Source organism: Staurois parvus, unplaced genomic scaffold, assembly GCF_062004578.1.
Source record: "Staurois parvus isolate SC_StPar_1 unplaced genomic scaffold, SC_StPar_1.0 ptg001506l, whole genome shotgun sequence".
Classification (NCBI taxonomy): domain Eukaryota; kingdom Metazoa; phylum Chordata; class Amphibia; order Anura; family Ranidae; genus Staurois; species Staurois parvus.
The window spans coordinates 297,644-430,273 of record NW_028319302.1 but is presented as its reverse complement, the minus strand read 5'-3'; the positions used below and the strand labels follow the sequence as shown (position 1 = coordinate 430,273).

Sequence of the window (132,630 nt, the reverse complement as noted above, 5' to 3'; positions counted from 1 at the left end):
GAATATTGCAGTGCCTTTAAATCGTATAGATCGCAAGTAACAATGATACAGGTATTACAAATTGTCTTGGAAAAATAACAAATACCTTGATGAAAAACCGCTTTAAAGAGGAGCTTTTCTTGCATCTGATCTATCGTCTGCCTCTTTTTTAATTGTATGTCTTCTGTTGGACTGCACAGAACTACTTTCCAGGCAGAGCAAAAAAATAAATTTGTCTATAACTAAGGCTGGCCATGCACTATCCATTTTTCTATACAATTTCTGCCCAATTTCCTTTAGATTTACCTTCAACTATGTAGTGCAAGAGCCTGCCTAATTGGATACAATTGAAAGTGTTGTTATGCAGGCCATAGACCGGCCGAAAACCGGCCGTTTTGAAAAAAAAAAAAAGATAAAATCGGTCGTTCAATAGGCCGACGTTACCACCAACGGTAAAAAAAAAAAAAAAATCTGCCAATTTTCGTTCCGTCTACGGCCCGGTATTTAATTACTTCTGTTCCTGCAGAGAGCTCCACTATTATATTTGACATGAAAAAGTATTGCGGTTGCAGCAATGTATCTATTTGTATCCATTTCAGCTACAGATGTTTTTATTCAGATACAAATAGATACATTGTTGCAACAGCAATACTTTTTCATGTCAAATATAATAGTGGACTGGAATTCTTCTTGCTGGTCACGGCTCATTCGCAGATTTTTTTATCAGTAAAAAGATCGGCCGATTTGCCCATCATTGCCAGGAAAATCGGCCGATTTTTTTTTTTTTTTTTCCCCCCCCCCCCCCCCAACTTCACCGATAAAATAAATGTGCCAAAATCCCAAAAAAAGGCCGACCAATTAACCCACTAACTGTGCGAAAATTGGCCAATTTTTTTTTTTTTTGTGCCAAAAAAATCGGCTGATTTTCGACCCGTCTATGGCCTGCATTAGGTTTGACCTCATATTTTATGGTTTTTTGGTAAATCTAAACCAAAAATGTCAAAAAACTTGGTTCATTTTATACAATACAATTTTCTTGAGATTTTTGGTTTAGATTTACCAAAATCCATATAATAGGAGGTCAAACCTAAACAACACTTTTAATTGTATCCAATTAGGCAGGCCCTTGCACTACATAGCTGAAGGTAAATCTAAAGGAAATTGGACAGAAAATTGTATAGTGTATGGCCAGCCTAAGCCATCTTTTTATTACAAGCTGACGAATGGCTAGTAATAGTCTGCAGCTTGCCTGTAGATGACCGTCTGAAGTGAAATCCACTTGGCGAAGCAAGATCCCCCACCTTGACATACATTATGTGTGATGCTTCTCTGCTTTTTCTAGTTAGTTTTGCAAAAAGAAAACAAGTAGGCTGCATCTGTTTTGCGAGGTGTCTTGAACCTCGTTCACACAGGTGTTGGAAATAGGCGGTTGGCTTGCATTACTACCACTTCTTATCTGCCTATCCAAGCCACTCAGGATTGTTAAAACATGGAGCAGATGGTGGTGTACACATGGCAGCATTAGTGTCGCTTGGCTTCATGGTGAGGCAAAAGTAATCCCTCCACAGTGTTCAGCTGCAAACATGCCTATATAGCCTGGTTTCCAGATTGTGACGTGTCATTTCCCATTGTAGCATTGTAAAATAAAACAACTTGCAGTGGGTGTTTGAGGAGCATCACTCCATGTGACACGATCACCTATACCATGCATCTGAAACACGCATTGACACTATAGGTGCATGTCAATGGTCGCTTCCAAATTGAACACTTGTGTGAACTTCGCCTGAGTGTTAATATGGCAGGTTCAGTTTGTAAATGTAAAAATGTTGCAAAAGCTGAGCACAGTATTTTGTTTACATGTAAAATGTTACATTTAGTTCAGTTTTTTTCATATGTAGTTATGGTTCTTTGCACACTTTTTTTCAAGAATACATTTTTCTTAAAGTGACCCTGAGTTATAAAGGACCATCCCTGTGAGAGAAGAGGCACTATACTTACTTTTTCAGCTTTTTGTTTTGAAACGCGGCCTCTTCAGTGCTCTTCACCTGTTGGATAGTTGGAATACTTGTTCTCCCGCCATGTGTATTGGTTCTTCCTGCCAGCTTGTATGAGCCTTTAGGAGAATCCATTGCATCTGCGATAGTGTATAAGATACAGGACGCTGGAAAGCGAAGTAAAGTTTTGGGATTTTTTTTTTTTTTTTGGAATTCTGTGATGATGGGGGCACTTTAAGAAATGACTGGATAGATTTCAGCAAGCTCATCACAGTTCTGGGCATCTTTCAGGGCATTCTATGAATACGTCAAAACAACTGCATGCTGTCATATTTAAATGAATAGCAGCAGACAAGTGCTGGTGCCAAGTACTTTTTAAATACTGTGCTTTTAAAGTGCACAGGACCTTCCAACAGATCTCCAATATTAACTGAAAGCAGTAGTAAAGTCATGTTCATAATTGAACAAAAAACAGGTTTAAGACAGACACTTACCCACAAACGGAGCCCTCAGTGCTGATCTGTCAGGGCTCTCCCTGGTCTCCGGCAGCTTCCATGTTCACCCGGTCTGTCTTCTGGGTTTGGTATCTTCATCCACTTGAATGGCTGGGCAACGGTGACATCACTTGCACATAGGCGTCACTCGGTCATAAATGTGGTCTGAGATGCGCATTTATGGCTCGGATCACATTACCCGCTGACAGACGGGGGACATTTAAGACCGAAATGACCACTAGGGTCTCTTATGTTATAAAAGCACTGACTCAGCGTTTTTTTTTTTTAATAATTCCTGCCTTTTACTACCACTTTAAATTTTAATCAAAGGCAATATTTTTTTTTAAGTTTTGAATAGAGTGGCAAGAGATTAGAATACCTGTCAGGTATCTCTCAATTGTCTAGGTCTGGCTATTTAATTGTTGAAAGGCAGCTTCAGCTTTCTGATTGGTTGATTTTCCCACAAGCAAAGTCCATATGACCAAATACTTTTTCTGGAGAGACTGCTGCTCCAGGTCTAAGCATTTCGGTGATTCTTTTGGTTTTTATCCATCCCAGCACAGAATATGAACATTTAAAAAAGGGGCAGATTTTCAGGAACTGATAAATGTTTCCCTGATAAGGGCCTACAGAATGAAATGGCTCCACACTAACTTCCAGGTTCCCAGGCATAGTCCTGCACACAGTGGGGTTGATTTACTAAAACCGGAGAGTGAAAAATCTGGTGCAGCTGTACATGGTAGCCAATTGGCTTCTAACTTCAGCTTGTTCAATTAGGTTTTGAAAAGAAAAAAAAAAAAAAAAAACTAGAAGCGGATTGGTTTCTTTGCAGAGCTTGCACTCTCAAGTTTTAGTAAACTAAAACCAACCCTATTGTTTTTGGGCTACTCTAAGCCATTTATTTTAAATGGCTTCCCCAGCGACCCCCACCCCCACCAATAGCAGAGATGGTAGAGTTATGCAGTCCATAGACAGGTCAAAAACTGGCCGTTTTTAAAAAAAAAAAAAAAAAAAATCGGCCGATTTTCGTCCCGTCTACGGCCGCCATTTAATTCTGTCCCTTGCAGAGAGCTCTGCTATTATATTTGATGTGAAAAAGTATTGCCGTTGCAACAATGTATCCATTTTGGATACAGATGTTTTTATTCGGATACAAATAGATGCATTGTTACAACCGCAAGACTTTTTCATGTCAAATATAATAGCGGACTGGAATTCTAATTCTTCTTCCTTCTTCTTCTTCCTTCTTCTTCTTCCTTCTTCTTCTTCCTTCTTCTTCTTCCTTCTTCTTCTTCCTTCTTCTTCTTCCTTCTTCTTCTTCCTTCTTCTTCTTCCTTCTTCTTCTTCCTTCTTCTTCTTCCTTCTTCTTCTTCCTTCTTCCTTCCTTCTTCCTTCTTCTTCCTCCTTCTTCTTCCTCCTCCTCCTTCTTCCTCCTTCTTTGAAAATCGGCCATTTTTTTTTTTTTTTTCCAACTTTACCAATTAAAAAAAAAAGTGCCAAAACCCCGAAAAACGGCCGACCAATTAATCCACTAACTATGCGAAAATCGGCCGATTTTCGACCTGTCTATGGCTTGCATAAGGGTAGCCATACACTATACAAATTTCTGCCCAATTTCCTTTTAGATTTACCTTCAGCTATGTAGTGCAAAGGCCTGCCTAATTGAATACAATTGAAAGTGTTGTTTAGGTTTGACCTCCTATTATATGGTTTTTGGTAAATCAAAAGAAAAATCCTCAAGAACATTGTATAATGTATGTCCAGCCTAAAACAACATGAACACCATGTGCTTTCCTGTGTCCACTTTACCTGTGAACTTCGCTTAAATTAATTTTTGGATATAGATCCATTTTTAGTTGTGTATTGTGTCGCAAGACAGATTTATTTATTCTTACAATATTGATTTAGTTCTTGAAATATGTATAGTTTTGGATGGGGAAGACTGTGTTAAAAAAAACTAAAAAAACCACAAGAACCATTTTGGTAAAATCCAGGCACTGTAATGTTCCCTGTATATTCTGAATTCTATGGCCCAAAGGCAGTAACAGAATTTCCAACACCAATCCAAATCCCAGCAGGAAGTAGCAGCAGTAGTGAGAGGAGAACGTTGCTGGAGGAACTCCACACTACAGGAACTTTCAAGCTGTTAAGCAGATAACACAGTTAAAGTAGATTGAAAGCCATTTATTTCATTTTGGATAGGGCCACTTCACATCCGTGCATTTGTGTTACATTGCATTGTAGACGTATTACCATTAAACACTTTAATGCATGTTTTGATAAAGCAGCTTACAGGACTTTTTTTTTTATTTTCTAAGCGTTAAGTGCACTGCACCTAAAATGCACAGGTATTATATAGGATTATCGTGTACAGGGAGGTTAATAACCCCTCATATTTTTGTTTTTTTATTTTTTGCTATGTGTTTCCTATTGGAGAGATTTCCCTTCACTTCCTGTCTCATCGCCAAAACAGGAAGTGAGGAAAAATCCCTTCAAAGTGAGGGAATCTTGATGCTAACCCAAAATTTGTGATTTACTTTCACAGTGATAAACAGGACAAATTGGGTGAATCTTCCTAAGGGCTCGTTCACACTTGACTGTTTTTCCAACTCTTGCCAAACGCCCCTATAGCGTTTGACAAGCGTTGGTCTGGTGTTTGCGGAGCGATTTTAACACTCCGCAAACGCCGCATGCGCGGTTCAGTGGCGGTTGCTAGCAGGGGCGGACTGACAATTCATGGGGCCCCTGTGTCCTTGCCCAAACTCAAAAAAGCCTATAAAAAAAAGGTACCAGGGGCATCTCATGGGGCCACCTACTGACCCCGGGCCCTCGGGTAGTGTCTGAGTTTCCAAATGATCAGTCCACCCCTGATTGCTAGGTGTTTGCCGAGCGTTAAACACCCCACAAACTCCTATAATGAAGTTTGAATGGTGTTAATGTTCTGAAAACGCCCCGCAACTGCGTCATGTCTGCACTGCAAATGCCAGCCATTTGTGGAGCGGCACCATAGACTTGAATAGGAGGCTTCAACTCCTAACTCGACCCGAGGCGTCCGTTTTGCTGCGATGCGACGCTAACGCTCCCGTTTGAACAGCACTATGTGCTGCAATGTGCAGAATTTTCTCAGGCATTTGGGAAATGGTAAAAACGCTTCCCAAAAGCCTGTCTGCTGCTTGCAAACAAGGCTAGTGTGAACGTAGCCTTACAGAGACAGACAGCATTAATAACCTGACATATTCCAACCCCCCTCCACTCTAGCAGAAGAATAAAAAAAATAGGCCTTTTAGTTATACTGTGGGGTTTTTTTTTTTTGTTTTTTTTTAAGCAAAGCATCTCTTTAAAGAAATATTTTTACACCGCTAGCTGTTCACATCCTTCATAGATATTCTAAACAAGAAATCATTCTATGCCATCATTTTATTGCACCCTAACCACACTGAGGGTGAAAGCAACCTTTATCTGTCTGACAATTTTGTAAACGACTTGCTTATATAATTGAAGGGCTCAGTAACCCTTCGAACAAGTTGAATTGTAAAGCAGCTTTTAATACTAGCCAATAAATGCGGAAAAGTTTAAAGAGCTTACCTCAACTGAAATAGCGGGGATAATGGTGGCATTGTAATGGAAGAATTCCTTTTTTTTTTTTTTCTCTTCTCTACACTTGTCTAAATTCCTGATTAGTAATCTACAAGAACATTGCCAAATGCTGATCCAAGCCAACTTTTGCCTAATATAGTAGTTAAAAAAAAAAAAAGTTGCACATGGATTTGCTGGAATGTCAGTTGTTCTTTTTTTTTTTTTGTGTGGGTGTGAATAGTTCATTTTTTTTTTTTTTTTAATCTAGTACCCGTTTTGCATAAAGGGACTTCATTATTCCTATTGATCTATTAAAATAACCACCAACCCCTAAAATAAAATAAAATAAAAAAAAAAAACAATTCGGAAAGAGCCACCAATAACATATTTAAATAGAGATGTCAAAATTGTCCACAACTACAAGGAACTGATATTTGACTGTAGTGCCCAAACTGTGCTTATGTGATCACATTTCTCATGTTCAGCCACATGGGAGGAAAATTTAGGAACTGCAGGTGTGGTTTCCAGGTCATGGACTCTTCAGGTGGTAAATGAAGGAAAAGGATGACAACCTGGAGTATGCCCATTTAAGCATTATTCATCCGTGGCAACTTCAGTTCTGACAGGTTCCTTTTGAAGTGAAATATCACAACCTTGCTTTCCTGGCCACCGCTCTGGTTTTTAAGTGCAAATATGCTAAACGAAATCTTAAAACATTTACCTGTCCTGAAGAAGTTGCTGATTAATGCAGGCCATAGACGGGTCGAAAATCGGCCAATTTTTCGAGAAAACAAAACGGTCGTTCGGTCGGCCCACATTACCACCAACGATAAAAAAAAAAAATCCGCCAACAAAATCATCAAGGTTACCCCATAACTTCTGTCCCTTGCAGGTAACGGCTCATGCGTGGATTTTTTATCAGTAAAACAACCGGCCGATTTGCCCATCATTACTGGGAATATCGGCCGATCGTCAAAATCGGCCGTGAATTTTCCAACATGACCGATTAAAAAAAAAATGTTCAAAAAACCCGAAAACCGGCTGAACAATTACCCCACTAACAGTGAGAAAATTGGCCGATTTTTCGACCCGTCTACCCGACATAAGGCCTCGTGGCAGCAAGCCGTGAGTAGAGATGCCTAGGCACATAGTCAATGTAGTTTCCACTGAAGGTGAGGATCTGCCAGTCTGAAATCTGATTCTCTCCTTCTGTAGAGATCGTGTGATTGGTTGGCTGTTGTGAGATCCCAAAGTAACAATTTCTCCAAGATGTGTTTTTGGTTCCTTTTTTTTTTTTTTTCTGCTGAAAATTTAAAAAAAAAAAAGTGGCGGAAGTAATTTTTTTTTTTTTGTTCCATTGTAGATCTGGAGCAGGGGCGGACTGACAACTCATGGGGCCCCCAGGCAATAGGGGATCATGGGGCCCCCTGTATCCTTGCCAGAACTCAAAAAAGCCTATGAAAAAGGTACCAGGGGCATCTCATGGGGCCCCCTACTGACCCCGGGCCCTCGTGCAGTGCCCGAGTTTGCAAATGGTCAGTCCGCCCCTGATCTGGAGTGAAGTGTTTTTTTTTTTTTTTTTGTTTTTTTTTTTTTTTTTCCCTTTTTTGATTTAAATATATTTTGGACTGGTAATCTGAAACTGTTACATATTGATCAAGAGGGCTTTTAAAACTATTGAAATAGTTAATTAAACAACATGTGTTTAGTGGCACTATAAGGTACTTTGTTCTTCTTGGTGTCACCTTGTAGATCGATAAGCTGTATTTATATGAACATTTGTTCAACTTGCAGAATATACAAATGTTTTGCAAATGAAATGTGCATGCTTTTTTAATTTATTTTAAATTCTTATATTCTTTTCTCCCACCACTATAAAAGGTGTAAAGCTGATGTTTTAAAGCTTATGCTTGTTTCATGAGTGTGTTTATGACAAACTGTATTTATTGTCTTTTTATATATATATATATATTGTTTAACCTTTAAAAAAAAAAAATGAATTAATGTGATCTTTCCATAGAGCCATTTTAAATTAAAAACAAATGAATTATATTTATTAAACACTTGAAGGAATTGTTAATTTGATTTGCTGTTTTTTTTAACTATTTAATATTTGTGGATTTAATTGTTTTTTGAGCTGTTTTGGTGTTTTAACCTATAAAGTGGTGAATTTAATTTGTGTTTTTTATTGTAATGTTAATATTGCTAGCTCCTAAAATAAAATAAATTCGAAAAAAAAAACCAGATGGAGTCATGATAGTTGTATTTTGTCTAGTGTGGCGTGTGGCAGTGGAAATGTAGACTATTGATTTGTTTTGTTATGGTGTGGGAAGCTCTTTCAACCAGTTATTGGCTGCTAATTGTAATGCATTTCTGGGAGTGTATAATGAAGCCATACATCACTGGAAATGTTTGTACAGCGCTACAACACAGCTGGGACTATTCAGACTGCACAGCTGCAAAAACCCTGTACACTACATGGCACTTACTAAGAGATGTGCCTGCGTCATTTTCACATGCCCTGATCAGATTCCCCCGAAAAATCTGCACTTTTTTTTTTTTTTTTTTTTATTAAAAGTTGTACATGTACAAAGCATTGCATTGAATATAGACTTGTATACCATACATAAGAATTATGTGAACAAGGTGTCCACCAAAAAGCGGTTACAGAAAGGACCAATGCAGTAAACCATGCATAAATATTTAGGAAATCTGTGTTTATTATAATATGCATAAAAAATGGTAATCGTTTATCAAAAAGGCAATTGAACAATACACCAATATTTATTTATTTCAGGTACTTGTATAGCGCTGTCAATTTACGCAGCGCTTTACACATATATATATATTGAACATTCACATCAGTCCCTAACCCTCAAGGGGTGTACAATCTAATATCCATCACCTCACCCCAGACAACGTGGTCGGTTCCCCTTAAAATCAAATAGAATGAACCATGGTGTCACGGTATGGCCTTATGTTCAGGAGTATAATTAGCCAGGCAGCGACTCAAACCTCGGTCATCTGTCAGGCTACTACTCACCACCCTATGGGCTAGCCTCTCTAAAGTGTTGGAAAATAATGAATACAAACATGATTGGAAAGAACTATCCATATCACTGAATAGATGTCGTGCTGTATAAAGTCCAAGTACTTTGATCCTTAGCTGGTATAAATTGAATCCTCAGTAGGATATTGTGATATCCAGTGACTTATGTTGTGGGAATAGTTTGTGATATAGACAGATGACCGAAGTTTGAGTCGCTGCCTGGCTAATTCTACTCCTGAACATAAGGCCATACCGTGACATCATGGTTCATTCTATTTGATTCTAAGGGGAACAGACAACATTGGGGTGAGGTGATGGATATTGGTGTATTGTTCAGTTGCCTCTTTGATATACGATTTGGCTTTTTTTTAATGCATATATACACATTATAAAGTTTTTCAAAATATTTCTGCATGGTTTACCACATTGGTCCTTTCTGTAATCGCTTTTTGGTGGACACCACCTTGTTCACATAATTATTTATTAGTTGTGTTTGGTTACTGGACCACACATACATAGTGACTGGATACCTAGAATATTTGCAGCCTCCTTTTATTTTTCATTCATTTTAATTTTGTATATCATGTATACCTTGTGTACATTTAACCATTTTCATTATGTGAACAATTTTGGTTAAATGCCAGGTGGTAAATATTGTCTAGAAATAAAGGGTACATTTTCATCCAGCCTACTTCCAATAGGATAATCAGGCTATGAAAGGATGGAGCGAATCTCACAATGTGGAAGATCAAAAGTAATAGTTCCTTATTAAAAATAGGAAATGAAAATCATGGGGATCAGAACAGTCTATAGTCCAAAAGAGTCCGTGTGGTGCAGGGTTCCTCCCTTCTTTTAATTGAAAAAAAAATAAATAAAATACAATCCATCCTCCATAGCCTCCAACACAGCACCTTTTTTGTTCTGTAAATCTTTTAATTCAAAATATCCATCAATTTAAATGGATATATGTCCTTCAAAAAGTAAAATTTTTAGGTAGCCAAATTAGAGTTAGAATTAACAGACACATATGGATGTGACTAATGTATGAACACATATGGATGTTGACACCTATGCAGGTTTCTACGAGCCGCATCTTTCTCAGGCACGGCAGCCTATTCATTTTACTGGGCTGTCGTGCCTCCTGCACCATTTGTGGAATCTCAGCCTGTACGGGAACCATAAGAGCAGTGTGGTTCCCAGTGTGGGTGCAATTTCCAGTGTGTTTTGGTGTGCCATTAGAGGTAATAGCACCTGAAAGCATCTGTCTTTCACTGTACGGTTGCTGGTGCGGATCCGCAGCAGGAAACCACCTTGCACAAGTGTGAACCAAGCCTAAGAACTTGTGTCAATGGGTTTTTGTTCTTTTTGGGTTTTATATGGTTATACAAGTCTATATGAATGGAAGGCCTGCTTGTGGCAGATCAACCGCTCATGTTCAGTGAATTCTGAATAATCTCAGAAGCGTCTGAAACTGATGCCATTGACAAGACCGTAAACTTGATTATCCGGCTGTTGATGACCCTTGGTCACTAAGGGGTAAAAACCCAGCTGCAGCCAAAACATTTTCTTTCTGTCTGTGGTTGTGCAGTTAGTCACTATAGACTTGAATGACACTGTACACCTAGCACCTCTGCTTTGGAAGGAAGATTATTATTTTTTTTTTTTTTTTTAACACCTGTGTGGTAACACTTGGAAGATGGTCTCCTAAAACCCTATGAGAAACTACTGTGCAGGTACAGACAATGGACTAGATCTCTGCTGGCCAGATACAAACAATTATCAGTGGATGTAGGCATGATTGTGAGGTAGGTATGCATCTGGAGACGGGGGTAGGCTAGTTTATTAATAAGTGTACTTTATTTAAAATTGCAGTTGTTTTTTAAACATATTTTGGTACATGAGTAAAGACTGTACATGCCATTGGTTATGTCATGGAACATGTTTTAAAACCATGTTAAATGCCAAAAAAATTTAATATATAGCAGCTTACCAATCCTTAGATGTAATGGCTGCATTAGTGTTCTTGTTTTAGGCTTTTTTTTCTTTATTACTTCCTGTCTTAGGGTATCTCCACTCTACTGGAGGAGCAACACCTTTAGACCACAGCATTGTCAATCTGGGAAGAGGGTAATATTAGATGGACTTGACTAACAAATTGAAGGTGAGCTCCAGTCAACACTTTATAAGCAGTTACAGCAGTTTTTTTCCTTTTGGTAAAAGGTTTTACATAAATGAATAAAAACTGTCTATTGTAAGCACCCTTGTCAGTGGTAAATGGTTTGTCTCAACTATATAACTGCCACTTTTGCTGGACAAATTGTTTCTGGTAAAGGAAGTTGGAAAAGAACAGACTCGCATTTATAAAGCTGAATTCCAGGAATTGAGCCACTTTGTAAACATTGCACGCACCTTATGAGTGAAGTCCAACAAGATGCATTCCACCTCCTGGACTACTTATCTCTATTATTTATATCTGACAGGTTTATGGCTCTGTTGTTGCAGATGGGATAAGCACACACTGTAGCTGCTGACTTTTAAAATACAGACACTTACCTGTCCCTCAGTCTAGTGGTGTCCTCACCAAGGCTGGTTTCACAGTCCGTCTTCGCTCCTCGGCACTGGCATCCTTAGTGTGGGCACTTGGCTGTGACAGCTTGTTGCTTCACAGCCGGGTGCCCACTGTGCATGCGCAAGTCATGCTGCGCTTTTTGAATGGTCCCGTAGTCTTCTGGGACCTATCATGTGTTCCAGAAGACTACGGGGAGGGGGAGGACAACTTCCATTTCCAATCGCCTTAGGTGATTGCACTGGAAATGATAGTGGGTACCTGTCAAATTCGGGTACCTGCTCCCCAAAAGGTAGCAATCCTTAACGGGGAGTGGGGGACAAAGCATTAAAGCGGAACTTCCCCTTTTGGGTGGAGTTCTGCTTTAACTAACCAAGCTACAGTTATAAATGTATTGGTTTCTATGTATAGCTGCTCCAGAATCGGATTTCTTAAGTTTTAATAAATAGCCCCGTTGAGTTTAATGGCTGCTATCATAGCGGAAGGTAGCAAAGTGGCTTAGTCTGCCTTGCAACACTTTTCATTTCCTCGAATCTGGGCCAGGACACTATCTGCTTGGAGTTCTCATGTTCTCTCTGTGTTCATCATGTAGGTTTTGTCTGGGGGCATCTGTTTCTTTCCACACTCCAACGATATGCTGGTAGGTTAATTGCCTTCTATCTAAAATGCCCTGAGGTGGGAACAGAATGCCAGGATCCCTAGCCACTAGTTAGTAATTTCTAATGTAATAATGTGGGTACTTGGGGGGAGATCCTTTTCCTTCTGGGCTGAATCTGGCCTGGTTTGCTAGGCTTGTCCCCAGTTGTAGGCAAGACTAGTACTAATGGCTTTCTGGTGGAATAGGGCTGCATATGTCTGGCCAGGCGCTGGGAGATGTAAGGAGCTTCTGGTGATGTGCCACCCAAGGGAAGGGGTTCTGAAAAAAAAAAAAATGCGTTTAGGACCCCACTGAGTGTCATTTGCACTTGGTCACTCATCACTTATTATCAGCTTCTTGGGCAGGCCTTTTGGCTAGTCTGGAACAAATTTTTATACTGGCCAAAAGGCTTGTGTTCTGCTCTTGCACTAACTGCACAGGTGGCTATTTTTATTTTTTTTTTCTACTGACAGACGGTGCATGGTTTTTGGGGACTTCCATGATGTTGGACAAAGAGCTTGTGGCCTTCAGGTCTTTTTCCTCTTCCCATCAGGGGTCTTTATTTAGGAGAGCACCTACCAAGTACCTAGAGAAAGGCTTAGGCAAGTCCCTAAGGAGTGCAGTCCACATGGCTTTGGTCTGAATGGACCAGAGTTCCTTGCTCCTGTCAGTAGCCTTACACTCCAATGGGTACAGGGGTTGAGGATATTCCTCTTTGAAGATCAGACCATTACTGTACCCTTATGAACATTTATTTTGTGTTTTTCGTTCAGAAGAATTCGTCAAGCACCACACCGCAGAGCTCTGTAAACATTAAAAAAAAAAAGTGTGTACAAGTTGCCACATGTGTTATCACATTCTGCATGCCACTCACATGCCAAGCATTTGAAAAGGGTTGAGGATACAGATGGAAACCTACCTCCTAAAATACTTGGCAAAAGAATTTTATGGAAAAGGCTTTCAACCAAATTAGAATGCTGGCCCATAAAATGCCTGAAAGTTGGTTTTAATACATACATGTTAGCAGAGAAAAAGCATGACTATATGTGAAACAATGCATCTTTTTTTTCTGTCCAAAATGTATATGGAACATATTTTTTCCTTTCAAAAACTAAAGTTTATTACAGGTCAATTACAACTAAATGCACATATCTTGGTAGACTTTTCTGTTTCACCTGAAGTTTTTCATTTAATCTGCAGTCATTTTAAAATGAAAGCGGGTTTTTACATACATGGATTATCTAGATTTGTGTGGGTGAGAGCGGAATCCTCATAGAGCGTAATCTCTATGAGGAATGTGATAGAAGTTATAGGGAAGGTTGTAAATAGGCTGACCATGAGGTCTGCTCAAATGATTCTCAGGGTAATCAGCTCAGGTTTTTTTTCTTCCCTCCATACTATCAACCTGCAAATAAGCAGGATTTCTTTGAAGCGTGTTCCTGTATATTGGGGTACACAGTGGTGACAGCAGGAGGCTTTCGGCTCTTGGACCCCAGACCTTGCAGCAGCTCTATGTCTGCCGGCATCGTTATTTCAACTTCCAGCCATGCTTTCCCCAGCCAGTGGCCAAGGTGGGGATCTGGGATAATTCATACACGGACTCTGGACTTATCCTCCAAGCCACCTGACAAGCCTCTCTACTCCACAGTTGTTTGTGAGTGCAACCATTGATTTTATTTTGTCCAATAAAACTTCCTTATGCATGCTACACTATGGGGTGTGCTGAGAGGCTGGCCAGAGTGATTGGAGGACTGTCTCCTGCGGAGAGATCCCAGTTGGCAGAAGTCTTGGCAGAACCCATGGCCATCTCCAAAGCTGGCGATGCCATGAGTGGGGTTACATTGCTATTAAGTGACCCCTGAATCCTATGGAGTGTGGTTTAGTTAGATGGATGTCCTTGTTTGCTCTACCAGGTCTAGTTGCAGATCCAGACATGCTAAGCTCTGTGATGAAGGTAAGGGGGAAAAGTGTACATGCTCTCATGGACTCAGGGAGCCTGGTTACCATAGTCCACACCCGGTTTGTGAACTCTGAACAGCTGACCTAGCACCAGACAGGAGTGGTGTGCATGCATGGCAACTGTAATAAGTACCCAACAGCACTGGTGAACTTTGAGATCAGCTGGGAACTTGTTTGCCGTGAAGTGGCTGTGCCCCTAGTCCTGTTGCACAGTGTAAGATTGGGAAGAGATTTTTCACTGGTCTGGGAACTTTGCCGTGGTAAGGAAAAAAAGCTCAGAGCCTGGAAAGTCTATAGGGACTGCAGAAGAAGACACTTAACCTCATTGAACAAAAATTTGATAATAATGTAGGGATAACCACTGGTGAAAATATCTCTTCTTCTAGCGGACTTTTTGGGTGAACCAGAGGTGGCCTCAGAGACCTCTGAGATGCCTGATGTGCCAGAGCTAGGAGGTATCTTGAGACAATTTTGGAACTGTCCAGTTATATCGCCCTATTCTTGAAAAGTCTAGAAAAATGTTAAACAGTCGGAGCCTGGTAGCTCTGGTGCTCAAAAACGTATTCCCTCTCCTTCCAGTCCCAGTCCCCCCTCATTACCTCCGCACACTTCAGCGTCGCATCTTTTCCTATGTATGGGGAAATACTCGTCCTTGTATACCCCGCTCCACCCTATACCGCCCTAAGCTCGATGGAGGTCTAGGCCTACCCGACATCGGCAAATATTATCAAGCAGCGCATTTAGCCCAGTTACCTAAATATCATGCACTTGAATCAATAGAATGTGATCCCTTATCCACAGCTAACCTACTTTGGTTGGGGCCAATAGACCACCGCTCTATAACCAACCCCATCACTTCTCACTTTTTATCCTTATGGGATAAACTGAAAACCCATTATCTCCTCCAATCACTGCATAATCCTATGCTCTCGTTTCTACGAAACCCAGCTTTTCCCCCAGCCTGGCAGACACCCCGTTTATTCAAAGCCTGGTCCTCTGCTAATTTGCTCCGTACGCATCACTTCCTACAGAGGAATAAGTTTAAATCCTTTGCCTCACTGTGGGAAACGCATAGCCTCCCAGATATTTAGATACTTGCAGCTACAACACTTTTACGCCCCCTACGCTACAATAACCAATCGACCAGACACCATGTCTCTCTTTGAACGAGCGTGTTGCAAAGACTCTCATAGACGTGGGCTTATCTCCTGCTTATACTCACTCTTCGCCACTTCGACCACCACGTCCCCCCCTCTATATACCCATAAATGGGAAGTGGATCTAGGTAAGAAATTTGACCCGTCTGATTGGGACCACATTTGGGCCAACACAAAATCGGCTTCGCAGAACGTTGTAGCATTGGAAACGAATTATAAAGTTTTAACCCGCTGGTACTTGGTCCCAGCAAGAATCGCAAAATTTACCCCTAATTACTCACCCAATTGTTTTAGAGGCTGTACGGATCTGGGAACACATTACCATATGTGGTGGGACTGCCCTGTAGCCTGAATATTTTGGGATGAAATTTTCACCATGAGATCTACATTTAGCACTATCACTATACAGCCCGACCCAACAACAGCCCTACTCAATCAATGCCCTCCTGGCATCTCCAACTCACAATTTAAGCTCCTTATGCAAGTTACGACAGCGGCTAAGCAGGTTATAGCGAAGTCTTGGAAATCCCCCACCCTAAGTGTTGCGGCCGTCAAAACCAGAATAACACAAACCATGATACACGCAAAGGTGGAAGCCACAGTTCTCGACACGATCCCTAAATTCCTGCGCATATGGAGCCCCTGGGTAGAGCGCTTCCTCCCGCCTAACTTTGACGAATCACTCCTTCTCCCTTGAGTTCTGTACTGTGCGCCAAGGATATTGTCAATAGCCCCTCGTACGTAGCACGTAGGGGCTGTTGTAAACTTGATGAATGTTCATGGAGTCATGGTTGTTCTTCTTCTTCCCCTTCCACCCCTGTCTGACCCCCTCCAAACTTCCCCCTATTTCTTTAATGCACTTGGGAGACATTGCTATGATTGGCTGATACCATATTGTGATCTGTTGTTAACTTTTATTTACCTGTTTCCGTTAGAAATGTATAGGCATTAATACCTTGACCCTCATTCATTTTATTATGTCCTACTGCCACTTTAATGCCTAGTATACATTAACAATGTCTCCTTGTTTGTGTCATTCCGGTTTATTGTTAATAAAATTGTTTGAACAAGAAAAACGTGTTCCCTCATTTTGCAGTTCACCAGTGCTAGGTCCTTATAAGAAAACAGTGTTGGACCTCGTAAATACACATCCCATTGGGGAGGGGGGATTGGGGGGGTCACTTAGCATATGAAAACACCAAACAACATATTTTACAGTGTTTCTTTTTGCCTGGGATACATGCACATGTGAGAAACTACTGTGAGCCTTGTTCAGAGTGGCAAAGGTGTGCTCCTACATTTTATTACTGTAGTCTGCTGGTTCCATTACCTGTGATTGATGTATCTTTTGACTGAATCACAAAAGAATAAACATAGGTAGGAAGCCCTTAAACACTTTGGCATTTGAATGACTTCCCTGCAAGCTCTCCGCTTGTAGCTGAACCATACAATATATATACACAGTGTGTATGTATGTATATATATATATATATACATACATACATACATATATACACACACACACACACACACACACACACTATACAGTATTGACAAAAGTATTGGGACACCCCATCAAATTCTTGGATTCAGGTGTTCCAGTCACCTCCATGGCCACAGGTGTATAAAATCAAGCACCTAGGCATGCAGACTGCTTCTACAAACATTTGTAAAAGAATGGGTCGCTCTCAGGAGCTCAGTAAATTCAAGTGTGGTCCCGTGATACATTGCCACTTGTGCAATAAGTCCATCCGTGACATTTCCTAGCTACTAAATATTCCACGCTCAACTGTTAGGGGTATTATAACAAAGTGGAAGCAACTGGGAACAACAGCAACTCAGACATGAAGTGGTAGGCCACATAAAATGACAGAGCGGGGTCAGCGCATGCTGAAGCGCACAATGCGCAGAAGTCGCCAACTGTCTGCAGAGTCAATAGCTAAAGACCTTCAAACTTCATGTGGCCTTCAGATTAGCACAACAACAGTGCGTAGAGAGCTTCATGGAATGGGTTTGCATGGCCCAGCAGCCGTTTCCAAGCCTTACATCACAAAGTGCAATGAAAGGCATCAGATGCAGTGGTATAAAGGACTCTAAAGCAGTGGAGACGTGTTCTCTGGAGTGACAAATAACGCTTCCGCAATCCGATGGACATGTCTGGGTTTGGTGGTTGCCAGGAGAACGGTACTTGCTTGACTGGATTGTGCCAAGTGTAAAGTTTAGTGGATGGAGGATTATGGTGTGGGGTTATTTTTCAGGGGTTGGGCTTGGCCCCTTAGTTTCAGTGAAGGGAACTCTTAAGGCCTCAGCGTACCAAGACATTTTAGACAAGTTCATCCTGCCAACATTGTAGGAACAGTTTGGGGATGACCCCTTCCTGTTCCAACATGACTGCGCACCAGTGCATAAAGTAGGGTCCATAAAGACATGGATGAGCAAATTTGGGGTAAAGGAACTTGACTGTCCTGCACAGAGTACTGACCCCAACCCAATAGAACACCTTTGGGATGAATTAGAGCGGAGACTGAAAGCCAGACGCGTTTTGTAAATAACTCACTTCCTCAGGATCCACACCTAGATATACATACGGCCAATGTTTCATTCTACAAAAACAGTTATAACATAAGTATTAAAAAAATACAAACCAAAATAATAATGCTTATAAGATATCTTCCTGCGCCTAGTGAGACACTCTACTACAGGTACTATCCTGCTGCTGTGCAATGTGAACAACACAAATATATGAAAAAATAAAATAACAGCGCAAAACATAGACCTCTACATAAAATCAAAAAAGTGCAAAAAAAAAATTTGTTGTAAAACAAAATACAATTTAAATGGTGCAGTCCATCAAATTCTTATATAAATAGTGAAATCCATCAAAATAAACTAAAGTTCAAAAATATTCAAAAATATATGTGCAAAAAAAGAAAAAAAAAAAAAAAAAGAAAAAAAGAAAGAAATCTTTTCACATTCTTCTTGTAAAGAAACTTCCACCTTCCACCCGTGAAAACCAATATCAAATGCACTCACCAGATATAGGTGAATAAAACGCCTTTTAGGAATTTTATGGGATCCTACACCCTCTTTCGTATCCACTCTATAGGAATCCTCTCCTCCAACATGGGCTCCACCATCCGACCAGGGAGAAAAAAATCTCAAATAGTGTGATATTGTAAGACACCATTTCATATGTGAAATCAAGGATTAAGGCCACTCACATTAATTTCACTTTAAAAAGGCATATTTATTAAGGCAAGCTTCTCTCCAGATGAACAGTAGATGCAAGGTAACCTCTCACAGAATCTCACATCACAGTCCCAGGTTCCAGCAGAAGCTCCACAGAGACCACACATATATAAATCCCACAAAGATGGCCGCTGGAACGCACCACTCAGCGTGCGCTCCACTCACCGGAAGTGACGTCGGACATGCAAAATAAAACCGGAAATGCGTCAACGCGTTTCGCCCCTCCCACAGGGCGTTCTCAAGACAATCATTTCCTGTTTGAAGCTCCCTTATATACCCAACTGGGACCCACCCCTCAGTTGTGGGATTTATATATGTGTGGTCTCTGTGGAGCTTCTGCTGGAACCTGGGACTGTGATGTGAGATTCTGTGAGAGGTTACCTTGCATCTACTGTTCATCTGGAGAGAAGCTTGCCTTAATAAATATGCCTTTTTAAAGTGAAATTAATGTGAGTGGCCTTAATCCTTGATTTCACATATGAAATGGTGTCTTACAATATCACACTATTTGAGATTTTTTTCTCCCTGGTCGGATGGTGGAGCCCATGTTGGAGGAGAGGATTCCTATAGAGTGGATACGAAAGAGGGTGTAGGATCCCATAAAATTCCTAAAAGGCGTTTTATTCACCTATATCTGGTGAGTGCATTTGATATTGGTTTTCACGGGTGGAAGGTGGAAGTTTCTTTACAAGAAGAATGTGAAAAGATTTCTCTCTTTTTTTCTTTTTTTTTTCTTTTTTTGCACATATATTTTTGAATATTTTTGAACTTTAGTTTATTTTGATGGATTTCACTATTTATATAAGAATTTGATGGACTGCACCATTTAAATTGTATTTTGTTTTACAACAAATTTTTTTTGCACTTTGATTTTATGTAGAGGTCTATGTTTTGCGCTGTTATTTTATTTTTTCAAAATAATAATGCACATACAGTATATTAAAATACAGTTGCAAGAAAAAGTATGTGAACCCCTTGGGATTACGTGGAGTTTTGCATGAATTGGGCATAAAATGTGCTCTGAACGTCATCTAAATCACAACAAGAGAAGAACACAGTCTGCTGAACATAATACTACACAAACATTAGATATTGCCATGGTTTAATTGCACATAACATGTAAACATTCACAGTGCAGGGAGATAAAAGTATGTGAGGCCCTAGCTTAATGACTTCCCCCAGAGCTAATTGGAGCCAGGAGTGAGCCAACCTTGACTCCAATCAGTGTGATGATATTGGATGTGTTGCTGACAGCTGTCCTGCCCTTAAAAAACACACACCTGTTTTGGGTTTACTGGTTTCAAGAAGCACTGTCTGATGTGAACCATGCCTCGCAGAAAAGAGCTCTCAGAAGACCTACCATCAAGAATTGTTGACTTGCATGAAGCTGGAAAGGGTTACAAAAGTATCTCCAAAAGCCTTGATGTTCATGTGTCCATGGTAAGACAGACTGTCTACAAATGGAGAAAGTTTAGCACTGTTGCTACTCTCCCTAGGCGTGGTCGTCCTGTAAAAATGACTGCAAGAGCACAGCGCAGAATACTGCATGAGGTAAAGAAGAATCCCAGAGTGTCAGCTAAAGACCTACAGAAATCTCTGGCACATGCTAACATTTTTGTTGACACATCTACAATAAGGAAAACATTAAACAAGAATGGAGTACATGGTAGGACACCACGGAGGAAGCCATTGCTGTCCAAAAAGAATATTGCAGCACGTTTGAAGTTTGCAAAAGAGTACCTGGATGTTCCACAGCACTACTGGCAAAATATACTGTGGACAGATGAAACCAAGCTTGAGTTGTTTGGGAAGAACACACAACACTATGTGTGGAGAAAAAAAAGGCACAGCACACCAACATCAAAACCTCATCCCCACTGTAAAACATGGCGGAGGGAGCATCATGGTTTGGGGCTGCTTTGCTGCCTCAGGGCCTGGACGGATTGTGGTCATTGATGGGAAAATGAATTCCAGAGTTTATCAAGACATTTTGCAGGAAAACGTACGACCATCTGTCCGTTAACTGAAGCTTCGCAGAGGATGGGTGATGCAACAGGACAATGACCCAAAGCATACAAGTAATTCAGCAAAACAATGGCTGCAACAGCACAGAAAACGCCTTCTGGAGTGGCCCAGTCAAAGTCCTGACCTCAACCCGATTGAAATTCTGTGGCATGACCTTAAGAGAGCGATTCACACCAGACATCCCAAGAATATTGCTACACTGAAACAGTTTTGTGAAGAGGAGTGGTCCAAAATGACTCCAGATTGTTGTGCAGGTCTGATCTGCAACTACAGGAAACGTTTGGTTGAGGTTATTGCTGCCAAAGGAGGGTCAACCAGTTATTAAGTCCAAAGGTTCACATACTTTTTCCTCCCTGCACTGTGAATGTTTACATATTATGTGCAATTAAACCATGGCAACATCTAATGTTTGTGTAGTATTATGTTCAGCAGACTGTGTTCTTCTATTGTTGTGACTTAGATGACGTTCAGAGCACATTTTATGCCCAATTCATGCAAAACTCCACGTAATCCCAATGGGTTCACATACTTTTTCTTGCAACTGTATAAACACGTGAGCCAGCAAAGTTCCCTAGAGATCTGTGACTTTGCCACAGTGCACCCGGTCCTGTGCCACCATCTTCTTTTGAGGTGTGGAGTAGTAGGACAGGTGAGAGTAGCAGGATAGGTGGGGTGCAGCGAGACAGGTGGGGAGTAGTAGGACAGGTGGAGTGCAGAGAGACAGGTGGGGAGTAGCAGGACAGGTGGAGTGCAGCAAGACAGGTGGGGTGCAGAGAGTAGCAGGACAGGTGGGGTGCAGCAAGGCAGGTGGGGTGCAGAGAGACAGGTGGGGTGCAGCAAGACAGCTCTCATCTGTCCAGCAGTGGTTCCTCCATATGTCTGCCTGGTTGTTGTGGTTGGTTGGGGGGGTAGGGGGTGTCGGTGCCATGCTGGAGGTGGGACTGTCTGCCATCGCACAGGTGGTGGGACTTGGTGGCCCTGGTGACTCCGGTCCTCTTGTAGGGAGCACCGCCGCAGTTGAAGGCGGCAGTGATGGGCTCCATGGTGGGGACGGGGCGGTTGGTGCGGGTGGCCATATCTTCTGCTCCATGGGCTCCAGTGGGGGGCCTGTGGTGTTCTCCAGGGGACTGGCTTTCATGAAGCTGTACAGTTCTGTTTTGCGCCTGTACGGGGAGGGATAGGGGAAACTCCAGGGGTCCCGGAATGCTGTGTTCCGCTCTGTGTAGCAGGGGATAGGTGCTGCCCGTGGACGTGGGGTAGGGGACAACAGAGCAGTGTTGGATGAAAATGGTCCAGGCGCCAGGACACTGTTTCCGATCACCATGGCGACCTGGCGCTTGGGAATTGTTGAGCCCTGTATGCGCTTTCATCAGCTGCAAAAGCCATGAATAGACAGCTGACACCGCCTGATGCAGCGCATGCACCATAGAGTATCCCAGATAAAAAACAGAGGTGCAGCACTCAATTCAGGGTCTCAAGGAACCATATAAGGAATCTGAATAATTGTGCTCTGGCTTCAAGTGTCTTCCAAATACCCAAACAGAATGTAAGTAGCGGAGAGGAGCTGACTAATGATGCAGTTGTGTTGAAATCTTTATTTAGCTACAGCATAATGACAGTAAAAATGGCCTTCGCCTTAGCCATAGAATCATAGACATAGACTACTCCACAGCCTACTGGGACCCGTGACGTGGGTGTCCTAGAAGGCTGCGGGCACTGTACATGTAATTTTCTCCAAGGTGAGAAATACAGAATCCCAAAGACGATTCTTCAAGAAAGGAATCCGCACCAACAAAAAAAATATTCAATTCTGTAAGAGGAGGGAGGCAGAAGGTGAATGATGTAAAGTTGACTTTAAATATTACATTTTGGGGCTTAAAATAATTGTTTCATTCTTGTGTAATGGTGGCCCTATGTGCTGCGATAAAACTGAACAACTGATGTCCAATTTGACAATTTAACTAGACATCGGTTCAATAAGACAAACATGGCATGGCCTGAGTGATGTTGCCAATCGGTTGTGGTGGGAAAAAAAAACGATTGTACAGGATTGATCAATGGTGGTTACGTGAGGACCGATCGTAAGTGCTTCACATGGACAAGCAATTTTCATTGATTGACCTTATACAATCAATTTTTCTCATCTGCCAAAACCAAAATTGACTTGGGTTGTAATGGTCACTCTCCAGTTCTCACCACCATTTCTGTCTCACTCTCAGTCATTTCGCTGAATCAGCCTTCAATTGCCCAGCTTTGATCACCACTATACAAATCTCACATCTATGCAATATTTTGCTAGCCAAAAAAAACCAAAAAACTAGTATATGGTCCAGATCTAAGCCCAAAGATGAAAAAAATAAAAAAAAATCCACGTGCTGAATTGCCACAATTAAAGAATTTAAAGGACTACAGGACAACCACACCTACCTCACAGATGATTGGCTCAGAGCATGCTGGAACGCAGGAGCATGGCTCTGATTTGCGGAAGGCATTTTCCTGGCACGCATGACGTAGAGGGGGGGCGTTTCGTGCATTTTACCGAACTTCCGGTCCCGGAGCAGCATGGCGGAGCTGAAGATTAACCAGAAGTTCGCTGATCGCTATGAACGGTACCGAGAGAAGGAGGAGCTGCAGCGGCGTGAGTGTTCTCCGGAGGGTTTCCCCGTGCATCGTCCTCCTCTGTATACCCAGACAGGGCTCAAGGCCTAGTGTGTGTGACATGGGAGGCAGCAGCATGGCATGTCACTGGCGGGCATGCTGGGACTTGTGGTTCCCGCATGGGGTCAGCTGAATCCGCCCATTGGTCAGACAGTCTGTCTTTGTTTTTTTCAGAAGATCTGCATAGATAACATCTGTATGTTTGTGTATAGTACATAAACCCTGGCAAAAATACAGCATTATATATATTACACTTTGGCAAAAATACAGCATAAAAATCATAAAATACAAAAACTTATGGCAAAAATACAGCAGGAATTAACATTTTTTTAAATAAAATACATAAACCTTGGTAAAAATACAGCATAAAAATAATTAAAAATTAACTATACACACACATGAGTTAGACAAAAACACTCCCAAGATCCTATGATTTGCAGGTGTGAAAGTGATCACAGGTTTCCCATTGAAAGTGATGTAACATTCTTTTGTTTTCGCTGTGTGATGAGACACTCAGCTAACAGGTGAGAAGCCTCAGTTTCCTCATTCACTGCTAGTAATTCAGAGTCATGTCAGAGCTTACTGAGCTTCAAAGATAGCAAACTGTTGGTGCCGCTTAGCTGGTGCCTCTGTGAGTGAAGTTGCCAATTTATTTGCCGCATTGCGAGGTACAGTATCAAAGGTTATGGCGGCATATACAGTTTCCAGGAAACAGTCATCTGATAAGTGTACGGACGACGTGGTCAGCTGACCGAAAGAGACAAGAGGACATTGCGCAGGACTGTGACCCGGAATAAGAAAATAACTGCTGCAAAAGTGACTGCAGAGCTCAATCTCAGTCTTCCAAAGCCCATATCCACAAAAACTGTGTGGAAGGAACTCCATATACAGAACATTCACGGGCGAGCTACAATTGCCAAACCACTGGTGACCGATATTAATGCTCAGAAGAGGAGAGAGTGGTGCAACACCCATAAATCATGGAATATCAATTATGGAAGATGGTAATATGGTTTGATGAATCGAGCTTCACACGGTTCCCAACCACCGTATGTATTTATGTGACAAACACCGTCCTAAGCTTACGGCCAGGACTGTCTTGTGACAATGGTAAAGCATGGCGGCACTGCAATCATGGTTTGGGCAACCATATCTTGGTGTTCTGACGGCCCCATCATCACCTTGAAGGGTACGATCACTGCCAGCGACTTTGTACAAAATTTAGCTGACCACATGCATCCCGTGGTGCAGACATCGTTTCTCAAGACAACACCAAGACAATATTGCTCCGCTGGTTTGACAAGCAAGCATTTAACGTTTCACACCATCCCTAGACCTCAGTATCATAGAGCCACCATGGTAAATTTTGGAGAAGGAAAAAAACAAAATTTATATATATATATATATATATATATATATATATGTGCAAAAATACAGCATAAAATATATATATTTTAACCACTTCGCCTCACACCTGTTCACCCCTATAAACCAGAGCAATTTTTACATTTCTGCTATGGACCTGTTTGGAAAAGGACATAAAAAGATGTCCAAAGCCTTGAATATGCCAATCATCACTTCCACTAAGTAGTTGATACCAAGAGATCCCCGAACTTTCCACTTCTTAATAGGTGATTTAACAGTACTGATTGGCATATTCAAGATTTTGGACATCTTTTTATGTCCTTTTCCGCCTTTATAGCGTTCCATTACCTTGTTGCACAGGACAGTTCTTTTCTGATCCCCATGGCTCAGTATCTAGCCTAGTCAGTGCTTCCACGTAAGAGCTACCAAACTCATTGACTATTTATACACTGACACTAATTGCAATTTAAAAAGCCACAGATGTGGGACATTAACCTCTAATTGGCATTTTAACCCCTGTGTGTCACCTTGTGTGTCTGTACCAAGGCCAAACATTCCAGGGGAGGGAAACTTTTGATCATGGCCATTTGGGTGATTTCTGTTATCATTATGATTTTAAAAGGAGCCAAAAAACTATTTGATAATAAATGGCTTCATATGATCATCATCCTTCAATAAAAGAGCATTTTTTGGCATGATCAGTCATATTTTCAATATCAATGCCATAATTTCACAATTTCTGCCAGGGTATGCAAACTTTTGAGCACATAGAGCAAATATATATTTGCTATTCATGGGGCTGTCATGTAGGCAGATCTTCTATTTCTATGATAGGTCCACGTTAGAGCCCTGCTCCAGTGGAAGAAGTGTATTGTTTTGGACACAGAGTGGAAGGGTTGATCCAATGTCAGGTTTTTATTTCTGTGTAAAAAAAAAAATACCTTTCAGCATTCCAGGTGTCAGTACAAGGGTTTAACTGTCCCATAAAAATCACAAACTGGCATAATGTTTTGGAGACAGAACAAATGAACTTTTCTGTATGAAAACTTTATTCACTGTTAGAAATTTGTTTTGTTTTGAGAAAAAAAAAATCCTTCCTGCACCTGTATATTTGACATAGCAGCATGACAAGTGCAATACTGCTCACACAGAGTGGTTATTAGAAAATCCAAGCGGAGTAATATAATAAGTATTAATAAACAAGTTTTATTTGATCACATGGATCATACTGAGGTTAGACAGAGACATGGTAAACAAATCTTTATAAAATCACTGAATTAAAAACATTCGGCGTCTCCAGATCTAATAGTATTCAACAATCAGGAATCCACATAAGGCAATGAAGTTCCTAACTACTAGATCAGAGGATTTCCATATTTTCCATATAATATCTGCATGAGGGGAACATTCTTCAAAAATTGTTTTGGTGACCACCACAGTGAATAGAATGACCTCCTGAAAATGGAAAACCAGAGAAAAATAAAAGGATCATAGTAGAGGGAACAAAAAAATAGGAAATATGTACTGACCATATGCCATAACAAAACAACCCCATGACAGGAATATATGTTATTCCGTTACCTTCTCATAAACCTGACCATCATGAAAGGATGGATATATGGTCTTCCTGGATAGCCACCCCAAATGGAAATGTATCCACAGTAGTAAGTGATTCTAAAGGTGTATAAATATGAGACATGAACAGTATTGCACTTGTCATGCTGCTATGTTTTATGCAAAGCATTTGGGTTTATAAATCCTTACTAATTATTAGTGAGACGGAGATATTTATATGACACATATTTACGTGTCATGCTAGGTGGCTACCCCCCTCTCTTTTCCACCTGTATATTTGACCCCACTAACTTTTGGAAAATCAAGCTTAAGATTTTTAAAAAGAAAAATTTTGAAGGAAGTTCTATTAGTAGATGACCACCAGGAATGAGCTCAGATGTGTTTTGGATCCTAGTCCGAATTCCCCCAAGGTATCCTGTCAGAAAGCAGTCACTGCACACCACCACACACCCCACAACTGCATTTATAGCTGCCCTTTGCATACGTGTGGCTATAGCAGGGGCCTCGAAACTGTGGCCCTTTGCTTGGCTTTATCTGGCCTTTGGGGCACTATTCCTGCCACTGACGCCAACGATGGGGCACTATTCCTGCCACTGACGCCAACGATGGGGCACTATTCCTGCCACTGACGCCAACGATGGGGCACTATTCCTGCCACTGACGCCAACGATGGGGCACTATTCCTGCCACTGACACCAACGATGGGGCACTATTCCTGCCACTGACACCACCGATGGGGCACTATTCCTGCCACTGACACCACCGATGGGGCACTATTCCTGCCACTGACACCACCGATGGGGCACTATTCCTGCCACTGACACCACCGATGGGGCACTATTCCTGCCACTGACACCACCGATGGGGCACTATTCCTGCCACTGACACCACCGATGGGGCACTATTCCTGCCACTGACACCACCGATGGGGCACTATTCCTGCCACTGACACCACCGATGGGGCACTATTCCTGCCACTGACACCACCGATGGGGCACTATTCCTGCCACTGACACCACCGATGGGGCACTATTCCTGCCACTGACACCACCGATGGGGCACTATTCCTGCCACTGACACCACCGATGGGGCACTATTCCTGCCACTGACACCACCGATGGGGCACTATTCCTGCCACTGACACCACCGATGGGGCACTATTCCTGCCACTGACACCACCGATGGGGCACTATTCCTGCCACTGACACCACCGATGGGGCACTATTCCTGCCACTGACACCACCGATGGGGCACTATTCCTGCCACTGACACCACCGATGGGGCACTATTCCTGCCACTGACACCACCGATGGGGCACTATTCCTGCCACTGACACCACCGATGGGGCACTATTCCTGCCACTGACACCACCGATGGGGCACTATTCCTGCCACTGACACCACCGATGGGGCACTATTCCTCCCACTGACACCACCGATGGGGCACTATTCCTCCCACTGACACCACCGATGGGGCACTATTCCTCCCACTGACACCACCGATGGGGCACTATTCCTCCCACTGACACCACCGATGGGGCACTATTCCTCCCACTGACACCAACGATGGGGCACTATTCCTCCCACTGACACCAACGATGGGGCACTATTCCTCCCACTGACACCAACGATGGGGCACTATTCCTCCCACTGACACCAACGATGGGGCACTATTCCTCCCATTGACACCAGCTATAGCAACTATGGGGCACTATGCCTTCCACTGATGCCAGTGATGTAATTTTTTTTTTTTTAATCCCACTGACCACCAAGACTATGATGCGGGAGTATTTTCTGTTCCCACTGGCCACAGCCCGGCCTCCCTAAAATATGAAGGGCAGTAAACGTTTGAAAGTTTGGAGATCCCTGGGCTTCAGGATGGGAAATGTCTGGGTCCGCTACTGCTTGGCAGTGCTCATTGATGGCTTTCTGGCGGGATAGCTCAGGTGGGTTGGAACTAGGATCCAAACACGTCTTAGCTCACCCCAAAGGGCCAGCTTTAGGGAGAAGCCAGATGATGATTAGAATAGAAGAGATTAAAAACACACCCTGGAATTCATAAAGACTGACTCAGGCAGATTAGTGTCTCTTATGCATTCTAAGGCTACATGTACACTATCCTACCCTTACCTCGGGTTTGGGAAAATGTAAAATTTCCCATGGCTGGTGGTCAGAACATTCCTATCCTGAACGTGATTCTTCTGCGTTCAGGAGAGGGAGGTTTAACCTCATCTATATGCAGCAGCTCCTAAATTTTGCTAAAAGCCTATGTGTACATGGACACATAGGCCCTTATGGAGTTGAGATTAGAAGCTTTCCAAACAAAAATGACCTAAACTCAAGTTTAGGAGCTGCCAGTGTACACGAAGCCTAAAAGTGGAGAAGAATGCGCCAAATTCATGTACCTCTACAGAACTTGCACTTGAATTTGGGTCACGTTGTGCTACTTATAAAATGCATATGACGCTTTCACAAAGTCTTTCTGAGCCAGTTTTTCTCTCTCTGTACGCCAAAAGAGAGTTGGTCTTAATTAGCTCCACTTTTACATTTGGTGCATTCAATGAAATTAAAAAGTGGCTAATTTTAGAACCATCTGAATTTGGTGCATGAGTCACTATCATAACCAAAAGTCTCGCCAATGCTTCATGAATTTGGCACAATACATTAACAAGAGGAATTAACGCCAGAAAAGTGATTCACCAGCTTTAATGAATTCCCCCAGAGTTCTATCTCCCTGTAAAGGAGAGCATCCTCTATAATCCCATTAGATGTGCCTGCTTCTAGATTTTCAGTGTCTTTCTTCTCTTGTAGTAAAGGATCGATATGGGGACAAAGGTGAAGAGGGCAGTGAGTCTTCCAGCTCGGAGTCTGAGAGCGAGGATGAGCCGGTGGGTATTTAAAGGATAATTAAAGGCAAAATTTTTCTTTTATTTTTAAATAGAGTGTAGAGGGATTAGAACATCTGTCAGGTTTTTATAGCTGTCTGTGTCACCTTTAAGGATATTCACCACCTTTTTGTCCTGGTGATCATGATCAGAAAATCCCAAATCTTGGGTTGTCACCAGACCTGGAATAAAAGGAAATCTTTCAATGGAGACACTAGTTCTGGGGACAACGAAGGATTTCCTCTCACTTCTTTTTGTGGTTATGGGACAGAAAGTGAAGGGAGATCTCCCCAATATGAGACAGATGGGGAAAAAGAGACGGGGATTATGACCTTCCCTTACATTCTTTCCTCTATTTTAATGTAGAACTTGCTCGTGTTAATTGTTTCTAAATTGTGTGTGTGTGTGCGTGCGTCATGTTTTCCTTGTTACGAAGCTGATGATCATTTTTCCTGTCTCTTTAGACCATCAATCCAGAACTGGACAGGGACTTTTATCGTACGCTGTCTCTGCTCAAAAAGAAAGATCCAAGGATCTACCAAGAGGATGTCACTTTTTACAAAGAAACGGGTAACTCCAATACTCTATAACTGTGTTGTGCTGTGGGTTTGCTTTTCCATTGTGTTATAGTCATAATTGTTATGTAATACTAAAACATTTCCCACATTTGGAAGCAGAATTGTGCTGCGTTGTATCTGCCATCAAAGTGGTTCTCTTTCAGAAAAGCCCATTCTAATAGAAGTCAATGGGAAATCGTGGGTAACCCACAACAAAACAGAGGGTACACTGTGCTGCAGTTAGACCACAGCTAACCAGTGTGGAACCACCCTTAAAGTGGAACTATTGGCTAGGAATTGAAAATTGAGGGACAGGCAGGATATTTATTGCAGAAGAAACGTGCTTTGTGTCTTCTGCATTAAAGCTTCTTACCTGCCTTTCTGTCCCTTTTTACCTTTTCTGCTTACAAAATCACTTCTTTGCCTTTCAGATCAGCCAGCTACCAGTCAGAGCAAATCCACCAAGGAAAAACCCATGTATCTTAAAGACTACGAGCGAAAAGTCATCCTGGAGAAGGAAGGGTGAGGTGGCCGCACACCATGACCCTAGTGGCTGCCATGGCAAAACATTGGTCTTAACTCTGAATGTTTTGATGCTAAAAGTACCTCATATTAATATTTCTTTATGCTTGTAGAAAATACGAGGATGAAGAAAGCTCAGATGGAGAGGAAGGCCTATTGCAAGATCAGGTAGGATTTCGTGTGTTGGCATTTGGAGCTATAGCAAATGAGCTTCCTCGGTTGTTCATCTGCTGCCCCTCGTGTGTGATGGTGAGGCCTGTTCCTGTAAGGCACGTTGTGGGTTCTGAGCAATGGAAAAAGTCCTTCTTGCTGCATCTTTGATATTGTATCCAGCATAGTATTAACGCATGTAGAACACACACATGTACATTTCGCCTACACATACAGATGTGGACAGGACTTAATCACTCAGAATTTAGGAACCTCCAAACCCTACTCCCCTTTCTGCAATTTTGGAAATGATACCTACAAGTGACCCTTCAAATCTTAAGAGACCTGTAGCCCTGTCTCTCCTGCCTCTAGTTAGAATGCATACTTGAGTGACATTGTCTTGATAGCGCTTCATTTGTGTCAATTATGAGGCATAACATTTCCTTTGAGCTGCTTCCTGTCGTGACAGCCATTTTTTGGGTTGAATCTTTAGGGCCCAAGCCTTAGGAATTATATGTGCTGTTCACATCAAGATGTTCTTTCAATCACTGACTTGCAGTAGGACAGATGAAATCCGGTTGATTATTTTGTTAATTCAAGACCCAGTATGATCAGTGGGGATGTAGACTTTAGGCGGGGCGATCTGACACATGAATAACTAGCTTTGTCTGTGAGCAGTATCAATGAATGTTCTTTTTTTTTTTTTTTTTTTTCTTTTTTTACATTTTGTTTAAATATTTTTTTTGCAGAGGTCTCGATCCCCAACGTACCTAGAGGAACAGAGGCATATCAAAGAAAGGTGGGTGACTGCTGAGGATTTTTCTGCATATCTCAACTTACCCATTTATAGATTTATGTGATGTTTTCTTTACTGTTGTGACTATCAGGAAGGGAGTTAGGACTTTGCAGATTCTAGAGATTTGTGCTGCTAGAAAATCTCTGAGCAGCTTTTTCGTAGTAGGCATACCTAAATAACATGGAGTCTGTCCCTTTCGGACAGGAGGAGCTATTACAAGCCTACTGAGCGACTTATCGGATTGGATGTCACTCCACTTCCTCAAACTAAATCTTTCCAAAACCGAGCTCCTAGTTTTCCCCCCAGCCCGTGCCCCCCCTGACTTCTCCATCACGACCAACAACACCGCCATCAGTCCCACCCCGCAAGCCAGAGTACTAGGTGTCATCCTAGACTCCAATCTGTCTTTCCAGCCCCAGGTTCAGTCGCTGACAAACTCATGTAGACTTCACCTCCGCAACATCCAAAATACGTCCGTTCCTAACCCCGGAAACTACTAAGCAACTCATTCACTCCCTTATTATATCACCACTTGACTACTGTAACTCCCTCCTCACCGGCTTACCTCACCGCAGGCTATCCCCGCTTCAGTCTATCCTGAATACTGCGGCCAGACTCATCCACCTTACTCACCGCTCCGTATCCGCCACCCCCCACTGCCAATCCCTCCACTGGCTTCCGATTGCCCAGCGGATAAAATTCAAATGCTAACATTGACGTACAAAGCTGTCCATAACACTGCCCCAAACTACGTCACTGATCTGATATCCAAATACCATCCTAAACGTACTCTCCGCTCCTCACAAGACCTCCTACTTTCTAGTTCCCTGGTCTCCTCCTTCCATGCCCATCTCCAGGACTTCTCCACAGCTTCCCCCATCCTCTGGAACTCCCTACCCCAATCCATCAGACTATCACCTACTCTCTTCACCTTTAGGTGCACCCTGAAAACCCATATCTTCAGGGAAGCCTACCCCGCCCTCAGCTAATTGCCGATCTCCTCCACTCTTCCTACCGCTCCATCCCCCACAGCTATTTCCTCCTGTACCACTTTCTCCTCCCTCCTAGATTGTAAGCTCCAAGGAGCAGGGCCCTCGATCCACTCGTGTATTGTTACTGTACTGTCTCGTGTACTGTCTCCCATTATAATGTACAGTGCTGAGCAAACTGTTGGTGCTATATAAATACTGTATAATAATAATGTGACATAGAGCCTGTCCCTACTACCACAGGGTGACACTGGCAGGAGGAGCTATGTGACATGGAGTCTGTTCCTCCTACCACAGAGTGACACAAACACACCTCCTAGTCTTTTAATCATTCATGACATTCATAAAATGCTTCAACTTTTTTCAGTTTTCGAAAGTTTGTTGAGGACAGCGACAATGAAGAGGATGATGGCATCACAGCTAATCTGTTAACCAAAAGAGTGAAAACCAAAACGGAACAGGTGAGCAATAATGCCAGCCCTATATTTTTACGTGTTTTTGGTAAATTAGGGGAGTTAAAGTCCTATATTTCACATATGCTAAGAATCTGTATTTCTGATTGTCTTCATCTCACTTGGTAGGATTTTCTTCAAGATCCACCCTATGAGTGCCTATTTTTTACAAATACTCTATTTCTTTAGTCTGGCAACTGTAAACAGTGCTGACAAGACCGACCGAAAATTCTGTGAGATGAATTTACTAAGAATGGAGCAGGCAGAATCTGGAACAGCTGTGCATGGCAGTAGTCAGCTTCCAGCATTCATTTCCAAAGCTTAAAGTGGAACTTTAGTCAGGAAATTAAGTGCTGCTAGGTCACTTCAGGCTGGACCCTCTTGCAGGTATAGCTCTGTAAAACATTAAAATTAAGTGACTGTACTTGTTAAAATCCAGTAATACACTTTCTCAACCTATTCTGCACATGTTTACTTGAACTCTTTTTTTGGCATTGTGTTAGAAATGTATAGGCAGATCTGCTGACAGCCTAAAGATTTACTGCTACTCAGCAGCGATGGGCTTCAGCAAAATGGCAGCCTTCAGCAAAAAAGAAACCAGAACAATGCTGGAGGCAATTTACAGCACACACTAATTTTAGGAGCATACTTCTTAATGTGGAATGTATGTTCCTTGCTAAAGAACAATACTTTTGATCAAGTTGTTATGGGTAAAGTTTTTTTGTTTTAACTTGACAAACTAAAGCTAGAATCTGATTGGTTACTTTGCTAAGCTGTTCCAGATTCCGTCGCTTATATAAAAGAAGTAGAGAGGCCGCTCTCACCACCTGTGCAGTTTCGAGTATAGAGGATGGCCTCAGCCATCACACCTGCCACGCCCTCTGCGTTTTCCCCGCCCACCAGGGACTTTATCACAGAGGAATGACTCCTCTGTGATCAAGCCCTGGTGGGCGGGGTGAAATGCAACAGAGGCCGTGGCTGGCGTGACATCCTCTATAAATGGGACTGCACAGGGGGTGAGAGTGGCGTCTCTTCTTCTCTTATGTAAGTGACTAGACTGACACTTGGGCACCGCTCCCCTGCAATTGCCAGTGAGGTGATTTCTCTGAAACGCCACGGCCTCTCATGCTTCAGTGCTCCAAATGCTGTCAGCTCCAGTATCTGTTATAAATTAGACCTCCAGCTTCATTGTCCTTCCCTTTTTTTTTTTTTTTCTCTTCTTTTTTTTCTTTATACCACCTGCTCCAGCTTTCGGTATTGATAAGTTAACTCCACAACAGTGGGATTCAAACAAGTTCTGAGATGATGATGGTTGCGGTCTGCAAGGTTCAGCCTTGTTGCTGGCTGTTTTGAAGTAACAGTGGTTCTTGATACTGATGTATTAAAAGTATTGTGTATTTACAGAAGAGGATTTCCACCACAGGAACCAATCAAAATCCTGATTTCATATTCAGCTCATTACTGTAGAAATTACACTTGGAAGCTGATTGCTATAGGCAACAAGACCTGTTATTCACACCAAATCCATGTTAAGTGTTTGGTGCAGAATGAAGAGAAACAAGATTTTTCTATATTTGTCACTTTTTCTTCTGGAACTACCACAATGTGATGAATGACTATGGTGTAGCTCTGGAATACAGCGCTCCTATATGCAAGTAAAAGTTTGTTTCTGTTTATATAACATATTCCATGACCTTCCTGCAGGAGGAGGAGAAAGAGGTATACATTGCATGGCTGAAAGGACAGAAAGATGTAGAAGACAAAGAAGATGTGAAAGAAATGGTAGGTACAGCTGCACACTTATAAAGGAGCTGTATGTTCTTACAGTTGCCATGCCACTGCTTTAAAAACTAAAAAGATACCAACATGTTTAGAACGCAGTCATGTAGTTTACAAATCTGCCCCCTGCTTCATTTAGTTTCTCCAAGGCAAGTGAAGCCCAATTCATTTTGATAAATGGGAGAAAAGTAGTGCTTGGAGGAGTTCCCAATCACAGACCTCTCAAAATCATGTGACCAAGCTCTTCCCTATCACAGAATGCTCTCGGCAGCGCTCTTGCCCCTTTGACAAATGGTTATCATCGTACAGTTGAGAGAACTTTTGTGATCTTTATCGCTTTGTGATTGACAAGCTCTGTTTTTATGACCTGCAGTTGAAACTGCAAAGTAAATAGGAATTGTGACTGACACCATGGACGCTCTTGCTAAAGGATGTCTTGCACCAGTTTTCATAGATAATACCCAGCTGTTTGTAAAGACAGAGCCAACACATCAGAGAATGTATGGTACTGGCTGCAGCAGTGACCACGTTGTGCTTTGTTCATACAGAGTTATCTGAAGGAATACTGGACTGACCCTTCCCTGGATGACGGAGAGAGGTTTCTGAGAGACTATATTCTAAACAAAGAGTATGTGGAATCTGAATCTGATGAAGACGAGGAATGGTAAGATATACAGTTTGGATTGCATCAAACTGCTGAACTATCTCTAAAGTAAAAACCCTTTTTTTTGCTTTTATTTGGGGGTGCTAAGAGGGGATCTCTTGTTGTATCTACAAGAAGGGAAGTGAGGTCTTTCGAATGAAACACAAAAAGCAAAAAAACTCGTATGGATTTTACCTTCTTCAAACAATTTTATTAACAATAAATCAGAATGGAACAAAGAGACATTGCTAATGTACACTGGACATTGAAGTGGCAATAAGACATAAAAAAGAAAAAATGAATGAGGGTCACAGTACAAATGTCTATGCATTACTAGCGGAAACAGGTAGGTAAAAGTTGACAACAAAAGACATTATTGTTCCAGCCAATCAAAGCAATGTCTCCCAAATGCATTAAAGAAATAGGGGGAAGTTTGAAGGGGGGTTAGATGGGCGGAAGGGGGGGGAAGGGGAAGAGGAACAGCAACAATGACTCCATGAGCGTTCAACAAGTTTACAACAGCTCCTACGTGCTGCGTACAAAGGGCTATTGACAATATCCTTAGCGCATAGTACATAAATCAGGGGAAAAGGAGTGATTCGTCAAAGTTAGGCGGGAGGAAACGCTCTACCCAGGGGCCTTTACCATCTTCTAAATTCAAATAAAAAAAAGACTTCAGTGCACTTATGTTTTAAAGTATAATTAATCGTGCTTGGCTGCCCACACAGAGCTATGTATTCGTTGACAGTTTCCTTTGAATGAATGTCTACAAGTACCATCAGCCACTGTGCCTGATGGCTTGTAGTTCTCAATGAACTATGAAGGCGCTGGTGAGCATTCTTTTAGTCCATTGATCTTCCAGCTGTCAAGTAACTGCTTAATTGTACAAGGTACGGAAAGACAGCTGTTCTGAGAGTCTGCAGGAGCTTGAGATTGCACCCACGATCTGCTGATGGCAGGTGCAATGCTCAGCTGCCGTTTTTAGAAAAAATCTATTTTTCTGCAAAAAAAAGTGCATTTATTTAATTTTTTTTGCAAAATGTGAATTTATTCTTTCGGCTGACCAAACCTAACCCCTCCTCAGATGCATTCTTACAGAAATTTGATGCCCCCCTCCCCCCATGATTGTTACTTTCAGAGCTGCAAGTTTCCCTTTCCTGGCCTCACCTGCACAGTACAACCCCATAGATTACCATGGGGCTTCCTTGTGGTCACAAGGTAGACAAAGTTTATGGGGACTGCGCAGGCATGGCCAAGAGAGACTTTCACTGCTGAATGTAAACGAACAGCGGAGGCCACATCCATCGGATCTTGGTAAGTATTTGTATAGGGAGGGGGCAGGTGAGATCAAAGAGGCAAACAGGATAAGTGCACTTTGAAAGTGCCCTTATTCTTTAAATGTTCTTTTCCTAGATTTACACAAATGATCCTCATTTCCTAATAAATGCTTGGCTGTTACTATGTATCTTTTTGCCTCTGATCTCTCACACCTTAAAATGCCCCAAGTTTTATATCCCAAAGGGTAATGTCCCTTCTTATTTTGCATAATGAGCTGTTGCATTTCCTATGAGCACAAGGATTTATCATATGGACTGAAGAAAAGCCCCCTCAGCACCATGGAGCTTGTGCTCAAAGCACAATGAAACCCCTAAATGAGTTGTATATACACTGCTCAAAAAATTTAAAGGAACACTTTTTGATCAGAGTATAGAATCAAGTCAGTTAAACTCCTGGGATATTGATCTGGTCAGGTAAGTAGCAGAGGGGGTTGTTAATCCGTTTCAGTTGGTTTGGTGTTAATAAAATTAACAACAGGTGCACTAGATGGGCAACAATGAGACAACCCACAAAACAGGAATGGCTTTACAGGTGGAGGCCACTGACATTTTTTTCCCTACTCCATATTTCCTGACTGTTTTTCACTAGTTTTGCATTTGGCTAGGGCCAGTGTCACTACTGATAGCATGAGGCGATACCTGGACCCTACAGAGGTTGCACGGGCAGTCCAACTCCTCCAGGGTGGCACATCAATACGTGCCATTGCCAGAAGGTTTGCTGTGTCTCCCAGCACAGTCTCCAGAGCATGGAGGAGATTCCAGGAAACAGGCAGTTACTCTAGGAGAGCTGGACAGGGCCATAGAAGGTCCTCTAACCCATCCGCAGGACCGTTATCTGCTCTTTTGTGCAAGGAGGAACAGGATGAGCACTGCCAGAGCCCTACAAAATGATCTCCAGCAGGCCACTGGTGTAAATGTCTGACCAAACAAACAGAAACAGACTTCATAAGGGTGGCCTGAGGTCCCGGCATCCTCTAGTGGGCCCTGTGCTCACTGCCTGGTACCATAGAGCTCAATTGTCATTTGCCATTGAGCACCAGAATTGGTAGGTCCACCACTGGCCCCCTGTGCTTTTCACAGATGAGAGCAGGTTCACCCTGAGCACATGTGACAGACATGAAAGGGTCTGGAGAAGTAATGGAGAACGTTCTGCTGCCTGTAACATTGCTCAGCATGACAGTTTTGGTGGTGGGTCAGTGATGATCTGGGGAGGCATATCCATGGAGGGACACATAGACCTCTACATGCTAGACAATGACACCCTGACTGCCTTAAGGAATCAGGATGAAATCCTTGGACCTATTGTCAAACCCTACACTGGTGCACTGGGTCCTGGGTTCCTTCTGGTGCACGAAAATGCCCGGCCTTCTGTGGGGAGAGTATGCAGGCAGTTCCTGGAGGATGAAGGAATTGATACCACTGAATGGCCCCCACGCTCTGCTGACCTAAATCCAATAGAACACCTCTGGGATGTCATTTTTCGGTCCATCCAACGCCACCAGGTTGCACCTCAGACTATCCAGGAGCTCAGTGATGCCCTGGTACAGATCTCAGAGAAAATACCCCAGACCACCATCTGCCATCTCATTAGGAGCATGTCATGACATTGTCAGGCATGCGTATAAGCACGTGGGGGCCATACAAACTACTGAGGACTATTTTGAGTTGCTGTAATGAAATTTCATCAAAATGGACTAGCCTCCTGCATCATTTTTTCACTTTGATTTTCAGGTTTTCCTTGAATTCAGTCCTCTGTAGGTTAATAATTTTCATTTCCATCAAATGATTGGGGCATCCTTACATTTCTAACACATTACCTCGTCCATTTCAGTATAGATATCCAACATGATACTTTTCCCCATTGAGATCTTATGTGCTTTCATAGTGTTCCTTATAAGTTTTTTGAGCAGTATATTTTTGAGCTCTTCTGTTCCCGGAATGAGTCTGTACTGAAGCCAGGGACAGGCAGGGAATTTGCATTTTCAGAAGGTCAAGCAATGGCAGTCTCTGTATTTCTGTGCACAGGTTTTCTTCATATGTGATTTTAGTAGTGGCAACCTGACACTGCCCTAAAGCTTTACTGTAAAGTGCTGATTATACAGTTAGCTCGCTAATATTCCATATATTTTGCACAACAATTTCATTGATTACATTTGCAGACTGCACAAACCTCCATTTACATATTTCTGAAAGTCTATAAAATCTACTGTGCAGTGTTAGGTTCACCTGAGCACACTCATCGTCTTGTTTCATTGTAATAAAATTGCCATGTATTTTATCCTTCAGCCCCCCAGCACTGGAGGAAGCACCACACGTCTCTGATTCTGAGGATGAAGGGGAACTTTTCTTGAAGAAACAAGAAGATTTTGAAAGAAAATATAACTTTCGATTTGAAGAGCCAGATTCTGATTTGGTATGTATAACTGTAAATGAATGAACTTGGATTGCGTGTGTGCAAAGTGCTGCTTAGGTGCTCTGCAAGTTGCTAGATAAAGAGCAAGTGTAGGAGCTTGTCCTTTTGTTTTTAGTCGTGTCTGGATCAGAAGAGTCTAATGCTGGCCTTACACCTGTAGAATTTCATTCAAACATTTGAGTGAAAAATCATAAAATTCGCTCCTGCGGCCATTCGATGGTACCTTCATGCACTCAACTAATTTTGAACGACTTTTCGTTTTAGTACCATGTCAATGTCTACAAATGTTCTACTTCCAGATTAACTTTGACAAGCAGGTGTGCATATGATATTTAACAATTTTTCTAATCTGAATGCATGCTTGAGAATGCCACAAAAAAAAGCCTGGTTACAATATGCTTGACAACACCTTGACACTGGTTCGGGCATACTGTAATCTGGAGTGATGAGACCAAACTAGAGCTTTATGGTCACAACCATAAGGTCTGTTTGAAGAGGGGTCAACAGTGACAAGAATACCATCCCCACTGTGAAGCATAGTGGTGGCTCACGACAATTTGCATTCTTCTGCACGAATGCTGCGCATGCCACGCTCTTGGACTTGACAATGACCCTAAGCACATGGCTAAGTTGCTTAGGAATTACTTTGCAAAGAATAACTTTGCTATAAGCAAGCATTTACCTGAATGACATCGATTCATTCAGGGGTTTTTTTTTTTGTGCTTAGCTGTGATTTGGCCACAGCTAATCACATGACGTGCATGTGATTAGCTGTGACCATTCACAGCTAGACACTAGTATACAATGGATAGCATGAATGAAGCCATCCATTGTATACAACTGTCATGTGACCTGCTGTGATTGGTCACATGGTAACGGCAACGGGGGCCGGTACTCAGATCTGTCATCGCCCGTGTCCGAGGTACACGGCCGGTGACAGATTGCGCCGCTGCGCGGCTCTGCAAGCACGCAAACTGCGCATGTGCGGGAGGACGCCATATGGCGGCCTCCCGGAAAGCTAGTGCATTTTTCCGGACGCCATTCGACCATAGGCCGGGCGTCAAATGGTTAAAAATGGTACATACTGTATGCTACCAATTCTCCAAGGGTATGCAAAATTTTGAGCACAACTGTATGTTTGTGTATGCAGTCTATAGTAAATTCTTCCTTTCTGTGTTTGCAGATTAAGACTTTTCCTAGAACCATCTCTCAGTCGGTGAGAATGAAAGATGATCGGAGGAAGAGGAAACGAGAGGAGATAAAGGACAGGAAAAAGAAGGTGAGACCAGGAATTTTTTTTTCTGCAGGAGGGGAACAGATGAGTCGGGGGAGCAGTTGGAAGCACTTCAGCGGCCATTTTGTTCTGTTCTGTCTGCAGGAGAAAGAGAAGAAGGAGGAGGAGCTGAAGCAGCTGAAGAACCTGAAGAGGAAGGAATTACAGGACAAGCTGAAGAAGCTTCGGGAGCTGACGGGAGATCAGAATCTCGAGGTTACTGAGGAAGACCTGCTTGAAGATTTTGACCCAGAAAAACATGACCTAATTATGCAGGTAAATTCATTTTAATTTTCCTGTGAGGAATAAAAAAAGATGTCCTATCAGGAAAGCAGTTTACTCTTCCCTGGGGGCAGAATAGATTAATTTTGAGGGGAAATTTGTCGAAAGGTATCTTCAAAATAATGTTTAAAAATGAAACCAGGGATATTTGGTGAATAAAGTAAATAAATGGCCGTTGCCCCGGTGTTCCTGATACTGCTTCACCTGCCTGGTTGCTGCCTGTGTCTGGAACCCAATGCTTGCTTGTGCTGTTACAAAATAGCCAATATTTGTATACCAGTCCTATCATTACATTGTTATTAGGGCTTTAATTCTTTCTTGCATGAAATGGTTGAAATTTTTGGATGTAGTCAGGCTGACATTTTAGTTCGTAGACACTAGTGCAAACACTGCCATTGTCCTCCACATGATTTAAATGTCTTACTTGAATAATGAATACCCATTGGCCATTATCATACGAGTATATTAACCACTTCAATTCCGGACACTTGCACCCCCTTCCTGCCCAGGCCAATTGTCAGCTTTCAGCGCTATCACACTTTAAATGCGCGGTCATGCAACACTGTACCCATATGAATATTTTAGCATTTTTTTTTGAGACAGATAAAACTTTATTTTGGTGGCATTTATTCACCACTGGGATATTTATTTTTTGCTATATAAATGAAAAACTCCAACAATTTTGAAAAAAAGTGTTTCTTATAAAATTTTGCAAATAAATAATCTTTCTTCATAAATCTTGGCCAAAATGTAGTCCGCTATCTTTTTAGTAAAAACAAAAAAACTCAAATTAGTTTATAACCAAAAATTATAATTTTTTTTTTTATTTGTTTACATTTTTATTTTTTTTTTTTTATATTATGTGTTGTGTTTTTGTTGTGACACTATACTTGTGGGGCCAAATAATATAAGTGGTGAAGCGCTCAACTTAAATAATCAAACCTAGTGCAATATCCCCATATATAAATATTAAATCCCTAGTGATATAACAATACACAAATAATACCTCTTAGGTTATGCAAATAATACTGATAAATAATACATAGAAAACTAGTGCAATATCCTCATATATATAAAGAATATATATCCCTGGTGATATAGTGATAAATAATATCTCTTAAACTGTGCAAAAGGTGAAATACATTGATTATTGAAATAAATTAAAATGGTGATGCCACACTGTGCAAAATAATGGCAAAGTGTTCAAATAATGTCACTCCATGCTGCAATAGTGCTCTTCGTGAAAATCTTGACGTGACTCCCCTCAATAGCAGAAATGCCCCCTCACCTTCCACATTCGACCCTTGCGGGTCACAGAGCTTTTTATATATATATCTCTGTCAGATGTTAATCTCCTCCACTGCCTCCACCGACCATGATCCTCCTCCAGGCAGTAAGTACCACTCCAATTACTCCCCTCATACACCGAACTTTGCCAGATAATACTCTCCTCCACTGCCACCACCGACCAAGATCCTCCTCCAGGCAGTAAGTAATATTCCAATACCCCTCACACAATGGACTCAGACACAGAGCGATTCATATAGAAAGACAAAAGCAGACCTCCATAGTGCAACACTGTTTTAATAGACTAATCCGATACAGTGAAACATTACACTCACATGTCCTCACAAATCGAAAAGCAGTTTCCCATATGCTATGGGTGTATACAGGAGTCCAAAAACTGTTTTTGGACTCCTGTATACACCCATAGCATATGGGAAACTGCTTTTCGATTTGTGAGGACATGTGAGTGTAATGTTTCACTGTATCGGATTAGTCTATTAAAACAGTGTTGCACTATGGAGGTCTGCTTTTGTCTTTCTATATGAATCGCTCTGTGTCTGAGTCCATTGTGTGAGGGGTATTGGAATATTACTTACTGCCTGGAGGAGGATCTTGGTCGGTGGTGGCAGTGGAGGAGAGTATTATCTGGCAAAGTTCGGTGTATGAGGGGAGTAATTGGAGTGGTACTTACTGCCTGGAGGAGGATCATGGTCGGTGGAGGCAGTGGAGGAGATTAACATCTGACAGAGATATATATATAAAAAGCTCTGTGACCCGCAAGGGTCGAATGTGGAAGGTGAGGGGGCATTTCTGCTATTGAGGGGAGTCACGTCAAGATTTTCACGAAGAGCACTATTGCAGCATGGAGTGACATTATTTGAACACTTTGCCATTATTTTGCACAGTGTGGCATAACCATTTTAATTTATTTCAATAATCAATGTATTTCACCTTTTGCACAGTTTAAGAGATATTAGTTATCACTATATCACCAGGGATATATATTCTTTATATATATGAGGATATTGCACTAGTTTTCTATGTATTATTTATCAGTATTATTTGCATAACCTAAGAGGTATTATTTGTGTATTGTTATATCACTAGGGATTTAATATTTATATATGGGGATATTGCACTAGGTTTGATTATTTAAGTTGAGCGCTTCACCACTTATATTATTTGGTTTCACATATCTTGCGGTATAGAGAATGGGTGATAGCAGCTAACTCACTAGGTCCTGTGGAGCGCAGGGGGATTTCTGTATTTTATACTTGTGGGGGGTGATGATTTTTTTTTTTTTTTTTTTTGCACTGATTGCTTTTACACCCATAATGGCTGTAAAAGCAATCATTTCTATTTCTCTGTGCCTGCATTCTTGCAGCCATTGAGAAATACTGTGAGAGCTATGATTGGTCACAGCTTGTCACATGGTACAAGGCTGTTGTGAATAGCCTTATACCATGTGATCTCTGTGATCATTCACAGATTTCACTAGTAGTAAGCAATGATGTCAGGAAGTGACATCTTGTTTACTACTGCTCATGTGATCACGGATTGGCCAATCCGTGATCACATGAATCGGGACCTCACACAGAGGACCCGTACAGTGATCGGAGGACACAGCAGGCACTGGATCGCAGTGCCGCGCGCTCCCAGGTTGTGAATGTGGGTGACGTTTAGAAATGTCAACCCGCTTCAGCAGTGCTCCCGTCCGGCCATTTATAGACATGGGCCGGATGGGAAGTGCTTAAATAGCAGCTCTACACAGACCTTACACCTGTAAGCAAAGCTTTAGGAACTTTTTTTTTTTTTTTAACGTCCGCAAACGTACGAAAAACCCGTAAGTGAATCACAAAAAACGTGCAAGTGCGAAACACCACACAAAGTGCACTTAGGGGTGTGCTTTGTCCTTCCTCCAAAGGGGATGGACCTCTACCCTGATCCCCCAGGACACGAAGCTCCTGACAGGGACAAGGTTCCCATTTGGTCCACCTAGCCAAAAGGCCTGGCGGACCACCGTTCCTTGTGGCCAGCCGAAGCCAGCCACTCAGTACTTGGCCAGGGGTTCTCCCGAAGAGAAAACCCCCTAGGGACAGGGGAGGAAGGAACCAAAAGGCCACACATCCTCCCCCTAGACTTCAGGGTAGGCCCGAGGACCCACACCCTCCATCCTGTGAGGAAATAAAACACACACATAAGGTGAAAGTGACAAACAGTGGGAGAAATAATAAATTAAATAAATAAAAAGTGGTCGTGCCAAATGTGCACAGACCAGGCCCTGAGGCCTGTAGCAAAAATTGCCCCGAACTTAGCCAGAAGGCCTGGTCCTGAGGGCGCTGTGCAGAAAAAGTGTTTAAACACAGCCAGGTGTTACTAAGAGCACCCCTGAGGCGACCACTCAGGGGGCACTGGTTTGCGGACTTTCTGCCTTCCCGGCTCCTGGCCAGACAAGGTAGATCCGTTCAAATTAGGAGGAACTGGGCCCCTCCGGTCTTCCTGGGGGAATTACTCTTGGGGCCCAACAGCCTGTGGGTGCCTCGATTTCTGTTTCAGCCGGTACTAGCTGTCAGGACCCCCATCATGCCAGCAGGGGTACTATACAAACAGTCATCCCTGCAAAGCTAGAATGACCGTGGAGCACCCCTGCTGGACACTGATAAGAACAGATACTACACTTGATCTTAGCCAAAAGGCCGAGAAGCTTTAGGAACTGCTATGCAGGTAATACAACACTTCCCTGGCAGCTGTCAGGGGCATGGGTGATATCAGGGGCGAAGGTGGGTGAAGTGGATGTGTCTTTCTGGAAGAGAGGGCCTCCAAAACATTTGGAAGTGTCAAAGGTGGCTGAAAATATTATTGTTAAATGACAGGACAATGGGAGAAGCTAAGGACAACGCAGAGAGCCTAGGGATATGTTAAGCCTGATGTTTATAGGATGGTGACAAGGTCACTTTAAATGCAGAGCCTTGCTTTGCACTCATTTTTGAATAATTTTAGCACTGGGAAATCTCATCTACTGTAAAGAAGCCGATATCTGTGTATTAAAGTCTTGCAACGCGTGTAGTTTACCTTCGAGAATCACTTGAATGGAACCTCAATACCAGTCCACCTCTTGAAATATAACTGGAAAATAACGTAGATACATTTGATTTAGGAGTCAGTGTCCCTTTTGTCAGTCCTTTCCTATCACAACCGTTGTAGAAATGACGGCTGTGCAGAAATACAGTTGGCTTATTTCAGCCAATCAGAAATCATGGAACGGTTATAATCTGACCTGTGAATGATTACACTGTATATGTCAATATCATTCATACTTTAATTATGTAACCTCCTATGTAACGGTTTTATGTTGTTGTAGAAATGCTTTGGGGATGATTATTATGGAGTAGAGGAGGATCAGAAGCCACAGTTTGATGGTGAAGAGGAGTTGGATGGTGAGTCTTGGTACCAAGTATACTTTTACTCTGTTTAATCTAATTACATATTTCTGGGCTCTGGTTTATGGCTCCTGACTCTTGTACAGGGGAGTGGAACTGGGATAACTGGACTGGAGCAGAAGGAGAGGACGGGACTGTTGAGGAGGATGAGTGTGATGATGGAGAAGAAGATGCCGATCTTCACTGCGATGATCCAAACTTTGTGGTAATGTTGTGATTATTACTACTTGAATTGGAAGTAATCGTATCACCTGTTGTACTGTCCATTTAAAGAATGTGTAAACCCAATATTTCATATTCCTGATATGTGCTTGTTGTAGCATGTACTTGTATGAAAATATATGCTGTGCTCTTTTGCATTGCTTCCTCTGTGTGAAATACCTGGTGTTCTTACTAAGTCCTTCTGCTTTCCTTTAAAAAACAAAAAAACAAAAACTGACCACACTAGGCATGCTAGCACAGTATGATCAGTTCTGCTGTGCTAAGAACTAGGCCTGCTCTTCTGCATGGATCAGACCTCTGCTGACACAATCCCCCCCAGCACTCCCATTCACTAGGAAGATCAGTGTATGCTGTTTCTCTTCCCACTAGCTCTCTCAACTAATTTATGCAGCTGAGAACAGAGGGTATGTGATCACTTATAAAACAAAAACAAGGAAAAAAGTATTTAAAATCTTTTTTTTTTTTATATGCATTCACAAATGTTTGCCTTTCATTTCTATATTAAACTTAATGGGTTGTTTTAAAAGCTGAGGTTTTACATATTCTTTAATACTTTGTTCTGTGACTGTTCTGTGAACTGTGCTTTCGTGACATGGCCGGTATCCTGTTAAGTTTCATCTGTCATAGCTGGGGAACTTTGCCTTGTAATCACAGCTCAGCTTTGTCAAACCATATTTTTGGATATGCCTTTTCTTATTGTTCACCTTGATCTATTCAAGCTTAAAAACCAGGTTACATACATGTGTCTCTACAAGGGATGACTCCTGCACTGTGCAGACCTTTCCTGTTCTACAGACCGGTCACTGCTACTTGCTCTTCTTGTGCAGGGTGACTGATCCTCTCTCCTTTAATACAGACCGGTCGCTGCTGCTTGCTCTTCTTGTGCAGGGTGACTGATCCTCTCTCCTTTAATACAGACCGGTCGCTGCTGCTTGCTCTTCTTGTGCAGGGTGACTGATCCTCTCTCCTTTAATACAGACCGGTCGCTGCTGCTTGCTCTTATTGTGCAGGGTGACTGATCCTCTCTCCTTTAATACAGACCGGTCGCTGCTGCTTGCTCTTATTGTGCAGGGTGACTGATCCTCTCTCCTTTAATACAGACCGGTCGCTGCTGCTTGCTCTTCTTGTGCAGGGTAACTGATCCTCTGTCCTTTAATACAGACCGGTCACTGCTACTTGCTATTTTTGTGCAGGGCGACTGATCCTTACTACTCTAATACAGACCGGTCACTGCTACTTGCTCTTCTTGTGCAGGGTGACTGATCCTCTCTCCTTTAATACAGACCAGTCGCTGCTACTTGCTCTTCTTGTGCAGGGTGACTGATCCTCACTCCTTTAATACGGACCGGTCCCTGCTACTTTCTTTTTTGTGCAGGGTGGCTGATCCTCCATGCTGTAATACAGACCAGTCACTGCTGCTATCTTTTGTGCAGAGTGGCAGCTCTTGTATCTGCCCCCATGTAGTTTTTGCAGGCAGCCTATAATAGGATGACCTCCTGCATCCCACCTGCAACTGTAAACTCTGCACAGTCTATGCATAGTGCTCTGATCATATTAATTAATATAAATGTAAACAGGCAAAATAATATATATATAGATAATCAGTGACACACTGTGTACATAATATCTAGTGATAGGATACTATAAGGGTCTAAGACCCCAGATCTCTATAAACGTGCTATAATCCTATTATATTAACAAGTGAGAAACCAGTGAAACAACGCACATCCACAAAGTGTAAACCATATAATAAATGTGAATATATCCGAAGCAGGATAAGATGGTAGTGAATGATAGTCCAACTGGAACTTACAAGTGGTGAGTCTATAACTGAGCCCTGAGGAAATCACGTGGTTACCGTGACGTAACGCGATGGCTTGTAGGGAAATGCTAACATTGGGCAAGAGTTGCATTGGTCACAAGTCATTCCTTTGTTGTTTAGATGGATGCAGACTACAATCCTCAAGAAGCTCCTGCCGCATCACGTAAAGAAAGAAAGAGGCTACGGCTTGAGAGAGAAAAGAGCGCCAAGAGGAGAAAGAAGTCTGTGTTTGCTGAAGCTGTGAGCCAAGATAAACCTGTCTTTAATCCAGGTCAGTTAGATATGCAAGTCTGAGTAATATATTAATGACTGGGGTGTTATGTGTAGGTCAGATTTTGCACAATATGGCTGTGAGTCTCCCACACATTATGGCCAGTGTGTGTTTTTTTTGTTACCTTTATTTGGAGTGCACAAGGATCTACATGTTACTGCAGCTCACTACAACTGGGCTGCGTTGCAGTGTGAAATTAATATTATACAGGATTTATATAGCGCCGACAGTTTGCTCAGCACTTTACAATATAACGGGAGACAATACAGCAACAATACAGTTCAATACAATAGGGATAGGAGGGCCTGATCCTGGGAGCTTACAATCTAGGAGGGAGGGGCTAGTGGTACAAAAGGTAGTAACTGTGGGGGATGGACTGGTAGGAAGAGTAGAAGATTCCATTATTAGCTGAGGGCAGGATAGGCTTCCCTGAAGAGAGAGGTTTTCAGAGATCACCTAAAAGTGAGCAGAGTAGGCGATAGTCTGATAAATTGGGGAAGAGAATTCCAGAGGATGGGAGAAGCTCTGGAGAAGTCCTGGAGACGAGCATGGGAGGAGGAGACAAGGGAGCTAGAGAGCAGAAGGTCATGTGAGGAGCAGAGAGTACGGTTTGGGTGATATTTAGAGACAAGGCCGGTGATGTAATTTGGGGCGGAGTTATAAATGGCTTTATAAGTTATTGTTAATGTTTTGAATTTTATCCGTTGGGTAATGGGTAGCCAGTGGAGGGATTGGCAGAGAGGGGTGGCAGATACAGAACGGTTAGTAAGGTGGATGAGTCTGGCAGCAGCGTTCATGATAGACTGAAGAGGGGATAGCCTGCAATGAAGTCGGCCAATGAGGAGGGAGTTACAATAGTCAAGGCGAGATATAACAAGGGAGTGAATGAGTTGCTTAGTGGTTTCCGGGGTTAGGAACGGGCGTATCTTGGAGATGTTGCGGAGGTGAAGTCTACAAGATTTGGACAGCGAATGGATTTGGGACTGAAAGGACAGATGGGAGTCTAGATTACACCTAGAAAATCATGTGCCCTAGTGGTTATTGACATTCATTTATTGTGGAAAAACACCAGTCACTACACTGTGTGAACGAGGCCTAAAACAGAACTAAAGTATTTTTTTTTTTTTTTTTTTATAAGCAGTTCATTCATGCTTTCCTTTAAATTTGTGTTATATTTTCATTTATCGTTATCCATATGTCATCTTGCAGGGTCTGTTCCATTACCTGTATACGGCATTGGTGCAAAAAGATGAATGTGGTGCTCTTGTCTCAAATGATGTGATTATTTCCTCGCAGAGGTTTCTGTGTGGGGAATACTTTTATTTTTGCCAGGAGCTAGGCTTGTGATAGAGCTGATTCATAAACAGAATATGTATGAGTATACTGATTGGTGACTAGGGTTGACTTTGGAGTTGGTGCAGGGCTTGCAAAGTAACATGAGAGAGACAAACTTCTGTTTGACTTTATTTGCCTGCTTGCTCCAGGCTAGTTGAGAAGTGAGGGACACTCAGGCTACTGGTATTTACTAAAGGAGGCCCCCGAAAGCAGCCTACATATTTTATTCAGTACAGTTTCCCTTTAAGGTGTGTTCCTTCACACAGACACTAACAATCATCAGATAATTATTATTTTTTTTTTTTTGTAACACAGATGATAAAACATTCCAGGAATATGTAGAAGAGTATTACAAGCTAGACCATGAGGATATTGTGGATGATCTGCCGTGTCGATTCAAGTATCGGCAGGTGGTTGCTTGTGACTTTGGACTCAGTACTGAGGAGGTAAGAATGAGGAGCGCTAACCGTATTTCATTTTAAGATGAAAAATGACCCTTGCAGTGAGGAGCCCCCAGCACTGCCAGGCTTTAAATGCGTGTTTTGTATAGGAGGGGTACAGAAAAAAACAACTATACTTTCCCGATCTCTCATTTCCCGACAGCCAGTGATTTTTTTTTCTGTTTTCTGATGCTCTTTTTGGGTGGGCCCTCGGCGTCCTCACTTACACAGCAGGACTGCTGGTCTGGTATTGTATGTAGTGACACCAATGTACTTGGAATTGACAACAGCTTCAGCAGACTGATTATGCAGCTGAAAAAAGCCTTTAGGTGTGATGAGGGAGTTGCTTTTTTATGTTCTCCGTAGTCACACCGCACATTCAACCCTTGCAGGGTGGGGTTGATTTTTTTTTCCAGTTCAGTTTTAAATACCTAAAGTTTTGTTTGCCCAATCTCCGCTATGATTGTGCCTGCTGATTACAGTATAGTGAGAAGGAGCTTTACTTGCATAGTGGAAGCTGTCAAAACTCAACCTGCAGCTGTGTCAGAGATAACATGGCTAAAAGCTAGAAAGGGGTTGATTTTCTTGTGGTTTTTTTTTTAAATTTTTTTATTGTATTTATTTATTACAGGTGCTTATATAGCACCATCAGTTTTTTATTATTATTATTATTATTATTATAATACATGGTTTATATAGCACTATCAGTTTGCGGAGCACTTTATTATTATTATTATTATTATTATTATTATTATTATTATTAAGTGTTCTTGCAAGAACACTTATTGTTATCCCACATATATATTCTTATTCTTATTATAGCCAAATTTACCACCCTAACTCCTCCCACAGTTTTTACACTACATAGACCGTAAGATAAGGAAACGTGTGGATTGTTCCCAATTGGCGTGCTATTACTTTGTGGAACGTGTCGCCGAATGGTTCAAAAAATATTGCAGTTTTTGTGGTGAAATTTTCCCATAGGAATGAATGGAGGAATGACCTAAACTAGAGTGGGAGCTGACAAAAGCTAGAGTGTGAGATGAGAAATCAGAACATGATTTCTAAACTGCCATCACTCCCTCATTTTCAAGCCCACCTACACAAATCTTATATAAAAACGTTCAGCTATCCCTGCTGCCACTAAAAATGTTCACGGCTAAGCCATAGTCCTGATAGTTTTCACAATATGACCATTTGTTTGCAAGTCACGCAGCCCATTGACATTCATTGAAACTCCACTCCCAGCCACCTGAAATTTTAAGGGCCATTTCTAAACTGCGACTGTGCCTTCATTTTTAATATTTCAGAGACATACTATGCAACAAAATGTATGTCTGGGTCTTGTGATTCTCACAATATAAAGCTCTTTGGTGTAGGATTTATAATTTTTAAACTACAACCGTTTGAAGATGGCAACCGCCAGTGAAGTGAGCAAGTTGGAGCAGTTTGTTTTTAACCGCTCTTCTCTGCCCTTGCTGTAGAGTGCGTTGCCATAGAAACCCAGGTGTGGGAGGAGGCAGCAGAGTGACCAAAGCTAGAGTGTGAGCTGAAAAATAAAAGTTGAAATGCATTTCTCACTCTATCAAGCTTGCCATGTGCTTTTTAAATTTGATCAATCAATTGGTTAGTGTAATGTTTACTATCTTTACTCCCTCCAAACACTCCACACAGTTACTCTGCCCACTCCATAAAGTTACTCTGCGCAGTCCAACCTTTTCACAGTTACTCCGCCCACTCCAACCACACAACAGTTACTCCAGCCACTCCAACCACACAATAGTTACTCCGCCCACTCCAACCACACAACAGTTACTCCGCCCACTCCAACCACACAACAGTTACTCCGCCCACTCCAACCACACAACAGTTACTCCGCCCACTCCAACCACACAACAGTTACTCCAGCCACTCCAACCACACAATAGTTACTCCAGCCACTCCAACCACACAACAGTTACTCAAGCCACTCCAACCACACAACAGTTACTAAAGCCACTCCAACCACACAACAGTTACTCCGCCCACTCCAACCACACAACAGTTACTCCGGCCACTCCAACCACACAACAGTTACTCGGGCCACTCCAACCACACAACAGTTACTCCGGCCACTCCAACCACACAACAGTTACTCGGGCCACTCCAACCACACAACAGTTACTCGGGCCACTCCAACCACACAACAGTTACTCGGGCCACTCCAACCACACAACAGTTACTCGGGCCACTCCAACCACACAACAGTTACTCGGGCCACTCCAACCACACAACAGTTACTCGGGCCACTCCAACCACACAACAGTTACTCGGGCCACTCCAACCACACAACAGTTACTCGGGCCACTCCAACCACACAACAGTTACTCGGGCCACTCCAACCACACAACAGTTACTCGGGCCACTCCAACCACACAACAGTTACTCGGGCCACTCCAACCACACAACAGTTACTCCGGCCACTCCAACCACACAACAGTTACTCCGGCCACTCCAACCACACAACAGTTACTCCAGCCACTCCAACCACACAACAGTTACTCCAGCCACTCCAACCACACAACAGTTACTCAAGCCATTCCACCCAGTTACTCCGCCCACTCCAGTTGTAGACTACTGGTGGAGGCAAGAACACTTCACACAATTTCCCCAGAAATTGTAGCTTTTCTAGTTATTATTATTATACAGGATTTATATAGTGCCAACAGCTTACTCAGCGCTTTACAAAATAAGGGAGACAGTACAATTACAATACATTTCAGTCCAGAAGGAATCTGAGGGCTTTACATTTATATTGTATGTCAGTCCATACCCTCAAGGAGTGTACAATCTAAGGTCAGGAGCCAATTAACTTAGCAGCATGTCTTTGGAGTGTCAGAGGAAACCGGAGTACCTAGAGAAAACTCCCACAGGCACAGGGGAAACGTCGAAACTCTGTGCAGGTAGTGCCATGGTGTCTGCTGAACCGGCTGAATTTCAATGCACGTATGGCCACCTTTAGTGTACGATTTAGAAGATTGTCCCTCAATCCATGTGATAACGATCGGATTGGGAGATATTCCTTTGTAGCCTCACCCCCTGCCCAGTAGATCTTCAAGGTGAGGGTAAATTGTACTGTTGTATTTATTTTTCCAAATTGATTCTGTTTTTATTCCTGATACCAGATCAATGGTGTTGAATCTATGCAAAAATGTTGGTTGACTAAGATGATCTGAGTTTTCAATGGTCAGATCATCTGGCTGCCATCTCATGCCTGTGGCCATGCTTAGATTGAATGTTATGGATATACTTGTATCTACCGTGGAATTGGAGTTCAGTAATGTAATCTCCTACAGATCCTGACAGCTGATGACAAGGAACTGAACAGATGGTGTTCACTAAGGAAGACTTGTATGTACAGGTGAGAACCTCCTTGTGTCCACATGTTGGCAGAACCAGTATATATGGGTGAGGGGGATTCAGAAGGAGCCACGGTTCTTCTGTAGAGTGCATTGACCCCATTATTGCTGAACCCCAGGCAAACAGGTAGAAAGTAGAAAAACTGTGGCAACATTCAGTAATTACAGGTCTCCTTTCTGCCCTAGCCAGTGACTGGACAGTAACAGGAGAAGCACCCAGATTTCATCTCTTAGTTACTCTACTTTCTTCTCCTTTCAGCGCAGTGTTCTGCAGCACAACTAATTGGCTTCCTGTGCTGCTTCTCTCTCCCCTTTTTGAGCTCTGCTATATAGGGACTGCAGAAGGCTGGTACCATCATAAATGCATGTACTTGCATTGCTTGTATTTAAAATAACAAACAAGCATTTATATATTGAATAGATGACTGTATTTATTTTCTTTTATGTCTGCCTGGAGTTCAGCTTCTAAGATGGACTGGATTGATCCAGCTTGGCCCTATGTATGTATGCATATCTCATACCTGAGGGCCGCTGGGGAAGCTGACAATCACTGTAGTAGTCAGTGCTAGCCACTATCTTCTAGATCCTGTGCTGAGTGGCTTCCCCTCTGCAAACGAACAGGGGGTTGCACAGGTATAATGTATGTACATCGGATACAGTGCATTGTATGAATCTCATCCAAATGAGCCCTAAGAGAATACAGGGTCAGAGTTCTACTTAACTGATGGTCACTCAAAGACAACTATACTGGCTGCACTGCACCGTCTTGGTCATTTTTCCAGTTGTATCCAGTCTAAATGGGAAAGAGAAGAAATAAAGCTGTGTGGGAGGGGGGAAGGGGAAAAAAGGGGGGCTAAACAAAGAAAAGGAGGGAAAAAAATGGAGACGGGGGATAGGCTGTTTCCCCGCTCTCCTTCAGGTGTTCCATGGTCCGTGAGGAGTTTCTGTCCCAACAGCCAGGGGGTCCAAATTTTAAAGTGCTTCTCAGTTTTTTAACTCTGCTGTTAGTTGTTCCATAAGTTTGATGTCTGATACTCTAGTGCACCAATATGCCAGCGTATACACACTTTTGCTACATTCAAAAGGTGTTTAAAAAATATATTTTTATTTTGTTAGTATTTAAACAAGATCTGTGTATCATGGATGAAATAGGTGGCTGGTGTATCTGCCAGGGACCATTCGGTCATGTTTTCAGTACTGGCCTTTACTTCTGTCCAGAAGGTTGGCAGCACAGGGCAGCCCCAGAATAGAATGGAGCTATGATCCTTCTGTTTTTAGGCATCTTTAGCACAGGGGAGACACCTGAGGGCTAATCTTATGCAGGATTTGGGGGGTTTTGTACCACTGTGAGAGTGTTTTGTACCCATTTTCTTCATATGAGTTTGCCACGTAGGCTTTGTAGGCAAACAGAAGGATTCTATCTTTTTGTGTAGGTGTAAATGTTATGCCCAAGTCTCGTTCCCATTTTGTAAAGGAAACCAGGGTCCTATTGTCGACCACCTGTGATCAACATGGAGCAGAAAAGCTTGTCTAACCGGGACCGCCTCCGCACCAATGGGAGGGTGTGGCAAAAGTGTGCTGGTTTTAAGGATTGATTTAGTAAAACTGAAAGTGGAGCCAATTGAAGGATGAGACGTAATCTGATTTGTTAAGGACTGTGTTGGAGTAGTCCAGGCCAGACTACAAGCTTCTTTGCCTCGTCAAATCAGAGAGTGCCTTGTATTCTTGGAAATGGCATTCTGTGAATGGTTGCAATGGCGTGCATTCATTACCATGGGGTTAGTGTGCAGAGAGAGGGAGGTCGCTTGACACAGAACCTTGGAAGATAATGGCTTTCACTATAGTATCCTTGAGTACTACAGTGATTATCAACTGCTTCCGAATTGTCCAGTTGAGAGATATGCATACATCAGCTCATACATTAGGATCATCAGTTGTTATAAAAGCTACAGATTATAGAATGTTGAAAAATGACTGACTTGTGTTAGCACAGTAACACTTATATGAGACATAAGAGATTAGATTTACGTATACTTTCATAATCAAAGGTATGATTTTGATTTGAAACTCAACCAGTTTAAATATGCACTTAAGATCACACCTGGAGTTCAACTTTAGAGCAGGTTCACATATGTATGGGGCCGGTTTCAGTGTGATTTTTCAAAGGAGTCCAGTGTGGTTTCAATCACTGATTCAGGTGTGCTTCGGATGCGAATTTTTAAAGTGATACTTGAAATCGCGCTGGAACCGGACTGAAAATTGTACCAGACTCTTTCTAAAATTGCATTGCGGTCGGCCCGCACAAATGTGAACTGGCTCCATAGAAGGCCAGTTTGGTTCACAGGCCGTGCAAATTGGATGTTGTTCAAAATGCTTCCGATTCGCATATATGTGAAATGGGGCTTAAAGTAAAATGTACTCCTCTCCCCATAAAATATATTTGTAAGGTTGAGTGTTCCTGTGGAGGAGTTGGTCTGTGCCAGAAACCAACTTTTTAGTGTCTCTAGGTCAAGTTCTACTCTTTGCCAGGTAAGAAACTTTCAAACCATGTGTTTGACTTCTGTTACAGATCTGAAAAAGAAGACCTTTATGACCAAAATACCTTCAGCCAGAAAGCCGAGAATCTCTGGAAGAAGCAGCAAGTCCTGAAGTCTCTTACTGAGAGGTAGGATTCCTTGTTTATTAGGAACATTCGTGGAGTAGCAGCAGGCAATCACAGTTTATCTTAGAATGGGCAGATTAGTTGAGGGCTCATTCATATGAGCGGTGGATGCAGGGGAGCAAGGGCTCTCCTACAGGGGGACAGAGACACCCAGAAAGGCACATAATATTATAGGAGGGGAGGGATTGGAATGGTTTTGAGGTTTTCATTGAGCTCTGTGTTGTCCTATCTTGGTGTCACTAGGGCAGGAAGTGAGGGGACATCTCTCCAGAGATGGCACAAGCGGTCAAAAAAGAACAAAAAACGAGAGGTTCTATTGAAAACTAAAAAAAAAAAATGTTTTAGGGGTTACCTTAAATATTTAAGTCAGAATGCCATTATTGGCTGTCTCCTGAAAATGTTTTTTGCTTGGCTGTCTGGCTTAGGTGCTTGTTTGAAATCTATGGCTCCAAGTATTGTCAATAGATGAGCTTAAAGCAGTGTTCCACGCAAAAGGGGAAGCTCCTCTTTAAAGATTGTTCCCCTGCTCCCTATTAAGGATTGGCACCTTTTGGGGAGCGGGTACCTGAAATTGACAGGTACCCGCTCCCACTTCCGCTACAATCGCCTAGGTGATCGGAAGCAGACGTTGTCCTCCTACCCTCCCTCCCCGTAGTCTTCTGGGACATGCGACAGGTCCCAGAAGACGTCGGGGCCATTCAGGAAGCGCAGCGCTACTCGCGCATGCGCAGTAGGCACCCAGGTATGAAGCCGCAAGCTGCTACAGCCGGGTGCCCACACTGAAGATGCTGACATCTGGAACACAGGACGGCTGGTGAAACAGGCTGCGGGGAGGACACCGCGGGATCCTGGGACAGGTTTTGTAGCTGCTGACTTTTATTTTTTACAGTGTGAGTGGAACTCTGCTTTAAAAGCCAGGCAACTAGCATTTTTAGAATGTCAGCAATAGCAGCTTACATATTTCTCTAAACACAGTTTTCCTTTAAGGCAGGGGTATTCAACCTGTGGCCCAAAAAAAGTTAAATAAAAAAATAAAAGCTTTGTAAAAATGTGTTTTTACGCTTATTGAATACATGCAGCCGAAGAAAGTTTGGCAGTGTCTCTTTATTGGACTTTTATCTTCCCAAAGAAAAATCTTCCACTCTTCACAATCATGCCTTATTCATGTCATCCGTTTTCGGCAGCACCTATATTTGTGAGCAGCTCTTTTCTAGGATGAAGCACACTAAGGGCAAAATTAGAACCAAAATATCTGATCGGCACCTTGAGAATTCATTGAGAATTGCCACTACATCCTTCGAACCAGATATTGATGTGTTCATTTATCAAAAACCATAACAAATATCACACTAATTTTATGCTGCCCTCTTTTGTAATGTTTTTTTTTTGGTAATATTTTTTATTACTCAGGTACATTATCTTTATCAGTGATCATTAACTTGTGATCTGCCCAACTTTTTCAGCTCATCAGCTATCCTTATTGTTAGTGTATTCTATGTGTGGCCCAAGACAATTCCTCTTCTTCCATTGCGGCCCAGGGAGGTCAAAAGTAGGGGCGGACTGACAACTCATGGGGCCCCTGGGCAATAGGGGATCATGGGGCCCCTGTGTTTTTGCCCAAACTCAAAAAAGCCTATGAAAAAGGTACCAGGGGCATCTCATGGGGCCCCCTACTGACTCTGGGCCCTCGGTCAGTGCTCGAGTTTCCAAATGGTCAGTCTTCCCCTGGTCAAAAGGTTGGACACCCCTGCTTTAAGGTCTCATGTGAGGGGTTAGGTTAACTGTTAAGTTTTGGTAAGGGAGCACTTACAAGAGAACTGCTTGTGAAAGGGGGTGTTTTGCACCCCTGAAGCATTGTACCATACCATTTCTCCCTACTTTTACTGGTATTGTTCTCTGGTAATATTACTAAGCTTTTGTCTGAACATGTATGTAGAAATATTATGCTCTAAATAAATAGAGACATATCCCAGGCAATTTAAAGTCATGCGGGTTAAGTTTGTGCTATACTTTGACTATGTATATATGAATGTTTTATACTATTGGTGGATGGTGTATGTTTGTTTTTCCTTTTAGATGTTACTAAAGCATTTATCTGTAGGGGAAAAAAAAAAATTCAGTACCTTTCTGTAGTACATGCAATTATATTTATTTTTAAAAATGTTGCAAATACCCATTGATCTGCCAGAAACTCAATGCGCTCCTAATGTCTGTTTGACAGATACATTTGCACTGCTGCACTGAAATTCCATGCAGTATAAACAGCCCTGTCCAGTTTACCCCTTGAGGACTACAGAACACATCCCTCTTTTTATGAACAGAGGAGAAAAGGTGGTGTTCTTTAATCCTCAAAAGGAGAACTGGGCGAACTGTTAACACTGCTTTGGATTTCAGCGCAACAGCAGCTCACTAGATTTCTGGCAGGATCAAAGGGAATTTTTCTGTATCTGTAGCATTTTTAGAAGCAGAAAAGCATGCACTATTTTTTTTTTGCAGACATACACTTATCCCCTAAAAGATTAGTTTACCCTCACAGCAGTTTTCACCACCTTCTGAAAAGCGATCCGTGGTGGATTGGTTTTAGAGGGCTTGGAGGCAATATGTCATCTCCTTGCTGCCTGTTTTAACCCTTGAAATTCCACAGCAGTAGGTCACAACCATGTACACTACACACAGTTGCAGGGTAGTTGCAGTGTGACTCTGTTCACTTGAATGAGTTGTGTTTGGTGTTGGTAGCAAACACAACATGGTGTATACATTGTGCAGTGGCCGCAGCAGGAATACATTCCCTTCTGACTGCAATGTTTTATATTATGATTGCAAATTTGCAGCTTAACCGCCTACTTATACTGCCTTCTTGCTTCATGTGTAAATTTATTTATTTTAGGTACTAATATAGCGCTGTCAATTTATGCAGCACTTTTTCATATACAGTGGGGATCGAAAGTTTGGGCACCCCAGCTAAAAATTTTAATTAATGTGCATAAAGAAGCCAAGGAAAGATGGAAAAATCTCCAAAAGGCATCAAATTACAGATTAGACATTCTTATGTCAACAAAAGTTAGATTTTATTTCCATCATTTACACTTTCAAAATAACAGAAAACAAAAAAATGGCGTCTGCAAAAGTTTGGGCACCCTGCAGAATTTATAGCATGCACTGCCCCCTTTGCCAAGCTGAGACCTGCGAGTGTCATGGATTGTTCTCAATCATCGTCTGGGAAGACCAGGTGATGTCAAGCTCAAAGGTTTTAAATGCCCAGACTCATCTGACCTTGCCCCAACAATCAGCACAATGGGTTCTTCTAAGCAGTTGTCTAGAAAACTGAAAATAGTTGACGCTCACAAAGCTGGAGAAGGCTATAAGAAGATAGCAAAGCGTTTTCAGATGTCAATATCCTCTGTTCGGAATGTAATTAAGAAATGGTAGTCATCAGGAACAGTGGAAGTTAAAGCAAGATCTGGAAGACCAAGAAAAATATCAGACAGAACAGCTCGCAGGATTGTGAGAAAAACAATTCAAAACCCACGTTTGACTGCACGATCCCTCCAGAAAGATCTGGCAGACACTGGAGTTGTGGTCCACTATTCCACTATAAAGAGATACTTGTACAAATATGGTCTTCATGGAAGAGTCATCAGAAGAAAACCTCTTCTACGTCCTCACCACAAAAATCATCGTTTGAACTTTGCAAATGAACATATAGACAAGCCTGATGCATTTTGGAAACAAGTTCTGTGGACCGAAAATTGAACTTTTTGGCCGGAATGAGCAAAGGTACGTTTGGAGAAGAAGGGGCACAGAATTTAATGAAAAGAACCTCTGTCCAACTGTTAAGCATGGGGTTGGATCAATCATGCTTTGGGGTTGTGTTGCAGCCAGTGGCACAGGGAACATCTCACGAGTAGAAGGAAAAATGGATTCAATAAAATTTCAGCAAATTTTGGATGGTAACTTGATGCCATCTGTGAAAAAGCTGAAGTTAAAGAGAGGATGGCTTCTACAAATGGATAATGATCCTAAACACACCTCGAAATCCACGGGGGATTACATCAAGAGGCGTAAACTGAAGGTTTTGCCATGGCCTTCACAATCTCCTGACCTCAACATAATTGAAAATCTATGGATAGACCTTAAAAGAGCAGTGCGTGACAGACAGCCCAGAAATCTCAAAGAACTGGAAGACTTTTGTAAGAAAGAATAGGCAAAGATACCTCAAACAAGAATTGAAAGACTCTTGGCTGGCTACAAAAAGCGTTTACAAGCTGTGATACTTGCCAAAGGGGGCAGCACAAGATATTAACTCTGCAGGGTGCCCAAACCTTTGCAGACGCCATTTTTTTGTTTTCTGTTATTTTGAAAGTGTAAATGATGGAAATAAAATCTAACTTTTGTTGACATATTATAAGAATGTCTAATCTGTAATTTGATGCCTTTTTGGAGATTTTTCCATCTTTCCTTGGCTCCTTTATGCACATTAATACAAATTTTTAGCTGGGGTGCCCAAACTTTCGATCCCCACTGTATATTGTACATTCACATCAGTCCCTAACCCTCAAGGGGCGTAAAATCTAAGGTCCCTAACTCACATTCATACATACACATACTAGGGCCAATTTAGACAGGAGCCAATTAACCTACCAGCATGTCTTTGGAGTAAATGAGCCCTAAAAGAGTAGTATTGTGTTTCTAAGCTTTGTCTGAACATGTATGTATGTATGTATGTATGTTTTAGTGTGCTTACTAAAAAAAAAACAGACATTATATAGTGGTACCTGGCTTCCCCTGCATCATGTGGCATATGGTCAAATAATGCAGGGAATGCATTGCTCATTTCAAGGCAGGCAAGGATTATACGTGTGGGAAAAGGGTGCAGTCCAAGGCTGTCTTAACAAAATGCACTAGAGCAAGGGGTAAGCATGTATTCATTTTTAGGACTGAAAATATGTATTTTCAATTTTAAATGCTTTTGAACAATAACACAACTATTTTATGTATACTCTGCAAGTGCTGAAAACTCAGAATCTACAACGTCCTCCAAGACGAAAGTAGGAAAGAAACGCAGAGAGAAACTGAAGAACCAATCAGAAGAAAAAAAGATGCCATTCAAATCTGTTGAAACTGAACCAACTGCACAGCTGGGCCCGGGTCAGAAAAAATCTCCATACAATAAAGCTTCACTGAAGCTGGAGATAGGAGAGAAACCAGCTTTTGCTGAAAAAGAACTGACAAAGCAGCTTTTGTCTAAAGGGGTTCATGGTGAAAAGAGGACAAAGGACCAACCAAATGCTAGCAGTAGACCTGTCACTGTGAAAGACTATGCCAAGGCACAGGTACCAAAGAAAGCCGTGAATAAAAGCACAGTGGAAAAGTCAGGAGTGAATAAAAACACAGAGGATAAGCCAAGTCCCAAAAGTATACCAATGGAGAAGGAAGACTCTGCCAAGGATAAAGAACTGAAGACTGCAGTGAATAAAAGCACCAAGAGCAAGCCAAGTGCCAACAGTATGGTGTCAGGGAAGAAAGACTCGGCCAAGGCTAAAGTGCTGGAGGCAAAAGTGAATGACCTGTGTCTGAGAGAAAAGAAGAAGAAACCAAAACGGAAGGCTGGGCATCTTCTGGGTGCCATGGTGCGAATGGGTGGGAGGGAATTTAGTGGGCAGAGACTGCGGGCATATGGCTTGAACCCCAAGAGGCTGAAGTATAGGCAAATGGGCAGAGAAAGGCGGAAGATGAAGGAAAAAAAACTAAAGAAAACCACAAAAGAAGACAAAATACAGGACTGTTAACGCTACAAACATAAATTTATTATAGAACCCAATTTAAAATGCTTTATTGCGCCAGTTAATATTTTTTTTCATGTGTACAGATAAAACATTTTTTCTTAAGTTTTAAAACGCAGGTTAGGATAAATATGTATTCAAATCTTTTGTCATGTAAATACTCCTTATCAGCTTTGGGAACACCTTCTCTCTTCAATGAGTCCTCCACCCAGGCCAATTTTGTTTTGTTTTGACTTGGTATAGAGAAGTTCTGTTTGGGAGGATTTTTCAGTGCCGCCAACTATAGCCTGCAGCGCTGATCATTTCTTTCGGCGAGGAAGTCTACCCGGCAGCAGACTGCAGGAACTCAGTGATTTCCCCCATCCACATCGGGTGTGTGTATGTGGGAACTGGATTAACTTAGATTGCAGATACCCTAAAGCTAAACTTCAGGCAATTTAATGAGATAAATAAATGCAGCTTTGTAATCATGAACACATAATTAAATTTTTTTTTTTTTTATTGCAAGTGGTACAATTTTCTAAATTATGCCTTATATCAGCCTTTTGCACTTCCATGTACAGTGGTCAGACTGGAAGGGGTAGAAGCAGCAAAAGAAGCAGGTTGTTTTGCAATGCTCATGTGCTAACAAGGAGCATGCGGATAGGAGGAGAGATCAGAGAGATAAGCTCATTAACCATTTCAATACCGGACACTTTCACATCCTTCCTGTCATTGCCCTCTCTTCCTATGGGAGTATGTAATTACCCTTTGCCCCTCACCTTGCTGCATAACTTTTTATGTAGCTGCTGGTCAGAGAGTGAAGGGGAATACTTGAGATACAGCTCTGAGTCTGCTAGGCCTCCTGCCATCACATCGAAGGAGGCAGCTTTTACAGGTAAATAATATTACCAATATATTCACTACATCTAAGGAATGGTAAGCTGCAGTATATTGCTATCAATGATATATAAATATCTAGAGCTTCACTGATCGTGTGTATGTACAATTGTGCTCAAAAGTTTGCATACCCTGGCAGAAATTGTGGCATCAATATTGATATTTTGACTGATCATGCAAAAAAACCCCAAAAAACTGCTGTTTATTTAAGGATCGTAATCATATGAAGCCATTTATTATCACACATTTGTTTGGCTCCTTTAAGTCATAGTGATAACAGAAATTGCCAAAATGGCCATGATCAAAAGTTTACACACCCTGGAATGTATTGCCTTGATACAGATGCATGAGGTCGCACACACAGTTAAAATGGCAATTAAAAGTTAATTTCCCACATCTGGGGTTTTTTAAATTGCAATTAATGTCTAACTAGTCAATGTGTTTGTTAGCTCTCACAAGGATGCACTGAGCAGGCTAGATATTGAATCATAGGGAGCAGGAGAGAACTGTTAAAAGACCTGCATAACAAGGTAATGGAACTTTATAAAGATGGAAAAGGATATAAAAAGATATATACAAAGACTTGAATATGCAAGTCAGTACTGTTCAATCACTAATTAAGAAGTGATAATTTGGGGATCTCTTGAAACTAAGCCAAGGTCAGGTAGACCAAAAAAGACTGCAGCCACAACTGCCAGAAGAATATTTTGGAATAAAAAAAAACCCACAGGCAACTTCAGCAGAAATTGGTTGTTCTGGAGAAAGACAGTGTGGTTGTTTTAAGGAGCACAATACAATGATACTTGAACAAAAAAGATCTGCATGGTGAGTGGCAAGAAAGAAGCCTTTACTGTGCCAATACCACAAAAATGTCCGCTTACAATATGGCAGAGAACAACCCTGACTTGCCTCACAGCTTCTGGCACACTGTAATGTGGAATGACGAGACCAAAATAGAGCTCTATAGTCACAACCATAGGCGCTATGTTTGGAGAGGGATCAACAAGGCCTATAGTGACAAGAATACCATCCCAACTGTGAAGCATGGTGGTGTCTTACTGATGTTTTGGGGGTGTGTGACTCTAAATGCATGGGGAATCTTGTGAAAATTTATGGCAAGATGAATTCAGCATGTTATCAGAAAATACTGTGAGGCAATTTGCATTCTTCTGCATGAAAGCTGCCCATGGGACGCTTTTGGACTTTCCAGCATGCCAATTACCCTAAGCACAATGCCAGGTTGACCCTCCAGTGGTTACAGCAGAAAAGGGAGTTCTGGAGTGGACATCACAGTCTCCTGACCTTAATATTATTGAGCCATTATTATTATTATCAAGATCTCAAACGTGTGATTCATGCAAGACATCCAAAGACTTTGCAGGACCCTGGAGGCCTTTTTCCAAGATGAATGGGCAGATATATCACCTGCAAGAATTCTGGGCCTCAAAGGGCAACTTTTACAAAAGACTGCATGCTGCCATTGATTCTAAAGGGGGCAATACTCAGAAATAAGAACTAAGGGTATGCAGACTTTTCAACAGGGGTCATTTAATTTGTTTGCTTGTTGCCATGTTTTGTTTTATTAAAAAATAAGGGTAGTATAGTCAAACCAATGATCACCTCACCCCATGTAGCTTCCCCCCCATACACACACTTCATTTTCCCGGATACAGCCGCTAACAGCCCTAAAACATTGCACTTCACACCATCTGTTTCACTTTCCATCTCATGTGGGTTCCCAGAGCCACACAGCACACCTAAAAATCAATCCTTAAGTTAGTAAGGACTTGTACCTTTACCCCCTCCTGACCAATCACAACATCCTTACCGGAGATCACTGGCATCCCCCTTTCCATTCACTAAAGGTTCCTCCAGTGTGCAGTGTACGCTATTTGCTATCTGTGCCCTTGTGGTTATGTGTTGGTCACGTGTAACCTGCTACTGACAATGTGGTCTGTTGACAGGGACACTTTTTGCTTCAATTGTGGAGGATGACCTTCTGAGAAAAGTCTAATATAAAAAATTAAATAAAAACAAAAACACAGGAAAAAAAATACAGTGGCGGATGGGTATCTCCCAGGAGAGCTTAAAGGAGAGCTCTTTTTTTTCCTGTTCTGGAAACTAAGGTAAAGATGGGGGATGGTTGCTGCTAGAGATGGTGGGATGGGTGTAGGTGAAAGCTAAGGTTCTAGCCTCCGAATTTGAGACCTGCTGGAGCTACCATCAAAATACCTGGAGGATATAGCTTTATTGTTTAGGGAGATTTATACCTTTTGGCTTGTGTCTGTAAATGTAGGCCTGTTAGCACTGTCATCAAGATACCTGAGAGCTGTAGCACAGGATCCCCTGTAATGCCCCTGATCAATATACATAAGTCCATATTGGGGCAATGACTTCACCCAGGATACCCTATATGTCTTAGTTTACGTTTAGCTGGTGGACCCAGGAGCTGTATTTCCTTTGGCGGGTGAAAAGGTGTCTCATTGAGATTGATGGGGCTCTGCAACCTTGGTTGATGTGATTAATAATGAGATTGCTATCTTTTCTTTAAATAAAGGACTTGCCAAAGTGCATCAGTGTGTTTATTTACACTACAGATTGTGTGAACTAGTAGGGGTGCTATGTACCCCTTATTTATTCACATAGGGAGGGCTGGATGCATGAAAGCTCCTTAATGCAATAAATAAGTGAAACCTTGCGAGCAGCTCAAACTCAGCTCTTACACAATATCTCATCCATCTTCTCAGCGAAAGCTGCTCACTCTTTACACATACTCTTGTTCATGTAACAAAAACTCAGAAATTGTGCTGTGCTTTCTCCTTAACCAATTCATTACCGGGCACTTTTACCCCCTTCCCTCCCAGGCCATTTTTCAGGTTTCAGCGCTCTCACACTTTGAATGGCAATTGCGCGGTCATACAACATTGTACCCAAACTAAAATGTTATCATTTTCTTCACACAGCTAGAGCTTTCTTTTGGTGGTATTTAATCATCGCTGGGGTTTTTATTTTTTGCTAAATTAACAAAAAAGCCCGAATTTTTTTTTTAAAAAACACGTTTTTCTTTGTTTCTGTTATAAACGTTTGCAAATAAATAATTGTTCTTCATAAATTTAGACCGAGATGTATTCTGCTACATGTCTTTGGTGAAAATAACCCAAATTAGGATGTATTTTTTAGTTTGTAGGAAAGTTAAAGAGTTCACAAACTATGGTATAGATCTGAATATTGATCAATCCTGAAGTACTGACAGCCAATCTAATTTCTTGAGGTCCAAGAATATCAGAACAGTACAGATATCCACCAAATGACCCCTTTTTGTAGAGTAGACAGTCCGACGTACTTCATAAGAGGAATGGCGAGTTTTTTGAAGTTGTATTTTTTTTTTTGTCATTTTTCGGAAAATGAAAAAATAAAAAAAATTATTTTCGCTATTTTTTTTTTTTTTTACATACTGTCACCAGTGTAGTACAGCGTCATCATATAACTGGCATGGTGGTGATCAGGGACACTGACTGGTGACAGTATGAAAAAAAAAATATTTTTTTATTTTTTTTATTTTAAATTTTTTATTACATTTTTTTTTCTTTTTTTTTAAGATTTTTTTTTTTTTTTTTTACACAATTTGCTTATAGCAAAGAAGTACTTTGCTATAAGCAAGCATTTACCTGAATGACATTGATTCATTCAGGGTTTTTTTTTTTTTGTGCTCAGCTGTGATTTGGCCACAACTAATCACATGGCATGTGCATGTGATTAGCTGTGACCATTCACAGCTAGGCAGTAGTATACAATGGATGGCATGAATGAAGCCATCCATTGTATACAACTGTCATGTGACCTGCTGTGATTGTTCACAGCAGGTCACATGGTACCGGCAACGGGGGCCCGTACTCAGATATGTCATCGGCCGTGTCCGAGGTACACGGCCGGTGACAGATCACGCCGCTGGCTCTGCAAGCGCGCAAACTGCGCATGTTCGGGAGGACATACATTTTTGCGGACACCATTTGGCCATAGGCCGGGCATCAAATGGTTAAAGTACTAGTATCCCCAAACTCATATGTGTCATCAAATCACCACACATCTGTGTATATAATCTGATCAATATGACAAAAAAATGAACATTTAAAAAAGTGAACATAGAATAAAAATATTTTAAACCAATAAAAGTCCCATCAAAAAGTGTAGTCATTATTTCTCCAATCATTTTAGTGTCAGCAATCACTGAATATCCAATATATATTCTCAAATCTTCTCTCAATTTGTGCACCTCCACCAACATACCCGATGTCCTCTCACCTGGAGCTTTTGACCTCGCATACATAATGTTTAGTCAAATAGCACTTGTGTCCCTTTCATTGGACTTAGGCTGGCCATACATTATACAATTTTCTTGAGAATTTTGCTTTAGAATTACCAAAAACAATCTAATATGAGGTCAAATCTAACCAACACTTTCATTCGTATCCAATTAGGCAGGCCCTTGCACTACATACTGTTAAAGCAATGCCCCATAAATGTGCAAAATACCTCAAATATACATATTAAATTCATGAAATCTGTCTCTAACATACACCATCAACATAATTATGTAAACAATTCTTAAATTTAAATTAATGTAGTCTCTTGATGTGTAAACGTACAGTGATTCTTCATAAAGTGCAATGAATCCTTAGTGCTCCCCTCCGGTGGTCTCATCAGCTCCCGTGGACTCTTATCTAGGCTTATGTGGGATTTTTAGTCCTCCTATGGGTCCAATCCTTATTCTAATCTTCATTTGTTAGTTTCCCATTTCTGAGAATAAGCTCCTCGTGAAGTAGTATATAAAGAGAAAAAGGGGCCCATATAGTGAAATACCGTTTATTAAAATTAGAATTAAAATTGTGTTCCGCTCACAAGTAATGGCAGATAAAAAAAAAAAACATACAAATGCCACCCCGGCGTGCATTTCACCTGCTGGAAGTGACATCACCAATGGCTCCCAACTGATGCGTTTCACCCCTCCCACTGGGCGGTCTGAAAGGCTTGCACTACATAGTTTAAGGTAAATCTAAAGGAAATTGGACAGAAAATTGTATAGTGTATGGCCAGCCTTAGTCAAGATGTCTCCTGGATAATGATTCACTCTTGTGGACGCATCCACTATGTATAACCTCCTCCTTCTACCTCCACTGCTCTGGTGATCCTACCAGCAACACACTTCTTGTCCTAAGGTAACAAAGGTCACTTGTGCTGCATCTGTTTCTGCTCTAAAAATCTGCTTGTCCGATGTCTTTTGGATTCTGATTCTGAATGGGAGCGATTGATAAAAAAAATTATAATCACTCCCAATCAGAATCCAAAAGACAAAAGGACAAACAGCTTTTTCAGAGTAGAAACCGATGTAGCACAAGTGACCTTTGTTGTCTCCAAGTCCAATTAAAGGGACACCAGCGCTATTTGACCAAACATTATACACTGCTTCAAAAATTAAAGAAACGCTTTTTAATCAGAGTATAACATCAAGTCAATGATACTCCTGGGATATTGATCTGGTCAGTTAAGTAGCAGAGGGGGTTATTAATCAGTTTCAGCTGCTTTGGTATTAATAAAATTGACAGGTGCACTAGATGGGCAGCAATGAGACTACCCCCAAAACAAATGGTTTTACAGGTGGAGACCACTGACATTTTTTTCCCTACTCTTTTCTGACTGGTTTTCACTAGTTTTGCATTTGGCTAGGGTCAGTGTCACTACTGGTAGCATGAGGCGATGCCTGGACCCTACAGAGGTTGCACAGGTAGTCCCAACTCTGGAATGGCATATCAATACGTGCCATTGCCAGAAGAGCATGGGGATTCCAGGAGACAGGCAGTTACTCTAGGAGTGCTGGACAGGGCTGTAGAAGTCCTTAACCCATCAGCAGGACCAGTAACTGCTCCTTTGGATGAGCACTGCCAGAACCCTAAAAAATGACCTCCAGCAGGCTACTGCTGTGGATGTCTCTGACCAAACAATCAGAAACAGACTGCATGAGGGTGGCCTGAGTGCCTGACGTCCTCTAGTGCCTGGCACCATAGAGCTCAATTGGCATTTGCCATTGAACACCAGAATTGGCAGGTCCACCACTGGCACCCTGTGCTTTTCACAGATGAGAGCAGGTTCACCCTGAGCACATGTAACAGACACGAAAGGGTCTGGAGAAGCCGTGAAGAACATTACGCTGCCTGTAACATCCTCCAGCATGACCGTTTTGGTGGTGGGTCAGTGATGGTTTGGGAAGGCATGTCCATGGAGGGACGCACAGACCTCTACAGGCTAGACAGTGACATCCTGACTGCCATCAGGTATCGAGATGAAATCCTTGGACTCATTGTTAGACCCTACGCAGGTGCACAGGGTCCTGGGTTCCTCCTGGTGCACAACAATGCTCTGCCTCAAGTGGCGAGAGTATGCAGGCAGTTCCTGGAGGATGAAGGAATTGATACCATTGAATGGTCCCACGCTCGACTGACCTAAATCCAATAGAACACCTCTGGGATATCATGCTTCGGTCCATCTGACACTGCTAGGTTGCACCTCAGGCTGTCCAGGAGCTCAGTGATGCCCTGGTCCAGATCTGGGAGGAAATACTCCAGGACACCATCCGTCATCTCAGGAGCATGCCCTGATGTCAGGCATGCATACAAGCACATGGGGGCCATACAAACTACTGAGGACCATTCTGAGTTGCTGCAATGAAACTTTGATTTTCGGGGTGTCTTTGAATTCAGTCCTCTGTAGGTTGACAATTTTCTTTTCCATCAAACGATGGGGCATCCTTACATTCCTAACACATTACCCCGTCCATATCAGTACAGATATCCAGAATGCTATTTTTCCCCATTGAGATCTTATGTGTTTTCAAAGTGTTCCTTTAATTTCTTTGAGCAGTATATATGTGAGGTCAAAAGCTCCAGGTGAGAGCACATAGGTGTGTTGATGGAGGTGCACAAATTGAAAGAAGATTTGAGCATATATACTTGATATTCATTGATTGGTGGCACTATATTGATTGGAGAAATAATGACTACACTTTTTTTATGGGGCTTTTATTGGTTTAAAATATTTTTATTCTATGTTCAAGTTTGTAAATGTTCATTTTTTTGTCATATTGAACAGTTGTGTGGTAATTTGATGACACATATGAGTTTGGGGATATTAGTATTTTCAGGAGGAAGCATGGCACAGTTCTTGAGTTCATAAAAACTCCTTATTTTAAAGTGATTTCCAAATTCTAAAAAGTCCTGGCCTGCAGATGCCCCACAACCACCAGGCCAGGCCAGGCCAGGGTTCATTGTGAAGGTGGGTGAATGCCTCATTTAGATGAGCCATTTGCTGAACAGGAAAAATGCAGGCCAATACAAATTATGGATAAACTTTGGATTTGGATGAAATCTGAAAGAACGTTTAAGCCAGAAGGTCTGTGTTCTTTGCCTTTGGCTGTCTTGGTTGCAGGTGAAATTCTCCCTTGTTTCTTTTTTCTCCAATTTGTCCCAGATTAATGAATAGAAAGGTTCATTGGTCAGCCTAGGCAACCCAGACACATTTACTTTCAGTCACTTTGCCCCCTGTTTCTTTAGGCTATGTTGTTCTTCTCTTATAAAGTAGATCTCAATTGAAAAGCATCTTGGATTGATTTCCACAGACGGCTGCCAGAGATTGGATAGTTCAAAAGGTAGAATGTAAGGCTTTTCTTTAATCTGAGGGTCCAAGGTTCAAGTCCCTGGGTTCAGCAGGGGTTCTGCAAACTTCAGGGATGTTTGGATGTCAAACCCAAACCCATTAAAATCAATGGAAGCTGCATCTGTCAATTAAAAAAATTCCCATTTTCTGGGCTAATAGGCAAGAGGGTGGGTGGTGGACCCTGCCATGCGGGAAAGGTACCAGTGCCAAAAAAAAAAAAGTTTGGCCAGGAGCAGCTTATGTGTTTTTCAGTGCGTTTTCAGTTTTGCAGAAACGCACTACAGTCTATTTAACATGGTTTCCTATTGGTCACGTTCACATCTGTGTTTTCCACTGGTGTGTTTTTTGGAAAGGGTTGTGAACTTTTTTTCCCGCAGCAAGTTGCTTTTTTGGTTTCATAGACTTCAATGGAAACACATATAAAATGCAGTGCTTGTGTTTTTGATGTATTTTTGCTGGTTTCTCCCACATGCTAACAGACCTCTCCTAAAAGCGCACTAAAAATGCATGTGAAAAAAAGCATTGGGAAAACACATCAATCGCAACCTGCATAGGTGTGAACCAGCCCTTAGTACTGACATTTACAAAGGAAAAAAGTTTTCAGATTGCTGGAAAATGAATGACAGCTATAATTGCCATCTTTGTTAAACAAAAAAACAAACATCCAAACAAAAAATAGCACATAGACCCCTCCAAAAGTACTCTATGTATTTTGTGGGACCTTTGAAGGGATTTGTGTGTGGTGTTTTTTTTTTGGTTTTTTTTTTTTTAAAGAAGATGGCAAAGAATGTTGTGGCAATTTAAATTCTTTTTTTTGTAAATTTATTTTTTGCTGTAGCACATCCTACAGCAAGAATTTTAAAAAAAAATGCGTAGTGCCCGCTTTCCCCTCAACCCTTTGAGCCTGGTGCAGATTTTAAGGGAGTTACGAACACAAATGTGGATGGGCCAGATGGGAGCAAGGCCTATGTGGGAAGACATTTCTAAATATCAAACAACCAAACGAGAAAAAGCCACCTAATATGACACATATAAATATGTCATATTAATATCTCCGTCTCACTCGTAATTAGTGTGGATTTATGAACCCAATATGTACCTAACAAAAAATAGCAGTGTGACAGATGCACTACTGCTCAAAGAAAGGGGTTACTTGAAAATCCAAGGGGAGTAATATCATTCAAAAAACATTATTCGATCACATGGATCATATAGAGGTTAGACATAGATATGGTAAACCGGTAATAATAAAATCACTTAAAAGCATTCGGCGTCTCCAAATAAAGTAGTTGTTTGGCAATTGAGGATCCAGACAAGGCAACAGAGTTCCTAACTACTAGATCAAAGAATTTTCCATATTTTCCATAAAAAATTAGCATAGGGAGATCATTCTTCAAGAACCATTATGGTAATAATCACAGTAAGTAGAATGACTTCCTGAAATGGAAAAACCAAAAAAGAGAGATCATAGTAGGTGGAACTAAAATAAGGTAAATATACTGGGCGAATGGATCAGCCCAGCAGACACATAGCTAGTGTATATTTAAATCATTACCTTCTCAAAAGCTTGACCATCATTGAAGGATGGATATATGGCCTTCCTGGTTAACCACCCCAGATGAAAGTGTATCCACATTAATAGATGATTCTAAAGAGGTGTATAAATGTGAAACATCAATGACAAAAAGCATATGCCTGAATAAAAATAAATAGAGGTAAAAAAACTAAATATTACCATATAGAAGATCAAGAGGACTTAATCCCACTTGAAGTACGATCAGGTCTTGATGAAAAAAGTGAATGCAGGGGTGGGAAGCCAGGTGGTGAATAAATACAGTCCAGTTCTGACGAAGTCTGCGGTGATTGGCGGACGAAACGCGTCAACGTGATGACATCATTACGCTCGGCGTCTCCATAGGGCGCGGTGCCCACGAGGAAGGAAGAAGCGGTTTGCTTCAGCTCCACATTTGAAAGGCAGGAGACATTGAAACCACGATGAATACATCATCATAAGCAGCCCGCACATGGTGATCTTGAGTCACAGCATACTTCCACCGGTGGCAAGTTATTAGCCGTGTAGTATATTGAGGCTTGAGCCCTAATTTGTATATGAGGTATATCTTTACACCTCTGAAAAACCTGTGCTTATTTTACCTCAGAATTGGGGGAATTTTTTGAACTCCCATTGGAATAATACGTATTTAATACGATATATATGTGCTGTGGCATGTGAAAATAGTCTCACATATCCACTAGGATTACATTACTTCCTCATCATTTGAGCAATTTTTGAAAACCCAGCTTTGGGTATATATTTCACAGTATATTTAGACTGAGCTATATCAGTCTGGACTGTATTTATTCACCACCTGGCTTCTCACCCCTGCATTCACTTTTTTCATCAAGACCTGATCGTACTTCAAGTGGGATTAAGTCCTCTTGATCTTCTATATGGTAATATTTAGTTTTTTTACCTCTATTTATTTTTATTCAGGCATATGCTTTTTGTCATTGATGTTTCACATTTATACACCTCTTTAGAATCATCTATTAATGTGGATACACTTTCATCTGGGGTGGTTACCCAGGAAGGCCATATATTCATCCTTCAATGATGGTCAAGCTTTTGAGAAGGTAATGATTTAAATATACACTAGCTATGTGTCTGCTGGGCTGATCCATTCGCCCAGTATATTTACCTTATTTTAGTTCCACCTACTATGATCTCTCTTTTTTGGTTTTTCCATTTCAGGAAGTCATTCTACTTACTGTGATTATTACCATAATGGTTCTTGAAGAATGATCTCCCTATGCTAATTTTTTATGGAAAATATGGAAAATTCTTTGATCTAGTAGTTAGGAACTCTGTTGCCTTGTCTGGATCCTCAATTGCCAAACAACTACTTTATTTGGAGACGCCGAATGCTTTTAAGTGATTTTATTATTACCGGTTTACCATATCTATGTCTAACCTCTATATGATCCATGTGATCGAATAATGTTTTTTGAATGATATTACTCCCCTTGGATTTTCAAGTAACCACTTTTGTTTGAGCAGTAGTGCATCTGTCACACTGCTATTTTTTGTTAGGTACATATTGGGTTCATAAATCCACACTAATTACGAGTGAGACGGAGATATTAATATGACATATTTATATGTGTCATATTAGGTGGCTTTTTCTCGTTTGGTTGTTTGATATTTAGAAATGTCTTCCCACATAGGCCTTGCTCCCATCTGGCCCATCCACATTTGTGTTCGTAACTCCCTTAAAATCTGCACCAGGCTCAAAGGGTTGAGGGGAAAGCGGGCACTACGCATTTTTTTTTTAAATTCTTGCTGTAGGATGTGCTACAGCAAAAAATAAATTTACAAAAAAAAGAATTTAAATTGCCACAACATTCTTTGCCATCTTCTTTAAAAAAAAAAAAACCAAAAAAAAACACCACACACAAATCCCTTCAAAGGTCCCACAAAATACATAGAGTACTTTTGGAAGGGTCTATGTGCTATTTTTTGTTTGGATGTTTGTTTTTTTGTTTAACAAAGATGGCAATTATAGCTGTCATTCATTTTCCAGCAATCTGAAAACTTTTTTCCTTTGTAAATGTCAGTACTAAGGGCTGGTTCACACCTATGCAGGTTGCGGTTGATGTGTTTTCCCAATGCTTTTTTCACATGCATTTTTAGTGCGATTTTAGGAGATGTCTGTTAGCATGTGGGAGAAACCAGCAAAAATACATCAAAAACATAAGCACTGAATTTTATATGTGTTTCCATTGAAGTCTATGAAACCAAAAAAGCAACTTGCTGCGGTAAAAAAAGTTCACAACCCTTTCCAAAAAACACACCAGTGGAAAACACAGAGATGTGAACGTGACCAATAGGAAACCATGTTAAATAGACTGTAGTGCGTTTCTGCAAAACTGAAAACGCACTGAAAAACACATAAGCTGCTCCTGGCCAAACTTTTTTTTTTTTGGCACTGGTACCTTTCCCGCATGGCAGGGTCCACCACCCACCCTCTTGCCTATTAGCCCAGAAAATGGGAATTTTTTTAATTGACAGATGCAGCTTCCATTGATTTTAATGGGTTTGGGTTTGACATCCAAACATCCCTGAAGTTTGCAGAACCCCTGCTGAACCCAGGGACTTGAACCTTGGACCCTCAGATTAAAGAAAAGCCTTACATTCTACCTTTTGAACTATCCAATCTCTGGCAGCCGCCTGTGGAAATCAATCCAAGATGCTTTTCAATTGAGATCTACTTTATAAGAGAAGAACAACATAGCCTAAAGAAACAGGGGGCAAAGTGACTGAAAGTAAATGTGTCTGGGTTGCCTAGGCTGACCAATGAACCTTTCTATTCATTAATCTGGGACAAATTGGAGAAAAAAGAAACAAGGGAGAATTTCACCTGCAACCAAGACAGCCAAAGGCAAAGAACACAGACCTTCTGGCTTAAACGTTCTTTCAGATTTCATCCAAATCCAAAGTTTATCCATAATTTGTATTGGCCTGCATTTTTCCTTTTCAGCAAATGGCACATCTAAATGAGGTATTCACCCACCTTCACAATGAACCCTGGCCTGGCCTGGCCTGGCGGTTGTGGGGCATCTGCAGGCCAGGACTTTTCAGAATTTGGAAATCACTTTAAAATAAGGAGTTTTTATGAACTCAAGAACTGTGCCATGCTTCCTCCTGAAAATACTAATATCCCCAAACTCATATGTGTCATCAAATTACCACACAACTGTTCAATATGACAAAAAATGAACATTTACAAACTTGAAAATAGAATAAAAATATTTTAAACCAATAAAATCCCCATAAAAAAAGTGTAGTCATTATTTCTCCAATCAATATAGTGCCACCATCATCAAAACAATATAAGTGCAGCGCTACAAACAATGTCCAAGTGACAATTAAAATATAAAATATAAACGATCGTCAAATATAAGATTGTTGAAGATGATAAACAGTTCAGTGATGGGGGACTCGCAGGGAGTATAAGTGTAATCCAATCCCAGGAATAGATAAATTGCCTGCTTACCAGAAGCGCAATTACAATGCGCATGTACAGATTTCAAGTAGCCGGGGTCCCATGTAGGCGCTGGTTTATAGTACCCAGATGGTCCGTCGGTGGTAAGACGATGCTGACCTGGTCGGATCACACTGCTCCTTGGATCCACACAGAGAACCTAAAAATGCTGGGGCTGAGGTATGGGAACTCAGTGCCAGGTGTAAGGAGTAAAAATACTCATAGTGTAGTATGTTTAAAATTATTTATTAAATCCAATACGTAAAACCATAGAAGTTACAAAACGCATGCCTGCAGCCTGTAGCCAGTATAAGCAGCTTGAAAAAAAGATTCTATACACCGACCAGTGAAAACCATGGGTGGGCCGCCGGACCTCCTGACCCGGCGGCGTAACGTCAAGGCGTGCAAAGGCTCCTCCTAGACGCGTTTCGTGTCAATACACGTCTACTGTAGGGGTGATGCCAACATTGCTTCTCGGTTTTTTGGCTAAAATCAAGTGTAGTATCGACCTTGCCTTTAGGGGTGTCCCTGCTTCCAGCTAGGACGTTGAGAACCACTTGTATCTATCCCAGCCATTTGGTCTGTGTGGGGTACCCTCTACTCGGCCTGGTAGGATCGTCGATTAAATTCGGCTTCACCTGCTTGCTGCTATTAGGTTTGAGGCTTAGCCCCCACACAGAACGAGTTTGTGATCTTCCCCCCCCTTGTTCACTCTGCGTTACTACCTCCGGGCAGTAGACGCTCAATAGCCTTTTCAAAGGCTAAGCAAGAGTGAAGCTGCCGAGGAAGGAGAAGGAATCCGCTGAAGATCTCTTGGAAGCCCTCCTGAGAACTCCTCTGCGACAAGATGGGGAAGAATAAGCAAACCGGCAAGAAGCCGCTGACCGCCGCCGCCGCCCCTGCCAAGACCCCGGGAGAAGCCCCCTCCGCCTCCACCTCCACCTCAGAATGCTCCGGCCCTGCAGAAGGTCTCCCCCTCCTGGAGCCCTGGATGAAGCAGACAGTCGTGCTGCGGCTAAAAGAAGTGGAAGGCAGAGTCCCGGACATGACCCCGGAAGTCTTCGGCAAGAAGATGATCCTGGAACAAGGATTTAGCAAGGCAGAGACCCTGTCGGTGCAGTCCTTCATGAAAGGTATCTTCTTCGTAACTTTTGTATCGTTACAGGTCTGCAGAAGGTACTGGGAGATGGTGAAGACCTCTGGGCCCGATTCCCCTTTCCGCAAGTTTATTGCGAATTCTCCCATTCAAAGGGACAAAAGGTGGATCACGGTGTCCATGAGGAACCCTCACGCCCCTGGAAGAGATATCGCCACCTATCTCCAGAGGTTTTGCGTCGTGTTGAAGGACCCAGTCCGGATACTAGACGCCAACGGCTTCTGGACAGGTAAGTGGGCTGTGTTTTGCAGATTGCTGAGAGATCGTCCCGCTGGAGATCTCCAACACCTGCAACAGTGCTTCTCCCTGGGAGCGTCAGCAGGACTCCTACATTACCCGGATCAACCCCAGTCATGCCGCAGGTGCGGACAGCCGGGGCACGAGGGTAAGGATTGCCATGTGCCTTCATGTAGATTCTGCCGGTCTGCAGGTCACGAGACCAAGGATTGCCTGAGGTCCAAAACCTGCAACCTCTGTGGACGGTCAGAGCACGTCTACAGGGACTGCCCAGAGAGAAGCAGGACGTATGCTGGGGCCCTGAGCAAGGGCCCTGCTGCCAAACCAGCACCACAGAAGCCTCAGAAGGACCCAGGTAAGAGGAACCCCCCTCCCCCCATCCTAGCCCCCCCTACCCCTCCGGTGTCGAAGGCCGCCCCCCCCGGACCCTGGTCCCCCTGCCCCCCCCTGCCCCTGGCCCTCCTGCCCCCCCGCCCCTGGCCCTCCTGCCCGCCCCGCCCCTGGCCCTCCTGCCCCCCTGCCCCTCGCCCTCCTGCCCCCCCTCCCGGGCCCGGTTCCGCCCCCCCCGACCTGTCCTCACAGGAGGATTTCCCGCCCCTTCCCCCTGCCACCCCTGCCAGCAGCTCTGTGGCGGAGAACAGGAAGCGGAAGAAGGAGCAGGCCAGCCCGGCGGCGGAGGACCCCTCCTCCTCCACCAAACGGCCTGCTGTCCTCCAGAATGTCGCAGGTCCCGACCCCGTGGGGGAGGACCTCGACACGCTGGAGGAAGAAGAGGTGGAAGAAGAGATGGCTCTGACCCGGTCGGAGCCAGATCTCTCCACCGACTTCGATGAGGTCCTCAATGAGGTCCTCAACCAGATCGGTCTGAGCCAGGACATGGGTCAGGCTGCAGAGGTCACAGAGGTCGCCCCCCCTCTCCAGGGGAGGTAAGCACAGCCCCTGCCGACTAACCCCTTCATCTCTTTCCCATGATGGCTGAGATCTCTATCTTTTCCATTAATGTGAGGAGCATCAAGGATGCGTCTAGGAGGCAGACTGTGCTGACCTTTCTTTCCACACAGCAGAGTGATGTCTACATGCTTCAGGAGTGCGCCCTTCCCCCTCTGAGGAGGTACACTCATTTGTCCTCCCAGTGGACCCACAGTCCCTCCTACTGGTCTGGGGGTGGCGATTGCAAGTCTGCAGGGGTAGCGGTTCTTATCAGGGGAGGACGTTTCACTGTTGACTCCGTCCATGAGCTCGTCTGTGGCCGCCTTTTGGTCATAGACGGCTCGTGGGCGGGGGAACCCGTTAGGCTCATCAACGTGTACGCCTCCCCGGAGAAGAACGCGCGGCTGGAGCTTTTCCAAACCCTGCGGACGCAACTCGTCACAACGAGAACAGTAGTAATCGGCGGTGATTTTAACTGTCCGATAGAGGAGGATGGGCGCAGCTCCAGCATGTACGCTAAACTCGACGCCACCTCGAAGCTGCTCCGGGAGGTGATTGCGGAGGCTTCCCTGCAGGACGCCGTGGGATCCGTGGGGCGCGGTTCCGTGAACTACTCATGGAGCCGCCCCGACGGATCTGTGCGTTCCAGGATTGACTTTGTGCTCACCTCTAGGGCAGTCAGGCACCGCGGGTTCTCCATGGTTCCCTGCTTTTTCTCTGACCACAGGGCCATTCACTTTCGAGGTGACCTGGGAGAGGGCTTTGCCCCGGGCCCAGGCTCCTGGAAGCTGAATTGCACCCTGCTGGACGATGAGGAACTGCTAGCGGAGCTCAGGGAAATCTACGGTGCCTGGCGAGAGGAGAAGTCTTTCTTTCCCAAGGTAAGCGACTAGTGGGAGTTCGTGAAAGTCAAGCTGCGCAGCTTCTTTCAGGCTAGGGGACGCCAGCAAGTGTGTGCCAGGAGGAGGGAACTCAGGAGACTGCAGCGTCAGCTGCAGTCCCTGCAGGACCTTCATCACTGTGGCTGGGATGGAGGCAAGACCTGGAGGACACCAAGAAGAGCTTGAAAAAGCACTTTGAGGAAGAATCCAGGCACATTGTCTTCCGTGCCAAGGTGGAGCATCTAGAGAAAGGTGAGAAGTGTAACTCTTTCTTTTTCAGGAAACTCCACTCAGGACACACACCCCTGTCGGAGCTGCGCGACAAGGCTGGAACACTCCAGAAGGGGAAGGAGGCCGTGATGGAAGTGGTCAGCGACTACTACTCCGACCTCTACTCCCCCAAAGAAACAAACACGGAAGCGGCCGACAGATTCTTGTCAGGTATCTCTAACGCTATTGATCCTGCAGGTTTGTCGGCCACCAACGCCCCATTGACGTTGGAGGAGCTGCACTCTGCCGCTAAATCCTTTAGGCGGGGCAGGACCCCGGGCTGCGACGGTCTTCCAGCAGAGCTCTATGTAGCGCTGTGGGACCTCGTGGGCCCGGACCTGCTCGAGCTGTACGAGGAGATGGTGGTGGAGGGCAGGATGCCTTCTTCGCTGAGGGAGGGGATGATCACGATCCTGTACAAGCGTAAGGGGGAGAGATGTGACTTGAAAAATTGGCGTCCCATCTCTCTCCTGAACGTGGATTACAAGATCCTCGCCAAAGTCATGGCGAACAGGCTGAAGGCTGTCATCGGACAGATCATCCACCCGGATCAGACTTGCGGCATTCCTGTCCGGGACACGGTCCAATACACCAAGGACCGCCGTGTGCACGCGGCCCTGGTCAGTCTTGATCAGGAAAAGGCCTTTGACCGTGTCTCCCATGGGTTTATGTGCAGAGCCCTGCGCAGGTTTGGTCTCGGGGAAATGTTTTGTTCGTACGTTGACATTATGTATAATGATATTTGCAGTTCCGTGCAGGTGAACGGCTGGAAAACTGACCCCTTCCCGGTCCTCTCCGGGGTCAGACAAGGCTGCCCTCTTTCACCTCTGCTTTTTGTTTGCTGTATAGAGCTCTTCGCCGAATGCATCAGACGGAATCCAGAGATCGGGGGAATCACCGCACCGGGACCAGACAGACGGGAAGTGAAGTGCTCGCTCTACATGGACGACGTGACTGTGTTCTGTGCCAACCAGCGCTCCATCGACCTGCTTGTCCAGACCTGCGAGGACTTCGGCCAAGCTTCGGGGGCAAAAGTCAACTGCGGGAAGTCGGAAGTCATGCTCTTCGGAAAGTGGTTCCTGCCTTCTTCTGCATCCATGCCCTTTGGCATCAAGACAGACTTCATGAAAATTCTGGGAGTTTGGTTTGGTGCCGAGGGCGCAGCCCTAAAGTCTTGGGAGGAGAGACTGGCTAAGATGTGTCAAAAATTTGGACTTTGGAGCCTCAGAGACCTCACCATCGAAGGGAAGACACTGGTACTCCGCAGCGAGATTCTCCCTGTGTTGCAGTACCTCGCCCAGGCCTGGCCCCCACGGGTCCACACCTGTAAGGCCATCACCAGGGCGGTGTTTCACTTCATCTGGGGCTCCAAGATGGACAGAGTGAAGCGGGCAGTCATGTTCAAGGAACCCCTCAAGGGCGGTAAGGGCGTGCCCGACATGGCCACCCAACTGAGGGTGTTCTTTGCTTGCAACTGCATCCGCAGAACTTTGCCCAAAAGGATTATGGACTCTGGCGGGAACGCAATGTCTCGCTTCTTCCTGTTGCCTCTCTGGAGGTCCCTCGGATGGGACAATTGGGACAGTTCCATCCCCTACAACTGGGACACCCCTTGGTACTACTTGGATACCTTCAAGTTCATCAAGGAGCAGGGGCTGCAGGGAGTCAAGCCTGACTTGTGGAAACCAAAGACCATTTACAAGCTCATCAGAGCAAGCGACATTTTGGATTCGGTTCCAGGCCTGCCTTCAGACACCTGCAAGGTGGTCTGGAGGAATGTTTCTTCAAACATTCTCACCAACAGGCACAAAGACCTGGCATGGATGGCAATCCAAGGGGGGTTGCCTCTCAGGACATTTATGCATGCCAGGAACCTGAGCAGATACAGACACTGCCCCTTCTGCATCATCCATGAGGAAACGTCTCACCACGTTTTCTGGGAGTGCTCATTTGCTCAGGCCCTGTTGGGGGCCCTGGAACCTGAACTCAAAGACTTTGTACCACAGACAGCCATCACTCACTTTGGGGTGTTGAATGGACTGTTCTGTGGAACTTTTTCTCTGGAGGACATTGACGGCGCATGGCGGGTGCTGTGTTGCTTTAAGGACGCTTTATGGTGCGCCAGGAAGCGCCTCATCCACCAGCGGGAGAGGATGTCCATTGAGGACTGTCGCAGACTGATCCTCAGTCTGCTCAGAGACTATACCTTGATGGACTTTAAGGAGGAAGAGGACGTCTGAAGATCTCCCCTTCCCCCTACTCCCCCTTGCGTGTCTTTGTTCCTTCAATAAAGCTTCGGGCCTGTGTTTCCCCCTTTTTCTCCCCTCCCCCCCCCCCCCCCACACACCCGATGCTTGTCGTATAGTGTAATATTCGGCTTTCGTTTTTCTACCTCATTTTATTTTTCCTTGCTTTTTCTCTGCTAGACCTGGCATCATGAAGCTAAAGGTGAACTTTCTTTCTTTGTAAGCCAGTCAATTAGGAAGAATACTGTAAGCGTGTTGGTCCAGGGTTAAGGAAGCAGTTTGGCCGGTGTGTTGTTTGCAAGGCCCTTGTTTCCAGTGAAAGAGCATTGAGCCATAGGGTAAATTAAGCCGGAGACTTTGGGCGTTCTCCACCTCTACCAGACTGGACCCTATGTGCACGGTGGCAGGCTGGATTCTCCCTTTTGTTCTCCAAGCTGTCCTAGAAAATTGAATGGGACAGGACGAGTGGCCAGCCTGAGTGAGACAAATACTTGTGCATTCAGGCACACATCTCCTCTTTCTTTTGGCCGAATGGTCTTTGTCCGCCATAAAAGTTAAGTTTCAAGCAGAGTGGATTGTTTTGGAGGCAGAGCATTCAGAGCCCGGATAGCTCAGTCGGTAGAGCATCAGACTTTTAATCTGAGGGTCCAGGGTTCAAGTCCCTGTTCGGGGCAGTAGCTTTCTCCTTGCTGTGAGGTTGTTGAGCTACAGTTAAGGTAATCTTTATGCCCATCTGCCGGAGTGCTCACCGGCCTAGAGAGAGGAAATGTTCTAAGGCAGGGGTGGGCAAACATTTTGACTTGAGGGCCGCAATGGGTTCATATATTGGACTCGGGGGCCGGACCAAGAGTAGATGAATGATGTGTATGTGTCATCCATAGTAAGTATAGTAATATTCCCCCATAGTAAGCATAGTAATTAATCCCCCATATAGTAATTCATCCCCCATATTGTAATTCATCCCCCATATAGTAATTCATCCCCCATAGTAATTCATCCCCCATATAGTAATTCATCCCCCATAGTAATTCATCCCCCATATAGCAATTCATCCCCCATAGTAATTAATCCCCCATAGTAATTCATCCCCCATAGTAATTCATCCCCCATATAGTAATTCATCCCCCATAGTAATTCATCCCCCATATAGTAATTCATCCCCCATAGTAATTCATCTCCCATAGTAATTCATCCCCCATATAGTAATTCATCCCCCATAGTAATTCATCCCCCATAGTAATTAATCCCCCATATAGTAATTCATCCCCCGCAATGGGTTCATATATTGGACTCGGGGGCCGGACCAAGAGTAGATGAATGATGTGTATGTGTCATCCATAGTAAGTATAGTAATATTCCCCCATAGTAAGCATAGTAATTAATCCCCCATATAGTAATTCATCCCCCATATTGTAATTCATCCCCCATAGTAATTCATCCCCCATATAGTAATTCATCCCCCATAGTAATTCATCCCCCATATAGCAATTCATCCCCCATAGTAATTAATCCCCCATAGTAATTCATCCCCCATAGTAATTCATCCCCCATATAGTAATTCATCCCCCATAGTAATTCATCCCCCATATAGTAATTCATCCCCCATAGTAATTCATCTCCCATAGTAATTCATCCCCCATATAGTAATTCATCCCCCATAGTAATTCATCCCCCATAGTAATTAATCCCCCATATAGTAATTCATCCCCCGCAATGGGTTCATATATTGGACTCGGGGGCCGGACCAAGAGTAGATGAATGATGTGTATGTGTCATCCATAGTAAGTATAGTAATATTCCCCCATAGTAAGCATAGTAATTAATCCCCCATATAGTAATTCATCCCCCATATTGTAATTCATCCCCCATATAGTAATTCATCCCCCATAGTAATTCATCCCCCATATAGTAATTCATCCCCCATAGTAATTCATCCCCCATATAGCAATTCATCCCCCATAGTAATTAATCCCCCATAGTAATTCATCCCCCATAGTAATTCATCCCCCATATAGTAATTCATCCCCCATAGTAATTCATCCCCCATATAGTAATTCATCCCCCATAGTAATTCATCTCCCATAGTAATTCATCCCCCATATAGTAATTCATCCCCCATAGTAATTCATCCCCCATATAGTAATTAATCCCCCATATAGTAATTCATCCCCCGCAATGGGTTCATATATTGGACTCGGGGGCCGGACCAAGAGTAGATGAATGATGTGTATGTGTCATCCATAGTAAGTATAGTAATATTCCCCCATAGTAAGCATAGTAATTAATCCCCCATATAGTAATTCATCCCCCATATTGTAATTCATCCCCCATATAGTAATTCATCCCCCATAGTAATTCATCCCCCATATAGTAATTCATCCCCCATAGTAATTCATCCCCCATATAGCAATTCATCCCCCATAGTAATTAATCCCCCATAGTAATTCATCCCCCATAGTAATTCATCCCCCATATAGTAATTCATCCCCCATAGTAATTCATCCCCCATATAGTAATTCATCCCCCATAGTAATTCATCTCCCATAGTAATTCATCCCCCATATAGTAATTCATCCCCCATAGTAATTCATCCCCCATATAGTAATTCATCCCCCATAGTAATTCATCCCCCATATAGTAATTCATCCCCCATATAGTAATTCATCCCCCATAGTAATTAATCCCCCATATAGTAATTCATCCCCCATAGTAATTAATCCCCCATATAGTAATTCATCCCCCCTATAGTAATTCATCCCCCCTATAGTAATTCATCCCCCATATAGTAATTCATTCCCCATAGTAATTCATCCCCCATATAGTAATTCATCCCCCATATAGTAATTCATTCCCCATATTAATTCATCCCCCATATAGTAATTCATCCCCCATATAGTTATTCATCCCCCATATAGTAATTCATCCCCCATAGTAATTCATCCCCCATATAGTAATTCATCCCCCATAGTAATCCATCCCCCATAGTAATTCATCCTCCATATAGTAATTCATCCCCCATAGTAATTCATCCCCCATATAGTAATTCATCCCCCCTATAGTAATTCATCCCCCCTATAGTAATTCATTCCCCATATTAATTCATCCCCCATATTAAGTCCCCAAGTCCCCCCTGTGTCAATTCACTTACCTTTGCTCCGCGCGTTCCTCTTGTTCCTCTTGTTCCCGCGCCGTTCCGGTGTAGCATGAAAATCTGTCTCCTATGAGGATCTGTCCCCCTCGACGTATCTGCGCATGTGCCAGTTTCAGGCATTAGCAGCCGATCGGCGATCTCCGGCACATGCGCAGATACGTCGAGGGGGACAGATCCTCATAGGAAACAGATTTTCATGCTACCCCGGTCTTCAGGGCGGACTGTGAGAGGAGCCTAGCTCCGCGGGCTGGAATAAAAGGTCCGCCGGGCCGTATATGGCCCGCGGGCCGTAGTTTGCCCATTGCTGTCCTAAGGGATGCCAATTGCCCCCTTTCAAGGCTCTGTCAATCTAGCCCAGAAATAAAGGTGGCTGAAGGTGTTTGCCTGACCAAGTGATTCGCAACAAGCCTTGTCTACGCCAGCTTCCCTGGCTTGTTAACCAGAAAGCTTTCAACAATGGGCCCAAAGCGTTCCACCTTGGCTTTTTTTTTTTTCTTTTTCTTCCAACGGTGCAGCCGTCGGAACATATGCACTCAGTGGCCTTTGGGAACTGCTGTGGGAGAAACCCATATGACATCTAGGGCCCCCGTAACTTTAGATTCTCCTTAGTCCTTTCAAATGCAAACAATGCCAGCTTAGGCATCTTCTCTGTCTCATTAGCATGTCAAGTCCCAGAATGCTCTGCGGGCCACTGGATGACACTTTTGTGTCTCACCTCAATGTCAATACCTCCTCCGAGGAAGGGCATAAATTGGCAGACACTGGTTTGGTTAGCTTTGCGCAGTGGCAGTATCATAGCCAATGAGGTCCACCCGAGGCGTGATTGTTGCTAATTGAAAACTAATCCCAATACCCCGCCGTGATGACTTGAAATACAGTCAGCACTGGCAATTTTTGAGAGTCTCTCAGGAGACTGAGCAATATGTTTGAAACAGCAGAAAAGCAATGGCTTCCAAGATGCTAACCGAGGTGCGTTAGAGTTGAGGAAGCGTGTCAAGGGGCCGGGGGCACTATAGAGAGCTTTTGTGTCATCACGCAGCCTGAGTAGAACAAGATGTGATTGCTACGTGCCGCTCGTTCTCCCCACTTGCCTTTAAATCCAGAGCGGACTCTACCTCATTTTATTTTTCCTTGCTTTTTCTCTGCTAGACCTGGCATCGTGAAGCTAAAGGTGAACTTTCTTTCTTTGTAAGCCAGTGAATTAGGAAGAATACTGTAAGCGTGTTGGTCCAGGGTTAAGGAAGCAGTTTGGCCGGTGTGTTTTTTGCAAGGCCCTTGTTTCCAGTGAAAGAGCATTGAGCCATAGGGTAAATTAAGCCGGAGACTTTGGGTGTTCTCCATCTCTACCAGACTGGACCCTATGTGCACGGTGGCAGGCTGGATTCTCCCTTTTGTTCTCCAAGCTGTCCTAGAAAATTGAATGGGACAGGACGAGTGGCCAGCCTGAGTGAGCCAAATACTTGTGCATTCAGGCACACATCTCCGCTTTCTTTTGGCCAAATGGTCTTTGTCCGCCATAAAAGTTAAGTTTCAAGCAGAGTGGACTGTTTTTTGGAGGGAGAGCTTTCAGAGCCCGGATAGCTCAGTCGGTAGAGCATCAGACTTTTAATCTGAGGGTCCAGGGTTCAAGTCCCTGTTCGGGCGGTAGTTTTCTCCTCGCTGTGAGGTTGTCGAGCTACAGTTAAGGTCATCTTTATGCCCATCTGCCGGAGTGCTCACCGGCCTAGAGAGAGGAAATGTCCTAAGGGATGCCAAATGCCCCCTTTCAAGGCTCTGTCAATCTAGCCCAGAAATAAAGGTGGCTGAAGGTGTTTGCCTGACCAAGTGATTCCCAACAAGCCTTGTCTACGCCAGCTTCCCTGGCTTGTTAACCAGAAAGCTTTCAACAACGGGCCCAAAGCGTTCCACCTTGGCTTTTTTTTTTTCTTTTTCTTCCAACGGTGCAGCCGTCGGAACATATGCACTCAGTGGCCTTTGGGAACTGCTGTGGGAGAAACCCATATGACATCTAGGGCCCCCGTAACTTTAGATTCTCCTTAGTCCTTTCAAATGCAAACAATGCCAGCTTAGGCATCTTCTCTGTCTCATTAGCATGCCAAGCCCCAGAATGCTCTGCGGGCCACTGGATGACACTTTTGTGTCTCACCTCAATGTCAATACCTCCTCCGAGGAAGGGCATAAATTGGCAGACACTGGTTTGGTTAGCTTTGCGCAGTGGCAGTATCATAGCCAATGAGGTCCACCCGAGGCGTGATTGTTGCTAATTGAAAACTAATCCCAATACCCCGCCGTGATGACTTGAAATACAGTCAGCACTGGCAATTTTTGAGAGTCTCTCAGGAGACTGAGCAATATGTTTGAAACAGCAGAAAAGCAATGGCTTCCAAGATGCTGACCGAGGTGCGTTAGAGTTGAGGAAGCGTGTCAAGGGGCCGGGGGCACTATAGAGAGCTTTTGTGTCATCACGCAGCCTGAGTAGAACAAGATGTGATTGCTACGTGCCGCTCGTTCTCCCCACTTGCCTTTAAATCCAGAGCGGACTCTACCTCATTTTATTTTTCCTTGCTTTTTCTCTGCTAGACCTGGCATCGTGAAGCTAAAGGTGAACTTTCTTTCTTTGTAAGCCAGTGAATTAGGAAGAATACTGTAAGCGTGTTGGTCCAGGGTTAAGGAAGCAGTTTGGCCGGTGTGTTTTATGCAAGGCCCTTGTTTCCAGTGAAAGAGCATTGAGCCATAGGGTAAATTAAGCCGGAGACTTTGGGCGTTCTCCACCTCTACCAGACTGGACCCTATGTGCACGGTGGCAGGCTGGATTCTCCCTTTTGTTCTCCAAGCTGTCCTAGAAAATTGAATGGGACAGGACGAGTGGCCAGCCTGAGTGAGCCAAATACTTGTGCATTCAGGCACACATCTCCGCTTTCTTTTGGCCAAATGGTCTTTGTCCGCCATAAAAGTTAAGTTTCAAGCAGAGTGGACTGTTTTTTGGAGGGAGAGCTTTCAGAGCCCGGATAGCTCAGTCGGTAGAGCATCAGACTTTTAATCTGAGGGTCCAGGGTTCAAGTCCCTGTTCGGGCGGTAGTTTTCTCCTCGCTGTGAGGTTGTCGAGCTACAGTTAAGATCATCTTTATGCCCATCTGCCGGAGTGCTCACCGGCCTAGAGAGAGGAAATGTCCTAAGGGATGCCAAATGCCCCCTTTCAAGGCTCTGTCAATCTAGCCCAGAAATAAAGGTGGCTGAAGGTGTTTGCCTGACCAAGTGATTCCCAACAAGCCTTGTCTACGCCAGCTTCCCTGGCTTGTTAACCAGAAAGCTTTCAACAACGGGCCCAAAGCGTTCCACCTTGGCTTTTTTTTTTTCTTTTTCTTCCAACGCTGCAGCCGTCGGAACATATGCACTTAGTGGCCTTTGGGAACTGCTGTGGGAGAAACCCATATGACATCTAGGGCCCCCGTAACTTTAGATTCTCCTTAGTCCTTTCAAATGCAAACAATGCCAGCTTAGGCATCTTCTCTGTCTCATTAGCATGCCAAGTCCCAGAATGCTCTGCGGGCCACTGGATGACACTTTTGTGTCTCACCTCAATGTCAATACCTCCTCCGAGGAAGGGCATAAATTGGCAGACACTGGTTTGGTTAGCTTTGCGCAGTGGCAGTATCATAGCCAATGAGGTCCACCCGAGGCGTGATTGTTGCTAATTGAAAACTAATCCCAATACCCCGCCGTGATGACTTGAAATACAGTCAGCACTGGCAATTTTTGAGAGTCTCTCAGGAGACTGAGCAATATGTTTGAAACAGCAGAAAAGCAATGGCTTCCAAGATGCTGACCGAGGTGCGTTAGAGTTGAGGAAGCGTGTCAAGGGGCCGGGGGCACTATAGAGAGCTTTTGTGTCATCACGCAGCCTGAGTAGAACAAGATGTGATTGCTACGTGCCGCTCGTTCTCCCCACTTGCCTTTAAATCCAGAGCGGACTCTACCTCATTTTATTTTTCCTTGCTTTTTCTCTGCTAGACCTGGCATCGTGAAGCTAAAGGTGAACTTTCTTTCTTTGTAAGCCAGTGAATTAGGAAGAATACTGTAAGCGTGTTGGTCCAGGGTTAAGGAAGCAGTTTGGCCGGTGTGTTTTTTGCAAGGCCCTTGTTTCCAGTGAAAGAGCATTGAGCCATAGGGTAAATTAAGCCGGAGACTTTGGGCGTTCTCCACCTCTACCAGACTGGACCCTATGTGCACGGTGGCAGGCTGGATTCTCTCTTTTGTTCTCCAAGCTGTCCTAGAAAATTGAATGGGACAGGACGAGTGGCCAGCCTGAGTGAGCCAAATACTTGTGCATTCAGGCACACATCTCCGCTTTCTTTTGGCCGAATGGTCTTTGTCCGCCATAAAAGTTAAGTTTCAAGCAGAGTGGACTGTTTTGGAGGTAGAGCTTTCAGAGCCCGGATAGCTCAGTCGGTAGAGCATCAGACTTTTAATCTGAGGGTCCAGGGTTCAAGTCCCTGTTCGGGCGGTAGCTTTCTCCTCGCTGTGAGGTTGTTGAGCTACAGTTAAGGTCATCTTTATGCCCATCTGCCGGAGTGCTCACCGGCCTAGAGAGAGGAAATGCCCTAAGGGATGCCAAATGCCCCCTTTCAAGGCTCTGTCAATCTAGCCCAGAAATAAAGGTGGCTGAAGGTGTTTGCCTGACCAAGTGATTCCCAACAAGCCTTGTCTACGCCAGCTTCCCTGGCTTGTTAACCAGAAAGCTTTCAACAACGGGCCCAAAGCATTCCACCTTGGCTTTTTTTTTTCTTTTTCTTCCAACGGTGCAGCCGTCGGAACATATGCACTCAGTGGCCTTTGGGAACTGCTGTGGGAGAAACCCATATGACATCTAGGGCCCCCGTAACTTTAGATTCTCCTTAGTCCTTTCAAATGCAAACAATGCCAGCTTAGGCATCTTCTCTGTCTCATTAGCATGCCAAGTCCCAGAATGCTCTGCGGGCCACTGGGTGACACTTTTGTGTCTCACCTCAATGTCAATACCTCCTCCGAGGAAGGGCATAAATTGGCAGACACTGGTTTGGTTAGCTTTGCGCAGTGGCAGTATCATAGCCAATGAGGTCCACCCGAGGCGTGATTGTTGCTAATTGAAAACTCATCCCAATACCCCGCCGTGATGACTTGGAATACAGTCAGCACTGGCAATTTTTGAGAGTTTCTCAGGAGACTGAGCAATATGTTTGAAACAGCAGAAAAGCAATGGCTTCCAAGATGCTGACCGAGGTGCGTTAGAGTTGAGGAAGCGTGTCAAGGGGCCGGGGGCACTATAGAGAGCTTTGGTGTCATCACGCAGCCTGAGTAGAACAAGATGTGATTGCTACGTGCCGCTCGTTCTCCCCACTTGCCTTTAAATCCAGAGCGGACTCTACCTCGTTTTATTTTTCCTTGCTTTTTCTCTGCTAGACCTGGCATCGTGAAGCTAAAGGTGAACTTTCTTTCTTTGTAAGCCAGTGAATTAGGAAGAATACTGTAAGCGTGTTGGTCCAGGGTTAAGGAAGCAGTTTGGCCGGTGTGTTTTTTGCAAGGCCCTTGTTTCCAGTGAAAGAGCATTGAGCCATAGGGTAAATTAAGCCGGAGACTTTGGGCGTTCTCCACCTCTACCAGACTGGACCCTATGTGCACGGTGGCAGGCTGGATTCTCCCTTTTGTTCTCCAAGCTGTCCTAGAAAATTGAATGGGACAGGACGAGTGGCCAGCCTGAGTGAGCCAAATACTTGTGCATTCAGGCACACATCTCCGCTTTCTTTTGGCCAAATGGTCTTTGTCCGCCATAAAAGTTAAGTTTCAAGCAGAGTGGACTGTTTTTTGGAGGGAGAGCTTTCAGAGCCCGGATAGCTCAGTCGGTAGAGCATCAGACTTTTAATCTGAGGGTCCAGGGTTCAAGTCCCTGTTCGGGCGGTAGTTTTCTCCTCGCTGTGAGGTTGTCGAGCTACAGTTAAGGTCATCTTTATGCCCATCTGCCGGAGTGCTCACCGGCCTAGAGAGAGGAAATGTCCTAAGGGATGCCAAATGCCCCCTTTCAAGGCTCTGTCAATCTAGCCCAGAAATAAAGGTGGCTGAAGGTGTTTGCCTGACCAAGTGATTCCCAACAAGCCTTGTCTACGCCAGCTTCCCTGGCTTGTTAACCAGAAAGCTTTCAACAACGGGCCCAAAGCGTTCCACCTTGGCTTTTTTTTTTTCTTTTTCTTCCAACGGTGCAGCCGTCGGAACATATGCACTTAGTGGCCTTTGGGAACTGCTGTGGGAGAAACCCATATGACATCTAGGGCCCCCGTAACTTTAGATTCTCCTTAGTCCTTTCAAATGCAAACAATGCCAGCTTAGGCATCTTCTCTGTCTCATTAGCATGCCAAGTCCCAGAATGCTCTGCGGGCCACTGGGTGACACTTTTGTGTCTCACCTCAATGTCAATACCTCCTCCGAGGAAGGGCATAAATTGGCAGACACTGGTTTGGTTAGCTTTGCGCAGTGGCAGTATCATAGCCAATGAGGTCCACCCGAGGCGTGATTGTTGCTAATTGAAAACTAATCCCAATACCCCGCCGTGATGACTTGGAATACAGTCAGCACTGGCAATTTTTGAGAGTCTCTCAGGAGACTGAGCAATATGTTTGAAACAGCAGAAAAGCAATGGCTTCCAAGATGCTGACCGAGGTGCGTTAGAGTTGAGGAAGCGTGTCAAGGGGCCGGGGGCACTATAGAGAGCTTTGGTGTCATCACGCAGCCTGAGTAGAACAAGATGTGATTGCTACGTGCCGCTCGTTCTCCCCACTTGCCTTTAAATCCAGAGCGGACTCTACCTCGTTTTATTTTTCCTTGCTTTTTCTCTGCTAGACCTGGCATCGTGAAGCTAAAGGTGAACTTTCTTTCTTTGTAAGCCAGTGAATTAGGAAGAATACTGTAAGCGTGTTGGTCCAGGGTTAAGGAAGCAGTTTGGCCGGTGTGTTTTTTGCAAGGCCCTTGTTTCCAGTGAAAGAGCATTGAGCCATAGGGTAAATTAAGCCGGAGACTTTGGGCGTTCTCCACCTCTACCAGACTGGACCCTATGTGCACGGTGGCAGGCTGGATTCTCCCTTTTGTTCTCCAAGCTGTCCTAGAAAATTGAATGGGACAGGACGAGTGGCCAGCCTGAGTGAGCCAAATACTTGTGCATTCAGGCACGCATCTCCGCTTTCTTTTGGCCAAATGGTCTTTGTCCGCCATAAAAGTTAAGTTTCAAGCAGAGTGGACTGTTTTGGAGGCAGAGCTTTCAGAGCCCGGATAGCTCAGTCGGTAGAGCATCAGACTTTTAATCTGAGGGTCCAGGGTTCAAGTCCCTGTTCGGGCGGTAGCTTTCTCCTCGCTGTGAGGTTGTTGAGCTACAGTTAAGGTCATCTTTATGCCCATCTGCCGGAGTGCTCACCGGCCTAGAGAGAGGAAATGCCCTAAGGGATGCCAAATGCCCCCTTTCAAGGCTCTGTCAATCTAGCCCAGAAATAAAGGTGGCTGAAGGTGTTTGCCTGACCAAGTGATTCCCAACAAGCCTTGTCTACGCCAGCTTCCCTGGCTTGTTAACCAGAAAGCTTTCAACAACGGGCCCAAAGCGTTCCACCTTGGCTTTTTTTTTTTCTTTTTCTTCCAACGGTGCAGCCGTCGGAACATATGCACTTAGTGGCCTTTGGGAACTGCTGTGGGAGAAACCCATATGACATCTAGGGCCCCCGTAACTTTAGATTCTCCTTAGTCCTTTCAAATGCAAACAATGCCAGCTTAGGCATCTTCTCTGTCTCATTAGCATGCCAAGTCCCAGAATGCTCTGCGGGCCACTGGGTGACACTTTTGTGTCTCACCTCAATGTCAATACCTCCTCCGAGGAAGGGCATAAATTGGCAGACACTGGTTTGGTTAGCTTTGCGCAGTGGCAGTATCATAGCCAATGAGGTCCACCCGAGGCGTGATTGTTGCTAATTGAAAACTAATCCCAATACCCCGCCGTGATGACTTGGAATACAGTCAGCACTGGCAATTTTTGAGAGTCTCTCAGGAGACTGAGCAATATGTTTGAAACAGCAGAAAAGCAATGGCTTCCAAGATGCTGACCGAGGTGCGTTAGAGTTGAGGAAGCGTGTCAAGGGGCCGGGGGCACTATAGAGAGCTTTGGTGTCATCACGCAGCCTGAGTAGAACAAGATGTGATTGCTACGTGCCGCTCGTTCTCCCCACTTGCCTTTAAATCCAGAGCGGACTCTACCTCGTTTTATTTTTCCTTGCTTTTTCTCTGCTAGACCTGGCATCATGAAGCTAAAGGTGAACTTTCTTTCTTTGTAAGCCAGTGAATTAGGAAGAATACTGTAAGCGTGTTGGTCCAGGGTTAAGGAAGCAGTTTGGCCGGTGTGTTTTTTGCAAGGCCCTTGTTTCCAGTGAAAGAGCATTGAGCCATAGGGTAAATTAAGCCGGAGACTTTGGGCGTTCTCCACCTCTACCAGACTGGACCCTATGTGCACGGTGGCAGGCTGGATTCTCCCTTTTGTTCTCCAAGCTGTCCTAGAAAATTGAATGGGACAGGACGAGTGGCCAGCCTGAGTGAGCCAAATACTTGTGCATTCAGGCACACATCTCCACTTTCTTTTTGCCAAATGGTCTTTGTCCGCCATAAAAGTTAAGTTTCAAGCAGAGTGGACTGTTTTTTGGAGGGAGAGCTTTCAGAGCCCGGATAGCTCAGTCGGTAGAGCATCAGACTTTTAATCTGAGGGTCCAGGGTTCAAGTCCCTGTTCGGGCGGTAGTTTTCTCCTCGCTGTGAGGTTGTCGAGCTACAGTTAAGGTCATCTTTATGCCCATCTGCCGGAGTGCTCACCGGCCTAGAGAGAGGAAATGTCCTAAGGGATGCCAAATGCCCCCTTTCAAGGCTCTGTCAATCTAGCCCAGAAATAAAGGTGGCTGAAGGTGTTTGCCTGACCAAGTGATTCCCAACAAGCCTTGTCTACGCCAGCTTCCCTGGCTTGTTAACCAGAAAGCTTTCAACAACGGGCCCAAAGCGTTCCACCTTGGCTTTTTTTTTTTCTTTTTCTTCCAACGGTGCAGCCGTCGGAACATATGCACTTAGTGGCCTTTGGGAACTGCTGTGGGAGAAACCCATATGACATCTAGGGCCCCCGTAACTTTAGATTCTCCTTAGTCCTTTCAAATGCAAACAATGCCAGCTTAGGCATCTTCTCTGTCTCATTAGCATGCCAAGTCCCAGAATGCTCTGCGGGCCACTGGATGACACTTTTGTGTCTCACCTCAATGTCAATACCTCCTCCGAGGAAGGGCATAAATTGGCAGACACTGGTTTGGTTAGCTTTGCGCAGTGGCAGTATCATAGCCAATGAGGTCCACCCGAGGCGTGATTGTTGCTAATTGAAAACTAATCCCAATACCCCGCCGTGATGACTTGAAATACAGTCAGCACTGGCAATTTTTGAGAGTCTCTCAGGAGACTGAGCAATATGTTTGAAACAGCAGAAAAGCAATGGCTTCCAAGATGCTGACCGAGGTGCGTTAGAGTTGAGGAAGCGTGTCAAGGGGCCGGGGGCACTATAGAGAGCTTTTGTGTCATCACGCAGCCTGAGTAGAACAAGATGTGATTGCTACGTGCCGCTCGTTCTCCCCACTTGCCTTTAAATCCAGAGCGGACTCTACCTCATTTTATTTTTCCTTGCTTTTTCTCTGCTAGACCTGGCATCGTGAAGCTAAAGGTGAACTTTCTTTCTTTGTAAGCCAGTGAATTAGGAAGAATACTGTAAGCGTGTTGGTCCAGGGTTAAGGAAGCAGTTTGGCCGGTGTGTTTTTTGCAAGGCCCTTGTTTCCAGTGAAAGAGCATTGAGCCATAGGGTAAATTAAGCCGGAGACTTTGGGCGTTCTCCACCTCTACCAGACTGGACCCTATGTGCACGGTGGCAGGCTGGATTCTCTCTTTTGTTCTCCAAGCTGTCCTAGAAAATTGAATGGGACAGGACGAGTGGCCAGCCTGAGTGAGCCAAATACTTGTGCATTCAGGCACACATCTCCGCTTTCTTTTGGCCGAATGGTCTTTGTCCGCCATAAAAGTTAAGTTTCAAGCAGAGTGGACTGTTTTGGAGGTAGAGCTTTCAGAGCCCGGATAGCTCAGTCGGTAGAGCATCAGACTTTTAATCTGAGGGTCCAGGGTTCAAGTCCCTGTTCGGGCGGTAGCTTTCTCCTCGCTGTGAGGTTGTTGAGCTACAGTTAAGGTCATCTTTTTGCCCATCTGCCGGAGTGCTCACCGGCCTAGAGAGAGAAAATGTCCTAAGGGATGCCAAATGCCCCCTTTCAAGGCTCTGTCAATCTAGCCCAGAAATAAAGGTGGCTGAAGGTGTTTGCCTGACCAAGTGATTCCCAACAAGCCTTGTCTACGCCAGCTTCCCTGGCTTGTTAACCAGAAAGCTTTCAACAACGGGCCCAAAGCGTTCCACCTTGGCTTTTTTTTTTCTTTTTCTTCCAACGGTGCAGCCGTCGGAACATATGCACTCAGTGGCCTTTGGGAACTGCTGTGGGAGAAACCCATATGACATCTAGGGCCCCCGTAACTTTAGATTCTCCTTAGTCCTTTCAAATGCAAACAATGCCAGCTTAGGCATCTTCTCTGTCTCATTAGCATGCCAAGTCCCAGAATGCTCAGCGGCCCACTGGGTGACACTTTTGTGTCTCACCTCAATGTCAATACCTCCTCCGAGGAAGGGCATAAATTGGCAGACACTGGTTTGGTTAGCTTTGCGCAGTGGCAGTATCATAGCCAATGAGGTCCACCCGAGGCGTGATTGTTGCTAATTGAAAACTAATCCCAATACCCCGCCGTGATGACTTGAAATACAGTCAGCACTGGCAATTTTTAGAGTCTCTCAGGAGACTGAGCAATATGTTTGAAACAGCAGAAAAGCAATGGCTTCCAAGATGCTGACCGAGGTGCGTTAGAGTTGAGGAAGCGTGTCAAGGGGCCGGGGGCACTATAGAGAGCTTTTGTGTCATCACGCAGCCTGAGTAGAACAAGATGTGATTGCTATGTGACCCTCGTTCCCCCCCAATTGCCTTTAATCCAGAGTGGACTCTACCTCATTTTATTTTTCCTTGCTTTTTCTCTGCTAGACCTGGCATCATGACGCTAAAGGTGAACTTTCTTTCTTTCTAAGCCAGTCAATTAGGAAGAATACTGTAAGCGTGTTGGTCCAGGGTTAAGGAACCAGTTTGTCCGGTGTGTTTTTTTGCAAGGCCCTTGTTTCCAGTGAAAGAGCATTGACCTATAGGTTAAATGAAGCCAGAAACTTTGGGCGTTCTCCACCTCTACCAGACTGGACCCTATCTGCATGGTTGCAGGCTGGATTCTCCCTTTTTTCTCCAAGCTGTCCTAGAAAATTGAATGGGACAGGACGACTGGCCAGCCTGAGTGAGCCAAATACTTGTGCATAGATACACAGAATATAACTGGATACTAATATTTATAGGTAAAATTGATCCAGGGAATATCCTATGTTGCCTCTCGGGGGATCAGGAAGGAATTTTTTTCCCCTGCTGGAGCAAATTGAATCATGCTTTGCTGGGTTTTTTTGCCTTCCTCCAGATCAACTGTGGGTATAGGATTGTAAATTTTTTTTTTTTTTGTTGCACTGGTAGGACGGTTGTCTTTTTTTCAGCCAGGCTAACTATGTCAGTATGTAACTCTGTAAGTTCATCTAGGGTGTAGGGAGATACATTAAGGAGACACTGACTAGCTCTCCATCAGAGACTGTGTTGCAGTGAAGGCTGGTAAATAGTTCTTGGACGTTGTCCTCAGTTCATCAGTTTCCTTGGGCATCCTGTACACCCTTAACCCTATCCTTGTTCAAGCCCCCTAAATAAAAATATCAAAACAAAAGCTCAAGGACTGATTTCTGACTCTGGATGCAAGCCTGTGAGAAAATGCGTGTTACCTGGCTGTGCAGTGCTATAGGGAGAAACAAATTTTCAGCGACCCCTAAGGGGGTAGTGCTACAGGTAGATAAGCAATGACTTTGTAAAAAGATGCTGCATCAGGGAGGCAGCGAGGAAGGGTGACTGGGTAAGTATAACAATCTGGGGTGGAGGACTTCCTGCAGACATTATTACTTGACAGGGCAAAGTGGCACTTTAAATATTTTTGGGGGGTTCTATATTTGATGTTGTTCAAGCTGAACAGGGTGGACAACATAGACATATGTTTATCTATGCAATAATATGTACATAAATTATGTGTATAGAAAAATAGTGGAGTGGAGATGGAGCAAGATTTGTTCAGGCTTTTTGTTAAACAAAATTTTTAATATTTTGAATTTATTTTATACTGTATTTCATTTGGAAGGTAATTCAGCATACCCATGCTTACCATGTCTCCAGACACTAGTATCAGTCAACGTCCAGTAATATTCCTCCAAGAACACTTGCTAAAATGAAGTGCACAATACTGTGTTCAAACAGCCCAGGTTGCATATGAAAATGTTTGCCAACTGTATCATGACACCTGAATCATAATTACTTTGTGTAAGTGATACCATTATACACCACATTGCCAAAAGTATTGGGACACCTCTCAAGATTAGTGGATTCAGGTGTTCCAACCTCCTCTATGGCTACAGGTGTATACAATCAAGCACTTAGGCATGTAGACTGCTTCTACAAACATTTGTGAAAGAATGGGTCGCTGTCAGGGCTCCGGGTATGACCAGAGGTGTGTGGACTGACAGGGAAACACAGGCTTCAGATATAGTATAAACAATATAATTTATTTAAGACTAAACAATACATAAACGCAGTGCAAACAAACCAAACAAAAACCCCCAACAGATAACAAAAGAACAATACTAAGCGTAGTCGGGCAGGCCGGGTAGGTAGCAAACGGGCGGGCAAGGTACCAAAGGAGCAGACTGGAGAGTGGTCAGGAATAGCAGAGGTCAGGACAGGTGGAGTTCAATCAGAGTCAGGGATAAAGCAGGATCAGACAGGAAGCCGACAGGATGCAGGTACAGGGGCTCTTGGGAAAACATACACCAAGGCCCTGATTGCAAGTCTGGCCATTCCTTATATCAGTGTTTCTCAACTCCAGTCCTCATGGACCCCCAACAGGTCATGTTTTCAGGATTTCCATTATTTTGCACAGGTGATTTGATCAGTTTCACTGCCTTAGTAATTACCACAGCTGTTTCATCTGAGGGAAATCCTGAAAACATGACCTGTTGGGGGTCCATGAGGACTGGAGTTGAGAAACACTGCCTTATATGCACCTCCCGTAATCAGGCTCAGGTGTTATGGCTGACTGCAGGAGTGAGCCTCTGGTTGCTGAGAGCACCCGCTGGCCAGTCCTGGTACTGCAACCCACAAGGCAGGTGAGTCCCACCACTATTGGCGAGTCCATTCCTGACAGACGCTCTCTGGAGCTCAGTGACTCCAAGCGCTGTACCGTGATAGGTTGCCACCTGTGCAATACATCCATCCGTGACATTTCCTGGCTACTCAATATCAACTGTTAGTGGGATTATAACAAAGTGAAAGCAACTGGGAACAACAGCAACTCAGCCACCAAGTGATAGGCCACGTCACATGACAGAGTGGGGTTAGCACATGCTGAAGCACACAGTGCGCAGAAGTTGCCAACTGTCTGCAGAATCAATAGCTAAAGACCTCCAAACTTCATGTGGCCTTCAGATTAGCACAACAACAGTGCATAGAGAGCTTCATGGAATGGGTTTCCATGGCTGAGCAGCTGTATCTAAACCTTACATCACCAAGTGCAATACAAAGCTTCAGATGCAGTGATGTAAAGCACGCCGCCACTGAACTCTAAAGCAGTGGAGACATGTTCTCTGGAGTGATGAATCACACTTCTCTGTCTGGCAATCCAATGGACGTGTCTGGGTTCAGCGGTTGCCAGGAGAATGGTACTTGCCTGACTGCATTGTGCCAAGTGTAAAGTTTGGTGGAGGGGGAGGGGCGGACTGACCATTCGAGCACTCGGGCACAGCCCGAGGGCCCAGGGTCAGTAGGGGGCCCCATGAAATGCCCCTGGTACTTTTTATAGGGTTTTTTGAGTGTGCTTTGAGTGTGGGCAAGGACACAGGGGCCCCATGGTCCCCTATTTCCCGGGGGCCCCATGAGTTGTCAATCCGCCCCTGTGGAGGGAGGATTATGGTGTGGGGTTGTTTTTCAGGGGTTGGACTTGGCCCCTTAGTTCTAGGGAAGGGAACTCTTAAGGTGTTGGAATACCAAGACATTTTGGACAATTTCATGGTCCCAACTTTGTAGGAACAGTTTGGGGATGGACCCTTCCTGTTCCAACATGACTGCACACCAGTGCACAAAGCAAGGTCCATAAAGACATGTATGAGCAAGTTTGGGGTGGAGGAACTTGACTGACCTGCACAGAGTCCTGACCTCAACCCGATAGAACATCTTTGGGATGAATTAGAGTGGAGACTGTGATCCAGGCCTTCTCATCCAACATCAGTGCCTGACCTCACAAATGTGCTTTTGGAAGAATCGTTAAACATTCCCATAGACACCCTCCTAAACCTTCTGGACGGCCTTCCCAGAAGAATTGAAGCTGTTATAGCTGCAAAGGGCGGGGCCAACTCAATATTGAACCCTATGGACTGAGACTGGTATACCGTCAAAGTTCATGTGTGTGTAAAGAAAGGCGTCCCAATACTTTTGGCAATATAGTGTATTTGTGTGTGTAAGTGGAAATATTCTCAAATTAGGCGCAAATGCATGTGCAAAAAATTTTTTTTACATGCAACTTTTTGGACTTTTTATTTTATTGAATCGGGTTGCCTGATTTGGCTGTCATGTAGCTTTTTAGAGCACTTTTAAAGCTATTGAAATTGCAATTGTTTGAAAATGGTAAAAATTGTAGTTAACACAGGGGGGCAGCATAAGCCTTAATCTGTATTTCAGCAATGTGAAACGCAAAGCTAAGCACTTAATGGTGTTGGATAACTTTACAGCTCAGTCGTAAAATAAATGGAAATGTCTTTACCTGTTGGTTTAATGGATGAGATAATCACAAGCAGGGTAGCCATCAGAAATTTTGGAGCCCTTTACACGGCTTTAGGCCTGCGCCCTCCTCTACCTGGCTACCAAAATTCCCCAGGGCCCGCCCCTATATGCACAGTTGATCCAGAGAAAGGAAAAAAAAACCCAGCAAAGCGTGATCCAATTTGTTCCTCCAGAGGAAAAAATTCCTTCCTGATCCCTGGAAATTGGATATTCCCTGGATAAAATTTGCCTATAAATGTTAGTATCCAGTAATATTCTGTGTATCTAAGAAACAATCCAGGCCTTTTTTTAAAGTAATCCACTGAACTGGCCAGAACCAACTCTTGAGGGAGTCTATTCCACATTTTCGCAGCCCTTAGTGTGGAAAAACCTTTCCGTATTTGGAGATTAAATCTCTTTTCCTCCAGACGTAAAGAGGGGGACATTTTTTATTTTTAATAAAGGACTTGTCAAAGACTGTCTCTTGCCATTTTTACACTACACTTTTTTTTTGTGAATGAGTAGTGGTACCATGTAACCCATACTCGCAGACCCCCACAACCACTGGCCATGGTTTTGGGGTAGAGGCCCTTGTCCCCATCAACATGGGGACAAGGTGCTTTGGGGGGAGCCTCCCCTGCCCCAAAGCACCCCCCAAGTTGACGGCATGTGGCCTGGTATGGTTCAGGAGAGGGGGTTCGCCCATACTCAGATGCGGTGAGATATTACTTAGTGAATTGTCCCTGTTCAAAGTTTGCGGTTGAACTTTCAGTAGGTTCAAATGTTGGACCGCGAACCGAACAGGGGGGTGTTTGGCCCATCACTATTACACACTATAATTAGCAAGATGGTATAGGGTTCCAATATGCCTGCACCAGATCTAACCACTTCTGACAAATGTTGCCTTAGATGCAGCCACTCAGGTCCGCTTTAGCATATTTATTAGTTCTGTCTTAAAGTAACATTAAACCTTCTTTTTTTAAATTAAAATAACAAAATGTCATACTTACCTGCTCTGTGCAGTGATTTTGCACAGAACAACCCCGATCCTCTTTTTCTGGGGTCCCCTGCCGGCGCTCCTGGCCCCTCCTCTTTGGCTAGTGCCCCCATGGAAAGCTGCTTTAATTGGGACACATGTTTGGACTCGCTCCCAAGATGCCCTGTCTGGGTCTATTGACATTGGCTCCTGCCACTATCAATCTGCCCAGTGAGGAGGAAGACAGTAGCAAATTCACTGCTCACTTGCATATCACTGGATCGGACCAAGCTTAGGCAAGAATAACAGGGGGGGGGGCCCTGGAGGGGATTTTGCAGCACAGAAGGGTTTTCACCTTAATGCAGAGAATGCATTAAGGTGAAAGACCTTAACCACTTCCCATCTGGTCCATGTACATAAATGGCCGGACAGGAGCAGTGCTGAAGCGGGTTGCCATTTATAAACGGCTCTCGCATTCACTGCCTGTACAAGCTTCCTGGGAGCGCGCGGCATCACGATCCGGAGGACACAGTGGAACACCAATCGTCGTACAGGACCTCTGTGTGAGGTCCCGATCATGTGATCACTGGCGAATCAGTGATCACATAAATAGTAGTAAGCAAGATGTCACTTCAGACATCCTTGCTTACTATGTGTGAAATCTGTGAATGATCATAGAGGTCACATGGTACAAGGCCATTCACAACAGCCTTGTACCATTTGACAAGCTGTGACCAATCACAGCTCTCACAACATTTCTCAATGGCTGCAAGAAAGCAGCCAGAGAGAAGGAGAAATGATTGCTTTTACAGCCTTTATGGGTGTAAAAGCAATCAGTGTAAAAAAAGAAAGAAAAAATCTTCATCACCCCCCACAAGTAGTACACTATGGTGACACTGTACTGCTAGGGTGACAGTATGTTAAAAAAAAACATAAATAATAATATAAAAAAAATAATAAAAATGTAAGAAAAAAACGTGAAAAATTATAATTTTTGGTTATAAACTAATTTGTGTTATTTCTTTTTAACTAAATAGATAGCTGAATATATTTTGGCCAAGATTTATGAAGAAAGATTATTTATTTGCAAAATTTTATAAGAAAAACATTTTTTTTTCAAAACGTTTGGACTTTTTCATTTATATAGCAAAAAAATCAAAATCCCAGTGGTGAATAAATACCACCAAAATAAAGTTTTATCTGTCTCAAAAAAAAATGAAAAAAAAAAATCATATGGGTACAGTGTTGCATGACAACGCAATTGTCATTCAAAGTGTGATTGCACTGAAAGCTGAAAATTGGCCTGGACTCGAAGGGAGTGAAAGTGTCCGGACTTGAAGTGGTTAAGGCTATAGAAAAATTAAAATACAAAAATTTGGGATTATAGGAATACAGCGCGGGAACAGGAAAGGCGGGTATGAACAGTCTTCTACAGGGGTGGACTGACAACTCATGGGGCCCCCGGGCAATAGGGGACCATGGGGTCCCTGTGTACTTGCCCACACTCAAACCACACCCAAAAAAGCCTATGAAAGGTACCAAAGGCATCTCATGGGGCCCCCTACTGACCCCGGGCCCTTGGGCAGTGCCCGAGTTCCCAAATGGTAATTCCGCCCCTGGTCTTCTTTTACAAGTAAGACTTGGTTTAGTAACTTTTTTATAGTTCTATAAATGCTCCAGCACTTTCCTTGGTAGACTGCTTTGAGGAGAAATCAGGGAGAATGAGGGCTGTAGCATAAAACAAAAAAAGGGGTCTACTTTAAAAAACAAATCGCCATCACTAGCATTTACCCAGCTCTCAGAATTCTTACCGTATTTTCCTAACTACATAAATGTCCTATGATCGTCAACTCCATCTGGTGGCCATAATGTGGTATTTTTCTAATTGAGGTATTTCAGGAAAAATACCACAATATGGCCACTAGATGGAGGTGACAATCATATCAATTCAACATAATAAGCAATATACAGTTCGGATTTGTGAGGGCTGGGTGGATGCTTGGGAAGAAACTTGTTAATAAATAGACTCTCAAGAGATGGTTCAGTCTAAGCTAAGTTAGTGTACAGCAAAGGGAAGCCAGCTGTTTGCAGAGAACTACAGTACACTGGATCATTCAGCTCAATATATCCATTCTTCTCCAGGTATCAGGCAGTGCTTATGTTAGGAACTGGCACTGAGCACCCCAGTTTCCCTCCAGTGTGTAATGGGCCTTGTGCTCTTATTGCAGTGAATACAACTTTGAGGACAGGCTCCTGTGTTCACACGGAAGTGCAAAGCAGTCAGTTGGCTGACCTCAGTCCACTTTTAATTGCTCATCCAGTCTGGAGACCTTCAGACAGGAAGCAGGTGAGGAAGCTGCATCAGCAGTCAATACTCACTTTTATTGTGCACATGGGAGCTGCGTGCTTCAAGTGACTAGACGCTGCCCTACCATTATGTCATGGCTATGCTGCGCTGGAGGGCTTCCACAGTCACAAAACTCTCTGCTGTCTTTCCTTTGACTGGACCAGAAAATTGTTGCCGTTACAAATGTTTCGGCATTCTCATGTTTCTTTTATGTGAATTGATATGACACTAAAAAGTGGAGAAACAAAAAACCAAATCTGACACATTCAATTGGCTATGACTTTCCCTGTCTGACCTCAGCCCCCAGCAGTATATACAACTCTTTCCCTTTTTCACCCCACCCACCTGCAGTATATACATCTCTTCCTGTTTTGCTTCAACTGTTTTCTAAGAAATGACATAGACCCAGCCTGTGCAGGCAGAATGGCCATTTGCTGACTTGGCGCAATCCACAGGCAGCCTAACTCTTCAAAGTCTTGTAATCAAATAATTGGGATATTCAAGACACCATAAGTGATGCAAAAATAAATATAATAAAATCCATGTTTTTTATTCAAAGCAGGTAATATATTCAGTCTTATTAACCAGTTGCCATCCACTCTATAGCAGGATTACTGCTACAGGGCGGACTCCCTGCGCAAAATGATGTGTATATATATATATATATATATATATATATATATATATATATATATATATATATATATATATATGTGTGTGATCCTTGTTCCCGCTATATTCAAGGGTGGGGGGCGTGCTGTGATTCGGTGCAGCACCAATCAGTCAGCAGATTCAGGCCAGTGATGTTCATCCTGGATCTGCTGATTGACCACTGCCCTATCACAGATCTTCCTGTGCATGTGTTTACATTACACAGGCACAGGAAATTATGCAATCTTCTCTCCGTGGAGCACATTCCATTCCAGAGAGAGAAGAAAGCAGATCCAAAAGCACTACACCTTACAGTGAAAGCACTGATAGGTCACATTTAACCCCCTGATCGCCACCCAGTTAACCCCCTTCACTGCCCTGTCACCAGTGTCACAGCGTGCAGATTTTTTTTACTGATCACTGTATTAGTGTCACCAGCGACTTCAGATAGCGTTAGCATCAGTTAGCATCCCTCCCAGAGAGCGTCAGATTGCCCATCACTACATCAGTCAGCACATTTAACCCTCTGATTGCCAGGAACATGCTCACATATACAATAAATCTCCATTGCTAGTATAATGTCTGAACCGGGGCGGACTGACCATTTGAGCACTTGGGCACTGCCCGAGGGCCCGGGGTCACTAGGGGTCCCCGATGAGATGCTCCTGGTACCTTTCATTGGCTTTTTCATAGGCTTTTTTGGGTGTGGGCAAGGACATGGGCCCCATGATCCCCTATTGCCTGGGGCCCCCAGGAGTTGTCAGTCCGCCCCCTGGTCTGAACAGAACAATAGTATAGTGTCCCCAAAAATGCAGCGTTAGCAGGATCAGCCCCGACACCTGCCCACACCTGCTTTTAGCCGATACGCTTAACCCCCCCCCTTCTCCCCCAGCAAGTGCAGTGTCAGTAGATCACTGTCACTTGATACATTGCACACAAAACCGCAGGGTTTGCAACATCAGGCCTCATCTCTGCTTTCACTAGCAGGTGAATTTTATTGTAGCAATTCAAGCAGTCCCTGACAATCAGGTGCTCTTTTTCCCGTGAGTCGCACTAGGTACCTATAAATTTAATGGCCAAAATGTCCAACGAAAGGTACTCTAGTGAAGAGGCCTACAGGATTCTGAGCATGTCAGATGAGAGTGAAGGGGAAGCCTCACTGAAGGAATCAGCCTCAGAAAAAGAACATGTAGACAGCAGTGGCACCCTGACAGATAGCTCAGACAATAGAGGTCCCTGCTAAGCTAAGGTGTACCGACCCTGTTCGCAGGTTGCTGAGATGGTACAATCGCATGATGATTTTCATATGTAGCAGAGTGCCAGTACTAGTACCGCTCTAACTTTTGGTGAACTGGCGAGCACCAGCGGCCTAGTACGTCCTGGTCTTTCACATACCAGCACTGCAGTGTCACTTGGTGACGTGGCCAGTCCCATAAGTGCAGTACAAGCTGGTGCAATGGCGAGCACAAGTAGTGTCCCGCAGCCAACAAGAAATCTCACACAGGCCTGTAGAGCCCCTAGTGTCCTTCCAGATACGCTTGCAAATCCTGATTGACAGCCCACAAATTCTGCAGCACCCGTACTTCCCCCATTCACTGCCCATTCACTATTTCAAGTGGAAACAGCAAATTTAACTACTCCCCTTGATTTTTGGAGCTGTTTTTCACAGATGATCTGTATGGATTGATTGTGGATTAAAGCAATTTATATGCACTACAATTTATAGCCGCCAACCCAAATTCAAACCTTGCCAGACCATTTGCATTGAAACCTATTAAGGTTTCTGAATTTAAAGTTTTTTGGGCCTAACCCTCAACATGGGCATTACTTAAAAAATTAATTGCGGTTGAATTGGTCCACAGACACGATTCATCATATGCCCATGTTCTCTGCTGCCATGGCCAGGCATAGATATGAGAATATAATCAATTTATGCATTTCAGTGAAAATACACTCTGGCATCCTCAGGGTGACCCTGAATTTGACCAGCTCCACAAAATTCAGCCCCTCGTAAATCACCTTAACCAGAGATTTGCAGATGTGTATACTCCCCAGCAAAACATCTGTGTTGATGAGTCCCTCTTTAGTTTTTCTGGCTGCCTTGCATTCAAACAATTTCTCCCCATCAAGCATGCCAGATTTGGGCTCAAAATGTATAAGACCTGTGAGAGGGCAACAGGCTATACATGTCATTTTTGGATTACAAAGTCATTGGACAAAGTGGATCCTTCCTAAAATTCCAGGAAGAAATCATCACGGCCCTTCTGTATCCAGAAGGTTCTGTGGCCCAAACCCCCAACCCAGATGCAGTTAGCCAGCTGCATGACAGGCATTTTCCCAATGCCATTCCTGGTACACCAACCCAAAAGACACCTCAAAAAAGATGTGGTGTCTGTAGCAGTTATGGAATTAGGCATGACACCTGTTTTTTTTGTCATTCCTGTCCTGGCCAACCTAGTCTCTGCCTCAGGAACTGCTTCTGTCACTACCATACACTAGAGGAGTTATAGTATAGGGTAAAGCACGACACAGTCTAGGGCACATATATACATGGGGTCTTGAAAGATGTTAGGTAGTCAGGAAACTGGCATTTGTAGAGACCCTACCATCTGGATCTTATTTTTTTTTAAAAAGTAAAAAAAAAAAACACCAAATATTAAAAAAAGTAAAAAAAAAAAAAAAGTTGTCATTTTATTGAGTTACTTTGTTATTGTTACTATTTTATTGTTAACCATTGCTTTTTTCTTTGCAGGAATGCCATTCAGATGCTGCACCTATCTGTTTATTCTGACAACAGGGTCTTGCTCTCAGAATATACGTCAGTGCATGCAGAGCTGTTGGCATATTTTTATTTTTATTTTTTTAAATTTTGGCAGAGATTTCTTCATCCACATCAATAGATGTGAATAGAGGAATCTGTTTGGAACATTTCATGTGTGCCCACCATTGGAAGTGGGTGGATGCAGAGTGGTATATATTCTAATGGTGGGCATACCACACACTTTTTATGGCAGAGTTTTCTTCTCTTTTTTTCATTCAGTCCACAGGCTGCATAAAAAAAAGAACATAGTATATATACCCAACAAGGACCAGCGACGTACTGGTACATCACTGGACTTTGAGTGGTTATACCAGCATGATGCCATGATGGCTAATTAGCCGCAGGATTGCTTTTACAAGCAGCTGGAGGAGATGCCCCTCAACACCCCCCCATGTCTTCCACAGATTTCTTGGGCAGTCCCGTGCCATCGGGGGAACCTGAGAATGCAGCTGGAGTTTCTGCCAGCTGGCCATAGAGTTGTTTGGAGACTGGAATGGAGCCAATCATTTCTATAGTCTAAGAAACCAGAAGCTACGAGCATTTCATCACTTCAGTATTGTAGGATATAAACAGTGCCATTTTTAAATTGGGAAAGCATCTGATCAGACCAATCTTGGTGAGATCAGATGATGTATGAGCAGAGGAGATATCTAGAGTCTAATAGACCCCAGATTTCTCAGAAAAGGATACATGTCAATGCCTATTGCTGTCACAGGGGATATTTACATTCCTTGTGATAACAATAAAAGTGATTAAGAAAAAAAAATGAAAGGGATAGTGTAAAACGAATAAAAAAAATCATAATAAAAAAAATGAAAACACCCTCGCGCAACCCCTGTACTCGCAACTGCATGCGTAAGCATTGGTCCCCGTGTCGGTATGTAAACAGCAGTTGCACCATGCATGTGAGATATTGCCACAAATGTCAGATGGAGGGTAGTAATTCTAGCAGTACACATCCTGTGTAAATCTAAAGTGGTAGCCTGTAAAGGCTTTAAAAGTATCGCCTATGGATATTAAAAATGTATGCAGTTTGTCGCTGTTGCATGGGGTGTGTGCAGTTTTAAAGCATCTCATGTTTGGTATCTATTTACTCAACATACCAACATCTTTTATATTTCACCAAATAAATGGCCAATATATTGTGATTTTGTGCATTGAAAGTAAAAAAGTATATTTTTAAAAAAAAATTGTGTTTCAAAAATTGGTGCGTGAATACTATGTGACATAAAAAATTGCAACACCCGCCATTTTATTTACTAGGGTGTCTGCTTTAAAAAAATCTATAATGGTTGGGGGTTCAAAGTCATGTCCTAGCAAAAAATCTCACATGTGGTATCCTCATACTTGGTAGAAATAGCAGAATGTATTTTGGGGTGTAATTCCACATATACCCATGGCATGCGTGAGCAATATATCATTTAAGTGACAACTTTGTGTAAAAAAACAAATAAACATTTTTTTTGTCATTTTCCAAAAACTTTTGGTGAAAATAAAGTATTCCATTGACTCAACACGCCTCTCAGAAAATAGTCTGCAGTGTTTACTTTCCAAAAAGGGGTCATTTATGGGGGGATTGTGTTATCCTGGAATTTCAGAGCCTCTGAAACCATGATAGGTAGTGAGGAAGTGAAATGAGGAATTTATGCACCATCAGGCTTTCACAGGGGTCATTTGAGTTCAGGCTCCTGTATGTGGCTAGACTCCCAAAAAGTCTCACACATGTGGCATCCACATATTCAGGAGAAGTAGCAGAATATATTTTGGGCTGTAATTCCTCATATACCCATGGTATGTGTGAGCAATATACCATTTAAATGACAACTTTGTGTAAAAAAAAAAAATGTGTAATTTTCCAAAAACATGTGTAAAAAAATAAATCTTCCATGGACTCAACATGCTTCTTAGCAGATAGCTTCGGGTGTCTACTTTCCAGAAAGGGGTAATTTGGGGGTGTTTGTACTGCGCTCAGATTTTAGCACCTCAAGAAATATGGTAGGCAGAAAGTAAAAGCTCTGTAAATTCTAGTATCTATACCATAGTTTGCATAGTTTGTAGACGCTATAACTTTCACACAAACCAATTAATATACAGTTATTGGGATTTTATTACCAAAGACTTGTAGCAAAATACATTTTGACCTAAATTTATGATGAAATTTGAGTTTATTGGATATTTTTTATGACAGAAATGAGAAAATATCAGGGGTTTAAAAATTTTCTATCTTTCTTTTTGATATAGCTCAAAAAATAAAAAACCCAGAGGTGATCAAATACCGCCAAAAGATATCTCCATTTGTGTGAAAAAATAACATAAATTTAATTTATGGACTGCATTGCATGACTGCGCAATTGTCAGTTAATTGAGTGCAGTGCTGTATAGCAAAAAATGGTGTAAATTCCAGTTTGTATATCATAGTTTGTAGATGCTATAACTTTCACACAAACCTATTAATATACAGTTATTTGGATTTTTTTTTACCAAAGACATAAAGAAAAATACATTTGGCCTAAATTTATGATGAAATTTGAATTTTATTGGATATTTTTTATAACAAAAATGAGAAAATATCAGTTTTTTTTCAAAATTTTGGGGTTTTTTGCAAAAATTGTTTTTTTTTTATGGAGCTAAAAAATAGAAAAACCCAGGTTTGATCAAATACTACCAAAAGAAAGCTCTATTTGTGTGTAAAAAGGACATACATTTTGTTTGGGTACAGCATTGCATGACTGCGCAATTACCAGTTGAAATAGCGCAGCACCGAAGAGCAAAAAATGACCTTGTCAGGAAGGGGAGTAAATCCACTGGAGGGCAAGTGGTTAAAAACATTCAAATAGTGGCCTTTATATATATAAGGGTTACTCTGCCCACAATATACACTGCTCAAAAAATTAAAGGAACACTTTTTAATCAGAGTATAGCATCAAGTCAATGAAACTCCTGGGATATGGATCTGGTCAGTTAAGTAGCAGAGGGGGTTGTTAATCAGTTTCAGCTGCTTTGGTGTTTATGAAATTACCAACAGGTGCACTAGATGGGCAAAAATTAGACAACCCCCAAAACAGGAATGCTTTTACAAGTGGAGGCCACTGACATTTTTTTCCCTACTCATCTTTTCTGACTGTTTATCACTAGTTTTGCATTTGGCTAGGGTCAGTGTCACTACTGGTAGCATGAGGCGATACCTGAACCCTACAGAGGTTGCACAGGCAGTCCAACTCCTCCAGGATGGCACATCAATACGTGCCATTGCCAGAAGGTTTGCTGTGTCTCCCAGCACAGTCTCAAGAGCATGGAGGAGATTCCAGGAGACAGGCAGTTACTCTAGGAGAGCTAGACAGGACCGTAGAAGGTCCTTAACCCATCAGCAGGACTGGTATCTGCTCCTTTGTGCAAGGAGGAACAGGATGAGCACTGCCAGAGCCCTACAAAATGACCTCCAGCAGGCCACTGGTGTGAATGTCTCTGATAAAACAATCAGAAACAGACTTCATGAGGGTGGCCTGAGGGCCGAACATCCTCTAGTGGGCCCTGCGGAAAGACCGCCAGTTACCTGAGTGATGCCACAGATGGGATGAGAGAGCCCCATTATCAAGCCATTTGAGCCAGCCATTCCCTACCTAGTTACTTAGTTCACAAGTTGCACATGTTGAGGCCTAGTTCACCCTGCCTATTAGCAAACACACCTACAGCATAACCCAGTCAGGCCAAGCCATATCACTGTTTCTTCTGCAATTGGTCCATATTCATCAAGGGACACCTTTTTATTGTTGCAATTTGCTATTGTGGCCTAAGGAGGACTTCATCTTTACCACCAAGTGCTTCTGCCCTCCCCCTAGAACTCCCTGTGTAAAATCTGCATCTCATCTTATGTGTTAAAGGGGTACTGCCTAAGCTTAATGCCGCTTAAAGGGGTGGTGTTGTTCTTTGCATTAATCCTTTGAGGAACTTCCACTTTTATTCGCATCCAAGGAGATCTGAATTCTTGTAGTGCACCAACTTTGGCCCCACCAAATGGGCAGAAGATCTTTCACTGCAGTCAAAGGGACATTGACCCTTCTAATTAAACAGCTCTTTCCTCCCATCAGAGTTGAACCCAGTCACCAGCCTCTGAAAGCCCAAAGTGAGCTAGCCTTGCATGTTGGTAGTTCCTCTGCTCACTGGGGGAAGAAACATCACAAGGCCAAGGCAATTGGTTAAATTCTGAATTGCAGGACATCTAGAATTGATTGAGATTTTTTGCTGTGTGTATTGACTTCTGCTTAAAGTTGCTAGGAGTGGTAACTGTTACTATTTACACACCTATTACTTTATGTTGCTTTTTGGTGCTTTTATTTAACTTCAATATAAGCAAAATATCAGTTAACTCTAAACTGCATGCAAGTCTATTTTCTGGTAGCATCCAGAGGGTTTTCCCTGGCCAGAAGTATACGGTGGTGTCAGCAGGGGTTGGGCTTCGAGAGTGGGGTCAAGAATGACAGGGAACCTGAAAATAACTCAGCGACTCCTACAGTGGTAGTGTCACACATCTACTAGTGTATGACCAGCTTTATAATCCAACAGAAAAGGTGCAGCGCTAAATAAATATATATGTAAACTTATGATAGCTAATATAAAATGACCAAATAAAGTGACAAAATGCAATACACACATATGTTAAACTGCCGTGCATGTGACATAAAAAAATTGATAAATATATCACAAAGACTTCTCTAAGTAGAGGGTATATAACAGTCCAAAATAGATAAACGTGACTGATGTGATCCGAGATGTGATCCGAGATATTCTCTAGTGGGTGCTTTTCCAGACGATCAATCAGGTGATGTGTCAAAAGGATGTTAAAAATGCACACTCACCAGAAGAAAGATCATAATACGCATGGTATATGAGATATAGCCGGAGGTCCCCCTTTAAGAGGTAGTCAGTCTGGTCAGGTCCAAGAGATCTCCTTCTTCCCTGGTACTCTGCCACACAGCTATTGTCCTTCAGGTATGGGCTCTACACTGCATTCGGTCCCAGCCTGGTCACTCAGGGCACAGAGAGCACGCTATACAAGGAACCCCGACACAGCTCTTCCGCATCCAGGCTATAGTACAGTGGCGGCTGGGGGGCTGCTAAATGTTTTGTTCACATTGTGACGCCATGGATTTTGACGTACAGCAGTTTTGAATGATTCATGCTAAATGTTTGAATTTTAAACATGCAATGTTCTAAAAAGCAGCAATCAGGACCAGGGGCGGACTGACCATTTGGAAATTCGGGCACTGCCCGAGGGATCGGGGTCAGTAGGGGGCCCCATGGGATGCCCCTGGTACCTTTTTCATAGGCTTTTTTGAGTTTAGGCAAAGACACAGGGGCCCCATGATCCCCTATTGCCCGGGGGCCCCATGAGTTGTCAGTCCGCCCCTGATCAGGACTACTTTCAAGCACATTGTAATGCAGAACAGGACTGAGAATTAGTCCTATAGAATGTAATAGTTCTTCCACTGTCCATACATTTGCAAAACACTGTAAAAGACACAACAATGTGCCCATTGCAAACACACCCTAGCCAAATTTTGTTTAGTACAACTGATACAAGAAGGGTTAAACTTTGCTTACATGTGCATTGAAGCATCTTATCCACTGGGCAGGTTCCAAGTGAAGCTGTGTCAGCTCTTTTCAATGGAAAGAAATACCCTCGAAATGAAACATTTGTACGAGGCTGAGGTCATGATTTAAATTATGGGGTATTCAGCCCAGAAATTCTTCCCTTTAGCCACGGCACTGACTTAAATATAGGCTTCACTTGTCCTGGGACCTTGAAAGGCATTGTGGAGCATCACGCAAGATGAAAAAATATGCAGAGGAATATAATTATTGTATTAATATTGTGATTATCATTATTTACTGAAATACGATGTGTTGAATGCAAACAATGCAAAAGTGTCAGAGTTATCACAGTATAATATATACAATGTTAAAGCGTATTTCCACTTTTGCAGTCAAATCTAAGAAAACCTTGCCAAGTGTTTCTTATGTGTTCCCATTCACACAACATGTCTACATTTTTAAAAAATGTTTATCAGGAGGAGGTGTCATGGCTGACTGCAAGGTTTTTTGAACAATGTTAAGCTGGCCATACATTACTCAGTTTTGTTTTCTTCAGCCGGCAGGCAGCCATGGAATTTAGTAGGATACTCCAAAATTAGAACAATTCACACTGAGGATATCTAACTGATCTCCTACCTGAACACTTTTAAAGTCCTGAAAGTAGGTTGTAGACTTCTCTTTAAATTGTAGTAACAAGTAGTTTAGGAGTGAGCAAAGTCCTTTTAGCAGTAGTAGTAGTTGCAGAGCTGAGCTCCTCAGTGTCAGGGAGCGAGGAGCCAGACACACAAGGAGGTGCAATTAAAGGTAGGTTTATTTACACAGAAACAAGGCAAGAGTCTATGCAAGTCCGACAGCAACAGCAGATGACTTGCAGGATAATCAAGTCAAGAACCAGCGGAAATCGTTGCCAAAGCCGGGGTCACAAGCCAGGAAGAATGGTCGCCAGAGCCGGGGTCAGAAGCCAAGAGGAATGGTCGCCAGAGCCGGGGTCAGAAGCCAAGAGGAATGGTCGCCAGAGCCGGGGTCAGAAGCCAGGAGGAGTCTTTGCCAAAGCCGAGACGGTATCCAGGAGAGCAATGAGTGAACTGAACAGGAGCTTGCTGCTGTGCAACAGACAGGACACGAATGCAATGGACAGCTGCAAACAGCAGACTTAAATGTGATAAGCCACCACCTCCTGGGAGGAGCCGCAGAGGGCTGAAAGCATAAAGGATCCCACAATGCTTTGCAGACACCTAAGATGGATGCCAGCACATGGAGCAGCACAAGCCCTGAGGAAAGGTAGGACCTTGACAGTACCTCCTCCTCAAGGGCCCCTCCCCCTCCACGGCTCAACATAAGGCTTCTGGGGAAAGCGGGCGTGAAAAGTGCGGAGGAGGGCAGGAGCATGAACATCCACGGAGGGAACCCAGGAACGCTCCTCGGGACCTTAACCACACCAATGGACCAGGAACTGCACCAACCGAGAGTCCAGGATGCGGCTCACCTCATACTCCTCATGACTGTCAACCCGTATAGGATGGGGCCGAGGCAGTGATGCAGTAAAGCGATTGCAGACCAGAGGCTTCAACAGGGATACGTGGAAGACATTGGAGATACGCATCCCAGGAGGAAGAGCAAGGGCATCGGCAATCGGGTTCACCCTGCGGAGGATGCGGAAAGGACCAATAAAACAGGGAGCCAGTTTTGGTGCGGGCACCCGAAGATTGAGGTTACGAGTGGACAACCACACCCGATCTCCGACCTGGTATGAAGGAGCAGGCAACTGTCTACGATCAGCCTGGAGCTTCTGGCGCTGTGCTGAGTCCTTCAAGGACCTCTGGATCTGCCCCCACGAAGAACGCAGGGCAGCAAGATGGTTATCCACAGCCGGAATGTCCTGTGGCGAGAACAACTCAGGCAATCCCATAGTTGGCCATGAAGGGAGGAGTTGACAGCCGAGTTCCTCGCAAACTCTGCCCATGGCAGGAGATCGACCCAATTGTGTTGGTCTGAGATATAGCAGCGAAGGAATTGTTCCAGGGCCTGGTTGGAACGCTCTACAGCCCCATTGGAGTGCGGGTGGTAGGCTGAAAAGAAGGAGAGCTTGATACCCAACTGGGAGCAGAAGACGCGCCAGAACCTGGACACAAACTGGCTCCCACAGTCCGAGACAATCACCTTAGGCAACCCATGCAAGTGAAAGATCTCCCTGGCAAAAACTGTAGCCAGTTCTTGCGCAGTCAGGAATTTCTTGAATGGAACACAATGGCACATCTTGGAGAAACGATCAATGACCATAAGAATGACCGTATGGCTTTGAAACGCAGGGAGGTCCACAATAAAATCCATGCCCAGGTGTGACCAGGGACGCTCCCCATTGGGAATGGGTTGCAGAAGGCCCAATGGAAGATGCCGAGGAGATTTATTCTGGGCACAGACAGAACATGCCGCTACATATGAGGCGATGTCAGAACGGAGAGATGGCCACCAGAACAGACGAGAAACGACCCAGGACAACTGGTTCCTCCCCGGATGACCGGCAGTCTTGGAATTATGGTAGGTACACAGCAGGTGGGTGTGCAATCCCTCAGGTATGAAACATCTGCCAGCCGGTCTCTCAGAGGGAGCATCAGTTTGAGCTGCCAAAATCTGCTCCCCAAGGGGAGAAGTCAGGCTGGTACGAATGGCAGCCAGGATCTGATCCGGAGGTATGACCAAGGTCGGCTCAGAGTCCTCCCTGGATAGCTCAGAGTATTGCCGCGACAAAGCATCAGCCCTGACATTCTTGGAGCCAGGCAAATAGGAGACCACATAATTAAAACGCGACAAGAACAGAGCCCATCTGGCCTGACGGGGTGTCAACCTCTTAGCCTCTGAGAGATACGTCAGGTTCTTGTGGTCAGTGAGAATGAGAACCGGAATCGCAGAACCCTTGAGCAGGTGCCTCCGTTCCTTGAGAGCCTGAATAATGACTAATAACTCCCTGTCTCCAATCTGGTAGTTGCATTCTGTGGAGGAAAGCTTCCTGGAGTAGAACCCACAGGGAAGTCGGGCGACCGACGCTGAGACAGGAGGGCGCCTGCTCCCGTCTCAGATGCATCAACCTCAAGGACAAAGGGCAACCCAGGATTGGGATGAGACAGTATCGGAGCCGCAGCGAAGGCGGATTTCAGAGCTTCAAAAGCTAAGATGGCCTCGGATGACCACTCGTGGGGATTACTGCCCTTCTTGGTCAGATCTGAGAGAGGCTTGGCCAGCGTGGAGAAGTTCCTGATAAACTTCCAATAATAGTTGGTGAATCCCAAAAAGCGCTGAATGGACTGAAGACCACTGGGGTGAGGCCACTGCAGAACCGCCAAAACCTTCTGAGGGTCCATGGAAAATCCCACAGCGGAAATGATGTAGCCCAAAAAGGCAACCTGGGATCGGTGAAATTCACACTTCTCGAGCTTACAGAAAAGCTCGTTCTCACGTAACCGTTGCAGCACCCGCTTGACATCCTGGATATGAGACTCTATAGACGCAGAGTAAACAAGGATGTCGTCCAAGTAAACCACCACGCACTGCTGCAATAAGTCACGAAAGACATCATTAATGAACTCCTGAAATACCGCGGGCGCGTTACACAACCTGAAGGGCATAACCAGGGATTCATAGTGGCCGGTTCTGGTGTTGAACGCGGTCTTCCACTCGTCGCCCTCCCTGATCTGTACGAGGTTGTACGCAGCCCTAAGGTCGAGTTTAGTAAAGACCGTTGCTCCTTTGAGGTGGTCGAACAACTCGGTAATCAACGGAATTGGGTGAGCATTCTTAATCGTGATTCGATTGAGACCCCTATAATCAATGGAAGGCCTCAATTCACCACCGTTCTTTTTCACGAAGAAAAAGCCAGCTCCTGCTGGAGAAGTAGACTTGCGAATGTGCCCCCGGGGGAAGCGCATCCACAATGTACTCCTCCATGGCCTGATTCTCCGCAACCGAAAGAGGATACACCCTGCCACGAGGAGGAGTGGCACCGGGTTGCAAGGCTATGGCACAATCGTATGGACGATGAGGAGGCAGAGCACCGGCGCGCACCTTTTCAAACATGTCTAGGTACTCCCCATAGTCGGTGGGCAACACAGAGTCCAAGGAGGCACACAACACCTTAACAGGTCCACGGATGCAACCGGCCCCACATTGTGGAGACCACGAGAGAATCTCAGCCGACCGCCAATTAAAGGTCGGATTGTGATTCTGAAGCCAGGGATATCCCAAAACCACGGAGTAGTGCGGAGAAGAAATTACCTGGAAACAGGCCAACTCCCTGTGAACAGTCCCAATAGCTACTTCAACCGGCAGGGTCTCGTGGGTAACCTGCGGCAGTTGCAGGGGCCTGCCATCTATCGCCTCGAGAACCAATGGAGCAACTCGAGCCTGCAGAGGAATGGAGTACTGGGCAGCAAACGAGCTGTCCATAAACAACCCGCAAGCACCAGAGTCTACCAACGCCTGCGCCGTCACCGAGCCTTCCGCCCAAGAGAGGACAATGGTGATTAGCGGTTTATCTTTGCGGAACACCGGGGACGAGGAAACTCCACCCAAGATCTGCCCCCGACAGGATCCCAGGTGCAAGCATTTCCTGGACGGACCAGACAGGACTGCCAAAAATGCCCACCGAGACCACAGTACAGGCAGCGACCCTCCCGACACCAAGAGGCCCGCTCCCCCTCGGAAAGGCGAGCAAACCCCAGCTGCATGGGCTCACCGCCAGACAAGCCATCCCCAGGAGGCGTGGGAGGAGAGGGAGGAACAGGTGGGACAGAAAACGTAGGCGCCAATCGGTTAGGAGGCCTCCGCAGACACTCCTTAAGTGAAGGCCTCTCCCTGAGCCTGGTGTCAATCAGGATTAGGAAGGAAATGAGTGCTTCAAGCTCCACAGGCAGTTCTTTGGCTGCAATCTCGTCCTTCAACGCCTCTGAGAGACCATGAGAGAAAGCAGCCACCAGAGCCTCATTGTTCCAACCCACCTCTGCCGCCAGGGTACGAAATTCTATGGCGTACTCGGCAACGGTCCGTGAACTCTGATGCATGGACATGAGCAGCTTGGCAGCAGAGGCGGAGCGAGCAGGCACATCGAATACCCTACGGAAGGAGGCAACAAAACCGGCAAACTCGTGAATCACAGGGTTATCATTCTCCCATAAGGGATTTGCCCAGGTCAAGGCCTTGTCCGAGAGCAGCAAGATTAGGAAGCCCACCTTAGACCTCTCAGTAGGAAAAGCGTGGGGTATCAACTCAAAATATATGCCCACTTGGTTAAGGAAACCCCGACACTGACTCGGCTCACCCCCAAAGCGCTGTGGAAGGGGGGCTGAACCAGTCATACCTCTGGGCACCGCAGGTGCAGCAGCAGATGCAGAGGTAGGCGCAACAACCGGAGCAGCAGCGGGAGCAACCACAGGAGTGACAACTTGCCTAATTGCACCAGGAGCAAGGTGCGCTGTGTGTGCAAGCAGCGTCTGCAACGCCTGAGTGAACTGATCCAACAAGAGATCCTGCTGATAAAGTCTGGCAACCAACATAGGAAGCGAGGGCGTACCTGCACCGTCAGGATTCATGGCATACGTGTAGTGTCAGGGAGCGAGGAGCCAGACACACAAGAAGGTGCGAATAAAGGTAGGTTTATTTACACAGAAACAAGGCAAGAGTCTATGCAAGTCCGACAGCAACAGCGGATGACTTGGTAGAACAGAAGTTCTCCTGCCGAGGTTGTCTTCCAGGATAATCAAGTCGAGAACCAGCGGGAATCGTTGCCAAAGCCTGTGTCAGAAGCTAGGAAGAATGGTCGCCAGAGCCGGGGTCAGAAGCCATGAGGAATGGTCACCAGAGTCAGGGTCAGAAGCCAGGAGGAGTCTTAGCCAAAGCCGAGTCGGTATCCAGGAGAGCAATGAGTGAACTGAACAGGAGCTTGCTGCTGTGCAACAGACAGGACACGAATGCAATGGACAGCTACAAACAGCAGACTTAAATGTGATAAGCCGCCATCTCCTGGGAGGAGCCACAGAGGGCTGAAAGCATAAAGGATCCCACAATGCTTTGCATACACCTAAGATGGATGCCAGCACATGGAGCAGCACAAGCCCTGAGGAAAGGTAGGACCTTGACACTCAGGTACAGTCCTGTTTCAGCAGACTGTGGGAGTCCAAAAGTAATAGAACTGAGCAAAGTCCTTTGCAGTAGCAACAGTTATACAAGCTCTTCAGAACACTAGCCAGTGTTCCCTTTTCTCAGACCCACGATGACTATCAAGCACCAGAGGGGTAGCAAAGCACACAGAGTCCCCAAGATCTCTCAGTGTCTGTACTCACAAGTCCAAGGACAGAATGGCAGCCTCCCTCCAATCTTCCAAGTGACTCTTTCCAGTGATACCAGACAGATCGTTGGCAGGCAGCTCCCCTCAGTCAGCTCACTGTAGAACCAGGGTCACTCACCCGTGGCCTTTAACTTTAGGCCCTTGGGTCACCCACCCGTGGCCCGTATGGCAGGAAATGCCAGGCGAGGCAAGCCTGCCTCCAGCCTGGCTTGGTGCAATCCTCTCCAGGGAAAGACACTGTACCCGTGTGCTCACAGAACATAAATACCACTCCCAGCTACCCTCATCTGCAATTGGCCAGGGCTGTATCCATATTTATGCTGTCCATTTGCCGAGCCCCTACCCATGTTCTGGAAGGTTTTCATAGCTTCCTGAAGGTGGGCAGAACTCAAAACAATACCAGAGCATTATGAGCAGACCTGACTAATCAATCACAGCACTGATAAGCAGAACACTACACTGCAATTTACCTTTTAAGTTAAGCAGAGACACACAGCTTTGCTTAGCCTAACTACACAAATCCTAGTTTCTAAATAGGTGAGTGTTACAGGTGTCCAGTGTCAGCACAGGTTATCAATGATACACTCCCAGTGTCAAATGAGTGCTGTTCTGTGTATGAAATGTGCCCACCACCTGACTGGAGAAGAGCAAGAGACCATGATCAGTTGGAATACTCATGGGATAAAAGCATGTGGGGTTATAATGTCTTGAAATTTCGTGAAACCTGGTAGAAAAGGATGGGGGGGGGGGGAATTAACTTAAGGAACAACTCTGCTATCCAGAAACATGGTAGTTGTGTCAGCTAAGTTCTGTGCCATCTAGTGTACTTTGTTGGATCTTCATTGGTGCTGCAGGAGGAGACTGCGCTGTTATACAATTCTGTGCTTCCCATATCTGTCAGCCTCATGTATGAAAGTGCTGGCAATTCTGACAGTGGTTACAAGCAAAGCACATGATCACAATTTATGCATCCTTCTACATTATTTGAAGGAATAGCCCTTCTAAGGCCTCCCTGTCTGCTGCAAGAGAACCCATCAGATTGCATTCCTATGCCAAACTCCTGTTGTGAAGTCCTGCACATTTCCTTGAAGCCGAAGCCCTTTGCACGGCTGGTTTAGTCCAACCAGGCTTCATGGTACTCTATAAATGAAGGTTCCTATCCTGCAGAACATAAACTCTTGGGTTGTAATGCTAGACTTACCAACCGCTCAGTGTTTGCCACCCTTCTCTGCCATCCCCTCCACTTATTGTCCAATGTCAAAAACTCAAAATGCTAACAAAATACAGACACATCCAAAAATTGGCCCCCAGCTACATCACTGACCTTGACTTAAAATATCACCCAAACCATCTTCTTCAGTCTTCCCACAACCTCTTGTTCTCTAGCTCCCTTATCACCTCAAGGACTTCTCCAAAGCTTCCCCATCTTCTGGACCTCCCTACCTCAATCTTCCTGGCAATCTCCTGCTCTGTCTACCTTTCGGCAATCCCTGGAAACTCATCTCTTCAGTGAAGCCCATCCCACCTCTACCTAAAATATAAACATTTACTTTCTTCATTGACTCATCTCCTCACAGTTATTACATTAATCCCTTTTAGATTGTTACAATATATATGGAGTGAAAGTTTACAAACTGTTGGCACTATATAAATTCTGTGTAAGCACGAACCCTGGGAGGGGCCGCTGGAAATAGATTGGGTCCCCCTTACCTGTTCAGAGGCTGCCAGCCCTGTTTCCAGTCCCAGAAGCACATCCACAAACTCAGGCTCAGTGAAAGGGTGTCTTTTGAAGATTTATTGCAGATCTTGTACAAACGCAGGGATGGGGGTTTAGAGTTGCAGGATACTCAAGGAACAAAATCTTGGGGAACTTCTTCACTGCAAAATCTTGTTCCAGACGTATTTGGCCCTGCAGTAGCAACCTAAAAAAAATGCTGATAGTAGAAGGGACAGCCAGTCAATCTGAGGCCTTGCAGTGTACAAGCAGCCACCGTCCTTAAGCAGCAACCTCTGGAGTCCCTTCCTCAGTAAGTAGTTCTGTACTTGGAGCTTTAGGTGAAGTGCACCCAACTCTCCAGCCAAGCTTCCACAGGCAATTTTCCTCTAACAATTTTCCTTAAAGCAGAGTTCCACCCAAAAGTGGAAGTTCCACTTATCCCCCTCCCTCCCCCTCCTCCACTGCAACATTTGGCACCTTTTGAGGGGAGCGGGTACCTGGTTTTGACAGGTACCCACTCCCACTTCTGGCTCAGTTCGAACAGAGACAGAAGTTCGGCCCCCTCCTTCCCCCTGCAGCCTTTTGGGACATTTCACAGGTCCCAGAAGACTGTGGCCCATTCACAAAGCGCAGCATGATTTGCACATGCACAGTAGGAGACTGGCCATGAAACCACAAGGCTTCACAGCTGGTTTCCCTAGCGGTGCCAGAACACATCAACCGACTGAAGAATTGGCTCAGGGTGGGGACACTGGATCCCTGGACAGGTAAGTGCCCTAATATAAAAAGTCAGCAGCTACAGTATTTGCAGCTGCTGTCTTTTAATTTTGGGGAGGGGGGGCGAACTCCTCTTTTAGTCCTGCTTCCTTTAGTCCGTCAGCCACAAAACCTGCTGAGACTAAGCACCAGTAATAGCTCTGGAACCCACAAATGCTATCTCTCAGGGGTAGCATCCCCAGGAAAGAGAGATCCTGTCACGTACCTGGATAGTGAGCCTGATGTTAAGAGGCAGGCTTCCAGTACAGCTCTGGCTCGAGGGCTACTGGTAATGGGACAGCAGCCGCAGGAGCACGGCGAGGTATGAATGCCTGTGATCAGTGTCTGTGTGTCAGCGGCAGTCACCCAGCAGGTGAAGCAGCAGAACAGGCTGATGCTAGATAACCTGGCACGGATCTCAGCTGTCAGCAGGTTGTAGAATTGCAGCAGGAAGCAGGATCCAGATGCAGATTTGCAGGGCTGATGAGCTGCAGTTATCAGGACAGAAGATATAGGGTCAGACGAGCCGGGTCAGTAACAGTCAGGCAGATCAAGCATAGATGGTAGATGGCAGAGTAGTCGGGTCACAGGCCAGGTCAGCAGCGGAGGGTCAATCAGGCAGGAACAGGAGGCACCACTAGTAATCCAAGACAAGCCGGGGTCAGGGCAGGTAGCAGACCAGTGAAGATCAGAAACAAGCCGGGTCAGTATCAGGGGTCAGGCACAAGAATTAAGAACACACTCAGAAGCTGTAGACCAAACAGCAATGAGACAAAACTGCAGCCTGTTTAAATAGCCCTTTTGGCACCAGCATTAGTGACAGGCGTGCGCCTGAATGTGTGACTGTGCGTGCACATACTTACTTTTTTTCTTTCTCTCCCCACTGGGGGGGCTGTCTTCAGGAGAGCCCTCACCAAGTACTTGAAGGACAGCTTTGGCCAGGGTGGACCAGAGTACCTTGCTCCTGTCAGGAGTCTTGTGCCCCAAGGGGTCCAGGTGTTGGAGACTCTCCTCTATGGAGGTTGAGCCATTCTGTACCCTTGTGCACTTTTCCTGTGTGTCGTGCTTTCACGGTTCACTTTTTTTGGTCATGGGGTTTCAATAAGCACTGCACCATGGGGCTCCAGAAAATAAAAAAGAAACAGATGATTCTATAGCTCTTAAAGGCCTATGCTTCCTTACATAATTATGCAGTTAGATACTTCAGCAAATGTTTTTGCCACCATATCATATACCGTATTTTACGCTCCATAAGACCCACTTTTTTCCCCCCAAAAAAGGGGGGAAAATGTCAGTGCATCTTATGGAGCGAATATGGAGCGGCCGGTCCGGTATTTCCACCGCCGCCGTGTCAGAATACCGGGCCGGCCGCTCAGCTCTGCAGCGGGACCTTATGGAGATGACTGCTGACCTTTGGGGAGGTGGGGAGCGGGTACCTGAATTTGACAGGTACCCGCTCTTACTTCCGTGGAGTTGTTCTTTGATCTTACCTGTTCTTCTATCCAGCGGCGCGCTGTCTTCCCGGCTTCTGTAGTGTGGGCGCTGGGCTTGACAGCCGGGTGCCAAGTGCGCATGCGCAAGAAGCGGTGCTTTTTATGAATGGTAAGGCGGTACCTGGGACACATGACAGATCCCAGAAGCCGGCGGACCAATCACAAAGCGCAAGTGCTTCTCGCCCATGCGCACTGGGCACCCGGCTCTCATGCCGAGCGCCGACACTACAGAAGCCGGGAAGACAGCGTGCGGCTGGATAGAGGAACAGGTAAGATCAAAGAACAACTCCGTGGAAGTAAGAGCGGGTACCTGTCAAATTCAGGTACCCGCTCCCTCCCCCCTCCCCAAAGGTCAGCAGTCATCTCCTGTACTGTCCGCAGTCTCTGGTCATCCCTGTGCTGTCCACAGTCTCTGGTCATCCCTGTGCTGTCCGCAGTCTCTGGTCATCCCTGTGCTATGTCTGCAGTCCATTAGTTCAGAATTTTTTTCTTCCTGTTTTCTGCCTCTAAAACCTAGGTGTGTCTTATGGTCAGGTGCATCTTATGGAGCAAAAATATGGTACATTGCTGTAAATGTTGTGGTTGCAATTTTTGCTATTGTTAATATGTTATAATCAACAAGGTATATTATTTTATTTAATCAGGAAGCCAGAATCTTTAGTAGATATGGCAAAGTTATTTAAGTAAAGTGCATGCTCTATCCTGTCAAAACTTTCTTCCTTAGTTCTGAATAGAGTGAGGAAGGATTAGAACCTCTGCTAGGTTATTGCTGCTATCCAGGCTCTGTTAAAGAGATGTGCCCTCTCTTCCTATCCTGATGACAACCTTTTACTAGACAGGAAAAAAAAACATTGTTTGTAGAACAGGAAGTGAGGGTAAATCTCTCTTAAGGATCCCTAGATAGCAGTACAAGCCTGTCAGGACATTTAATCCATTAGTACTCCAAACTAGCAAAAACAAATTCTGTTCTGATATTCACTTTAATTCAATCATCTCCTTCATTTAAGTTTTACATACCTGCTTCAGAACTTCTCACCCTTCAGAATATAGGTTAACAGCTTCAAGACAGCAGATCATACTTAAAAAGTGATGTAATCCATTTTATACCTCTAAAAATATTGCTTAAAATCACATAACACAAGCTGAAATTCACTTTTAATGGTTTCATGTCTAGTTTTCCGCTTATAAAAGATTAAAATTTTATTGTACACATTTCCCTTCAGGACTATATTTACCACACAACAACTCAGAAAAACTTCAAATCTGAAAATGACATTTACCTTCTCATTTACCAGGACTGAGTGCTTTTCCGTATAAGCTCTAATGACACGGAAACCAGGGCGGTCCAAAACCCACAAGACAAAAAACCACATTTACATCATAAAGTTTGGGCAGTGTCCACCTCTGTGGATTAGATTCTTGGAAGTATTTATGTTTTAATATTTTTTTTAAATCCCATTAAACCCTTTCGTTCTCTCTCATATCACTGCAAATAGATTTTTTAAATGGCCAGACAGATATGCACATAACTATTTAGCTGTTTGTTGTATGTCCATTATAGCCCAACTTCAGCGTTTTTCATCTTGTATCACCATTTTATCGCTTTTTTTTGGCACTGTTCTTTCTGTCCAAAGCTCTCAGTCCCTGCAAAGCCACTTCCTAGTGGCACTGATGCCCAACATCAGCCAACCCCTTCCAAGTGGCATTGATGCACATTAGCCAAACCCTTTCAGGTGGCATTGATGACCAACATCAGCCAACCCCTTCCAAGTGGCATTGATGCACATTAGCCAAACACTTTCAGGTGGCATTGATGACCAACATCAGCCAACCCCTTCCAAGTGGCATTGATGCCCAAAATCAGCCAACCCCTTCCAAGTGACATTGATGCACATTAGCCAAACCCTTTCAGGTGGCATTGATGACCAACATCAGCCAACTCCTGCCAAGTGGCATTGATGCCCAACATCAGCCAACCCCTTCCAAGTGGCATTGCTGCCCAACATCAGCCAACCCCTTCCAAGTGGCATTGATGCACATTAGCCAAACCCTTTCAGGTGCATTGATGGCCAACATCAGCCAGCGTCTTTCAAGTGGCATTGATGCACATCAGCCAATGTCTTTCAAGTGGCATTGATGGCCAACATCAGCCAACCCCTTCCAAGTGGAATTGATACCCAACATCAACCAACCCCTTCCAAGCGTGTTCTAATGTCATCCAACCATTTCTTTTGAGCCCAGATTGTCAATGACACACCCCCTGGACTCATCAAACAGTCTGGGTACTGAAACTTCACAGCACTATTCTCTGCAACAAGTTTTGACATGCCTTGGTCTAAAATCAAATACACTTTGTAAACATGTGTCAAAATGCATGTCAACACACAAATGAAACGTACTGTATGTTGGTGCATGACAACATACCTGCCTAATATACATATGCATATACTGTATCTAAATGGGCTCTTAATTATTAAATGTATTTCACATACAACTGAAATCTAATAATTATTTTTATTATGTGTCCTGCATTCACTGACTAGGTACATGTTGACAAGAGAAGAACAGAGAGATGATGTCAGTCTGCTGCTGCTCTTTCACTGTTCAATTACAGGCTGGGGTTGGGAGTTGACCAGGTTATATTGCTTAATGGCATGACTCAGATCACCAGACTGGGTGTCCTATTTGGCAGGGCTGTGCAAATCTCAGGAAATGGACAAACATACAAATTCTTTGATAGATACAAAAGCTCCCATCTATGTGTCAATTGTTTGTTTAGCTGTTTGCCTGGAGTTCACACTTAAAGTGAAGCTCCACCCAAAAGAGGAAGTTCCACTTTAAGGCCTGCTTCCCCGCACCTGGTAAAGAAGTTGACGCTTTATGGGAGCATGAGGGAGCATGTACCTGAGTTTGACAGGTACCCGCTCCCAATTACGCTCGGACTGCATAGGTGTTTGGAAGCGGAAGTTCCCCCCCTCCCCAAAGTCTTCTGGGACATGTGACTGGTCCCAGAAGACTGCCGGACCATTCACAATATGCAGTGCTACTTCGCACATGTACAACAAGCTGTCATAGCTGGGTGCCCACAGTTAAGATGCCGGCTCCTGGGACAGGACACAGCTGGAAAGAACAGCTGAGGTGAGCACATTGCTGGATCCTTGGGCAGGTGAGTGACTGATTTTTGAAATTCAGCAGCTACAGTTTTGTACATTTTTTTACAGGAGGCTGGAGAACCACTTTATAGTGTTAAGAGGGTCATAGACAGGATAACATTTTGTCCAACTTGATGAAGATTCTGCAACCTGGGAAACATTTCTCCTAGAAACATGCGTGCTTTTTAAAATATATAATCCTTTCTATATTTTAAATTTACATGGTAGTATTATCAAAAGTTGACTTTAATCAAATATTTGTATTTTTATTATTGTGAATTAATTATTTGCATGTTTAGGGTAATATTAAACTCTTTTTTAAAATAATTTAGTTGATGACCATTGTAAGGGCTGTGGTGTGTCGTGTTACTTTTGCAGGACAGCTTGATCTCTTAAATTAAGCTGAATCATAACAGACTAACTGGCAGGATCACCAGGTAAATAAAAAAGAAAAAAAAGCCTAAAAAAATAAAACTAGTGCAGCCATCACATCTAAGTATAGGCATGCTGCAATATACTGTATATACTTTATATTGCCAAAAGTATTGGGACACCCTTCCAAATCATTGGATTCAGGTGTTCCAATCACCTACGTGGCCAGAGCTGTATAAAATCAAGCACCTAGGCATGCAGACTGCTTCTACAAACATTTGTGAAAGAATGGGTTGCTATCAGGAGCTCAATGAATTCAAGCGTGATACCATGATAGGTTGTCACCTGTGCAATAAGTCCATCTGTAAAATTTCCTTGCTACTAAATATTCCACAGTCAACTGTTAGTGGTATTATAATAAAGTGACAAAGTGAAGGAACGGGGAACAACAGCAATTCAGCCACCAAGTGATAGGCCACGTAAAATGACAGAGCGGAGTCAGCGCATGCTGAAGCACACAGTGCGCAGAAGTCACCAACTGTCCGTAGAGTCAATAGCTAAAGACCTCCAAACTTCACATGGCCTTCAGATTAGCACAACAGTGTGTAGAGAGCTTCATAGAATGGGTTTCCATGGCAGAACAGCTGCATCCAAGCCTAACATCACCAAGTGCAATGCAAAGCATCGGATTCAGTGGTGTAAAGCACACCACCACTGGACTCTAGAGTAGTGGAGACATGTTCTCTGGAGTGGTGAATCACACTTCTCTGTCTGGCAATCCAATGGACATTTCTGGGTTTGGCGATTGCCAGGAGAACGGTACTTGCCTGATTGTATAGTGCCAAGTATAACATTTTTTGCAGGGAGGATTAAGGTGTGGGGTTGTTTTTCAGGGGTTGGGCTTGGCCCCTTAGGTCCAGTGAAGAAAACTCCTAAGGTGTCAGCATACCAGGACATTTTGGACAATTTCATGCTCCCAACTTTGCACAAAGCAAGGTCCATAAAGACATGAATGAGCAAGTTTGGGGTGGAGGAACTTGACTAGTCTACACAGAGTCCTGACCTTAACCCGATATAACACCTTTGGGATGAATTAGAGTGGAGACTGAGAGCCAGGCCTCCTCCCCCCGACATCAGTGCCTGACCTCACAAATGTGCTTCTGGGAGAATGGTCAAACCTTCCCATAGACACTCCTAAACCTTGTGGACAGCCTTCCCAGAAGAGTTGAAGCTGTTATAGCTGCAAAGGATGGGCCAACTCATTATTTAACCCTGCAGACTAAAACTGGGATGCCATTAAAGTTCATGTGCATGTAAAGGCAGGCATCCCAATTCTTTTGGCAAAATAGTGTGTGTTTGTGTATATATATTTATATATATATATATATATATATTATTTTTTAGTTTAACACCACTTAAAAAACCCACACTGGGCCTAGTTTGAGATTAGGTGGGTCTTGTATAAGATCTGTATTGGCCTGAAGCCATTGAGAGTTAACGCTATGTAATAAGAATGTGCAGAGAGAGCGGCATCATCTTAAGTTTATGTAATTGTATCAGCTGCATAGCTTGTATCATAAGGATAATTATTAGTCCCAAGCCAGCCAATCCCTATACATAAAGTGTATGTCCCATACATTGAATTCCTATCCGGAACACAGGCTCTTCTGTCATGATTCATCTTGTGCCAGCTTCTTAAACCATTTCTTTTTCCTGAAAGGGAAGCCACGTCCAGCTGCTGTTATAATAGGGATTCAGTGGCTTGACTAGACCCGATTATAACTGTTCAGAGACTCGAAGAATGAGAGGTGTACAGCTGACGGACACAGCTGGGAATTCAACTGGAAAGCCTGGAGAATTCTGGGAGCATCTCCCTCACCCATCATAGACTCGATCTAGGGTAACACCAGACATGAGCTCCAGAACACTGCAGCAGCTCTCGAAGGACTGAAGATGTTATGGTGTACAACATTATGCAATGTATATTAAAATTGGGTACTCTACCTAAACTAAAGCCTAACTTCAGGTTTCATTTCACTTTAAATAGTTTGTTTGGAGGTCCTTACAAAACATATGGGCCAACATCATTTGGTGCACCCGAAGTGAAGCAGAAGGCAGGGAAGAACCCTGCTGGTTAAGAAAAGCGCAAATGAAGATAGAGGAACAGGTTTATGGATGAGTAGGGACATGCAGGTTACCTTTTCACTTTATTTCTATTGCTAATGGCTGTCATATACCCCAAAGGCCTAGTGGAAACCATTGTCTATTGACTTCATCACCACCCCTCCAATGGAGCACTCCTTGGACACTGTGGTATTGTACGTTTATAACACTACTAAGTTAAGTCTACCTCCCTACCAGTATTCTGCAGGTAAGAAAACTGTGTACTTCACAGCTTACAAGGTGCCAAGGCTATACTGGACTATTATACCTTAACAACTGTCTGTTGAGTGTTGTCATTGTTGTAGGATTGGCCTGCATGCCCTCTTTCTTTGAACTTGCTCCCAGCTGCAGCTGATAACAAACCTCGCGCTCTTTTGGAAATTCATTGCCTTGTTGTTTTGTTGCTTTCCACATTATTGTCTTGTGATTCTTCCAATAGTTCGGGAGCACCACTTAGGCCCTACCTACACCTGGAGAGGAACACGGCACTGTGTACTGTATGTAGGTGTAGTAATAGAAATAGTTTATTTGGACCAGTTTGCCCAAGCAAACTATAGGCCTCATGCACATTGGGCATTTAAAAATGCCAGTAGCGTTAGCTGTGTGAAGTCACATTAAAAATGCAAGTTTTTCTGCAATTCTTAGCATTTTGCATTAGCGTTTAGCGTAGTTTGCTGCATTTTTCTGTGTTAGCATATTTTTGGCTCAAACAAAACGCTCAAAAACGCCAGTTTGCCTCGTTTTACCACCTTTACCAGCGTTAGAGCGTTTTTACAGCTAAAAAACTTCTCCTGAAACCCACTAGATCTGTTTTCGTTTCCAGCCAGAAAATGTCCCTGCCAGAAAATGCTGATTAAAGCCTATGTGTGCGTGAACACATAGGATAACATGCTGGGGAGTTAACTGGCTTTAGAAAAAAATGTCCAAAGCCAAAAACAGTAGCTGTAAAAATGCCCAGTGTGCATGAGGCCTAAAAGTTAAATGAAACATGGAGTTAGACTTTAACCAGTTGCCCTTTGAAGCAATTTTTTTTCATGTTATATAATTTTTTGGTGAGAAAATTACTTAAAGCCCCTGGAACACTGTAGATTTTCTAAATGCAGAGGCCCTGTACATAAAAAAAAATACAACCGCTAGATTTTCTATGTTGCATGATATCTGTGCAACTGTTTATCAAATCTATAATTTCAGAAATAAACACACAAACACAATTTAAACCCCACTTTTTGTACAAAATAAAACATTAAGTTTTGTCAAGTAACTAGACTCCATACATGTCCAGCCTCAAGACCTGATGTGCCCTAGTCAAAAAGTCATGTATTTTTTACAAATATAAGCAATGTAAGTGGTTGAATTTGACCTGGTATTATCCTCTTGCAGTCCCTGTGCAGCTTATCTAGAGTGTGATTGGAACAAGCAGCAGGAGAAGCCAATTAGTTCATGTGTGGACAAGAAGCATGCTGATAGTAGGAGAAAGCAAAGTAACAGAGAGATGGGCTTGTCACGGTGCTTCTCCATTGACTGTCCAGTAACAGGATGGGTTAGTTTCAGGATGATCTGGGCTTGGATGAAATGGGTTGAAGGATGTTGTCCATCAGATCAGGGACATCTAGCAGCAGAAAACAAAAAAAAATTACCATGGGGGAAATCTCTGGCTGGAAGGTAAACAATGCAGCATATTCCTAAATGGGCGTGTAGAGGGAAGGAGTAGGTGGGTGATGGTGGACCTTCCACCATGTTCCCCATTAAATCGTTGGGTGCCAAGTGTGGGCCGCATGAGAGGACTACCCCCAGTGAGGGTTCTTCTGGGCTACATAGGACACCTGTAATAGGATCACTCTACTTCGCACATATGGGGATATGGGGTACATTTACTCTCGTGCCGTTTCATTAATGCCCTGGGACAAGGCTGAGGTTGCCGTCATGGAATACTCGACCCTAAGGCGGGCCTTTACTATTAGAGAAGAAAGTACACCATGTTCACTTGCACAACAATTGTTTTCCAGTTAACTCTCGGGTCCCCCTGTAAATGTACATTTTTCCGCTGTAGCTTGCAATTAGGCAGGCAGTGCTGAACACTGTCCAGTTTTTTCCCACTACCTATCCTGGTAGCAGCATGGAACCCCATCATGCACATAGCATGGGCTCCAGCGTGCACTTGACTTTAACTCTTGAACATTCATACCTCAGTACAGGATGGGGACCTTTGCAATGCAGCTCCACTCTGCTTGCTATGGGTGACAAAATGTGGCGTAGGGAATGCTGACAACATGCCCTTCACAGCTAGAGACAATTCCACCCATAAGAAGTACACGTTTCCAACATGCTGCTTGCTGACTTTACCTTTGTTGCTTATGGCATCCACATGTAAAACTTGCACTTGGATAACTCGTAACATGCTGACTCTTCATACCCCAATATGTTAGTGACCCAGATCTGTAGTGCCAATTATTTTCAATGTACCCCTTTTAAAGGAATTCAGACCAGACAGAAGGCAAAGTTTCAACACTTTACTGTATAAAATGGAAAACAGTCCATACAAAGTTCAAAGATCACACAGAACAGTCACTTTCCTTGTGCCTAATCCTTGATCCTAACTCAGGCTTAAGTGCTGTCTTGGAACACTTGCAAAAGTAGAGTACATGTGCATTCAGGTCCAACAGTGGCATTCCCCAGCAGCTGGATTCTTCAGGGCAAACCTGCAGGTTGGATGGCTCTAACATCTTGTGGGTTCTTAGGTGGCTGCACCCTCCACGGAACATGACTGATGGACCAGCCACAAGACTCCCGAACCTCTCCAAGGGAATTTTAGGGAATCTACTTCTTTCTCCAGGCAGCCAACTCCAGACCACTGTCCCTTTTTATAGCCATAGCAGCAGTGGGTTGGACCCAAGGATTCTGCCAATTGTAAAACGTGGGAACTAAGTTAACACCAGTTAACTTAATTAACCCAAGAATATATATACAGTTACATAATTAGTCTGGCTGAAAAAAGACAGAAGTCCATCCAGTTCAACCAAAAAAAAAAAGTTATAATCCTATACCCACAGTTGATCCAGAGGAAGGCAAAAAAATCCAGCAAAGCATGATCCAATTTGCTCCTGCAGGGAAAAAAATTCCTTCCTGATCCCCCAAGAGGCAATCAGATATTCCATGGATCAACTTTACCTATAAATGTTAGTATCCAGTTATATTCTGTGTATCTAAGAAACAATCCAGGCATTTTTTGAAGCAATCCACTGAGCTGGCCAGAACCAACTCTTGTGAGAACTAAAAGATAAAAGTTATCCATGTAAATGTAAATGCTTAAAGCAGAGGTCCAGTGGGAATTTAAAAATAATAAAGTCAGCAGCTACAAAACTGTAGCTACTGACTTTTAAAAAACAGACACTCACCTGTCCCTCGGTCCTGCGGTGTCCTCACACTGGCTGGGTAGACCAACCATCCTTCCTCCTCAGCTCCGGCATCTTCAGTGTGGGCACATGGATGTGACAGCTTACGGCTTCACAGCTGGGTGCCAACTGAGCATGCGTGAGTAGCGCTGTGCTTTGTGAATAGTCCTGTAGTCTTCTGGGGCCTGTGACGTGTCCCAGAAGACTACGAGGAGGGATGAGGACAACTTCCGCTTCTGATTGCCTAGGCGATCACAGCGAAAGTGGGAGCCGGTACCTGTCAAATTCGGGCACCTCCCCCCCACACCCCAAAGGAGCCAATCCTTAACGGGGAGCGGGGGACAAAGTCTTGAAGTGAACCTTCCCCTTTTGGGTGGCGCTCCGCTTTAATTAATATATATAAAATTATAAATTACTCTTGATAAAACATATAAAGTGATATTAGTGAAATAACAAAGTTTGTGAAAAACACAGGATAAATCCTTCTTAAAATTCGTGCCACCTTCTGTGCTTGATCCTGCAACACTTAATGATCATGCCACCACCCGATGTGCGCTTACCTTACGTATATGACCTCACATCACTGATCGGTCAAATAACACTTTTTGGCCATTCTTGGACACTGAAGATGTACATTTTTGTTTCAGATCAATACACACTATCCACTCCAGTCTTCCAGAGTCACTCCATCTCATGTAAATAAAACTATAATTATCCTTGTAAAGCTTTTAAATGCATCAAAAAACCATTACCATTGCACTCACGTTTAACTGATGCCAGGTCGCAACTGATATATACAGCGTGTGCACAATATATGGCGGTTCTGTGCAATACCGCTCTTACAGCTACGATGTCCGAACCTTCCTTCCGGGAGTCGTAATGTCATCCACAAGCCAGCCCCAATGCATTTCGTCACCCACACGTGACTTTCTCAGGGGGGTTTTGATGATCATCCCTGTGTCGTAGGATCAAGCACAGAAGGTGGCATAATTTATCCTCTGTTTTCCACGGACCGTATGTTATTTCACTAATATCACTTTATATGTTTTATCAAGATTCATTTTTAATTTGCTATATATTAGTCAAGCATTTGTTATATATATAAATATTCTTGATATTATTGCGGAAGTTTATGAGATTCATGAGATTCAATGCATTTGGTGCATGGCTGCTTATTAAGAAGGGAATTTTTTTTTTTTTCTACGTAGCAGCTTGCAAGATTGGTTATTTTAACTTAGTTAATCTGCTTACAGTTGATTCATTTTTTGCTTGCTATGTTTTGCTGGAGTTCTGCTTTAAAAACTATATATTGCAGGGACTTACCTAATTTGATAGAAACTGAAGAGATTGCTTCAGTAGGACATTACATGGTTACGTTAATTTTAAAAAGCAATCCCTAGCAATAAAAACATGACAAGAGTTCTCAACTAGAAAAGATAAATTATCTTACTTTTGTTTCTTCAAGGAAGACATTGCCTCATTTTCTGTGAAAGTGACCAGGCAGGAAAAAAGAAGGCATTTCTACATTAGGCATGCAGATAGCAGTAAAAGCCTGACAGGTTTCCTAACCCTACTTTGTTCAAGGCACTGGTCAGTTGTGCTGCAGTGCTCATGTGCTAGCAACACATATGCTGATAGGGGGAGAGAGCAGAGTGACAGTCTTCTGCTTCCCCTTCACTGTCCAGTCATAGGCGGAAGGAGAAACAAGGGACCTTTAAGTGTTACTGAACTGCAGAAGATAAAAATACGGTCTCCTGCCCTTTCAGATGGTATCCAGCTCTTTTCCCCGGAGTCCAGTTTTAATTTTTTTTATGAATTCACAATTGGATTATATTTGCCTTGAAGTGGCAACTCTAAAAGAAAACCTGACATATGGACTTGTATGAAAAGGCAGAACAAACAATTATATGCTGTAACCCATAACTAATCAGACGTGACCTTTCATCAGTTAGGACAATGACAAATGATCTCTGATTGGTTGATAGATGTTACTGTACATGCCTATTCACAATTCTGTCTTATTATCCAAGCCTGATAATGAATGGAACAGTTGTGTATAATAAGTATAGAGACCAAGTAACACCATATGTGGTCCCCCCTCCCGGAGGAAGAAAAGCTGCTGTTTTCTTGCGGAGTAGCCCCATCTTTCAACAGTCTCACTTGACCACAGCGAAGGATGGAACAGACAAAGCATGTGGCTTCCTTTTCACCACAGCTCTCCATGCTGGCCTTGTTGTGGATCCCTGTAATGGGGTGTGACGGTTAGAAAAATAACCATTTGTGCTGGA

General features: G+C 43.8%; 1 protein-coding gene, 16 non-coding genes and 1 pseudogene across 17 annotated transcripts; 17 read left to right on the top strand and 1 right to left on the bottom strand.

Moving 5' to 3' along the window:
* The first annotated feature begins 23,230 nt into the window (after nucleotides 1–23,230).
* KRI1 (KRI1 homolog) lies at nucleotides 23,231–64,470 on the top strand. Its single transcript, XM_089662632.1, has 19 exons — nucleotides 23,231–23,323; nucleotides 29,094–29,170; nucleotides 29,632–29,737; nucleotides 30,156–30,246; nucleotides 30,360–30,414; nucleotides 31,146–31,195; nucleotides 32,549–32,642; nucleotides 34,338–34,415; nucleotides 34,961–35,076; nucleotides 38,679–38,805; nucleotides 39,989–40,084; nucleotides 40,184–40,354; nucleotides 45,009–45,084; nucleotides 45,174–45,292; nucleotides 47,252–47,402; nucleotides 49,053–49,183; nucleotides 52,513–52,577; nucleotides 55,145–55,240; nucleotides 60,246–64,470. Exons 1-19 carry the CDS (start codon nucleotides 23,248–23,250, stop codon nucleotides 61,024–61,026), a joined length of 2,556 nt encoding a protein of 851 aa, XP_089518758.1. The 5' UTR covers nucleotides 23,231–23,247; the 3' UTR covers nucleotides 61,027–64,470.
* LOC149435467 (U2 spliceosomal RNA) lies at nucleotides 44,178–44,355 on the bottom strand (annotated as a pseudogene).
* Nucleotides 64,471–80,968: 16,498 nt separating the features above from the next.
* Nucleotides 80,969–81,042, top strand: TRNAK-UUU (transfer RNA lysine (anticodon UUU)). The gene has a single exon. It is a non-coding gene; the product is annotated as a tRNA-Lys (tRNA).
* A 3,249-nt stretch (nucleotides 81,043–84,291) lies between these two features.
* Nucleotides 84,292–84,432, top strand: LOC149435464 (U4 spliceosomal RNA). Its single transcript, XR_016308478.1, has one exon. It is a non-coding gene; the product is annotated as a U4 spliceosomal RNA (small nuclear RNA).
* Nucleotides 84,433–85,090: 658 nt separating this feature from the next.
* On the top strand, nucleotides 85,091–85,163 carry TRNAK-UUU (transfer RNA lysine (anticodon UUU)). The gene has a single exon. It is a non-coding gene; the product is annotated as a tRNA-Lys (tRNA).
* A 559-nt stretch (nucleotides 85,164–85,722) lies between these two features.
* On the top strand, nucleotides 85,723–85,863 carry LOC149435462 (U4 spliceosomal RNA). Its single transcript, XR_016308485.1, has one exon. It is a non-coding gene; the product is annotated as a U4 spliceosomal RNA (small nuclear RNA).
* A 658-nt stretch (nucleotides 85,864–86,521) lies between these two features.
* On the top strand, nucleotides 86,522–86,594 carry TRNAK-UUU (transfer RNA lysine (anticodon UUU)). Its single transcript has one exon. It is a non-coding gene; the product is annotated as a tRNA-Lys (tRNA).
* A 559-nt stretch (nucleotides 86,595–87,153) lies between these two features.
* LOC149435460 (U4 spliceosomal RNA) lies at nucleotides 87,154–87,294 on the top strand. The gene has a single exon (XR_016308484.1). It is a non-coding gene; the product is annotated as a U4 spliceosomal RNA (small nuclear RNA).
* A 656-nt stretch (nucleotides 87,295–87,950) lies between these two features.
* TRNAK-UUU (transfer RNA lysine (anticodon UUU)) lies at nucleotides 87,951–88,023 on the top strand. Its single transcript has one exon. It is a non-coding gene; the product is annotated as a tRNA-Lys (tRNA).
* Nucleotides 88,024–88,581: 558 nt separating this feature from the next.
* On the top strand, nucleotides 88,582–88,722 carry LOC149435458 (U4 spliceosomal RNA). Its single transcript, XR_016308481.1, has one exon. It is a non-coding gene; the product is annotated as a U4 spliceosomal RNA (small nuclear RNA).
* A 658-nt stretch (nucleotides 88,723–89,380) lies between these two features.
* On the top strand, nucleotides 89,381–89,453 carry TRNAK-UUU (transfer RNA lysine (anticodon UUU)). Its single transcript has one exon. It is a non-coding gene; the product is annotated as a tRNA-Lys (tRNA).
* Nucleotides 89,454–90,012: 559 nt separating this feature from the next.
* LOC149435456 (U4 spliceosomal RNA) lies at nucleotides 90,013–90,153 on the top strand. The gene has a single exon (XR_016308480.1). It is a non-coding gene; the product is annotated as a U4 spliceosomal RNA (small nuclear RNA).
* Nucleotides 90,154–90,809: 656 nt separating this feature from the next.
* TRNAK-UUU (transfer RNA lysine (anticodon UUU)) lies at nucleotides 90,810–90,882 on the top strand. Its single transcript has one exon. It is a non-coding gene; the product is annotated as a tRNA-Lys (tRNA).
* A 559-nt stretch (nucleotides 90,883–91,441) lies between these two features.
* Nucleotides 91,442–91,582, top strand: LOC149435454 (U4 spliceosomal RNA). Its single transcript, XR_016308479.1, has one exon. It is a non-coding gene; the product is annotated as a U4 spliceosomal RNA (small nuclear RNA).
* Nucleotides 91,583–92,240: 658 nt separating this feature from the next.
* Nucleotides 92,241–92,313, top strand: TRNAK-UUU (transfer RNA lysine (anticodon UUU)). The gene has a single exon. It is a non-coding gene; the product is annotated as a tRNA-Lys (tRNA).
* Nucleotides 92,314–92,872: 559 nt separating this feature from the next.
* On the top strand, nucleotides 92,873–93,013 carry LOC149435452 (U4 spliceosomal RNA). The gene has a single exon (XR_016308483.1). It is a non-coding gene; the product is annotated as a U4 spliceosomal RNA (small nuclear RNA).
* Nucleotides 93,014–93,669: 656 nt separating this feature from the next.
* On the top strand, nucleotides 93,670–93,742 carry TRNAK-UUU (transfer RNA lysine (anticodon UUU)). Its single transcript has one exon. It is a non-coding gene; the product is annotated as a tRNA-Lys (tRNA).
* A 558-nt stretch (nucleotides 93,743–94,300) lies between these two features.
* LOC149435450 (U4 spliceosomal RNA) lies at nucleotides 94,301–94,440 on the top strand. The gene has a single exon (XR_016308482.1). It is a non-coding gene; the product is annotated as a U4 spliceosomal RNA (small nuclear RNA).
* The last annotated feature ends 38,190 nt before the right edge of the window (nucleotides 94,441–132,630 follow it).

Bases quoted from the DNA above. Each gene is read 5' to 3' on its own strand.
- KRI1 (XM_089662632.1), top strand. From the start codon at position 23,248: ATGGCGGAGCTGAAGATTAACCAGAAGTTCGCTGATCGCTATGAACGG. The intron at 38,806-39,988 runs GTATGTATAACT...CTGTGTTTGCAG, and splicing joins AAGAGCCAGATTCTGATTTG to ATTAAGACTTTTCCTAGAAC. The intron at 49,184-52,512 runs GTAAGAATGAGG...AATCTCCTACAG, and splicing joins TTGGACTCAGTACTGAGGAG to ATCCTGACAGCTGATGACAA.